General features: G+C 38.1%; 4 protein-coding genes across 6 annotated transcripts; 3 read left to right on the top strand and 1 right to left on the bottom strand.

Annotated features, from left to right (window-relative positions):
• The first annotated feature begins 29232 nt into the window (after nucleotides 1–29232).
• On the top strand, nucleotides 29233–76629 carry LOC134533982 (LIRP-like). Of its 3 annotated transcripts, none has more exons than XM_063371846.1 (4): nucleotides 29233–29380; nucleotides 66462–66648; nucleotides 75357–75436; nucleotides 75555–76629. In XM_063371846.1, exons 2-4 carry the CDS (start codon nucleotides 66462–66464, stop codon nucleotides 75666–75668), a joined length of 381 nt encoding a protein of 126 aa, XP_063227916.1. In that variant the 5' UTR covers nucleotides 29233–29380; the 3' UTR covers nucleotides 75669–76629. The 3 variants fall into 3 exon arrangements, with proteins under 3 accessions (XP_063227916.1, XP_063227914.1, XP_063227913.1); XM_063371844.1 differs by lacking the exon at nucleotides 29233–29380 and adding an exon at nucleotides 38283–38443; XM_063371843.1 differs by lacking the exons at nucleotides 29233–29380; nucleotides 75357–75436 and adding an exon at nucleotides 38313–38443 and having other exon boundaries at nucleotides 75472–76629.
• A 5436-nt stretch (nucleotides 76630–82065) lies between these two features.
• LOC134533981 (uncharacterized) lies at nucleotides 82066–88894 on the bottom strand. Its single transcript, XM_063371842.1, has 2 exons — nucleotides 88761–88894; nucleotides 82066–84425 (listed from the first exon to the last, which is right to left on the bottom strand). Exon 2 carries the CDS (start codon nucleotides 84417–84419, stop codon nucleotides 82122–82124), a length of 2298 nt encoding a protein of 765 aa, XP_063227912.1. The 5' UTR covers nucleotides 84420–84425; nucleotides 88761–88894; the 3' UTR covers nucleotides 82066–82121.
• LOC134534550 (uncharacterized) lies at nucleotides 86414–115005 on the top strand. Its single transcript, XM_063373032.1, has 11 exons — nucleotides 86414–86455; nucleotides 89614–89780; nucleotides 91921–92086; nucleotides 92169–92295; nucleotides 92651–92751; nucleotides 106245–106324; nucleotides 107206–107283; nucleotides 110093–110216; nucleotides 111569–111724; nucleotides 111877–111996; nucleotides 114887–115005. Exons 1-11 carry the CDS (start codon nucleotides 86414–86416, stop codon nucleotides 114977–114979), a joined length of 1254 nt encoding a protein of 417 aa, XP_063229102.1. The 3' UTR covers nucleotides 114980–115005.
• A 14908-nt stretch (nucleotides 115006–129913) lies between these two features.
• On the top strand, nucleotides 129914–143927 carry LOC134533979 (sugar transporter SWEET1-like). The gene is made up of 7 exons (XM_063371840.1): nucleotides 129914–130266; nucleotides 133816–133896; nucleotides 134603–134680; nucleotides 136735–136858; nucleotides 139194–139349; nucleotides 140226–140345; nucleotides 141206–143927. The coding sequence occupies exons 2-7, from the start codon at nucleotides 133820–133822 to the stop codon at nucleotides 141299–141301; spliced, it is 651 nt and encodes a 216-aa protein (XP_063227910.1). The 5' UTR covers nucleotides 129914–130266; nucleotides 133816–133819; the 3' UTR covers nucleotides 141302–143927.
• The last annotated feature ends 252 nt before the right edge of the window (nucleotides 143928–144179 follow it).

The raw sequence follows: 144179 nt of genomic DNA, 5'->3' as shown, positions 1-144179 counted from the left end.
GAGACGAATTACAAGTCGGCAGCCAATGAACTTGGCGTTATTTGCCCGAGTGTACAGGGGGTATGTGCAGTCTATCCCGAAGGCCGTCGAAACAGCGAATTTTGCAGGTCTCTATAGTTATTATCATTTATACATGGTGAAGCGTCATTATGATGTAAACCGATATAACCATAGCGATTATAATGCTTCGTATGAAATAACTCTACGTCTTAAACCATGAACCACGAGATATGAAAGGGGTTATCACGTACCGTCCACGGTTATCGTGTGGGGGATCGTTTTTGTCCTATATGGCCTGTTATTGCCGTGAGAATCGGATACGTAGAGGACAAAATGGTCAAAATTGAATATACTTAGCCCGGTTTGTAATTCATATCTTAGTCGGACTCGACCTTCCGGACTGGCGCCCAAACACTCTGGGAAGCCGTCCGACGCGGGAGGGTCGCAGGTTGGCTCGCTCGACCGCGCCCCGACATGGGGCGACGGTGGCGCCGAACTTGCGCGCGGGGCCGCGGTTAATTACCGCCCCGCGCCCGAGGTCAGTGCGGCTCCCGAGGACACGCCCCCGCCGGCCCAGGGGGCGTCCAACTTGGCCGTTAGCCGGCACCAGTCGCTTCTAATATCTACCGCCCTACCGGCGGTCAAGAAACAATCACTTCAATGGAAGAAGAGGCGAAAGACGTCATCAGAGCGTAGCTAAAGGTAGCGTGTCGAAAATGGAGAAGAAAATAATAATTCAAAAACCGAAAAAATATATCGAACGCTTTAACTACATTTCTATTTCACGATGCGTCTTTTATATTTATATTGAGACGCTGAGAAATTTAGACGTCAATTTTCACTTTAAATATAATCATTCTAAAGCCACACAACACTACTGGAAATTTTATTTTTCTAGATAATATAAATTTTAAAACACCAATTTACACATAATCTGCAACCCTACTCTACTATCATTAACACTAAAGACTCTCGAATCGCGAATTTATGTATCTCATAGTAGCCAAGTGCTATAGAACTCAATATGGGACTTTTGGGGGTGGAAACCATGGACACTAGCGCTGCCTCACAAGAGAAATTAAAATTTAACATTGTTTTATGGTACGAGGGCGTATCAATAAGTTACGCATAATGTGTAAAGAAGAAAAAAATGACAATATGAAACAGAAATTAAAGTATTGCACATTTATTACTTTTCCTCATAACTTCCATGCATGTTGAGGCATGTGTCCCAACGATGGATCAGTTTGAGAGTCCTGGTCTCGCAGGACTCCGTCGGCTGCGAGAAGGGTCACATTCGCTCGGCCCGTGTCGAGCTTCTCACCCGAGGAACTGTTTCACGGTCCTAACAGATGGCAGTCGGGGGGTGCCAGGTCCGGGCTGTAGTCCCTGCAATTTTTACACGAATAGGTTCGGTCAATCCAGTCTTTTCCGTACACTTCCTGCATCTCCGAATGAGCCTCTCCAACTTTATTTCCCTTTGCAAAAATAAGTCCAATCAGAGCTCGTTGCTCCTCCACAGTTGACACTGTAATCACCAACGCCCTTTTTTTAACCAGTGACTGACTAACGCTATCGGTACGTGGAATCATGTGATCTTGCATTGCACCCAATCAGTAGCGCCCTCTAGTTCCCTTTTTAAGTGAATAATTTTTTTAAAAAATTATGTTTTGACGTGACAACGTCTAATAAAACGATGAACACCGGCTGCACGCACGAAAAAGTGTCCCGTTACGGATGTCCCACTACGGATGTGTCCTGTTTGCTCATTGTACGCATGCGTGGCATCTCTATTCCACTCGATTGGAACAACCATCGATTTGACTTTTCAATCATATTTTCGTCGTTTGAATTATTAATATTATGTAATTTAACGTTCGTCCACCGATTTTCAGCACAATCGGTACGGTTATTTAAAAGTAATGTCGAATATTCAAATACGTTTTGAACCAACAATGGTGTTTTACAGTTACACATAATAATTCAAATTACACCCAGGATCTTTTGCACAATGTTTTAAAAACTATTGTAACACATTATAAATAAGTTTGGTGTGTTTGAGATGCGTATTTGTTATCAAATCGTGTTATAAAAACGAAATAATATTATTCCCCTACCCTGAAAAAAGGTTTATAATTATATATGACATTTGAAACTACTACTATACATGAATGGCCTCGTGGCCGCTCGGTCAGCGTCTTAAACTTCCGAAACCCAAAGAATGTCGGTTCGAATCCTGGCAGGTGCAAATTTTTTTTGTACTTTAAAAATAAATACGGCGCACGCAACATTTCAATAGTAATAAATATATTTGAATTAATGAATGCAAATAAAATTAAATTTATTAATTCAATTGTACATTTCATTTCACTCCTTTGTATCCATACAAAATAGCGATAAATCATTAAAAATGATTCAAATTAAAAAAAATTTCTTCCTCAAAGAATATAATATTTTTAATGCCTAAAAGTTTTGGTTGCAAAAGCCTATTACGTCTCAGTCTCAGGCCGAATATGATATTTCCTTTTCTTCTGGATCAATCATTTCATCAATGGTTTGTTATGACGTCACGTTAAACTATCGTCCGTAAACCGACTTTACAGACAACCAATTTTATTTATACATAAATCTATCAGGAAATTTGCCGAAAACACAAATGGCAGAAGCATCAATGTTGCCTGCAGTGCCGTTAGTGATCTAACGTAGAACTACAAGTTTTATTTTATAAATGTTGTTTCGGCAATAACCAATCATGGCTAGCTCTGGTTATTAAATCGGTATCATTTTAAGTATGGTCTTAATTATATTATATGTAATATATCCAAAAATATTCATTGTATCAGACATTAATTTAAACCAAAGACTGAGTAGTATAATTCTTTGGTAAAAATAATTTATCAAAGATTTGAATCATACGTCTATGAAAGCAATTTTTTTTTTTCGAAATTTGACGGTCGTTGTTTTTTCTAATGTGTTAACGATAAAAATATATTTTTGTTTTGAAAACGGACCAACACAAAATTGCACTTTTTTTAAGGTCTAGATTTCGTAACTTGAATTTTTCAAAACCTTTTAATTGCACCAAAAATTAGACTTCTAAACATTTAATAATCAGATATTAAAACAAACGGGAAAAAATATACGGGAATTTAATCATGTTCAGATATTAAATAAAATATTTGAATTTACCTCTTTTAGTGAAAATATTTAGTAAAATATTACATTTAATTTCTAAAAAAAAATTCCAGAAACCATTTTTTGAACAGTGTTTAACACACACAATGTACTTCAGTCATAAATTATTTAACATTATCTCCAAAATAACTAAATGAAAATAACAATCAAACACAAATTCATAGAACAAACAATTATAAGAAATACCTACAGTGTTTCATTAATTTGAAACATTTTGATAAACAATAATATATATAATTTAGTTCAAGTATAATGTCCATAATTATATATACAGAGATTTTGTTACACATGTGAAGGCAAGGTAGGCAATTTTATGTCTCCTTTTAAAAATAAAAATTGGAGGTTGTCACCATTTATTCACAAATAATTTATAAAAATAGTACTGAGCTGTTCTCTAGTTTTCACGAATACTACTTACAAGCACATAATAATAAACAAAATAAGTTTATCTTTTTTTTGTAAAACTCTCAAGGAAGGCGGTTTTCGCAAAATGGAAAAAGTTTCTCAAGAGTCGAACGCCATAATTTGAATAGCCTGTCTCTTAGGCAACGCGCACTGCACACGTTAAAACCAGGGTAGTATACAACCACGGGAGCCGCATTGAACAAGCTGGCGTGCAGTGGCGAAATCAACACCACGAACTCACGTCAAGTATTTTGTTGGAGGAAGATCTCGAAACCGCTGCAACAGTGCGACATTCTCGCTGTTTGCGAGAGTTTTTGAAGACGCAGGCGCGGCATCGCCGCGACTTCGACTCCATCAGCGACAGACAACATCGCTCGTGTGGCGAGCGCAGAGACGTGCGAGCTCTGCTGTGATTGGCCGGCTGGCGGCCGGGTGGTGGGGGGGGAGGGGGACGACGACGATGGGAGTCGAATCTCGAAGAAACCAGCACCGCCCAAGGACCAGTGCGGACAGCAAACACCGTGCAAGTTCCCGCCCCCTTTGCACGGTGGTCTCTCTCTCTGGCACGACCAACAACACTTCTTCCTGAATCGCATTTCTTTGTCCTGCACTCAACCTGCTTGCTTAGTGCATGTCTTGGAGCACCCCGCACGAATGAGCCCGGAATTTTCCCTGTGTACACACACACTTGTATCTTTATGAAAGCTTCCGTTGGAAACCATTTTCCCATATATAATTCGTAATACTACAATAAAACCAATGTACATTTTCACAACAAATTGCTATGGTTATTTTTTTTTCATATATGAAATACGCTTTTGGAAACAATACTGAAAATATATATGTAGTCGCGCTTACGCCAATCGTTAAATATTGACTGCTGTTTAATACAATCATAATTATCTATAACTATGGTAAAGACAATCGAAAATGCAACTATTGTTATTTACATTTTTAATATGTTTATAAACGTGCACCGTTAATAATGGAAAGCTATTCAGGGAACGGTTTACAAATAACTTTAACTAATTAAGGAACCGGGACAACAAAAAAAGCATAAATACCCGAGCAAAAATCCGAACCCAGTAAGTACGAACTTTTTTTGTAGCGGTACAATTGCTTTCAAGTAAATGTACAAATATCTGTAATTTTACATGATTATTTCATTTAAATTTACAAAAAAAATATACAGTGTATGCAGGCTTTACCTGGGCCCAACATAACAAGTTAAATTCAAATTTCCATAAAGCAATTCCTGTTACAAGCGAAGAAAAGCTGAAAATAATCTTAAAATATCTCGAAATCTTTCTCACCTGAAATATAGCAATTTTGTGATATGTTTTCCTTTACCGGCGGACTAATAAGTTTGTAAAAAAAATTTAACATTCAATTACTGATGAATAAGTTGTAGTAACGCCTCTTGCCGCTAGGCTATTGTTCACGCTCGTGTCTATGTCATCAATCGGGGCGTGTATTATTTCGCGAAATTATCTGCTCGCCCATCAGACTGCAAATAATGTATGCCTGCGGTAGCGATGGTTCCCTTGCAACTGGCGGCCGTCTGCAAGAGAAGCCATTGCCCCATTTGACCGGGCCGTTCAGGACGCGTTTTGTTCCCGCACCGGATGGCTGTGACTGGCGTGCTTGAAATGAACCCGGGCCGACAGACGACGCTACGAAAGTTTTAGCACACATCTGTTCTGGAATAATCTTTTTTTCACGAATAGCACGTGGCAGTATGAGGCCGGAAAAAATTCGCGCGTTCATCTCGTGATATAGGCTAGAATCCAAAAATATAAATATATATATTACGCTGGTGCTGTTTCTGCGATCGGGCCGCGAGTTATATGGAGGACTGCAAGCCAATGAGAAACCCTCAACCAAAGAAGGAAGGTCAGCAGCCTATTAACAAGTAGTTATGTGTGGACGAGGATGCAGAAAACTGGGGAGCCCAGCGGTCGCTGGTAAACAAACACGTAGGTAGCTGTCCGGTGCTGTTCGCACTCGCCTCAGCGGCTCTTGGGGGGGATGAGGGGGGGAGGGGGTGTTGCAAACTCCTGCAGGAGGTCAGCGCGCGCGACGTGGAAGTTAGCTCGGGCGCCCCCAATCACCTGGAGGGTCGGCCCGCCCCGTCAGAACGAGTTAACCGCCGCAAGACCGCGCGCGCTCACGCTGGGAGGAAGGCGTATATAAGGACCCCGGCCGGCGGTGTGGCGGGCAGTCAGTTGGGGAAGGTCAGACCTCTTATCGAGCAGACGAGGTGAGTCCCTCCCGCCCAGCCGTGCACAAATACTGCAAGAAACATGTTCGCAACTTTGTACATTACACGGCTACGGTTTTTTTCTTCGCATACGCGAAACATACTGAGTTCCTTTTTGTTAACTGATGTTTCATTCATTCAAAATTTTTTTTTGAACCTTGAAAAATATGAATATTAAAATAATTTGAATTTATTTTGTTTTATTGTGCTTGTTCATACTGGGAAGCCAGTCAGCGAATGGTTTACAAAATAACTTTTAACTACTGGAGGTACCAATTGGAGGACTACGACCACTGCAGGCTGGCCCAGGGGAGGGGGCGGCCGCAGGGGTGAGGGGGAACGTGGGGGAACGTGGGGGAACGCGGCGGAGCGATCGCCCCCAGGAGGCCGGGCGCGTGTTGCAGATGTGGACGGCTTGCGTGCTGGCGGCGGCGCTGTGGTCGGCGGTGGCGGCGGCCCCCGGGAGGCAGGACGACTTGGTGCATGCGTGCGGCGACCAGCTGAGCAACGTGCTAGAAGTGGTCTGCAACTACAGCTTCCACAGCCGGCTGCTGCGCAAGAAGGCGGCCGAGGGTGAGCGCTCTGCCGTGCCTGCGACCTCCACTTCCTTCCACCATGACTAGACCATCATTACCTGCGACCTCATGGTCCCACCTCCACTTCCTTCCACCATGACTGGGTGACCTCTACCACGGACTCCACAGCCCTCTGTACACTAAGGCAAACCTCGTCTGTTCATTGGCCGCCGACTGACGCGCCTTCTCAACTTCGTAGCCTGGGATTCGGTAATTCTTCAGTTGAGGGCTTCTCATTGGCCAAGAGTATTCCATATAAGCTATGTGCCAAGAATGAAAGCAGCTTGGTGCTATGCTTGTTGGAATTTTATCCTATCGTGAAATGAATCCACGAATTTTTCCGGCCTCTAACTACAGGGGAAAAAATTAACGATCTCACATGTCTTCTTTTTAAAAAATTTCTTGACATTATTATTATTATTATTATTATTTAAGAGCTGTTTCTGAAAACTTAACACGGTACCTACCTTTTTTTTGTTATTATGTAAAAATATTTTCAATAAATATCCACTAAGTGTAATATAATGGGTGTAAAAAAGAAACGCCAATTGTCTTAGCGAAATTCTGTTAAATATATTTATGACAGAACAGATGCAAGAAAGGTATATTAGTGTTAAAATTTCAGAAACAACCTTTGAATAATAATAATAATAATTAAGAAAATGAAAACAAAAATTCAAAATGACGTGTGAAAGAGAGCGTTAACGCTCTGTAGAAAGAACTTAAAAATGTTTGCTTGAAATCACGTTCAATTTCCCCCCCCCCCCCCTCAAATTCAATCCCCTTTTTACGGCACATAACCACGGTCAGCTTTTCGCTCCAGGAATTGAATGCTCCGATTCCTTGAAAGATTTTTTGGTTTCGGGCATTTTCTATATTTTCTTGATTGTGATTTTTATTTTCAGTCGAAAATTTTAATAGTTCTAGTGTTTTCGTAGCAAGCGCATGTGTTCGTAAAACGATGTCATTCATTTCCAATAATGGTTCTAAGCCATATTTCGTAAAATAAAATAAAAACTAGCAACCAAAAAAATATATTTTATTATATTTATATGTTTTCAACAGTCCAAAAGGAATTTTAATAGAAAGTGTTTCATCCACGGAAACAGAAATAAACGGGATTTCAATAATAAAAAATTAATGTTCGTTTAATAAAACAATTTTAATTAAATCGCTCCCCCACGAGGGCCCTGGAATTTTCCAGGAGTTTGGCGATGCAACAGAGGCCTGTTTCGCGTACCGCAGTTACATGGGCACACACAGTTTCGGTTCCTTAAAAATTTATTTCCTCGGCGTTTACGTAGGCTGGATGCCTTGACGAAACTGGACTCTGAACAGGGCGTGGCCTGGCCCACGACATAATGCGCCGCACAAAGAGAGTCCCCCCCTTCCACCTCTTGTGTTCGCGGCGAGATAGGTCTGTTAGTGGACATCGACGCCTCCTCCCCCACCCCGTAACTCCCCCGCTCCACCACAGCTTCTCCCCACTCTCCCCCCCCCCCCTCGATCACGTGACCGCGACGCCTCATTGTCTCGGAGGCGTGGGCGTACACGTGACACTGACGCAAGGCGGTCACTCCGAAGGTCTTTGTGGGATACCTTTTCCTCAAAACAACGACGACCTCTGGACGAAGATTACCACGAGTGAAAAAAAAAAAGTGAAATATTCTCAAAAATATTAAATTACCACTACCCGCGTATTACCCCCACTCATGAAGTGACGTGCAAACTATATATATATATATATATATATATATATATATATAGAAAGGGCAGAGGTTATAAATAGAGACCGGAAAAAATTCGCGAATTCATTCGGCGATAGGCTAGAATTGAAATACATATAACTTTTAGATGATTTGGCTATTGGCTTACTGTTAATTTGGACGAATTTCAACCAATTATAAACCTTCAACCAAAGAAGGATCGAATCACACACAAACCAGCTGAGACGACTCGCAAGTCGGCAGCCAATGAACTTGCGTCATTTGCCCAAGTGTGCAGGGGAATGTGCAGTATATCCTGAAGGCCATCGAAACCGCGAATTTTTCTGGTCCCTAGTTATAAATTAAAGCTTCGCTTTGGCAGGTTAGTGAACATCCAAGAAAAAGCTTAGGAATTGAGATATTTATTTTACTAATACGATAATCAACTTGCTTACAGAAACTAACATAACGATAACACCAGTATGCTTTTCTTGGCAGTTACTTGGAAACTATGAAGAACATGTAAAACACTCAATAAGCCAAAAAAAAAGGTGAATATTAAAATTAAATCTTAAAATTTCGTATGTCAAAAATTATTACTCTTAAACAAGTATTGGGACCCGTTACTTTGCGTTGTACCAACATTCGCCATGTGAGTGTATACTAACAATAACATAGGGCTACAGTTATAAAATAGGCGAACAATACAAAATAATTATATCTGCATACCTACTTAAATATAAATGAAAAAAAGTAATATATTTATCGTAAATACTACTCGTTAATGCTGCGCAGCAAATTATTTACAGGAAAAAAATTTACTTATTTAAAATGTGCAAATATTTGCCAGCTTCACTTTTATATATATATATATATATATATATATATATATATAACTGAAATTACTTTAAAGTTCTTAAGTATGAGCTCAACAATAGTTCTGCTGGGGCCGGGATTCACCTTTGCTAATTACGTTGCGTAAAAACGTTTAATCGTTTGATCTACAATTTAGCAGACCGAAATTTTAATCTATGTATTGAAACGGCTCCGATAAAATTAAAACGACTTGGGAAAAAAAATAGACCCGGGCATTTGGACCATCTTGTTAAAATTCAGTAAACAATTAATATTATGAAGTTTGTTTTTTGTAACTTTGGTTCGCGCCATGGCAGCACCGCGGTTACACATTCCCGTTATACTCACGAAACTACCTCCACCAAATGCCTTATACCGGGAGCTAAGATTTAACACATCAAAAGGTTTCAACTCTGACGCTACGAACGAACGGTTAATCTAAAACTTTACACCACAGATTTCAGGCCATCGTAACACGTTTGGACTGATACGTATGGGGAAAAAAAATGTGTATCTAAGACATAAAAAAAAATTAATAATGTTTTGTTTTGTTGAAGAAATAATTTTATAAACAATTGAAACTGGTTATATCATGAATTATTTGAAATCACATAAAAAAAAAAAAAAAACAGGAAATATTAGAAGCCAAATGATTTAGGGCACTCTCTCGACGCTCCGGGACGTTTCCGCAAATGTTCCGTCTCCTCGTCGGTGTCGGCTGGTGTCGGCTGTGTCGGGCTGTGTCGGGCGGTGTCGGGCGGTGTCGGGCGGTGTCGGGCGGTGTCGGGTGGTGTCGGGCGGTGTCGGGCGCGGCTGAACCTCGACCAGGGTTCGTTGCTCTCCACGGACGATAAGACGCCCGCAGGTTTGGCGAGTGCCTTGTTTGGAATCACAGTAAATCTACCGACTTTTGAACGAAGAGTTCAACTCGAGCAAACAAAGAGTTCTTCGTCATTTAGAACAACCCATTCTTCACGGGAAATACGAACGTATTTCGATTCCCAAGCCCAATTTTTCGTCCGAAACAAATGAAAACTCATACGCGGATCAAAGAAGTGTGCTCTTACTGCAGACTTAAACAAGTTTTTTTTTTTAATGTTTTGATAGTATACTATGAATATTCTTTTGAACCAGTGTTCAAAGTAAGTTGGACTCAGTGTCCGTAAACTCAACAAAAAATTTACGAAGATCCCTTGGATGATTTGTAACCACGTTTATTCGTATAGTTGAAGGTGAAAATTTTCAACAGCGTGATCGAAGAACTGTCGTTTGTTGACAGGCTGTCGCATTCGCTTCGACGGCAATGCACTCCCCGCCGATCTCTTGAGTGCAGATCGCGGGGCGAAGCGAACTCCAAGAACACACCCCGTGCCTGTGGATGCCGCACCAAAAACATTTACCCCCCAAGTCCCCGTCGCACTGCTTAACTCCCGGTGCAGTTGAACAAGTCGTGAACCCCCCTAGAGCAGCAGTGTTTGGTTGAAAAGTTTGAATTTTTTTTTGTTGTTGTTTCCATCGAATATTTTGGACACGTCAGACGTTTGAAGGAACCAATCAGTTTAAAATGGCGAGGGACGCACAGGTTATAAAGGTGAACGAATTAAAAATTGAGTTAGTGTTGATTTAGTATGAACTCTAATTCATTTGTTGAATGGTAAATTATGTGCATGTAACCTAACGATGTTGACAGCTCGTTCAGACTTCCATGAGCTATGCTCGTGCTAGGGATCGTTTAATTGTGATTGGTGGTCGTCTGCAAGAGAAGCCCGTGCCAGGTTTGGACGCGTTTGCTTCCGCACTGGATGGCTGTGATTGATGTGCTGACGGTAGACATGCGCCTGAAATAAACCTAGCTAACCATCAATCACAGACATAGCTACAAAAGTTTTAACACAAAGCTGGTCTGGAATTCTTTTCGCGGAAAATGCGTGCAAATGCAGAACATTCGTTTTACGAGACTAAAGCCAAGGTACAATCAGATATTTACTTGATAATATGAGATATTGCAATCGATATTATGAAACTTTGTTGAAACTGCCTAACTCTAACTACTGATGATTAGAGACCGGAAAAAATCGCGGGTTCAATGACCTTCAGGATAGACTCCAATATCCACTACACACTCGGGCAAATGCCAACTGTTCATTGGCTGCTGACTTGTGATGTCATCTCGATTGTGTGGCCTGTGATTCGACGCTTCTATGAGTGATGGGTCTCTAATTGGCTCTCAGTCCTCCAGATTAACAGTGAACCAAATGGCAGAAGCAGCACCAAGGTATAATTATATGAATTTTAGCATAACACGAAATGAATCCGCGAATTTTTCAGGTCTCTACTGATGATGTCATGAACCTGGTATTTTTTGCGTACCAAACACAATTCTCGCTCGGTACACGGTGCGGGACCGGGTGCAAGTGGTATACCGTGCCCAAGGTCAGATGGTCGACGTCTTGTGCGCAGTCGCGGCGCCGGCGGAGGAGACGCTGTACGCGGCGGGCGGCGGCGACTACGAAGACGTCTACCTGCCGCCGCTGCGCAAGCGCTACGCCACCGCCGCCGCCGGGGGATATCTCGGCGCCGACTTCCGCCGCCCCCGGCGCGTCGGCATCGCCAACGAGTGCTGCCTGAAGCCGTGCCGCCTCTCCGACATCCAGCAGTACTGCAGCCTGCGCTAGTCTCCTCCTACCGCCTTCCCCATCTCGCTGTCTCTCTCTCTCTCTCTCTTTTGCACAATAAACACTTGAGCAAGTGAGCCTCCATTGCTTGTCATTCATGTCCTACTCACCGCCTGCCTCATACATCGTAGACACTTATTACTAGAGACCTGCAAAATTCGATGGCCTTCAGGATAGACTGCACATACCCCTGTACACTCAGGCAAATAACGCAAGTTCATTGGCTGCCGACTTGTAAGTCGTCTCAGCTGGTTTGTCTGTGATTCGATCCTTCTTTGGTTGAGGGTTTATAACTGGTTTTGAGATTCGTCCAGATGAACAGTAAGCCAATAGCAAAAAATATCTAAGGGGTATATGTGTTTGAATTCTAGCCTATCACCGAATGAATCCGCGAATTTTGCAGGTGTCTACTTATTACGAACACGAAATCACAAGAATGTTATTACTAAAACGTTTCTCAAAAATCGTATATTCCACAGTAAAACACTCTTCTCAGACGGCGAATGCACCACCTTAAAATCCTAATATATATAAATCCTAGGGCCATGCATCTGATCGTTCATTAGACTGCAATAAGGTATGCCCGTGCTAGCGATTGTTCTCTTGTGATTGGCGGCCGTCTGCAAGAGAAGCTATTGCCCTACTTGGCCTATTGGGCCATTCAGGACGCGTTTGCTTCCGTGCAGAATGGCTCTGATTGGTGTTCTGACAGAAAACATGTACGTGAAGGAGGTGGAAAAAAAAAACAGTTAACCACGAAACACAGCTGGTCTGAAATTATTTTTCGGAATAAATGCATGGTCGTAATTATTCCCACCAACAAAAGTAAAATTTGAAAGAAAACAGCGGGCAAAAAGTTTATATCACCCTCCTCCCCCCCCCCCCCCACCACTCATTTCACGAAAATTAATATCTACGTACGCTCCCGATTGTTCTTCCACATGCGCAGTACGCAGTGACTCGGAAACGTATCACGGACGTGCAATATATTTACGTTTCACTATACGTATACTGCCTCCACAATGCACGAAACCGTCACCAATGGCAAACCAATGAGACCGAATTACGGGGTTACAACCAATTATTTTATTTTAAAAAAACGTTTGAGCTACGAGAACACAATACGGCTAGAATTTACTTATATAATAAAAAAACGTTTTTGGCACAGCCTACAGGCTTAGGTAGATTTCGAAGTACTTATATTTTCTGGAAATGTTTTGGAAACTTGCATAAAATACTGGAAAATTGTGAGAAATTAATATACCTATATTTTCTCCAATATTCCAAATAAGATCATATTTTCTCATATTCCATGCATCGAAAAAAAAAAAAAATGTTTTTAACTCAATGCATCCAGCAGAATAGCTAAACGTTTTCGTTTTATGCCTACGAAGGTAGTTATGAAATTATTTTTTTTTACCTTCAAACACTATTTGTCATCCGTGGTTTTATAAAAAATTTCTTGGGACCAAAATATAAGATATAATTTATATGCTAAACGGGCCTTCTCTATCAAAACGTTTATTTATTATTATAAATCGATTTGACTTTGAATGACTCGAAAGTAATTAGACTCGTTCTAATGTGTTAATAGAATAAAAGCAAAAGAACTAATCATTTTATAGTAATTTGTGGGCGCCAACAACTTTTAAGAAGTTGTAAAACTGAGTAAACATTAAAAAATATTTAGCTATTTAGACTTGATTATGGATGACACAATATTCGCAACGTGATCGGGAAATAACCGTTATCAGTTTTCAGTGACATTCCATAATTATCAACAGATATTCATTATTTGTTTAATACCAGTAAAATAGTATCAAACTCTTTGTACCTGGTTTTATTGCAAGTCTTCACTCAGCGAATGTTTACTATACAACATTTATTCAAATTAATTTATTGTCCTGACTATTCAGTAGGTAGAGCTGGGTATTTCGTGGAAAAATTCGTAAGTTCATTAGATTAGTTGACATACAAACTTTTTAACTTTAACTCAAGTTGTCACTAGACTTAAACAGCATGGTATTGGTTTAAAGAGTATAGAAAACGGATTTCTCGTGATGTTACTATTCCGGTGTGTTAGTTTTTGCAAAGCTGGTAAGTTTTGTAAAATTCCTTTACAAATATCTGACCGACCTGTTAGTATAGTTCAGTAGTAACGAACTATGCATTACGATGTCTGTCTTCGATGTACAGGAACTCAGCAACGAAGATTCCAAGTCTTCATCCTTGAAACGCCCTTCCGCTGTTTCATGTCTTCGTCCTGGGAACGCCTCGTAGTAATTCTTCGTCTTCGTCCTGGGAACGCCTATCGTCGATTCCAAGCCTTCGTCCTGGAAACGCCTCTCGTTCGTCTTCGTCCTGGAAACGCCTCTCGTTCGTCTTCGTCCTGGGAACGCCTCTTGTTATTTAACTTCGTCCTGGGAACGCCTCTGCTGTTTCCGGATGATCTCGTACAGTCAATTATTCAGAATATTTCATTATTCGTCCTGGGAACGCCTCAATATTAATTCCAATCTTCGTAGTCGGGTTTCATAATCTTCATCCTGGGAAAGCCTCGATGTTTCTTATAATCTTCTTACAAATAATAATGCTTCTTCAATTCAATAAATATCTCCAAATTATCAATATTATTAATGTCTACTATTATTTCTTGCCATTCTTCAAAGTATTCTAACAGTCATAATTCAAATTTCTGCAGTAATAAAATGTCACGTCTAGCTTATCCGAAGGTTCCTATATCAATCCTCCTTTTCGTTTTCTCACTTAAAATTCCAAACAAACTTTTATTTTCCAGCAACAGTTTTTGTTATACCTTTTCGACAAATACCAGATTGTTTTACAAACTCTTAGTCATATAATATTAAACATGAACTTTGAAAATACCCTCCTTATTGGTTAAACAAAATATCTCATTCCTTGAGCAAAGAAGTTTTACATTAAAAGATATAAATACAAAATTACTGACTTATGGTTCATAGAGAAATAAAGAAATGTGCTCAGAAGTGAAATTATAAAATATTATACATTAATTTAGTTCCTCCATCTTGTTATATAAAGTTGACAAGTTCAACCTTTATAATGCTTAAAAATAAATTTAAAAGAGAATGTAATCTTAAGGAAGATATTTTGTTTTGTTTTTATTTCAACCCTGGTATTTACGGTAGTAGTAAGTTTCATCAGAAATTGTTTCAGCCCAAATTTTTAGATAAAGTTTAGGAGTTTTACAATCAAATATAACGGATTTGATTTTATAAAAAGACTGTTTGTCTTTATACCCTTGTAAATTCAGCCCTTGCTGTAATTCTTTGTGTAATGTTCGATCCTTTTTCGACGTAAAAAGCTAAATAAAACTTTAAAATATTTATTTAATTAATTATTACTGTAATTTAACATTTTAACAAAAAAAAATCAAAATCCCAGGTGCAATAAATAAGAAAATAATATATTGTTATGTCATGTAAATAATGTTTTTTTTTTTTCATTATGCATTACTTAAATAATACACTGCTACAAGTACAAACAAGGAAATTATTAAAGTCTAAAGCATTTCTTGATTCCCTGGATCTTCCTTTAGTGTGAAGCGAGTCATTTCCACGTCTTGGCATGTTTTTTTCTTCAGAACAGTTTCACATGACAGTCCACCACCACACACGTCACACAGCTGAGAGTTCTCTATTATTAATTTTTTTAAAAGGACTGTGATATATTGCATGATGCCTTTCACTGATTGTGCGTGTGTAAAAGTTTTGCGCAGTTTTTTTTTTTTTTTTTAGATTTTTGATATTTTCAATGCTACAGAGTGACATATATAGTGGTATCAATTATGTATATAGATGGGAGATATAGATATATAGAGAGATATAGAGATATACACATAGAGAGAGCTTTGTTTTTTTTTTACCTACTTCAAAAAAATTATCGAGGCATTGCAGCGCATGTCGGGAGACAGCTAGTCGCAAGTAGGGCAGGACACCAGTACTGAACTGGCCCTTGCTCGCTCGTGTGCTGGCGTTGTGCTCGTGTGTGGCGTGCAGTAGCGAGCGCTTGGTGTCCGCGGCGATCCTGACCTGCCCCTCGCCCCGCTGCCAGGACTGACCCGCGGTTGTGGCGCGTCGCGGCGTGCGGGTCCGCAGGGGTCAACGCGCCGGCCAGCCCGTCGCTGGCCGTGCGTGCGTGTGCGTGTGCGTGCGTGTTAACGCACCCTTTCCTTCCCCCACTCTCCGCAAGCTCGTTAAATGTACCCACTCCCGCTTCCCCCCCCCCCCTCCTCCTCCACGACACTCCTTGCAACCCACACACTCCGCGAGCCTCCCCTCCACCCTCTTTTTCTCTTAAAATAGAACTCCGCGTCAGTCCTGGGGCTTTCCTCGCGAATCTTTGATTAATTTCGCGATAGGCTAGAATCCAAACTCGTTTCGCATTCATGCCGCTTCACCGATCGGACCAAAACACTTAACCCCAGAATGACTCTGAGCCAATGAAAACCCCTCAACAAAAGGAACTATCGTATCATAAGCATCCCGGTTAACAGGTGTCATGAGTTAGTAGCCAATGAGCAGGTGTTTGTTTGCCCAAATTACGTACAGGATCGTGGAGTCTATCCTAGAGGTGATTGAAAACGCGAATTTTTTCCAGTTCCTAAAAAATTAATTTTTTAGGGGCGTGTATTTTTCGCGGAAAGATATCCAGACAAGCTGAGAGTTATACCACTGTAGCATCGTCTGTGTTTCATGATTGGTCGAGTTTATTATAGGTACGCGTCTACTGTTGGTACACGAATCACAGAAATTTAGTGTGGAAGCAAGCGCTTCCTGAATGGCCTGGTCAAGAAAGGGAATTGCTTTTCTTGCAGACGGCCGCCAATTACAAGGAAGAAACCGGCGGTGCGGGTATAACTTATTGCAGTCTAATAGGCATTCAGAATTTTTTCCCGCGAAAATTACATGCTCCTAGTTATAGCTTATAAGCAAAGAACTGCAAAAGTTTTGTTATTTTCTGGTGCCAGGATGGACTCAACATACTCGTACACAAACCAGTCAATGTATTTCATTCATGATCTGCTACGACATTTTACCTTCTGTCCAAGTTGCATATGGTTGGATCGTTTGGATTTTCGGTAATTCTTTATTGGCCTTGGGCAGTTTCAGGGTGCGTCGAAGACCCATGAGTAGGGGCAGGCATTTATCGCGAAAAAAAAAATCTGAACGACCAATAGACTGCAATATGGTATGCCCGCGCTATCTGTTTCTTCTTTGGAATTTTGGGCCGTCTGCATGTGAAGGCATTGTTCCGTTCCATACAGGACGCGTTTGCTTCCGCGCTGAATTATTGTGATTGGTGTGCTGATTGTAGATTTGAACGGGAAATAAATTCGATCGATCGCGAAAAACAGACTATGCTACAGTGTTTTAACCCTCAGCTAGTCTTGAAATGTTATCGCGAAAAATACACTTCCCTACTCGCGAACCACTGTCGTGCCTCGCTCCAGTGAGGAGTCTAAAATGTGGACTTGACAGATACTTTGTGATTTGTGAACATATATTAATTGTGGTGATTGAATTAGTAATACAAATATAAGTAATAAACTAAAACGGTATAAAATTAATTTGGCTATCTTACGAATCAGTTTTACCCACTCGTAACAGTATAATGGGATCAGACCAAACGTCGTATCATGTTATGTTTTTCACTTACATTTTCTTTAATAACCTGCGGTCGAAATTTGTTGGTATATTCTGACTCATCCTGTAAAAATACTAAACACATAACAACTTATAAATATTGGCTGTGCCTTCAAAAGTATTTTAATAGGGTGAACCCAAGTTTTGTGAAGTTCGCGTTGAAGGATAATCGCGCTCCTGAAATTCTGAAATGTTGCCTGCAAGATAGACAACCCTTCTGGCATGCCAGCTGCGTTATCGAAGCTAGAACTACAAGGCGATCGCCAATATCAGCAAACGTCCTTTTTTTAGACGTCTTGTAGAGTAGGATAGATAGTTTGAAATGTGCAATCCTCGGTTTCTTTTTATTTGCCCAAGGAAACTAACTCTGTTACTGCAATTATCTGCGAGCTATCGTCATATACGTTAAATATAATTTTTATGAAGTTTTCACGTTTATTCTACGCATCCGCTATAATTATTGTATTGACTTAGCATCATTAAAGTTTACGCATTTACGTGTTTAAAACCCCAGGATTTAATTTTTTTGAGTATATCAATGACTTTTTTTCAGGGAAGGAGGGGGAATGTGTTAGAAAAAAATAACATATTTTGACAGCTAAAGTAGGTCATCGTTCTACGTCATATAGTTAAATGTCCCTCTTCAAAACGAAAGTATTTCGGTGGCAACCCTAATGTTACCCTTATGTTACGTGCAACGCAGGATCATGAAATAAGGAAGAGTACCAGAGCCGTTGCGTTGGGACAAAGGCTGTAATTCTAATTCGGTTTCAATGCTCACGGTTTCTTAGGCCAAACGCAAAAGTCGTCATGCTTCAAGCCAATCTAGGTTGCAGTCTGTAATCTTCACGGTTCACGTGACGACTCCACAACACTACTGCGAACTGGTCCGAATCAAGCGCTGTACGAGATTCTTCTTCCGATCTGATTTCTGGGAGATGTGGCACAGTCGTGGCCTCCGCGTTACGTATTTTGGTCAACATGCATATGCAGACCTCAACCCTTGTCATAAGTCCATTAAGGGATACACGAGCTCATTTATTCGGACGAGATAATACGTTTCGCGGACACGAACAAACCGTACTGAAACCATAATAGCAAAAATTAACAAGAAAAACACCAGAATAATTAATTCTCGGAATCATGATAGTAACTAAGGATTACGATCAGAGATTGTTTTAACTAATATTTTGAGCAATTACCTTCTAAGTATTATATCGTTTCTTGACTTGCTACTAATAATTCCTTATTGTCTACTTTTTTTCGTACTGTATCATTACCTGCTATCCCCAAGCAAAAATTATTTCGCGTCAAGAACACATCTCTGATCGGTGCTTTTCCAAAATTCTTAGGGAAAATATTTATTTTGTCATCAACTTATTCGCACACGACCTATCACGACACCTACCCGACATTTTTTAACTACTTCCTTTGAATACATAGTCATATGTACACTACTAATTCTTGATTATTAATTTATTTTCACTTGTGAACCAACATAATATTTTATATCGGTCGAGGGTTAAGTACACCAAAATTTGGTTCATATTTTTGTCACGCCAGCCGCCGACTGCCGCGGAGTTTGGGAGGCCACGGACCCCCCCCCCCCCCCTTTTATCACCCGCCCAGCGAGGGAGGTGTGTGTCGCCCCCATTTTTGGCCTGTCATTCACAGCCTCCCCCCTCCTCGCACATACTGCGTCCGTCGAGGAGCCCGGCCAGTCTGGAGGCCTGGGCGCTGAGAGGTCTGGAGAGTTCTGGGGTAGTCGTCTCGGGCGCAGATCGGAAGAGCGGGTAGCGGAGGGGCTGGGGCACCCCTGGAATTAGGAAGCCCCTCGCCAACTGTGTCCGCTTGCGCTTTCGAAACCTTGACTGTGAAACGAGTTCGAAGTCAAACTATTGTTATATGGAAAACATGCTGTGTTTTTTTTTTTTTTTTTTTTTAAGTTTTCTGCCTATTGTATGAATATAGAGCAAAATATTGGTAGTGTACAACATGCACGCTATCTATCCAGAGATGACTTGTGTCACAAAACTCTCGGGCCGCGTACCCATCCCCCCCCCCCTCTTCACCCGTGAATTTCCGCAGCTTATCCTTAGGGACCGGAAAAATTCGCGGGTTCAATGACCTCTAGGATGAACTTTATAGTTCTACGTACACTCGGTCAAATGTCACCCTCTCATTGGCTGCTGTCTTGCGAAGGTTTCCCAACGTAGTGGCCTGTGATTCGATACAGCTTCGGTTGAGTGTTTCTCATTGGCCCAGAGTCATCCGGGTGAGTTGTGAGCCGATAGCAGAGGCAGCACTGAGGTGTAACTATTTGAATTTAAGGCTGTCGTGAAATGAATCTGCGAATTTTTCCTGTCTCTACTTATCCTGCAGATTCGCGCCCCTGCTTGTAACCATACTTCCCCCCCCCCCCCCACGCGCGCGCAGTGTGAAAAACAAAAAAAAAAACATAAATAGCTACTTAATGCATGCCGTTAGACGAGGTCTCGATGGTGAGGGAGTAGAGGGCCCTCAGCGGCACCCGAGGAGGACCGCAGTTAAGTGCTTAATGGCGTCAACAGCGCCTTCCATTCGCGGGCACGTGCGACCCCGCGCTCTCGTTCCCGTGCTGTTTATGGGCGGAGGAGGCACCACGCGGAGATCACCCAGGATTACGCGGAGACCAAACTTCCCGGTCGCATCCGCATTTATAATAGCTTCGACACACGCCACAAATGGTATTAAAATCGCGGGAGTTGCTGTTGATACTGAACGTGTAAACATGCTTCCTGCATTTTTTTTTTTGTCATCCAAATAATATCAATGTTTGACCATGGAGTTAAATCTAGTATTAATAGAGGGTTTTTGTGAGATTTCTTGTTACTGTAGCTGCTGGTCACTGGACTGAGACACTCAGTGGAAGTGTTGTTCGATGGCATGTTCATCTCATCGATTATGCTGAACTAAAAAAGTGTTCGTAAATATCATTTTATCGAGAGGAGAAGTTCATGTTTGTCGGGATCCATTATTAGTAGGGGCAGGCACTTTTCGCGAAAAGATCTGAACACTTATTAGACTGCAACATGGTATACCTGCACCTGTGGTTTCTTACTTGTGATTGGCGGCCGTCTGTGAGAAAAGTCGTTGCCTTGTTTGACCGAGCCACTCAGAAAGCGTTTATTTCCGCACTGAATCACTGTGATTGGTGTTGTTACAATCGACGTGTACCTGGGAGAAACTCACCCAATCGCGAAACACAGACAGTGCTACAGTGTTTTAACTTTCATCGAGTCTCGAAATTTTTTCGCGAAATCTGCATGCCCCTAATTATTAGCCGTTTTTACCGGAGCTGCCTTGTTAAAAACATTTAAATCAAACCTCCAACGCGAATCCGAGAAATCGCCCTTCCTGGATGATAAAGAATTCATTTATTGGTCTCTTCCTTTAATATACGTTTCTAGTGACTGAAGAGCTTGTGTGGTGTTTCTTGGAAGGCATAAGATTTAATTGTCATGTTGTTCAAAATAAATCATAACAATTCGCATAAAATGCATAGCCAACCAGAATTGGTAGAATCTTTCCCTCAGGTTTAACGGGGGAAAATTATATTTCGGACACTTGGAAAAAATTTATCAGTGTTTATGTAGTAAGACGATTTCTTTCGGGGAGGGGGGAGGGGGAAGAGCATCAGAAAATGCCTTCTCTTTTTGAACATCTTAAAAAAAATTCTGGGTAGGCTGTCTTTTGTACTACAGCTGCCAGAGATTTTCTTCGTTAATTTCCATCGTGCTGAACGAGAATTTTGTGTATGAAATAAATAAAATAATTTAACAAAATTGCTGTTGCGTTTTTTTTTTGACGTGAATTCGATGAACGTCTTACACGAGAGTCGGGTGGCCACGCCAGAAAAATTGTGACACCAAAAAAAAACTGACTCCATAAAAATGTTCTGCATTCCCCGTCGCTTCTCGCGAGGTAGGCGGCTGAGGCTCGCTCGAGCGCAAGTTTCGCGCCTCCTTCGGGGGCTCGTTTTGCCCCACTGGCTCATTTCTCTCGGCTACTTTCTGCCTCAGTCGATATCTACGACACTCATGTGCATTTTTTATTGCTTCTGCTTGGGGGATTTCACTTGTTTTCTTTCTTTTCTCCAACATATCCCGTTTTCGCTTAGGCATTTTGTGATAAATTGCTCCAAACCCAAAGTTATTAACTTTATAGTTATTCCACTCAACTAGCACCACTCAGTGCTCACTCACGAGCAAATTAAAGTTTAAATCACTCATATCTGTTTATTACTTCCGGAGTTACAGCTCTCACTGACTTCAATGCGATGATCTCCACCAACGCTCAATACGTCATCACTGCAAATGATAACCGGGTGAGTCATACGAAACGACCACGAGCAAAGTCTGCTCCACTAAGATATGTTTACTTCAACTCTGTAGCTTTCGCAGTTTACAAGTTTTAATCGGTGTCCTATCTCCAGCCTTATTTACACCCGATCCGAGATTTAAGACATTCATATTCCTCTCGGAAATTCATGTCAAAATTATCCCAGGAGGAATATATTGACCCTCAGCATTTCAGAAAGCGCCAAAGCACCATCAGTGGCACAAATCAAAAATCTATAGTAAGCATTTTCCCCCAATTCAATGCAGAGGCACACATATTTTGTAGAAACGATTTTCTTCTCGAAATTTCAAGGTTTTAAAAAATACTGGTAATCAAATTATTACCTTATATTATCTTATTATATTTGTTGGATGATTATCTCTTTTGAAAATTGAAATAAATTTTTTAGCCTAAAAGCATTACAGTGCAGTTTCTTCTTGGAACTGGTTTGATGCAGTACCAAAGTGAATTCCGAATATTGCCTCGGAAAGGAGGGGTGCGTTCCCGATCGTGCCACCCCCACGGACGACCCCCCCTGCTGTCCACCCCTTCCTGACCCGCAAGGGCGACCACTTCGGGTTCAACATTGCCAGTGGGTATTTCCACTGGCGGTCGGCCGTGAACTCTTGGGAAAAAAAAAAGAATCTAATAATAAAACGGAGTATCTTATGTCTCCTGCTCGAGATAAATAGTGCCGTAACTTGTTTACGGGCCCGAGGGGGACGCCATCGGCCAGTTCATGGTCCAAGCGACATTCTTTACAAATGCGTCAACACCCCCTCTCGACTCCCTCCCGGAGCCGTGTTGTCCAGCGCCCCGCGACCCGCCGACGAGGGCCTGTGCGACCCAGCTCCATTTCCATCATTTCCAACACATTCACTCTGGTTCGCAGTGTCTTGAAACTCCGTCCTGCTAATTCATTTTTTCATTACTTGCAAAAACTTCTTTGGATGAAGAAAATTTCATTATGTCACTGTTAAATTTATCAAAAATGTCGCCATTGAATTTTTTCGCTTAAAGTCCTAGGATGGCCTAATATTCGTTCATGAAAACGTCATTTTATACCAATGGTTTACCGCAGCAAAGGAAATGAACTAAATTTACAAAAATAATATTTTTTTCGTATCCTAGCTTACACTACAGTTTTAAAATAACAGGTTTCAGTAACAAACACTAATGTATAAAGAACTATATATATATGCATGTAAATGGATAAAAAAACAATGTTTTTTAATGAATATTTCATTATTTTGAAAGAGAACACAGAATAGATGGTTTGTAAATTTCTTTAAAACCTCTAGTAGAATCTAAATTAAATAATCTGGGGATCCAGGTAATTCTGTACCTTGTGGAGCATAGCCAATGGGCTACTCTAATTTTATTCTGACATAAAGGCACACGTGGGGTTAGACTGTGCGGAGCTCTCCAAAAGACTGTAAGTACTAACATTGAAATACCATATTACCCATTAACACGAATTGAAAGTATTTGCTCACAACTGAGCTAGTAAACAAAATTTCAAAATTTCATTTGTACAGTGCATGCAGGCATTTGGAATAAGACGAGTATGGACAACAGGTAGTAACATTTGCAACACACAGAGTTGTACAGGAGTCTGTACAGAGCGATGCTGGCACTCTCTAGGGACAAACAGCAGAAACAAATATGGTTATATTCAAGATGGCGACTTGCAGCAGAACAAAAAAATAAGACGGAGGCTAAGACACCATCCAAGAAAACGCAACCAACAGACGAAAACAAGACGGTGGGCATGGCAACAGAATCGAAAAAAGTGTCTGTGATGTCAAATCCAAGATGTTGGACGGATGTCAGAATCCAAAATGAATTTTCTACCGTAACGAAAAGTGCAACTTTCAGGAAGTGGCCATTAAAGATGGCGGAAATCCTCATGGCGACTGAGGTCAAATATCAAGGCCAAAAGTTAAGGTCGTCCAAGATAGCTGCCATGATGTCACAGTTTAAAATTGCAGACGTGACGTCATAGTTAAAGATGACGGGATTTTTTCCGAATATGTGTGTTACTTTTATATATACCCTAATTAATTCTCGGTCTATTAAATATCTCGATGGCCGTGCGGTCAAAGGCGTATGTTTTCCAACCCAGAGGTCTGAGCTTGCATGGTTCAAATCATCTCGCTTCCAATGTATTTTGTATAAATATTAAAATATCAATAAGGGCCATAAAATATTGGTAGGTAATGAAACATCGACCTTGCATGTATGAGACATAGTGTTGCTGGCGCTCTCTCAGGACAAACAGCAGAAACAAAGTTGGTGGTATCCAAGATGATGGAGATAATATCATCCAAGAATTTGACCTCCAGCAGAAGAAAAAAATGTGGCGGACATTATGTCAGAATCGAATAAAAGTGTCTGTGATATCATATCCAAGATGGCGTATGTGATGTCAGAATTCAATATGGCAGAAGTTTCTACTGTAACGAAACATTAGGGGAGCGGGTACTCGATTTCAAAATGGCGGAAACAAATATGAAAATTAAGGTCTAAGGTCAAGGTCAAAGACCAAGGTCAGAGTCAAAGGTCATGCTCATCCAAAATGGTCGCCGTGATGTCAGTTAGTGGTCGGTCACTGACCCCATTTTCAGTCCTCACTCAGGATCCAGGGCTCGGACATACTATTATATACTACTGACTATACTTCATGAATAAGAGGGGCAGGCTGCATATAAAGGATGACTTTTATAACCTGCATGCACCTGTTGAAAACACCAGTTGTATTCAAATGTAACTAGAGCTAGTTGGAACTAAATGTAGCCAAATTAAGCCATTAGAGCCAGTTGGAGTCTAGTGTAATTGGAGCTAGTTAAAGCCAAATGTGATCTGTTGCAGCAATGTTAGGGTGATTGGTCAAACTAAAATTCATACGCAATAAAATTATCATTTTTAAAATTTTGAATGAAAAAAAAATATGTTGTTTTGATTCACGTACTATACCAACGACCATGAGTATATAAACGAGGTCCAGAAGCGAGGTTCTCATTTCGCCCGTGGCTTTGGTAGTGTGTATTGATAAGATCTCTTTAGTACATGTACAGGAAGTTCATTGGAGGATCATCATTGTCAAGCTTGATGGAATATGTACCATTGGCAGCGATGCTGACGACTGTATTAAACTTGAACGTATACCATCGTCATTGGAGATCTCGATGGTAGCGATGTCGATGACCTCGGATATCCTGGCTTTAGCTGCAATAGAATAGACATCAGCAAGCGTAGTTCTATCGGCCGAGGAGAATTTAACTCCTGCAATGTCTTCATCTGAGGAGACTAGGATTCCTACAAGGACATATACTTTGGTGAATTCATCAGTGATGATCACTGGAGGTACAGCAAGCATAGATATCGTCACTGTGGAAATTACTTTACCAAAGCATCTAAAGTTCGCAGGCATGGAAGAAGAGGATCCCCGAACAATGTACGAAGAACACTGTATCAGTTCGTCAAATGTTCGTCAAGTTTGGTTGCCGTGTTAACTTAAAGCGACATGATTAAATATGCGCAGATCCAGTTATGCGCAAACAAGATCCAGATTGTAAATTCTCTGACAACATTGTAAACCTGAAGCTTCGAGAGTGTGTGATATACAATTGTAATAATAACTATGAACTTTTAAGATATCAGTGCAACATTTTTAGCCAGTTTACACACTACGAAAAAAATTAAAGGCATGTTAGGTTTTGCAAAGGATTGGTTTCCACTTCATTAGGACCAAAACATATATTCTGTGGCAAAACATTTGCACATAAAAATGCACGGCAACATGAAATATATATTTTCCCGTTAAACGAAATAGAGATCTCTCAGCTGTGTGACAATGTGGTGATCAATTGTCATATGTAACTGCCCTGAAAAGACAATCGATAAATGTAAAGCACTTGCTTCGCACTCCAGAAAGACTGAGGAAATTGAAAAATGCTAAATATGTGTTTGTACTTGTAGGAATGTTTTATTTCAATTCTTGTACCTAGAGTTTTATGGTAAAATATTAAACTGAGGTCATATTTGATTTAATAAGTATTTTGAGCCTAAATTAGTTTTTTTCACTGACTAGGAAGGGATGCAATCGATCAAATCTATCATTATTTTAATAGGCTTTTTTAATAATTTTGGGATTGTTTCTGATTTTTTGGGTCTAAATTACAGATTTTAAATATAGTAGCAAAATAATCTACAAGATGCTACGATAATTAACTGTCTGGTGATTTACATTAGTGTGCTCAAGTGGGTAATTATTAAACCAATACGGTGGCACCGAACTGTAGATCATTTTAACAACATGGTGGATACATGATGGCTGCCATGGTCTCATAATATGGAAATAATATATGTCTTGGTACATAGAACGGGCGGGGATCAGTATGATGCTAGTCCTGATGGAAAAATGGTCCTATCACCATTTCAATTGATTGTACTCGCCGTGATTCGAACCGAAGACTCCAGGGTCCAAGATGTAAGTGCGTTTTTTATTAAAACTGTAATTAAATGTTATTTTAGTATTAAACTTTTAAGGATTTTTTGTATGGTAATTATGTGATGTCATAATTCAAAATGGCAGAAAGTTCTAGGAAACAAAATAGGTGGAATCCGGATAAGGCGGAATCCAAGTAGGCGTCCGGGATCAAGGTCAATCAATATGACTGCTAGGGTCATGTTCAAAGACAAGGTCATCCAAGATGGCCGAGGTGAAAAGATAATCCAAAATGTTGGCCGGCTCCATGGCTCGACAACCTTAACCAGGTGCCCAGATCGGCATAGTCATACTACTCAGGTCTTATTAGCAAACAACTGAACACCCCGAAGTAAAATCTTATAGGAGAGAGAAAAACTAAAATCTTGTAGCTCCCAAATTAATTTTCGTTGTAAATACGAATCATCGTTACTTCTTAGATTTTTATTTATAATATCAATAATATTTAGCGGGAATCATATACACCCGGTACACTGTACCAGAATCAGTCACATTATTCTACTAATTTTAGAATCATTTGTTTCAGAGGGAGAGAGAGAGAGATAATTTGAGGGGTGGGGTAGGTTTCGTGTAAATTTAAATTGTCTCGGTATTCCTGTTGAAGAGAGCGTTCGATCTACGCGCCAAAATGCGAAGATTGGTGAGACGAGCACACTGCTGCCAAATGGCTTAACGAGTTGGAGTAATTTACGCGGAGTCGGCGGCAGCGTCTCTCTCTCTCCAGCTGGGGCGTCAAGGTCGCGGCGCTACGACGTGACCCACGACGATGTTCCTTCGCTCGGCCGGCGCGTGGCGTCGAGCGCTTCCCCTATTGGGGCTCCTTTCACTCTGCGCCACTCTAAATGTACTGTAGTAGGTCCCACACTTAGTTTTCAGTACTGAGTACATGGCGAAACACTGCTGCCAGATTCACACCTCCCAAATTGTTCATATCACATTTATTTTTTTTGTATGCCATCAATAATTATAATAAGTTGTCAATTTTTTACTTTTTTATTTTTATTAGACCATAAAATAGTGTCTTCAGGTTTATTAAATTTGTATACTTACATCAGAAAAAATTATGTACACATATATAAATTTTAACACCAATTATTTTTACAGGTGAAACTATTTACAGCATTAAGTCACTATTAATAACAATGCATGGTAATGGACCACGATCTTGTATCGCATTCATCCTGATTGCTTAAAGAATTTCATGTTTGCAACCTCGCAAGACTGAGCCCAGTGTTAGCTATGCCCCGTGTGTATGCATGTTTCGCCTGGCCCCAACTCAGCGATAGTTTAAACCTAGAGTGTCGGTATGGGAGATGGTAAAGGCGCCAATTGCTGCCGTGGCTGACTGATTCCCAAACAAAGCACGTGGTTGTACGGGATTTTTCACGTGGGGTTGATACCCAGCATGATCAGGTGTACAGGCTTAGTAACTGAGACTTACATAGTTCTAGCTAACTCGGCCACTCAAGGAAATCACCCTACTACAGTTCTGAGGAAGGTTAGTAAAATAATTACTTCTTTTTTTATATAGGAATTGCCTTGCTTCACTTGAATATTATGCAGTTGTTAACGGGAATGACAAAAACAAATCGGTTCCAAAATTTTGGTATAAACTAGAATTTCACGTAGGCAATGATCAGTAAATGTTTTTAAATCGAAGTTCGTGCATGATTTTATGTTCTTTTGCCAACTTGACAAAGATTTTACTAATGGAATAGTGGGTTATTGATTAGAGCATTTGTTGTCGACACAGCGGGTAAGCTCTTTTGTTCGCAACACAATAACAACTCTGTTTCCGCATCGTATTGTCCGCGATACACAATCGAATCAATCATTTATACAAATTTTTATCAATAAAACCATTCAAAATTTAACGGGAAGGTTGTGAGAGTAACTGACCGAGGGGTTATTGTAAAAAAAAAAGTTGTTTGAGTCCGGTTTCTTGAAATCTTGTCGCATCTAAGGCGAAGAAAGTCGGAAAGATATCAGAAAGCGCTGAGCATAATCCTAACGGCTGTTTTAGATATTAAATAATTTGTCAAATATTATTTCGGCTGATCTTTGATTCCGTTTCTGTTGATTCCCAATTTTTTCTAGTAACTCCATGGGGTTTTTTTATTATAATTATTTAGCCAAGTTATTGATATGGAAATTTATTAATACTGTTACAAGATGTTTCATGCTGTTACAGTCCGGCATTCATGCTTCAACATGGCATCGTTGGAGGAAATCACAGATAATTCCACTTGGACACCTGTGGACACCTGCGGTTGACGTAATATATAAAACATTGACGCTCATCACGGACTGACTGACTCAGTAACGCTGCGAGACAGCGCCTGCCTGCAGAATGCCAGCGTGCTGCGGGAAGTCGCCCACCAGGAGTCTGAGGCCGGCACTCTGCAGGTAGCCGCACTTGCTGTTTTACACACAGCAACACTTTCACAACTTTTTATACGTGTTTAGAAGTGCATTTGAATTTTTCACCAAAATATATCGCCACAAGTTAATATTTTTTTTTTAATTTGTGAGTTTTTAGTCATTCTTTTACTTTTCTAATCTGATTAACTAACTTCGTAAAGTAAGCAAATATTCAATTTATCTCTGAAAATTAATTTAGATTGCGTAATTATGTCATCATAATTAATTAAAGATTTTTGAATGAGACAATTCACACGCAATGTAGTGAGGCTTTTTGTACGCCTCCGTTCGCTTTAGTTTTTTTTATATTAAAAAAAATAAAATAATAAAAATGTTGTTAATATTTTTTTTTGCTCTAGGTCTAGTGTTAAATTCTAGATAAGTTTCTCTTGGTCATCGGTTCTAAAGAAAAGTGCTTTCAAACGCCCTGTAATGCACCGCAGCATAACGAACCCCAGCGCTTCGCTGTTTTTGTTTCAAGTCGCGATCACCGCACGGCGCGCTGGTCATCTGACGTCACGGGGCTGACGTGTACGAGCCAGAGGCGGCGGCCGGCGGCCGGCGGGACTCGTGTAGAAGCTCTTGAGCAAGCCACACCTGCGCGCTGTGGGAAGGCTGGTGTTTGGACTTCAACCACGGGGAGCCTGGTTTTTTTTGTTAACGTCACGAATAGAAGCCATGCCGGGTCTGATGTACAACGCAGCATTATGACAAGTAAGTGTTGGCCCACCCTGATTCTCAACCAAGCACCGGGTTGAGTGTTATTCGACCAGCGGCGCGGTGAAATACTGTTGGATTTTTTTTACGAAGTTTCGTGTAAAGCAAACTCATCAGAATAAAACATAAACAGTTAAAACTACAAACTCGAAGAGTTGTGGCAGTAATAGTTCTGCATGCTTGTTGACTTCAAACCTTAAACTACGTCATCCTTCTAGAGTACGGTGCGACGGCTGTGGGTGCTGAGACCTGCCTCGCTGAGCTTAGCCCAACTTGACTACTTACGCTCGTTGAAACTGGACAAACAGACCTAGTGCGCGGGAATTTTCTTAATATCAAGCAGGAAACCCAAAAAAAGATAGACTGGACGGTTTTCTTGGTCCGGGATAACAAAATTAGGACTCTGTTTATATTTTTATTTAAATATAGCTTTCTTACATTTTATTCCTATCTGTTGTAAATTTTTGTTTGATAACAAATTAGTTGTTTGAGTATTCTTTGTATTAGTATTATATTTTTTGTACTGTTTTTTCGCGAAGGCTGCAGCCCGTAAATTACCGTGAAGTTATGTTTTTGTAAATTAACTTCAAGTCCATGTCATGCCGCAAATCTTGTGTGATTAAACATGCTCAGGGTAGTAATATATTATTTTATTTCTGGCATCATCCTGTCCGGTTTTGGTTTCATAGTTTCCACGTTCTGTAGACATCATAGGCGACTGTGTATCCTGACTCGTGGTCGGAGTACCTCGAGCTACGCCTCAGTATTTTTTCAAGAATTTCTTCATTAAAAATAAATTTTTGTCAAGAATTTTTTTATCATTTATATATATGTCATAAATAATTTTTATTTGCACCATATTAAAAAGAAATTGGGTTTTTAATAAATATTTCGTGTATATTTAATTAAAGTGTTTTTGTAATCATAATTTTTTTCACGGGTTCCTTAGGCACCTTACAACTAACTAGTGTAACAGTATGCTATAAATGTTCACTTCAACCAATATCCAGATATAGGTCCTGAGCCATAAAATGATGTTTTTCACTGTAAGATGTGCGAAACAAAAAAAATCCAAGATGGCGGGGGAACAATCCCCTGTAAGATATTGTCGTGCTTCTATACCCTTCTTTTTCTTTTCAGAGCCACGATGGTCGAGCTGTCAGATAACTCGCTTCCCACAAAGATCATAACCGGGGTTCGATTTCCGGATAATTCTAGAAAGTGGGAAACGTGGTGGACGTTGTCGTGATTCTGTAGGTTTTATCTCGGGGTACTTCAGTTCCCCCCCTCCCCTTCCTATATTCATTCCGTAGCTGGTTCCGTCCAAATCGAGTCACCCTTCCTTCATTATCTTTATTGAATCCGATAAACAGACGTCCAATTCTAAATATTTTCTATTCCCACAAGTAGCACCGACTCTTATCACTAACATGAAAATAACACAAATATAGCAGTTCCACAGGGAAGTATTCTTGGAACAGTTTTGTTTGTTGTTTATAAAAGTGATTTGTGTAACACTGAAATAAAGTATCAGATAGTTTCTTATCCATATAATACTGTTATATTATTTTCTTCCGACAATTAAGCTTTAGTATTTGATACGGCTTAGAAAAACCTAATAAATATTCAAATTTTATTACATTGCTATTTTCCTTCTTTTACTAAAAATAACACGAAGTAATTATGTTACTTTCTCTGAAAAAATTGCTGATCAGCCTAGAGAACATCAATTTAAAATTATTCATGGGTGCAATGAATCAAGTGTAAACTGCGAAAATGTGAAAACGTCGGGAAGTAAAATATTGAGGTATTGTGCTCTAATTATTGTATAAAATCTGATATTCGGTATTTCCAAACAAAATTTTTTTTTTTATTCAAACGTGTTTTTTTAATCTAATATTCAACATTTACACTTCATTTGGTTTTATTTTGCTCATTAATGTGCACAGTTAATAATATAAAGCTATTCTGGGAATTGTTTTACAAATAACTTTAACTGTTGGAGGTACTGGGACAGAAAAAAAAAAGCATAAATTTTCCCGGTTAAGAATCAAAACATAGTAATAACTACGAAATATATTTTATAGTGATATAATAAATAATATCTGTAAATTTTTACACGAATATTTGTGTTCCGGTTACAAGGGGGAAGGAAGTAACGGTGAAGTTCTTTGTGTCGTCAGCTCGCAGCTGTCCGTGCGCTGGTGTCCAGTGCGTTATTGCACCTTGAACGCCGCCAGGCGCTTAACAGCGCTGTACCACTCGCGCGCGCGGCTATCTCTGCCCGCCTGTTTACTCCAGACATGGCACCGCGCCACGTGACCACGCCTGACATGTGACGGGAGCTCTCATGGCGAAACAAGTGTTATCATCATTCCTTCCTTCCTTCCTTCCTTCCTTCTTTTTCCACCATGCCCCCTCCCATGCCACAACTTGCAACGGGATGTTATTGTTTTCTAGCCGGTACTTACGCGTTTCTCCTCCAGCGAGACTCCGCAAAGAAACTCGACACACTCGCGGTGTACCTACTGAATCACAAGCTGTCTGACATTAAGAAGTGTTCCCAAGCAAACCGCGTTCGAAAGCACGGTAAATTGTCATCACAACACGCGCAAATCAAACGAAACGACTGTTAAATCGTTGTGATGACCAAACATAACGCTGATTAAAAAGAAACAGTCCGAAGCATGCAAGTGTTGAGCTTGGCTCCTGGGAGTTCCGCTGCCCGTTGTGTTAGGGCTGACCTCTCTGTGCCCGACGGGCATGGCTCGCCTGGCAGGCTTCACCTCCAGTGCCCGCTGTGTTTCCGAAACACTTGACGTATTGAATGCGAGCTACGAATACTGAACAGCGTTTCAAATACTCCGCAATACAAAATACATTTGATAAATTAATCTATCGAAACCACAAACAAGCGCACAATGTAGGTTCACAATTCAAATTAGTTATTTTTAATCTTAGATAATATTCATTAAACACTCTTTCCCCTTCTTAATCCTTGTTAAGTATATTTACAGTAAAGGAAAATGGCAATTTAATTGAAATAATACAACAACTCTCTTAAAAGACGATGTTAGCTACTACAAAAAAAAAACACGTGTAACACAGTGCACGTGATAGAAGTGAAACTTATTTGGCAATTCAAACCTCGACTATATATCTCTTTGGCCAAGTACCTATATAATCTCTGTCCTTTTCGCGTCAGAAATGTTTCACCACAATGTATCACGAAAACGTTGCATTAAAATTCGGCCTTGAAATTTCACTCCCACCTTTCCCAAAGAAGTTTCACTTAAAAAAAATGTGAAAAAGTCTTCAAATACTCACCACTTATGTGTAAACATCTAATATCACTATCGAGCAAATTCATGTGTTCTCATGTTGCAAATAAACTTATAATACGAAACTTCCCGTGCGTGATAAATACACGAAAAGTATAATTTAGGGGCAAACTGTAAAAATAATTTCACGACGCTCACACTGTTTACTTCGCTGCATAGCAAGAATAGCACGCGCATGTTCTTGGAATATTGGACGCTACTCGTTGCTAACGCTCGCGCTGGCCTGTAACAGGTTATACTACGCGCATGCGTTCGAGTGCCACGCATTCAATCTCGCGCTGTCTCTTTCTATTCCCCCCTCCCCAGGAGCGTTGAACGTTTAACGCAACAGTGCTTTCATACCCCCTCCATGGTAGCGTTAAACGTTTAACGCAACCTTGTTGGAAGTCGCATAAGAAGTTTCACTTCAAAAGTGTGTTGCAATCCATATTATTGTAATCTCAAAGAAATATTAAAAACAAAATAAACGTCATATTAAACTAACAATATAAATATATGTTTTTTATGTAATCCTTATTTTAATGTTAGATTTATTTAATTCCTTTGTCGTTATTCACCAGTTTTACAGTGTACAAATGCGACATCAGCTTCAGTGTGATCATTAGTGTTCTGAGCACGGTGAACCCAGTGTGATGATGGTAGCCACGACACTGTGATACTGCGGTGGCTTGCCGCTGCCTTCCGTAGTGTGGGCCAACACAACAACACCCAGTCCCGGACCCAGGGAGTAAATTTCCCCAAACGCGAAGAAAAAAATTCCCCCAATCCGGCCGGGAATCGAACCCGGTACCTTCAGTGAATACTTCTGAGTCGGTGTAACAGTTGGCGACAGTTATTTTTTAAAATTAAATAATTATTTTTTTATTTCCCCTTTTTTACACTTTGTTAACAATATTCACTTAATTAACCAGGAAATTTAGCACTCACGAAAGCAAGCTTGTATGTGAGTGCATCTAGTCACTTCAAATTACATGCGGTATTTTGACAAATGTAAACATTTATAAATGTATAATAACTGAGAAATAAATACATAAAATATAACCTAAAAAACCTTACATTAGTTTTATAAAGATATTTCCGCGTTGGGGCCAGTGGTGACGATCGTGCATCGGTAAGCTACAGCTTCGGTGATCGACCTTCGTATGAGTGCCATTTAGTTTGTTTTATCACAGCACATACGTCCGCGGCGTTTCATATTCGCACGCGACAGCGAGCGAGTGCTGTGTGCGAAGCAGGTTGCTCTGTAGCTGTCTTTCGCAAAACAGCCTTGGCCAGAAAACAAAAACAGAACGCTAGCTTGCGCCGCTGAGAAAACTCCCCCCCACCCCTCCGGGTCTGAATTTTCACTTCATGTTATTTGATGCTGCTTTCATTCACACAAGTAAACAATGGCAAAAATTAAAAAATAAAGTTTTGCTTACGTTTCATTACATTTGATATAATTAACAGTGTGTCCCTATTTTAGCTTAGACAAGCATTTATAAACTTTGAACGTTTTGCGAACCATAGCTATCAATAAAGATGTTTATTAATTATAAAAAGTTTTGGATCACTGACGTAGTGCAACTACCAACTATCAAGAGTATCTAGTTCTTTGTGGAATACTTGTTCCAATGTGCGAGATGGAAGAGACCCTGTCACTGACACAGGAACACGTAAGCACCATTTAAAGTTAAATACCATGTAGTGGGATGTTAAATGTATTAGTTTTAGTGATAAATTAATCGACAGAGCCCAGTAACTTAACATTATCATCTGCGGTACCCTACATTTTATCACTAAAAAAAATATTTTTTTAAATAAAATATATATACCTAAAGTTACTGATTGAAATAGATCTCAGTTTTATTTCAACATTCTGCATTTTATATATATATATACACACACACACAACAATATCAACAGGTTTTACAGAACAGCATACAACTACTAGGCTACTGATTCATATATACAAAGTAATACAGGTAAAACAATATGAATTTTAACAACATTCGAAATTTTAGAAACATTTCAGATTTTTTTTATGAAGAATGAGATAGGTTGTATTTATTCGTAAAAAAACACCTGTTCTCATGTAAACAATTTTTTTTCTAAAATACTAAACACCGTTTTCTCGTTTATACACTTAATGCATTTCATTATTAGAAGGTAATTAAAGAGATTATCGCTTATGTCGTTTTTATTAATCTAGTTGATGTCATTAACTTTTTTCATAACACACCTGTCAATATTATGAGTAAAGGGTAAGGGTGAACTTTCTCTGGACAATTTTTCCAGGGTTGTCAGCACTGTGCCGTATAAAGTATCCAGGTGCCTCTGGTTTTTATTATTCTTAGTGGCGTTTAGTAAGCAAAATCTAAATGTAGAGTTAAGTAAACGTGATTTAAATAGGCTATATGATACTCGTGCATTAATAAACTTCCTTTCAAACAATGGCTCCAATTTTGTGGTAGTTAGTAGTTTGTTGTCTTGACTTACGAAGGAACCCAAGGAATTTATTCAAATTTTACGCAATTTTAACTAATCTTTTGTGCAATAGAGAAACGTTCGTAAATGAAGTGAAATTTCTGCCTAGTATAGTTTGAAAACATTTAATATGTATAATATAATTTTCGAACATAATACCGTGAGGAAAAAAAAACTTCCAGGTCAAAGATCTTTTACGTTATTAAGGTTTTTACGGTAATGTGAGAAATGAAAAGAGAAAAAAAAACGCGATGCACTGTATGGTTTTGTTGGCGTCAACAGGAAAACAGGAAAGTGGCACAGACAACAGTTCTTTTTTTAGAACATTCGTGATCTGTGCGTGTCCTTGGACTGGACCCGTGTTCTCTTCCAGTCACCCACAACAACTGTGCTGCTGGTATCTCTGGACTGGTTGACAGCTGTTGTCCACCGTCGGTTTCAACTCACCAAGGCGAACAAGCGGGGAAACGTGCCCCCCCCCCCCCCTGCCTCCACCAACATTTATGTTATCAACAGTCTGTCCGTCTCGGCACTCCTGATCATCTCTGATGACCTTGATGTCAACGAAACTTCAAGAACAAATTCATTCATTCATTCATTCAGTAAAACTGTTTTCAGAATGTTGGTACAATTTGTTACGCGTATGTAGGTACCTAAACCAAAATTTGGAAAAAATAATATATTTCAATAGCTGTTCTCTAAAGATAATTTTTTCTCTAAATAAATAACATACTAAAAGTTTTTTTTTATATTAAAGATTTGTAGCCAAAAAAAAAACATTTGTAGCTTCGAGTACACGCCTTTATTTAATTTCAAAACTCAGTTATATCGTTTCACACTTTTTTTTTTCGACGAGATACATTTAGAATTAAAAGACTAGGCACCATCGAAAAATATCCAAAGAATAATATCTATTATATTTAGACATAAATTTTCGCTGTGCAGAGCAAATACATATTAGTCTGTTTGCCTGTTTAACGAAACAACTAATAGTCTGATCTTTATTTAATTTAGTTAGTTATAACATTTGAATTATCACTAACTATCTTTTTACAAAACACGTTGGGAATTATTCTAAAAGTCTTTCCACTTTAAAGACAAAATTCTTTTTATCGGAATAAAAGTACAGGTTTCTGTATAACAACTTTAGGTACATATTTATAATCCAAGCCAAGTAGACGCACGTCATTTTAAAATATTTGTCTTTCTGAATTTTTTATAGCCTATCACTTAGGAACTAGATTTTTAAATTAAATCAAGTCCAAACTATATTAAATACAATTTTTACAATATCTCTAAACTTTTGTTAATCTCAGGAAAGTCTTCAGGTTTCTTCGTTTTTCCCAGCTGAGATTTTAGAGAGAGACACTGTCCACAACTAAATACGTATCTCAAACTATTTTAATCGAATAATTTTACAAAACAAAAGTTTTTAATTAATAAGCGTGAATATGCACATCGATATTGAATGGGGATTAATAAAGATCGCAGGATATTGAGGTCATTGCCCGAGGTTGTTTTGGCTTGAGGGTACTAGTCGCGTCGAAGTCCAACAGTTCACCTACGTTTCTGTTGATAGTATTGTATTCGCTATTTTCAGGGTAACAGTCTCCTACCGAGACTATTTAAAGTATGAGACTGCTATCTTGAAGATGGCGACTGCATTGTAGAGCGAAATGTCGGTGAACTCTTCACCATCGTCACCGGGTAAAACCCGCAAGCCAAAAAACTTAAAATTTTCAAAACAAGTTACCTGATCTTTTTTTTTTTAACTTTGAGTTGTTAATTCAAAATTTTTGTCATGAAAAGAACAGCAATAATTTCTTCTCAAGTTTTCACCCTGTCATATATTTACAAGCAGTCTCTAACCGCTGGGAAGTAATAACTGATTTTTTTTCTCGCGGGTGACTACAGCTGTCATACTATACTCACAACTACACGGATATTGACTTCAGCAAGTGCTTAAAGCCAGGTCGTACATCATGCCGAGCAGAAAAAATTTAATTCAGAAGCTGCATTGTGAACTGTGGCAGTAAATTTTTGAAAATCCCTCTTAAGGTGGAGAAATTGGTTTCAACCGTTGTATTTTTTTATGTTTTAGAAATTTTTTTTGTTGTTTATTGCTGACAATATTTCTTCTTTCAGGAAGAGAGTACAATTTAATATGTGTTCTAAAACCATAACATCGTGTCTAACGGCAGCATTATTACATTTGGCATTCCTCCCCCCCCCCCCCCAAAAAAAAATTTAATACTTATGCTGCTAAACGCCAGTGACTCTACACTGGTGAAACTATTTGTAACAGTCAGTACACTATTAACTTAGGGAATTATATCAAATTAAATTAAATGCTTTATTGGAACCAAATTATGAAGGGTAAACAACAATAAAACAAAAGGTTATTGCCTAAAAAACATTAAACCAAAATTAAGTATTTTGGTTCCTTCTTAAGGCTCTGTCTCACACGCCATTTTTGTTATTTCATTTTATTATCATTACTACTAATTGAAGTTTTTTTGTATATATCTTCTAATAGCTCTCTTTCATTTGTTTTTGGGTCACAAATTGTTTACAATATATTTACTAAATGTTGTTTTCGATCTCTAAAAGGACATGCAAGTGATCATAGCTGAGAAAGCATGCGTCACTATTATATTAGATATAGTATTATATTATAAATATAATATTAGATAACACTTGAGTACATACCTGAGAGAAAATATTTTTAAAGAAACATAAAAGTGCAAAACAGCCATCCTGGTGTATAGATATTCTTTTAGGAAAGACGTAATAGAAATGTCAAGACAAATGAAAGCAACCAACATGGCACCGAAATCAGGTTAAACACTCGCGCTCTATTGTGTTGAAGCGGGAATGGCCGGTCAGGGGTGATGTTTGATTGGTGATAGGAAAAGGGAGGGGGGGGGAGAGAGTATTGTCTCCACGCAGAAGCCGTTGTGTTTGTTTGCCCCGGCCGGCGGCGACGCGGCGCGCTCCGCCCACCCCCGGTCGCGGAGGAGGGGTATTGGAGGGGAAGTGGAGGGGAGGGCACCGAGCCGGCGAGGGAGAGAGAGGAGGGGTTGTCCGCGTGCGTGTCTGGCAGCGCCTCTCCCGGAGCGACAGTCGTCGGAGAGCGCCCGGCGGCAGAAGGGGGCGTTCGGGTCGGTCGTGACGCTAACCGCCCTAACGTCTCCAGCCACACGCGCGTGGGCCCCAGGCGAGGAAGTCGCCCTGGAAGAACCACGGTCTCGAGGTGGGTGCAATCAAACCAACTCACAAACACGTGGTGGTGGTGGCGAGTCTACGCGAGGAGATGTTACGCTCTGTCTTATTTGATTGTTTTTTTTTTTTTGTTTTTTTTTGGAGTTTCACGTTGCACGGTTCTGCACAGGGACTAAATAAGGTGGTCACGACTTCCAAGACTGCATTGGGTTCTGCACCCACTTATGTTTACACTCATTTAAGTGTTGGGGCCGACGAGAACCTTACAACTAAGTGATAGCTTTAGCGACATTTACGTTACGTGATCGGTGCATAGACCTGCAAAATGACTCTATTAGGAGACAGGCCATACATTACACGTTTTAATTGCAGTCTTGTTGAGTCGTGGATAGCTTGGCAAGCCATCCCCCCCCCCCCCCAAAAAAAACAATAATAAAATACAGAAATTCGTATGATCCAACCATGTGTAATCTGGACGGAAAAGGAAAACAAAAGTATTACGAGAAAACTAATAAATCACCCTGCGGTTTATGTACATCATAGACCCGGCATGGCGCCAGAAAAACTTGATGTTGAGGCAATTTGGTCTTCACGGGTCTTACAAAACATTTACACGTTAAGGTATCTAAACATAGGGTGAGTCTGAACTTGACCACTTGACCTAATCAACTGCGCTTTAAGAGGTCCATCAAAGAAAAAAAAGGTTGAAAATAAATATAGTCGTACGAATTATGGTTCTCGAGTGATTCGTGCTATAACAACTGCAACAAGTTTTGCTGTTTTCAAAAGAATTAATTAAAGAGTATATTATTCTTTCATGTCACAAATTTTATAAGAGATAAGGAGTTACCTCTAACTATTTCAATGAAATTATTTTAGGAGAGTGACAAGATTTTCAGCAGTTATAGAAATCTGTTAAATTTAACATTATCCAGTCTCTTAGTGTTCGTCCTTTTTTTTTTTCATTATTATCAATAAAAATCGGTTTTTCCATCTCTAACAAGCCTTGAGATGACCATTGACAGCAAAAAAAAACATGTTTACATGCTTTTGACTTGTTTCTTCTCGTGATGAACCTGCAGCCGAATTTTGTCCCTCTAATTCTGACTTATTCTGACTTACTCTGACAGCAGTTTAACTGGTGACGCGTGTTCCTGAATGACAGTGATGGTCCAGAGTTTCTTTTGCACCACTTCACGAGACCACACATAACCGTTCTTATCAAAACTAACCGCAATCAGTTCTTCAATGTTTACATCAATGTTTACATCAAATGATGACGAAGAATTCACTGTTAGAGCAAGGCAGAACATATTTCCCCGTGACTCACCAAATAAGTCTGCTGCATATGCTTGTGACAAAATGATGAAACGTTTATTTTCTTCTACTAAATGTTGGTTTCAGATGACAGCATTGGTAGTCTACACGAAGGTGTCATTTCATATAACGAAACAGACGCGTCAGTGAATTTCAATTAATTTCAAGCTACTCACCGTAAATAAAACTGTCACTGTTGGTTCAACCGTTATTTATGTTCTTTTAAAGATAGTTTGTGGAAAAAAACACGTACAGCTATTCCTATCCATAAACATATTGCGCTTGCAGATGTTAAGAGGGAGTTATTGGGGCCCGAAAAACGCCATCTTTGTTTCAACAGTTTTTAGGCCACTACAATTTCGTGTCATATAGTTTTACAAATTTGGTTTCATCGCATTATATTTTAAAAATTAATGGAATTCTTTGAGTCGGCAGTGAATTGCTGCTACAGATAGTTTCCTTTATGAATTAATTTACGTTTAGCATTTAATTTTTTTGAATGGCTGCAACTGTAATAATATTTTCTCAATAGAGATTTTGTTATAATATTTTAACATATTTTAGTATGTGATGGTAGTGGAATGGCAAAATTTTAATATTTAAGGTTAAACAAAATTGTGGCATAATAACCGTTGAAACTAATGTGGCATCTTACAGTTACTATTCCTCCACCTTAATTTATACACGTGACAGGCGGGAAAAAAAGAGGGATTCCAAAATGAGCTCAGTTTACCATTGCGTTCAAGTATTATGGTGAGCGGCCACATGGATTTAAACTCTGCAACTCTGGTTTGTGTTGGGAAAATGATGAATATGCAGGAATACTTTATATTTGTATTGGTAGTTAAAGCTTAATTTTTTTAATACAATTAATTGTCAACCCATAAACACTAGTTTGAGATTAATTTCATCATTTCAAATCAGACACTAACAAATTTAAACATACCACACATTTATCGATTTATATAGGCCTACTTTTATTGTAGATGTTACTTTGACCCAAACAGTGTTTTACTGAGAAAAAATACACATAAAATAATTGAATATATATATATATATGGTGTTAGGTATTATAACATTTTAATTTATTGTTGAATTTTTTTTTCTGAGTGAAATGATTGATGTCAAAAATGACTTTGTTAGCCAACGTATAATGCACATTTAGGTAACTCTTGTGAATGTGTTTTATTGGTGGAAATAAAAACATGTGTTATGCATATGCGCGTACAATCCCTGGCTTGAAAAAAAGTGCAGAGATGTCCGAACAGTTCTGTCGATTCGTAAGCCCGTGGAAGTAGCGTCGGTGGCTATGGCGGCTGTGAGACGGCTCTGTATCGACTAGAGAACCGCCGTGCGTGCTACGACTGCCCCGCACGCTTCGCGGAACGGAACAAAAAAAAACATTCACGTGGAATTACAGATATCGGCTGCCTTGCACAATTACACGGAGACAACCGGGTGTCACTACAAAACAGTGCACGCAGTAGTATACTGGGTTGTCTTTTTGTTGTCCCAGTACCTCAAATAGTTAAAGTTACTTGCATTGTCAACTGATCCCTGAATAGCTTTCCAGTGTCAACTACGCGCATTCATTAATAACCACAATAAAACAAAATTTAAGTTCAATTATCGAATATTCGATTATCGTCTCAATGGTTAAAAAAAAATTTTCTTGAATGAAACATCAATTGAAATAGTATTGTCCACAAAATCGTATTTCATATACAAAAAAAATAACCATTGGGATATGTTGTACAAAGTTACAATATCTTTCTTTTGGTTTTAGAAAAAAAATCTTGGTCACTGGTTTCCAAAGGAATCTTTGTAAAAGTACAGAAAATTTATTTTCTGCGCGCTGGCTGGTGTCTGGGCATTTGCTTCGCTAACATCGCACGTCCAGCCTTGATAGGCTCATTGTCGCTCTGCTAATACGGGCTCTTCACAGGCAAACACTCAACTTTTTGCTCACATAAAATTATTTTTTTTAATAGCTAACTTACATATCTGTCAGCGAAATAAGTAAACTAATTATGTATGTGTGGCTACTACGTGTTAAAAACCGAACAATGTTTTGGTATCAAAATTTAAACAATTCCGTTCTTGAGAAAGCAAGAAATGCCTAAAACTGAATAATATACTAATTTTTTTTAATGAATTACTGCATAAAAATAATCTTTTAAATTATGCTGTCAATATTTTGTGAAAATTAACTGAAAATTATAGTAGCTTTCATTTCATCGAACTGTAAATGATAGTTTTATTTTTGTCTGAGCATAATTTATTACAATTCATTTTTTTAAAGCTTTTAGTAAGCGTAACCATAGTAAGTTAGTCAATTAAAATTTTGTCCACTTATCTGTTTTACAGACTTCCAAATAATGCCAATTGTTCGTGTATCGATATTAAATGTAGGTTTTGTTTTTGAAAATATGCATGTTGTATTATTCCCAGTTAATGGTGTAGCTCACCGAGTCATAACGCTAGGGGTACAGTGAAGGGTTCACGTTATTGTGGTCATAATATTATAAACTTTTTAAAACTTTTTATTATCAGTCTTGCAAGCCATTCGTTCAATGTCCTTCAGATTTAAAATAAAGAAAATAATTATGGTTAATCCGAGTTTAATAGAATAATAATGACCTTAGCGTATATTGCCATGGAGTTTACCGCGTGGTCTTATTACACCATTCTACACGAACTAAGATATACTGCCCCTACAGTGAAAAGCTATAAAGTTAAATCTGTACTTATAATCGTGTCAAAGGCAGTACAACAGTACGGGCATCATAACAAAAGTAAAGTTAGGCTGCGTGTTTATAGTGATTGTTGAACATTCAAAAAGGCTGTACCATAATTACCATTTATAAAAAAAATTTCAAAGCAGTCACGAGGACTGCCGACAGAAGTGAAAACCTTTTCGCAATTTTTACGAAAAAAAATTATCACACAACACGTTAGTAAAATAATTCCTAAATTACTATAAAATACGCATTGCATAGTAATTGTAGGTATTTAAAAAAATCAATAATGATGTTCTTAATTTTTAGATTATATTGCTACAAAGACTCCGTTTTCTTCGTTATTCAAACTATATATCTATATGAGAATACTAATATAATTTATACTCACATTTTACTGCACAGTAATCGTTTACTTAAGATTTAAAAGCGCAATAAGTTATACTAATAGGAACAGATAGTGTTATCGTTAACACGTCACGTGACCATGTCGATGACGACTTACATGAATTTACTCCCTATCATAACCTAAAAATATTTCGTAAATGCATCGGCCGAGTATTACATATTCTCTTCTGATATGTTTGCTTAAGACCGCAATCAATGTAAACCAAAAAATTGTTAAAATAATTATTATTACGTACCAATATAACTATTAAATTAATAATGACAATTATTACGTATTAATTCAATATACTAAACACAGCGACACAACAGCGAAGAGCAGCTGACTGTATCTTTCTCGCTCGGGTACACTCGGCGGTCCCGAGTTCACCCGATCAAGCCTTTCACCTCAGAGCGTGACGGATCAGCCTAACTTACTACCTACAAAAAAATGTGTGTGCGGTGCGCCAAAAGAAGTTTTCACTTCAAAAACCAAACCACCTATAGATTAGTAACTTTAAATAATATTTCCAATCCAAGAGCCCGTCTCTTAAATGACTGAAACTGCCTGTGCGTGCAGTTCAAACGGTTTAACACGCGCCTGCAATGTGAAATGCTTTGTACGTTTTTACAAAGAATCATGTAATTAATATTAGTTTTTATAAAATACAGTATGGTATGAATTTGTTCCAAAAGCATATTATAAAGTAAGGGCACTTATCTTTAAATCAAAGTGAATGAGAAGGACATCCCAGAATTATCATAAAGCTACTCTCTTGAATTTTTATTTCTTTATTTCAGATTATAGATGAATAAGTACCATATTTCACCGAAAAAAATATCATATTAAAAAACTATAGTAAGTGTTCTCTTATCTTATGGAAATAACTAAACTCTCAGCCAGTGATACATAAATTGACATTCCTTCGCAGGACAAGTATAGGCACAGTATAGCTGACGTAGTTCAGGTGAATATTTTTAAGTATCCATGCATAAGAAAAAAATTATTTGATCGAGAATAAAGTGCTTGGCAGTTTACACGGAAATCGATGGCTCGAATCGGCCGAAATGATTAAGTGTTTATTAGACGAGTGACTAGCGTGTCTGGCTGGTGAAGCCAAGGGACCCGGGTTCGATTCCCGGCTGGGGAGGGGCTCAGGTACTGATGCCCCTTTCCCCTTCATGTCGCTGAAGGCAATGGTAAGCCATCGTAGAATCATCCTTCCTCGGCAAGCATAGGACCCTCACGCTGTCGTCACCGTGGCGTGGCCTGTGCTTGTGACACACTGTAATGGGTAACACAAATCATCATCATAATTAACATGGGAACTAAACTGCATTTTTAAAAACTATCACGCCTAATAATTATTCTGTATTACCATTCACTTACACAAAACAAATCAGTTCAAATATTTTATTTGTCTGTTGATTTCTTTCTGCTATCGCACTTCTAGCTTTCGGTCGTATTTTAAGCTGTTGACATTAAAGCAGCCAAACCCAAGCAATCTTATAAGATATGTCGATCTAAATTTTTTCCAGAACCTGTGTTTGATTGGTGAATAACCAAAATGCCCGTGTAACTGTGGCCTAAGATGCCAAAATATTTTATTGTAATGCTATAAGTAAAACAATTTATAAACTAAAATACGTATACGTTCTTTGAATGTTTCTTGCAATGGGGATAATGATTTAGAACATTATTATGGTTGTACACCATTGCTGGTTTTCACTGTATGTCATAAATAAACAACAATAAATGGACAAGAAAAGATGAATACACAAACAAACACCCAAAAAGAGCACAAATCAGCCTATGTTAAGTGTAGGAATGCATCAACAGCACAGACAATTAGGTGGATGGAATTAGTCAGTAAATATCACGGCACAGACAAACACAGTCATCTTATAACGTCGACACAGTTTTAACAATATGAAAAACAGACAGACTGAACACCTGGACAGCACAGTGATAAAACACACGGACCCAAAGAAGATTTTAAAAAAATGGCTTTCTATAAAGTCGGTTTACGGACGATAGTTTAACGTGAGGTCATAACAAAACATTGATAAAATTATTGCATACTTTTATGAATAAAATTGAATCATTTTTATTGAATTATCACTATTTTGTATGGATACAAAGAAGGAGTGAAATGAAATCTACAATTTATTTGATAAATTTACTTTTATTTGCACTCATTAATTCAAATATGTTTATTACTTTAACGAAGAGATTATTTTACTATAACTTTTATGCATGTTTGCTATTTAACATCTTCCAATATGTGTTATTCTGTTAAGGATAGGACGATGATAGGAAAAGTAGGAAACTAATGGGAGTGTTTCAAGGATGATGTGAAGGAAAATGGCTTACCCAACACCCAGATTCAGTTAAAAATAATATATTTGCGCCACGGACTCTGCAGCAATGCTAGGAGGATCGGGTTAGCAAATAGCAATGAAAATGTTACATTGAAATGCATGAAAACAGAATTACGCCACGGACTCGGTCGCAATGCTAGAAGGTTCAGGTTAGCAAAGAGCATTATAAAATGAGCGTAACGGGACACAGCGAAATGGGACAATGTACGTAACGGGACACTTTTTCGTGCGTGCAGCCGGCGTTCATAGATTTATTAGACGTTGTCACGTCAAAAAGATAATCTAAACAGCACAATACAACACAGTGACACAGAGTCAAGCCCAACGATGAAACTTAACACATATTCTAGACGATACAACGGAAACAAATGTCAGTTTCTGAAATTTCGCAATGTTGTCATGGAAAACCTACTATTTTCGTCTGTGCCATCGTCGTTGTGTTGTCCAGAATATCTGTTTATTTTCATAGCTGGGTTCTAATCTGCGTCGCTGAGTTGTGTTGTTTAGATTATCCGCATTTTTTATCGTTTTAGGTCCATCTGTTTTATCGCCGTGTTTTCCAAGGTTTTGTCTGTTTGTATTTCCTATTGTCAGCCCACTGTGTTCGTCTGACTGATTCCTTCCACGGAATTCTCTGAGCTGTTGATGCATTCATACATTTTACATCGGCTGATTTTTTCCTGTTGTTTCTGTTGTTTTTTTTTTGTGTACATTCATTTTTTCTTATCCATCCCCGTGGTGTCTTTATGACATAATGTCCGATATAATGTTCTACAATATGTATGTTGAAGCCCCATGTTTATCATAATTCTTTCAACATATAAACTGTTATATACATAAAATTACACAGGAATTTATTATAAAATGTATGCTGCTGTATTTGCATTTTTGACGTGACAACGTCTAATAAATCGATGAACGCCGGCTGCACGCAAGGAAAAGTGTCCCGTAACACACATTGTCCCACTACGATGTGTCCCGTTACGCTCATTGTACGCTTGCGCCGCATCTATCTCTATTCCACTCGATTGGAACAACCATCGATTTGACTTTTCAACAATGTTTTCATTGTTTGAATTATTAATATTATGTAATTTAACGATTGTCCACCGATTTTCAGAACAATCGGTACAGTTATTTAAAAGTAATGTTGAATTTTCAAATACGTTTTTGTACGAACAATGGTGTTTTACAGTTACACATTATAATTCAAATTACACCCGGGATCTTCTGCACAATGTTTTAAAAAATATTGTAACACATTATAAATAAGTTTGGTGTATTTGGGATTCGTATTTGTTATAAAATCGTATTATAAAAACGAAATAATATTATTCCCCTACGGTGCTTCCGTGTACGGTGACGGACGCGAACCGAACAAATCGCGCTATCTATACGCTTCCGCGGCAACCAGGCACTCGTTAATACATATTTTCCTTTGTTTATCGCGAGGGGCGTTATTATTAATTAATTATAAATAAAATTTCGTGCCCGGATCCATAATTGCATGCCATTTTGAGCACTGTAAGACATAAAAACGTAAAATATTCTCAACGAATTTTAATCTCGGCCCAGAGCACCACGAGCGTCTGGGTTGGAGATTAAAGCCGAAATTCTTTCTTAAACTTAATAATACTTATTTTATTAACTTATACGTTTAATTTCTCGACGAACAAACTTCGTCGTTAAATGCGTAATTGCGAAAAAGCGTAAAACATTCTCGACGATCTTGAAGTTAAATAGCAAACATGTATAAAAGTTATAGTTAAAATAATTTCTTCGTTAAAGTAATAAACATATTTGAATTAATGAGTGCAAATAAAAGTAAATTTATCAATTAAATTGTAGATTTCATTTCACTTCTTCTTTGTATCCATACAAAATAGTGATAATTCAATAAAAATGATTCAATTTTATTCATAAAATTATGCAATCATTTCATCAATGTTTTGTTATGACGTTGTCACGTTGAACTATCGTCCGTAAACCGACTTTACAGTCAACCAATTTTTTTTTCAAGCAAATAACTTCACAACTAATTTCCATACAATCTCTCGTGAAATTACGGAACGTATTTACGGTGTAGTGAATGTCACCTGCCTGAAAGGCAGGCAACCTGTACACCTATGGAGAACGGCGGGTTGCCAGCTTGTCAATAAGTAGGCGGGAAGTGGCAGGTAGCACGCAAGGCCGAGAACACAAACGGTCAGCCAGCAACACAGACGATTATCCATCAACCGACACTTAGCTTTGAAGTTTCGCGTGCTGAGACGCAATCAAAGTCTCAGCGGCCCTTGCAGGGAGCGGCCGCAAAGGTTGTAACGTCGATGCATCTAATTAACAGGCCCGTACCACACAATAATAAAAAACTTTTTTTTTTGCTATAGCAATGGTGCGATAGCGCCCGAGAATGCAATTTAGTCCACTTTTTACAGATGCTGTTCTGAGAAATGAACACGGCGGAGGAATAATATAGTTCACACTATTTTAATCGGTAATTTGTTTTCCCACGAAGGGGTGCCAGTTAATGTAACACTGGATAAGAGTTGAGTTATTACCACAAGATAAGTGAAGACTTACTATAATTTTTAATATAATAAAATTTTTGGGTGACAAATGTTTAATAGTTATTTATCTATAATCTGTAATAAAGTAATAAACATTTAAGAAAGTATCATTTTGAGACTTCTAGGATATCTTTCTCGTTCACTTTAATTTATATATTTAGTGCCCTCACTTTACAATATGTTTTTGGAACATAAATTGATACCATATTGTCATACTATAAGATTATAATTTTGGAAATATTGAAATTTAGTTCCACTTGATAAACACGCAAGTAATTTTTTTTTTTAATATTTCGAAGACAACTAACATTTTTTGTTTCAAAGAGATATTTTAATAATAATTGGGTGCATCCAAGGAAAAGGAAATTAACCAATATGAGATAACATAATACCGTTATACATCACATCATTTCACTAAAATAAAGAACTGGGTTTTAAAAATAACATTTTAAATAGTAAAAATAATATGTATAATATCCCAACATTTATTTTAACAAGTCGGAATCGTTACAATATTGTTGATAAGTACGGACCTTAATTGATAAGATTATTTTATTCCGGAAAGAAAAAAATTTGTACCAACGTGAACCAGTAATTTGTTCGAAAAAACTTGGGTAAAAAAAATGTCCGTTTCGGCACAGCTTACAGGCGTAGTTAGATTACGAAGTATCTATTTCTTCTGGAAATGTTTTGGAAACTACTGGAACATTTTAAGAACTTAATGTTCACCAATATTTAAAAAGATCGATTAAATTTTTTCTCATATTACATGCAGCGCAAATATTTTGATTGTTTTTCACTCAATGCATCCAGCGTTTCTTAACGAATTTCATATAATGCCTACTAAGTTAGTTATGCAATTATTTTTGACCTTGGAACACTATTTTTCATACATTGCACTAATAGGTGGTCGTATTAAATTTTTTTGAACAAACGTTTAGGAGAATATTAAGATGGTTAAAAATAAATTCCGACAAATTTGATACTAAAAAGTTTTAATGTTTTTTTATATTTAAACCTCTGTTTTTACGGAAATACAAGTAGTTCGTTTCATCGAGAAAAAATTCAACCAAATGTTTTAAATCAAGTTTATGAGTTTTACAATAAATTATAATGTATTTAATTGTATATCTATTAAAAAAAGTAATTACCTTTTTGACTTCCTACCCTTGTTATTTCCACCTCTTGCAGTAATGGTTTCTTACATAAAATTTACTTTAGACAAAAGTTTTCAACAATATTTAAAAAGTTAAACAAAAATAAACATTAATTCGATAGAGTATATGGTAGGGAAGTTTAATTTATTTTCTTATTTCAACTCCCAGTTTTTTCAACCCCTTACAGTAATGGTTTGTATTATCAAAAATTGTTCCAGACAAAAGTTTTAGATAGTAATTTTAAGATTTAAACACAATGTGAACGGACTTAATCATATGCTCACCAGGGAAATTATATATATATATATATATATATATATATATATATATATATATAATTCCCTCTCTATCCACCCCTTACAGCAATAGGTGGGTGTATCAAAAATTATTTCAGACAAAAGTTTTCTTATAAGGTTTACAAACATTTTGAACGAATTTGATGGTGTGTCTACTACGAGAGTTATGAATTTTCTCTTCATTCACCCCATGTTTATTCCACAACTTGCAGTAATGGTTGGTGGTAAAATTTATTTCAAACGAATGTTGTAGATAATAATTAAAGTTTTACAATAAAACAGAACGGATTTAATAGTGTGCATGGTACGGAAATTATGATTTTTTTTTAAATTAAACCCTTTATTTTTTGAATCCCGGCAACAATGGTACGTCATATCAAAAATAGTTTCAGACAAATGTTTTAGATAAAAAATTTAAGATCAACAATTTTTACGAATTCGATGTTGTGCCTTCGGGAGTTATGTTTTTTTTTGTCCTCCAACCCTTGTTTATTCAACCCCTTGCAGTTGTGGTTGTTCGTATTAAAAAATTATTTAGACACATATTTTTATTACTACTAAGAGTTATAATACTATTACGAACGTGAGACCAGACCGCGGTGCGCGCCAGGCTACAGGCGTCATGTGCGTATCACGTGGCGGTCATTGACGTAAGACATGCCACGCGCGCCTGGCCGGATATCAAAGGGTCGTCGCTACCCCCTTCCCACCTCCATCACTATTTTCAGTGTACAGTATGAAAAGTTATAAATTACATACTTATGTTGTATGTTTGAAGGAATCAGCCACTCAGAATCGTGCCCAGCGAAAACGGTAAGGGTGGGCATTTCCGTTACAACGAAATTTTAGAATGGCAACTAACACACAGTAAGTTGAAGAGATGATCAACTTATAATAATGTTAATATGAATTTCGTTGGTAAAGTAATTATCTAGAGGAAGCGAGTAGAGTGTATTTGAGATAAGCTGTCCAATTTTATTTGATGAGTAAATCGAAAGATATACAACGTTCTAAACTTCCTCTCATACTTTGTTGTCAAGCGGATTTGTGGACGAAAACTCAAATAGCCTGTCGTTCCGTGTGTGACGCGCCTTAGTTCCGAAAACAGAAAACAGATTGTGTAAACAAAGAAAGGTCGGTGTCATTGACATCCGCTCCGTGCGTTGACGCAAGGGGATGAAAGTGTAGGCCCGGGCATCGACTGCCTAAAGGTCACGAAGTGTCAATACAGACGATCGAAAGGGTGGGGGGGGGGGGGAGAGCTTGTGTTTTCATATCTCGACGCCAGACGATCCCCCCTCCCTTCTCTTCTTGCAAAACCTTCATCTCCCTTCCCCTTCGTAAACACGAACATCCCCTAGCGGCTAACATAGGAAACTGCTCTTCCGAGCGGACTGCGGGTGAAATAGGGAGTATGGAGTAAGGCGCGGGATGACGTCACGTCTGACAGCTGAAGCTAACTGGTTGCCTACCCGCAGTGTCGCAGGCGCATCTTGCCTTCACATTTCCGGGAGCGCGGAAGACTACCATACTGGAAGACTACCATAATGACAGTATTCCGCCTGGCATCTTCGAAAAAGGCGGAAAAGTACCATAACGGAAAACTGCCATAACTTCAAAGGACGAGACTGAATTTTTCCATACTTTCTTATACACTTCATGGAAAGAGTACAGCGATATTGCTCTCGAAGTAGTGCATAGAATACTCGGTAGATAGCGCTGTCAACCCTCTAGCTGTTTCTCAGGTTAACTTTAAAGCTTACAGATAGCGGTTCTGAAGGTGATAGTTGCAATAACAAATCATTTCCAGATCGCGGACGAGGAGAAAGAAATGTTTCCAAAAATGTATTACAGGGAGCAGCATTGTATTCTTATTACGACGATTTAAAAAAAAAAGACTTATGGTAGTTTTCCATTATGGTACTTTTCCTCCTGTTTTGATGAAGGCGACGGAAAAGTACCATAATGAAAGGCCGCCATAACAAAAATGGTCGAAGGGGAATTCTGCCAACATTTCCTATACAATCCACAGAATGAGGAAATCGGCCTTACTCGTAAAATCGTAATGTAACTAGCTTCATAGAATTTACATTTTTGCCCACTGGAATACTTGAAGTAATTGTAGATCATTATTTAATGAGTGAAAATCCAACGTAAATATTCAAGGGTTTTCTTATGTAATGTTTTCATTTTTAGGGTGAGAGAACACAAAAAACTCAGCTATTAAGATTTTTAATGTCCATATTACATTATTAAAGTCTAAAAAACGTGTTTTTAAGATGCTTAAATGCGAGGGAAATATTTTTGTGTAGTCTAGAAGGCACAGGTCAAGCAGCACATGCACTCTAGGGGAGACATAGACTCGTACATCGAATGTTGTTAGGCTTTGCACAGGCTTGCAGTCTTTCAAAAATAAACTCTGCTAAAATTTAAGTAATTTTTCTATTACGAAAATGTAACTATGCGTAGCATATTATTCTGCTTCTTTAAAACTGTCAGATCAAATTAAAATTCAGTTTTTCGTGCCTAACAACACTTATAAACGAATTATGACACATACATAAAAAAAAAAATAGGTACCATATAAGCACATAGAGTAACAACCAAAAACACATTAACACAAGACATACGCTGATACATATCAATAACTTTACGACAAACCACGAAACAAAACAAAATACAGATAAATAGAGATTGATAAAGTTCATATTAACTAATTGGTTATAATGGGTTACTTTGGTGTTCAAAAAAATCTTAAACAGAAACTAAAATGGAGTATAAAAAATAAATATGTAGATTATAAAAGTTTTAAATAACTTTTTGCTTAAGTTTTTTTACCAATGAATGTTTTTAGATTATTCAAAAAGAGTTATTATACATATTTTTTTTTAATTTTATAGTTACTAATGGTTTTAAAATTGTCACTAATTCTATAATTGCAAGTTGAAATTCTTAATCCAAACCGAGATATTATGTCTGAAGCATCAAAAATTGTAATAAAACGTATATAATATAATGTGTATCACTGATTGAAAGTCTAGTAAATAGAACATGCAAATTAAATTTATATATAAATGTAGCATATTTAAAAGCCTGAAAATTTAAAATATTTATTTAAGAATTTTTTTCTGCATATTTTCAATTCTATTACAATCAAAATTAGTTATTTAATACCAAATTACGACAAAGTATTCTACTTCATAGCTAATCAATTTGAAGAACAAAGTATACAATCAGGTATTGATGCAGAGAAAGTTATAAATTTAATAAGACCTAAGATCTTCAAGTGCAACTAATAGAAGTATTATCAACATGTTGGTGAAAAATAAAATCTTTGAATCCACTATAACTCGAAGGTATTAAAATTGGACACCACGTTTAATGTTATTTCTTACAATGTGATAATTCTAATTAATTGAATTAGTTTTTTACTAAATGTTATACAATAAATGCTATCGTAATTCAGAGACGTTTGTTAACTTGAAAACCAGATCTGGACAGCTGAAATATCTTGCTGAATAGTTTCACACACATATTATTTTTTCCTTAAGCATCTTTTCTTGATCAATTCCGATTACAGTTGGAATATCATTTATTAAATACTAAAGAGTAGTTGAGATAAACTACTACTTTACGGAACATCTAATACCATGAATTGTATTTGCAAAGTTGACTGCAAAGCGTCTATTTGTAAGATAATTAAAACAAATATATACCACGCATTCTTTGACAAGGCCTAAATTTAATAATTTTTTAATAATAATATTGGGTTGGAAAGTATAAAAGGCTTTGCTCATGTTGAAATAAATAGAATATTTTATTTATATCTAGATGTATTCTGGCACGCACGCGTACATACACACACCCAAATATATATAAATTCCGATTACAGTTGGAATATCATTTATTAAATATTAAAGAGTAGTTGAGATAAACTACTACTTTGCAGAACACCTAATGTCATGAAATTAAAATTGCATTTGCAAATTTGACTGCAAAGCGTATATTTGTAAGATAATTAACACACACAAACACACACACACACATATATATATATATATATATATATATATATATATATATATATACACACACATACATAATACTGTGTGTGTTAAGGACGATCTTCCTGACTGAAAAATACGTGGTTTTCAGAAATAATATTTTTAGGAATAAAAATTATGTGCCTATAAATATTTTTTTCTTCAAAAACGTCTAAAAAAACTACATAACAGAGTTATTGGCCAATAGTTTGTGACTAAAATTTTATTGTCAATAATACTTCACACAACATCGGTATACAACAACTCAGTGACTGATACACACTTAATTCAAATATTTTATGTACAAAAGCAAGATTTTTTAAATGTTTTAAATTTTTGTTTGAGCTTTATTCATAACATGTTGGAATAATAATACTACAGTTACTAAAAACTACAAAACTAAAAAAAAAATGTTTTTGCAAAACTCCTTTCCCCCGGAGAAACCCCCGGAATGGCCACTGCATGGGGAGCCCAAGAAAAGAAACAGGCTCCCTATTTGGAAGCCACCTGGAAGGGTTTTTTTTTCCACCCACCGTTTCTTTGGTAGCCTGACTTGTTGCAAGGGATTATATTCATACCAGAAAAATGCCGCCATTTTGTCTGGGCAATCTGCCTTGGAGGATCCGGGGCGCGTACCCGGGTCTTACAAGTCACAAGGCAGGCGCTCTACCCCAGAACCAGAGTGGTACAGCGGGTACTTGCAGTCTTCTTAACACTGACATTATGTTATTCCACGAGTTTGCTGTAGTTTCGTGTGTCAACTTGATGCACCCGTGTGTTCTAAATATGATATATTATATATCATTTTTATACATATAACTTCTCAAGTAAACATAAATGTCGGATATAAAAACTATATTTCTGAAACTATCTTTGGCATCAATACGACACAGTTTTTGTTAAATAAATTTAAATTTGAAGCCTACGTACCATAAAGATTAGGTGTAACTTGAGATTAACTAATATATTAATTATTTTATTAATTCTTGAAATAAATCTCGTTCTTTAAAAAACTTTTATCAACCCGTGTGAAATCGCGTACCACAACCACAACATTCAGAAAATTACGCTTACTTGCTTACAACCGACAATTAGCTTCTGTGTGTTGTTTCTATGCCAGTTAGAACAAAGACAGACCGACGGCCCTATGAATCTCACCAACTCCAACCACGTTAAATGAAAAGGATGGGGCAGTAATAATAGCATCAGTTGCAGCAGGTAGCACCATTAGAAGCGGTAGCAGTTGTGCAGCAGCAGTAGTAAGAGTAGTAGAAGCAACAGTAACAAAAGCAAAAGCAGTAGCAGCAGCCAGGGGCGCAAACCTGCAGTGTTCGCAAGGGAGGCCGACATAAATTCTCCAGGATGTAGGCGCGGGGCCGGGGGGGGGGGAGGGGGGGTTGTTTGATAATTTTGGGCGTGTATGTTAACTGACACAATTCATCTTTGGATAGGGTGCTGGTATGTTGTATACTGCCGTTTGTTGTCCTATATGCATGCAATAAGCTGAAAACTTTAAAATATACAGAAAGTTTTCCATAAAACAAAGTTTAGAAATTAACGTTTTTCAACCCCGTTTCACTGTTATGATTTTGCAAAGTGTAAGTGGGTCCCCTCAGTGAGAGGCCTCTTCATTCCAGGGGAGTAGGCCCTTGCCCCCCCCCCCCTCCGGGAACTACGGCTATTGCAGCAGCAGAGGTAGTAGCAGTATAAGTAATTGAAGCAATAGCAGCAGTAGCAATAGCTCCTGTAATATCGTAGTATAAGCAACAGTAGTAGTAGTTGTTGTAATAGTAGCAGCATAAGTAATTGAAGCAATAGCAGCAGCAGTAGCTCCTGTAAAGTAGTAGTATAAGTAACAGTAATTGCAATAGCTCCTGTAGTAACGTAGTATAAGAAACAGTAGTAGTAGTAGTTCTTGTAATAATAGCAGTAGTAGTAGTATAAGTAATTGAAGCAATAGCAGCAGTAGCAATAGCTCCTGTAGTAACGTAGTATAAGAAACAGTATTAGTAGTTCTTGTAATAATAGCAGTAGTAGTAGTAGTAGTATAAGTAATTGAAGCAATAGCAGCAGTAGCAATAGCTCCTGTAGTAACGTAGTATAAGCAACAGTAGTAGTATTTCTTGTAATAGTAGCAGTAGTAGTGTAAGTAATTGAGCAATAGCAGCAGTTGCAATAGCTCCTGTAGTAACATAGTATAAGCAACAGTAGTAGTATTTCTTGTAATAGTAGTAGCAGTAGTAGTATAAGTAATTGAAGCAATAGCAGCAGTAGCAGTATCTCCTGTAGTAACGTAGTATAAGCAACAGTAGTAGTAGTTCTTGTAATAGTAGCAGTAGTAGTATAAGTAATTGAAGCAATAGCAGCAGTAGCAATAGCTTCTCTAGTAACGTAGTATAAGCAACAGTAGTAGTAGTTCTTGTAACAGTAGCAGCAGTAGAATCAGTAGTAGTAGCAGCGGCAGTGGAGAGAGACAGAGACGGCCGGCGTCTGTACGTCTGGCCCGACCGCCGGGCGTCATTACAGCTGACGTCGGTGCATGGTGATTCCCCAATAACTCCGCTAAAACCGATTACCCTCCCCCTTCTCTTCCAGCAAAACAGACACACGAGCGCACTCACGACACGAATTACCCCTTCCCCTTATCGCCGACAACCACCCGTCCACGTGGTTGAAGGGGTGCGGGAAGGGTGAGGGGTGCACATCGATCGAGCGGCCCCCCTCCCCTCCACCCTGCCACCTCCCTGGGGACGACTTGGTCGGCGGCACGCGTGGCGTGGGCGATCCTTCGGCCGCACGCGACGCCTGCCCGGCGCGTCGACGCAACCCGCAGCTCCGGTCGGCCGTCGCGCCCCATCTCTCCAACAGCCACCCGCATAAAAAAAACGTCGAATGGAACAGCACTTTTGATTCATACTGCCGTGGACATTGCGGCGGTAAGTTAAAGAAGCCTAAGATGTACATCAAGTTCTGTCCCTGCCCGAACACGCCCGAATATTCACCTTCGGCCAACCTCGGGATTTGTTTTATTTTTGCGCAGGAAAAAATGAATTCAAATATTAAAAGTGGTCGGTTAGGTTAGCTACATTAAACCACTTTAAAACAATATGGACGGTTAGTTAGGTTAATATAGCTACATTAGAATAAACAGAGAAATATAAATATATATAAATAAACCCGAAGTTGGTCGAAGGTGGATATTCGGGCGTTTCGGGCAGGGACAGAACTTGAAGTACATCTTAGGCTTCCCGGAAAGTAACGCTACTTTACAGTCGATAGGGTAACCCGAGTCGACGACGTCGTCGTAACGTAACGAAGTACGTTGCACTCGGAGGGCAACGAAAAGTGTGACGATCAGGAATGTTTGCAATATAGCTCACTTGCATATTCATGCACATGCATACTTGCATGCTTTCCCTCATTTTTATACATTATTTTGCCTCTCTCTGTTGTATTTCACTTCTGACGCGCGTAGTGGCCACGTGTTCTTTTTTTCGCACAAGAAAAAACTAATATAGATTTTTTTCTTACAATCACAGTTTATATAAAAAAGGAACAAATTTATAATTTTGCGTATGTTTTTCAGTAAACTAGAAAATAACTGTTTTAAAATAAAAGTATATCAGATTAATCTATGGTTTTCTAAGCAAAATCAAGTAAAAACCTATTATGTTCACAGCATCGAATATTGTTCTGTCAACAGAAAACAATTTTTAAGTAATTTTTGTGATACATTTCCCACAAATGACAACTTTTCTCTCGTGAATGTAACAGCTGTAGATTGATGGCTTAAGTTGTGGGACTTCTTTATCTTCTATTCAAGCTCAAGCTTTAATCACTTCGCAATTGTAGAAAAAACGCTCGTGTTCCTAACATTTTTATCACCAAAGAACCGAAAAGAATTTACACTTACAAGCACGAACCTGTTATTAGGTATATCTTAGTTCTATATTTATATACGGTTCAGTTTTCGTAAAGAGATTTCGTAAAAGGAGGTTGAAGCGCTCGTTAAATAGTTTAGCGAGAAACGCCCTATCTCGGAGCAAGTCTGAGTGTCCGGGTAAGAATGTGTGTCATGAAAATAAGCAACGCAAGGCAGGACTTACGGAAATATAGTACAGAGTTTCTTGGACCTATCGCAAAATTAAATTGCTTATAAGATAAAACAAAATGTGTATGTTTGAAAAATGTTTTAAAAATATTTTCTCACAATATTATTCACTAAATATTTTAATTTTCTTTTAAAGTAACTGCCCCACCATTTTTGTAAAGTCAGATGTCATTGGAAAAAGAATTCAAACCTTGGTCGTCTGTGCTACGCCGTCTTAATTATTTTTTCGTCATAAACTGATGGGAAATTGCCGGTACAAAAAATTCTAGAAAACTTCCGTAACATTACATTCATTTTTTGTGTGACTTTAAGTTACTTTCTGTAAAACGTCTCATTATTATTGAGGTTACACTTCTTTAGGACGTTGAGGGTGACATTTTTAGCAGATGACGAAATGAGCGCGCAACTTAAAATGGAAAACTAACATGGTGTAGTCCAATGCGCATGTGCGGTTAGTACATAGTGTTCAAACGCAGGATATACGACACATCACTTGGTTTGTTTTCAAATTAAAATATAGTTCATGGCCCAAACAAACTGAATAATACACGCTCATATACAATTTAAACATTGAACTAATAAATACAACTACCAACGGCCTTTTTTTTTTTAAATGCTGAAACCACCGAACACAGTTCCTGCGATTTGGTTTACTACCGATTTTCATACAATTTATTAGTGAAGAAAATTGTATTACAACTTGCATAGCGTCGATGATATTTACCTCTTTACTGATTCTCTTTGGTATGATAACAATGCGCTGTATCTTCCTATAACTATAAGCTTTATTTAATCATGCCAAAGGAGATTTACTTCTAAAGCAGGGGCCCAAATTCGCAAATTGCACTGCGCTTGCGTTTTTTTTTTGCCAAGTAGGAAACTAAATAACCTTAAAATACCCGCGCGTATCCCTTATCTGCAAGCTATCAGTAATCATTAAGAAGTTTTTAGGAATTGTAAGTGAAATTTAAGGATTTTTAAGAGCCCTCGTTCAATTAAACACAAATTAAGACCTTTTTTTAAAAAGGATATTAAGGAGGCGTAAAAACCCTGTACTCTATTGGGTTTTCAGATCACCTAGCTCTTTGGCAGAGTGAAGGTTGACTCTTTGCTGCTTATCCGAAAATGGATTTTGGGTTGAGTGAATCAGCATTACCAATTTCGACTTCGATGGAAGATGGAAGGAGTTTCATCTTCATCTTCATCTTCACAATAATATTTTCTGGTCTCGTCCGAGGATCTAACCAAGGACAGTAATCGATCGAATAGATCAATATTTTAATATGTAAATTTTTCAATAAGTTTTGTATTTTTTTCCTAATTTTAGGTTGGCGGCCAAGATGGGAGACAAGATGATGGTTTGCACTACATCTGATGGTCTGATGATTGACAATACTGTACTTTAGCAAGTAAAAAACCATAAACAAATATGGCAGCAGCGAACTCTAAAAAAACAAAAACTAGATGGCGGATCCAAGATGGCTACCGTCACGTCATCATTTTCGGCACTATATGTATACCCTGACATTAGTGGTGGGAGGTCGGTCTGCCAGTATTCACCATGGGGGAAGGACCTATTGATATTTTTAATCGAATGAGCTCGTCGGAACTTGAACCGAGACTTTAATGTCCATGATTTAAGGCTTTTTAAAAATTTAAATATGATTAAAATCTTCATACTCTTTTATAAATTTTAATTTTTCCCTAATTTTTGGATAATAATTACGAATATTCAATATGGCGGACATTATGTCATAATTCAAAATGACGGAAATCGAGATGGCGGAGAGCTATACAAAACAATATGGCATAATCCAATATGATGGCCGGGATCGAGGTCATCCAAAATAGCGGCCGGGTTTCGAGGTCAAAGTTATAGTAATGCAAGGCCATCGTGACGTCACAATCCAAGATAGCGGCAGATCATTAACCCCCCCAACCACAAGCAAACAAGTAAAAAGAGTAAATAAAAGTATTTACTTTAGTATTTAATGCTTTATGTGTTTTTTTTAATACAACAGTGAAAATAACACAATTCTTAAATCGGTAGCTAACCATTTTATAGCATCAAACCTACATTACAATTCTTTAATTTTAATTTACTAATGGTGTTTTTTTAATTTACGTTTCAAGGAGTCTTCATATGTATCACCAATCAAAATAGCTGTATCCGCATTGTCACTGTAAAAGTGTCAACAGTGTGTTGCTAGCTGCAAAACTTGTCGAGTATCACTAGGGGCAGGCATTTTTCGCGAAAAGATCTGAGCACTTATTAGACTGCAACAAGGTACACCCGCAACTGTGGTTACTTCCTTGCGATTGGCGGCCGTCTGCGAGAGAAGTCGTTGACTTATTTGACCGGGCCACTCAGGACGCCTTTACTTCCGCACTGAATCACTGTGATTGGTGTTGTTACAATAGACATAAATAGGAAATAAACTAGCCAATCGCGAAACACAAATGATGCTACAGTGTTTTAACTTTCAACTGGTCTCGGAATCTTTTCGCGAAGTATGCATGCCCCTAAGTATCACCCATCCTTCGAAATGCGTCCTTTTCGACACGACTATATTTCCTGAGCGACGTGGGGTCGTGTGCGCAATGGACGCACCCCCAGGCGTGCGGGAACAGCCGTTGCTTGTGGAAGCGCGATGTCAGCGGCCAGGCGGAAAGACGTCTCGCGCGGCGCGGCGGGAACATGGTCGGTGTGGATTCATGGCGACGCTGTCAAGATGGCCGAGGTGCGGCTTCCATTCGTGAGAAATTTGTTTCGGGGCAGTTGGCAACACGCGGGGCCCCGCTCAATTGCCGTCGGGTTGCGAAGAGAGCGAGTGGGCGACCCCCCCCCCACCCTTTCCACCCCTCCCCCCAACGGGCTATAATCCAGTGTTGCCAGATAGGCTAGCATGGAATTCTGGTGCTAGGAAACTTAAATTTCTGTGTTTTTTTTTCCTTCATAGAATCCTGGTGCGCTACAATGTTAAAAATATTTGCCATGAATTTATGAAAAACACTGGTTACAGATCATCCGGGGACTTTCGCAAATTTACAGAAACTGAGACTCCTGCCTTGAATATGAGCTCACAAGCTATAATCTCGTAGTATTAAAAAACCCGTAAAGAAACTTGTTAACAATCCATTTAAAAAAAAAATCACTTTCGTCACAGCCTACAGGCGAAGGTAGATTACGAAATTCCTATATCTTTTTTTGCAACGCTCTGGAAACTTCCTGAAACATTCCGTAAGTTTCTGTGACGTCTTGAGAAAACGCGTCACGAGTGGCCGGGTTATACATAGGAAAATTGCGTGTCTCGCAGACGGCTGCCAATTACAAGGAAGTAAAAGCTGGCGCGGGAATACCACAGTGCAGTCTAATGGACGCTCAGATTTTTTTTTTTTTTACCCGCGAAAAATGCTTGTCGCTAGTAATTCCTAACACGCGTCGGAATCCCCTCAGACGCGTGGGTCAACGAATCAGAACGGGGCGAAGGCGTGGGCACGTCGTAAATGGCGGGGAAGGTGGAAGGGGGGGGAGGGGAGAGAGAGAGCTTGGCAGAATCCAATGCTCCCTTGCAGAGAGGACCTCTCCCCCCCTCCACCCTCATATAACCGGCTCCGGTGCGTTCGAACCCATCCAATCTCCTCGCCCTGCCCGGGTTAAGTGGCTGGTCAAGGTCGGAGGGATAATTGTCGCTCCCGCGGACTTACGTAACGCGGGTCGGAGATCGCATCTGGCTCCCCCGCCGCACCCGGAATACATCACTCGCCGCCGCGCCGCCGCTATAAATAAGTCCAACATCTGTTTTCTGGGAAGTGCTGGCATGTTCGTTAAAAAATACACACTCTCCACCTACATCAAATTTCGACCGGAAATGGAAAAAAAAAAATTCTAGATCGCAGGCTTTCTTGGTCAGTTAACCAATTCTCGGCATCTGTGCAAAAAATCACCCCTGAAGATGGCTGCGACAAGGCGTGCCGACACGTCGGACACTCCCGTCATTTCCACGGACGTGGCCTCAACCCAGAAAGTCAATAATTAGTTAGGGAAAGAGATATAATAATTTATAAAAATACATGTGAGCGGGTCTTTCAGTGATCGCCAGAAATGTGCACCTACTAACCTCCGTAACCAGGGTTGGTACGCTTCCTTAATATCCTTAAAAAGTCCTTAATTTGTCTTTAACTGAATAAGGGTCCTTACAAATACTTATATTTCTTTTATAAACGTTAACAAAGACTGGTAGCAGGCAAATAAGGGATATACGCGGGTATGTTAATGTTCTTTTGTTTCTTAATTGGCATCACAGTACAATTTGAGTATTTCGGGCCATGTGATTAGATTTTATGTATAAATATATGTTCATTTTGTTTTTCATTATTCGCATCTCACCTTTAAACTAAAAAAAATGTTTGTTTTACTGTCTTATTTTGAACTTATAAAGTAAATGTAATTAGTGATCAAATTAAATGTTAGAGGTGTAAGTTTCAGATAGAAACTATGCTTGGGTTAGATATGTGTTCCGGATAAAATATTGGGCAATATAGACTTATCTGTAAAATTTGAAATTATTTTTTGTACATTAACTATTTAACATTATATTCGTGAAATACTTTCTGATATTACAAATTGTTTTCTACCTCTATATATTGTAAAGGAAGCAATAATATCAAATATAGGTACTACACGTATTCACCTATCCAATAAATATGACTAATCAAAGAAAATCCGTCAGGGCTCCCATTCCCTACCCTGATATGAACTAAATTTTTGCCGTTTGATGAGTTTGTTACTAATTGAATTTGCGTAGGGCACGTTAATAGATTTAGTCTTTGATTGATATAAATTGTTGCATCTCTACGAGACACGTAGCTAATAGCTTTTCTATACTGCTATATTTTACTTGAAATTGGGAACAGAGATGCCATTGGGGGGGTTTCAAAACAACTATTTATTCTTTTTTTATTTCAACGTTTACATTCGTCGTGGGTTTTTTTTTTTTTTTTCAAAATTTTTAATTTTTATTTATGCTTCATTCAAGCATAATTTTTTAAACCATGGAAAAGATAATTGAATATTCTACAATTGGACATCATTTTGTTTTATTATATTTATTAATGTGCTCATTTACTACTGGAAAGCGATTCATGGAATGGTTTACAAATAACAATATTGGAGGTAATGGGGGACAACACAAAGCATGAATTGCTGAGTAAGAATCTGAACCTTGTATTACTGCGTATACTGTTTAGTAGTGATACAGTTGTTTCCATGTAAATGTACATATATTCCTGTAATTTTACATGAATATTTCTGCTCCACTTAATTTTAAAAAAAAATGTACAGTGCAGGTCCACTGTCTTACCACGAAATGCACCGCCGCGTTCTATATCCCAACCAACTTGGTTTTCTCTCTCTCTCTCTCTCTCTCTCTATCTATCTCTCTATCTCTCTATCTTCCTTCCTCTTCCTTCTTTCAATTCTACGTGAAGATAGGTTCACAACAGCCTTAAATAGCGTTCATCTCCAAAACAAGTAACCCAATTGACTTGCCCTACTTTTTTTTACAAGTGGTTTCGAAAGGGCGGGTCGTCCCAGTGCACTAGTCTCCGAGATGGAGACTACACACCTCAAGGATGGACATCTTGTGTCGCTCTGCGGTCGTGTGAAAACTCTTGGGAACCACGTACGCAGTGACGTAACTAGAGTGGGTAGACGGGGCTTGTGCCCCCGGTGCCGCATTTAGAGGGGGGGAGGGGGCGCAAATCTGGCAGAATAAGTTTTGCTATGGATAGTTACTCGAATATCGTACTGTTAGAACACAAAAAAAAAAAAAGAAGTAAGGCAAATGAACTGATTTATTTGTATCGAAAGATGCATGCACGTGTATCGTCAAATATTTAAAAAAAAAAAAAAAAGTATTTTTCGCGTACCATCCAACTTACAACGAAACACAGAACTCAGAGGTCGAAATACGACGTAGTTTATGCGAGGATCCAATTATCTAGAACTACGAATAAATCTTTGCTGCAGAGTTGGTATTTTACTACTATTTAGAACAGTTTATAGGCGAAGTTTCGAAAAATCGAAGTTAGGTAAAAGACGTTTCTTCTTCGAATGATTTTTTTTTTAAATTTGAAAACGTTTTTAAAACGGCTTCCATACAAAGGTCCCGCCAGAGTTAGCGATGAAAGGATGTTTGTTGTCGCCAAACATTTTAATGTATCTCGTGACTCAAGGGCTGTATCGCCAAGTGTTGTACATATTCTGAAAATGGATTCCTGTACGTTGCCTGTTAGTGCACTTAATCGTGCGCCTTCGTCATTGAGCGGGCAGGGAGCGTTGAAAAAGAGCTTCGAAATTCACTCTGCGCGACCAAAGAACTAGCCATAACTCCGCAACGTAAACGAGTTGTCTGTGCGTCGTCGTGTGGATATCGAGGTGCTCTAGAAGGTTAGCTGAGCAGAAGAAGCGGTGGAGTGAGAAGTGGTGCCGGGCGACAGTTTGTCCAGGCAGCGCCGCGCAGTCACGGAAGCACTCGGCGCCAGGAAGTGGCAGAGCGGCGCCAGGACTCGCCAGCAGAGCGAGCGAGGCGCCTCGTGGGCGCTGCTGCAGGGCCACCGACCAGCACAAGAGGCCGGCGTGGCTGAAGTCAACCACGACCATGAAGACCCGATGCAGATGGACGAAGACGAAGCAAATGAAACCCCGTTTTAAATGTATTAAATGTTAAGTAAAGTAAATATTTATTTACACTTGATCAATTAAAAATATAATTTTAAGATTAACCTAAAAAAAATGTATAAATAAATACATTCATAAAAAGGTGAGTTCCATTTATTTCCTCTTAAATTATACCTGATGGTCCGCGGGATATGTTTTCACGCAAAAAAAACGGTAGTGTAGCGATACAACATCCTTATTTTTTGTTTAACTTTCCGCTTCCATCTTAAAAAAAATAGTTAATAGTCTTGATACTTTCTTCATTTAAACAAGGTACATAAATACATGCATGCGTGCATTCGTGCCTTCCCAAAGTTTTATCCTGATTTGGTTCTGGTGGCTGTAAAACCAAAATCATTAGTGGCATGACGAGAAAGGGACAACGACGGACGTACTCTCTGACGACTCACTAGTAAAAGCAGGGCCGGGTAGGGCGGCCACTGCCATACGCTCCGCGACTGTCCTTTTCATATTTACTTTCCTAGATTGTTGTTTGTCTATTTTTCCGTCAGAAATATGGACATTTATGGGTAAAGGAAGTACAAAAATGTTAATAGCGTGTACCTAATTTAAAATGCTGGTTGATTTCAATTGGGTTTTCGTGATTTTGTATTTAAAAAAACACTCTTCAAAGATTTTATTGCTTCACATCAATGACGCGATTTCACCTAAATATTATCGTATAGGAATTTATTAAACCAACCGAAGTGTAATTTATTAGGATTGAATATCAAAAATTTTCAAGATTTATTAGCAAAACCATTTTCGGAATATTATCAAGGTTGGCTTTAAAAAACAATGCGATATAAGTTTATTTTTCACACTTCCCTCGGGGGAGGGGGGACCCCGAAAACCCCAGACTCTCCGGCGAGGACCCCGCAAAAGTAAATGGCTCAGATGCCGCAAATTCTAGGGTCGACACCAAAGAAGAGCTGTCAAAACCGGGAACGCTGTTGGCAAGATGTATCTTTCCTTGGCCTGTATGAGGATATGATTCGGAATTAAAATAAAATTGTATATATTTTTTTTACATCGCAATGATCCAATTTAGATATGGCAGAAATGTGTTAACGTGAGGGTGAACTGGTTAACATATTAAATGTACGGCAGAGAAATCAATACATAGTATATCCTATTAAACGTGTGCACTTTTCTGACAGGGAACTTTATCAAATTATCTATTTAATTCTGCAACTGAGTATTCTATCGTTTTTTATAATAATATATGGGGATATCTCATACAACACCTCCCCCCCCCCCCAAATGAAAAATGAAGCGAGATCATGGTGAAGGCAGCATGTTATTTTGGGTGATGCAATATGGGCTGTTAGATCACCTGGAAAAAAAACAATAAAGGCACTGATGCATGTTGAAAATGATAATGTAACCGTCAAACCCCTTGTTGACGTATATGTCTTACATGAATCTGTATAAAAAAAGAACACTCTTTCGTGGGAATGACTACCTTTATACCATTTTCTAAACCAGGGTCAAAACTTTAGTTTGCTGTGCACAAAGATCCGGGGTTCACAAACAAAGGACTCAAGACTCTAATAGAAAGAGAGAGAGAGTTGAAAAGCTCTACAGTCACCTTCATGCTGAGTATTATTCACATATTTAAGTTGGAAGAAGTAGGTATAGCTGGACATAACTTGCGACTTAAATTGTGCATTTGCCCTTCCATCTTTTACACATGTTTGATCATGTACTTAAGTATTTATTTCTAACGATTTCTATGTGCAGCTAAATCCGCCCCCCCCCTCCCTTTTTTTCTCTAACCCAATTCTTTATCCGTTTCTGTTTCCACTAACAAATACCACTGTAGTGGCAAGACGTCACCAACTTGAAAATGTAAATTAACAGAAAACAAATTTCTTCCCTGTGCTTCTTTTGGTAATTCATATGTATAATTAAAACATATAAAATTGACAGTAATTTGATTTTAAAGTATAATTTTATTTCATTGTGCAAAAGTTCAATAATGGAAAAGGTAATGTATTATACATACAGTATAATACTAATAATACGTATAATACAACTATATGGCCCTCTACGCACATAACGTCTTTAAAAGTTTTTGAAACCCTTCATTTCAAATATGGAAGTTGTAAACGCAAAATGTTGAAAGTTGGTCGATGCTTGTTTTGTGTTTTTTTTTTTTTTTTGCTAAGTTTATAAACGGGTATTTGAAAACGTCGTTATTTAACTTTCTGCATTCTGCGTTCCTTGCAATGTTGCGTGGTTTACACACCCAAACTAAGTCCAAACACGCAAAACAAAATAAAGCTGGAAGGTGTTCTAGTTCTAAGGTGACATTTTTCTGTGTGTTTCAGATGTTTACCACATGCGTGCAAGTAATTGTTGTACTTATTGTCTGCATCTCCGCGATAGCGCGCACTCAGCCCAGTGCGCACCAGTACGGGAAGCGGTCCCAAGCATGTGGCAAAGACCTAGCAAACATGCTCCAGTTGGTGTGCGGCAGTCGGTACAACAACCTCTTCAAGAAGTCTCCTCCGGAAGGTATGGAGCGATTTGGCATACATAGAACAACGGAGGGTGATGAAGTGCGACACTTGCTGTAACCATGTTTTGTTTAACATGTGACGCTGGCCAATGGGTAGGCCCATAAATACTAGAAAAGAATAACTAGGGCCAGAGTCTCCAATCCAAAGTAATAGCTTTATAATGTTAATTTAACTACTTGACTTTTTTTCCTAGCCTAAGTTAAATCTAAAGTGTGCGGGGAGAACCCATACACTATATATACACTCTACTCTCCGCCCCCTCCCCCCAACCCACTCAGAAATTACTAAAGGCAAATTCTGAGATGATTCCTTTCAATATATTGCTCGTTTGCGTCGAAAGTTAACGCCAGAGCCATTCAGAGAAACCCCGAGGGTCCGGGGACAAATTATTTTGTCACGTCCCCTTTCTATTATCACTGGGGCGTTTCCAAGAGGGGAGGAGGGAAAATCCCCCCTCCCTTTTTTTAGGAGATGAACCTATCAAAAAAAATTGGAATGCTGGTATTAAGACCACCAGTTATACATTTATCAAAGGGTATATTGGAAAATTTTTTTGTATAATTAATGAGAAAATTATCTGTGCCTTTTTCAAGGAATTTGTCAAAAGGAGGTTGGCAACACTGCTTGGTAACTTTACTGAATTATAGTGGAGAAGTATATCTTTAATGGGAAGTTTATGATTTTTAGAGGAATTTCTCATAATGAAGTTGGCAACACTGCTTGGTAACAGTAGTGTCCGAGATAGTTTCGAACGCTGTTAAAACGTTATAAGTACTAATGAAGCAGCAGGACAGCGGTAGTGAGTGTGGTTTCGGTAAACCATGGTTTTTGTGAGCTGTTTGATACAAGGATTACTGCAGCATGGTTTTAAATACCAAAGAAACCAGACTTTACATTCTTTATAATACATAGTCTTGTTCCTAGGCTCCAATATTCACTGTAGCGCGGCGGCAGAGTGCGCACGCGCAGTAAATTTTGCAGTGGTACAAACCTCGTTACTGGAAAATTTTCACTTAAAATAATAATAACAGAATACTGGATTATACAAATTTAGCTTCAAGCAAATGTGTTTTAGTGCATTTTATTTGTGTAGGCCTATCTAATTGCTATAATATTATTAAAAACATAGCTTAGTTCACTTGCTTTATTATTTCATTATTCCATTTTCATACATTTTAGAGTCGTCACGAAAAATGTTTTACAGCCACGTATCATGGTTTAGATTTTGAATTAAATTTTATTAGAGAGGAGGACGGTCTCCAAGCATTTAAGACATACTTTGAGTATTTTAGTGTTTCTAGGTTACCTAGATTGAGTAATTATCCTGTTTCGAAGCAATTCAGGTGAATAATTTTTTTTTTTCTGAATAAGTTGAAATTATTTTCAGTTTATTTGCCCAAGACCTTTTTAATGCCCCAAGTATTGCATTCTACTTGTTCTGGATTGTTTTTAAAAATAATGATATTCTAGTAGATAATATTTAATTTTTTTGGGATAATAATTTTCAATTATGTTTATCAGGTTGGTATCATCAATATGTTTATCCTTTATTGGATATTCTATGCCCGGGTTTCCCTAAGCAAGGTTTTGTCAATATTGTTCTATGTTTTATGAAATAAGTCCTTGACTTTCATATCTGGTAACGTTTTTTTTTTTGTGGTTATCTAAAGGGCACTGTCCCCCCCCCCCCCCGCCAAAAAAAAATAGACTCATCAGTGGATCCGCCCTTGTATTATCCTATTAATTTATGTACAGATTTTTAACACAGTTAAAAAAAAAATCTAAACGTTACCATGACCATGACTGTACACAGTGGTGGATCCAGAGGTTCACACAGGAGGGGGCGACTATAAAGATATAAAGAATGGCATAGGCGTGCCCAGATATTTCCATTAGGGGGGCCCTGCTAAATTTTTAAATCAGAAGCTGAATTTAGAATGTTAAATAGCCTAAATTGACTTGTTTATATTTTTGTGTAGTATCAACGAGATACTAGTTAATATTTATATCCGTATGATTTTAACAATCTTGAAAATATGTTGTTTTTTTCATAGACAATGTTTATAGGGTACCTACACATTTCCCCCCCTCGAATTTTCCAATAGCTTGGTCCAGATCTACCTTGAAATGAACTTCTTTTTAGTGAATGCAAACACAGCAATTCAGACAACAGAACTTAAACAAACCTCTTAAAATATTTTTTTGCTTTGAAATACATACATCATTGTAAAAAAATTAAATCAAAATTTTAAATGACACAGACGACACTCAAAAGGTAAATGTTTTTTAAACCACAATAGCTTGAATTTTCAACTGACCTTGTTTTACAATTAATGATTGTTCAATCTATCAAATTTTAAAAAAAAATTAAAAAATATTTTGATTTATGTGGTGATATATTGTATTCAAGTATTTTCAAGTTAACTCAAAGCACTGATTACCAACACAAATTTTAACAAACCTGCAAAATATTCTTATTTACATGGTAATACATTCTACTTAATTATGTTCAAATTAACATAGTCCTTATTAAAAACACACTTTTTAACAAACCTTCAAAAGATTTTCATTTACATGGTAATAAATTCTACGAAATTACATTAACGCAAACATTATCTCAAAGTTCTGATTACAATCACAAACACAAATATTAAAAACCTGCAAAGCATCTTCTTTTTTTCAATCAATTACTAAATTTAATAGACTCAACAAATTGAGAACAGTTTTGATTACAAAAAAATGTTTAGAAACATTCTACTGTATTTAATTACGTTCAAGTTAACCCAAAGTTATAGTTACGAACACGCAAAAAAGTCAAGGTAACTTTCTCTCAACAGCTTTGAACTATCTATCATAATTTTAAGTTGTTTTCCAATGAACAGAGATATAATGATATCCAGGCAATTGTAAGTTAAACAAACCGGCAAGCATTTTTATTTATCTTGTAATACTTGCACAGTTTGAGTGTTGCAGTGCCAGGAATATACGAATATTAACGAACGCATTAGAGAAAATGCCGATCTGAGTGATTACATTAGGGGAGGCCATGGCCCACCTGGCCCCCCCTGTAGGCACGCCTATGAAGAATGGAGTGATATTATAACTATGGTTGGTAAAGTATAAATTGAATGAAATGAAATAAATACACAGTATTCGATTAAAATATATAAACACATCTATAAAATAAATGTTATGAGAGAGAGAGAAAGAGTGAAAGATATAAAGAGAGAAAGAGAGAGAGAGAAAGAGAGAGAGAGAGAAAGAGAGAGAGAAAAATAAAACAAATTTTAATTGATAGTGAAAATAAATTGCATGAATTTTATTCCAATTTTTAATTTAGATTATTTATTAATGTAAATGATTCCATAGCACAACTACATGTAAACGTGATGCGTGTATCCCATTACTTGTAAGGTTTCCTGTGTAGTCTGTTAACAGTAGACTCGTAAAGAAGTATAACTTCAAAAATTGTGAAATGAAAAAAAAAACTAATTAATAATAGCAAATAATATTTCAAGCACTTTCATTATGTCATTACATAGTTAATTGACTAATTACTATTCAGTCAAGAGTGTAATTCCACAACAATTTTTTTTTCTTTAATTAAATTGCAGTATAAGGAAAGCCTATTCGATGCTCTATTCATTTGGCAAATGTTTAGCTTAATAATTTTAAGTAAATTAAAATGCCTAACTTTAGATATGTTGCAAGTATCTTAAATCTGTGTACTTAAATTGTCTGATAGGAATAAATAATACCACTGTAAGTTAACAAACCTAAAAAAAACTTTACAGGAAAATGAAGCACTGGAAAAATATATTGTACGTTAGGAAAATACTGTGTGTGCAAAGGGCACAAGTGGCCAAACTGGAAGAGAGTGATGGCGAAAGATGAGGCACGATATACAGGGAATATATGCCAGATTAAAAACATAACAAAAATCAATACATATCACAGAAGGTATAATACTTTTATCAGTGGAGAAAAACAGGTTCGTAAGGATAGCCAAATACTTTTTATACAGTTTTATTTGCTACTAATATTTACATTACTAATTAACTCACCACACTAATGTCTGTTCTTATATCACTAAGTATCTGTCAAATCCACAGTTCACACTTCTCACTGGAGCTAAGCTCAACAGTGGTTCGCCCCTTACCCCGCACCAGTCCACACACACAGTCTCGCGCCACTCAGTCGCACTCATACAGGCGCAGATCCAAGGGGGGGGGGGGGCGATAGGGGCGATCGCCCCCCCCCCCCTTCACCCGGGGAAGCATAATTGATGATGTAGCCAAATACATAAAGACCCGTGCAATGTCTTACATGAAACCGAAATATTGATAGCTGTGTGCCATATTGACAAAGAGTAACTTCACTCTGGGCATGTTTACTTCATCCTTCAACTTTTCAGCTGTCCTGAGCTCAAGGGAAAAGCGTGGCTTAGAATGTTGGAAGGGGGTGGCGGGCGACAAGCTGGGCTGTCCCGTTACTGGAGTGGAGGGTGGAGCGAGGAGAGTTGCAGTTCTACCACAACCAAACCCCCTCCCCAACTATACGCCGCGCCAACAGACTACTGCCTTGCCTCTCGTCAGTAACCTACTGTATAGTCAGTGACAGGACAGTGTTCAGTGAAAGTGGTCAGTGGTGTAAGTGTCGCTGTCGGTTATTCATTATACGTGTATCTGTCTGATCATAATACATCCATGAGAAGTTATTTGCCAACAATACATTATGGTAAGTCTTCCCTCCCATGTTTATTTGATTAAATGTTTTTTTATGTACCAAAGAATTCGTAACTGTCATTAATTTATTACAAGAACTGGGCTTCATGTTGCATCGCAGCACAAAAACTGTGCGCGCACCTGGCAAGCTTGCTCCATGCATGCAATATCCCTCACATCATGTGTGTGAACGAAGCACAGAAACAAACAGTGTGTGCATGCTCTGTTTGATAAACAAATATAATCCTTCGTAGCTTTTAAGTACGTAAACTACCCAATATTCGTGTTTCGCTTACGGCCGTGATCTGTTTATACTTCATCTAGAGCAACTTTTATCAGCAAAACCACGTAGAATGAGTTGATTGGTAGTTGTGGGGAAGAGATTATTTCACAAATTATCAAATGTGTGCAGGATTCCAAATTTTATAGCATCATGTTCGACGAAACTACTGATGCTTCACATAAGTCCTAGTTAACACTTGTTTTGAGGTATGTACACGAAGATTAAGTGCACGAAGATTTTTTACAATTTTTAAATATTCGATAATTTGTGAACAGTGAGGACAAGGACCAAGATTGAGTATATCAACCAACTGTAAGTGGCAAAGATATTGGGCAAGTAGTACTTTCTGCTCTAAAGCATCACTGTCTTGACCTAAGCCATTGTGTTGGCATATCTACAGATGGGTGCAGTGTCATGGTGTCAGAAATTCGTGGTGCTGTGACTGAAGTCAGGCGAGAAGCTGTGAATGCTGTATTCACTGTCCATGTCACAATCATGCTCTTAATTTGGCCATATCAAAATCTTCCAGCGTCAAGCAGTTCGAAATACTATTGCAAAAATGAAAACGAAAATCTCGTTCTTCACTGCATCATCAAAACGCTCATCTTCACTCAAGAAAGTTTTATGTCACCAACTCTCTGGACTGTGTGAAACTCGTTGGATCGAAAGACACGATGGCGTTTTGCAGTTCCGAACATCTTTTCTGAAAGTAGCTTAGGCTTTAGAGTGTGTCACATCTTGGAAAGATGCTGAAAGTGCTGCAAAAGTAAAGACTTTTTTGTCTGCACTTTGTGAGAGTGATTTTTTTGTCACAGTCATCTGATAATCTGATATGCTGGGAGACACTCATCCTTTGAGTACACTACCTATATCAGAAGACTTCCATAGACCTTAAGGTTGACCAAGATATTCTGGCAGATACTCTTTCTGTTCTAAATACGAAACGTACACAGTGCGAAAATCTATTTTCTCAACTTTTCAACGAAGCTGATGGTCTTGCTCAGGAGCTTGGTGTAGATTTAACTATACCTCGACTTGTGAAAAGGCAAACACACAGACAAAATTACCCATCAACGAACCCTGTTGATATTTTCCGAAGAGCTGTATTCATTCCCATTCTGGAGCACATTGTCGAAGATTTAAAACATCGGTTTTCGGAAGAAACGCAACAGCTTCACAGCCTGTCAGCTTTGTTACCAACTTCTTCTTCTAGTCAAGTAAATGTCAAAAAAATTTCTACAAAGTATGGCTCTCTCCTTGGAGTGAATGGGCTAGAATATGTGGAAAGACAACTTAATTCCGAGGTTCGATCATGGGAGGCGAAGTGGACCCGTGAGAAAGAAATTAACAATACAATACCCTCCACAGCTCTCGATGTTCTCGCTTCGTGTGACGAGCAGCTGTATCCAGGCATCTACATTCCCCTGAAAATCTTAGTCACCTTACCTGTAAGTGTCGCTTCGGCAGAGAGAATATTTTCGACATTGAGAAGACTTAAGACGTGGTTGAGATCTACCACAAAGGAAGACAGACTGACCGGACTTGCATTATTGCATATCCACTGTAGCTGCGAGATTGATAAAGAAAACGTCATTGATCGCTTTGCAAGCAAGAGAACCCGCAGGATGGAATTCATTCTATGATGGAGAAAAACTGTTGTTTTGCAACTTCTAATTATGCACAATCATTATATGTACAAGACATTTTAATTTTAGTTATTACTACAAATGTTATGCCCATTCTTTAACTATTGTATTTTATTTATTATTTTCTGATAAATTTATCATTTACCAAAACCAATTTTCTGTGAAAAATTTGACCGACTATACCAAAAGTGTATTTGACATTTAAAGCACAAAATTGCTATAAAAACACACCATTTTGCATGCGAAAATCTATAATTTTTCTGTGGGGTGGACCCCCGGACGCTCCCATTTTAAATACTTTTTGACACCTACATTCGCCCCCCTGACATCAAACGCTGGATCCGCCCCTGCACTCATATGGTCCCGTCGCTCCACTCGCGAAGTGGCATCCTCTCGCCTGTGTTGGAACTCTCGGAGCTCCCGCGGAGGCCGGCGCCACTGCTTTTATACCATTGGCAGTCTTTCTGGAATGGACTGTAGTGGTTGTGAGTGATGTGTCATGTCATCCCGGGCCGACCTAACGCCCGAAGCATCCAGAACAGTGGCGTGACTAACATGTCAATCCACGCGGCGGCCACTGTAAGCCAGCATAACTCCCATGCCCCTAAGGGATAGTCGCCGTAATTCACTATGGTATGATGAGCGTGTGACGTCAGTGGCAGTGCGGGGCCGCCATGTCAGACTACCGCCACAGAATAAACAATTGGTAACAGAAGTGACAAAGTGGGTTTACCCGCGTACTCGCTCATCGTTTGTTTACTTTTCGGTCGCCATCTTTTCGGGGCGCGTTTAGCCAATGCTGGGATAGCAGTTTAGTCGGATTTGAATTAAGTACTGTATTAGTGATTGCGAGTGAATTATGGCATTGTAAATGATTTCATTATGTATACTTCACATTTGCGTACATTGATTAAGATTATGCAAGGATTTTTGTTTGTTTTGTATTGACGTCTAATATCTTTGTACAAACGTGTACACACAGAAGATCTGATAAGATGGACAAAATAAGCTAAACAAAATGACATAATGATATGTTGTCCTCCCATTAAGAGCTAAAATTTACAGACAAGAAAGTTTCTTCAGTTAGTGTCAATAAGAAAATGGTTAAGTAAACTTAAATGTTAAATTAATTTGTGTTATGAGATTCTACTTATTTAACATGCCAAAAAAAGTAGGTAGCTATTTAGGCCTACATTAGAAATACCTAGATATGATGTGCATTTACAAAGTTTATTATAAGTATGTAAATACAATTTTATACGTGTTAACTACATAACGTAGGGGCCAATTAAAAGCAACGACTTAAAGAAATTCACTCTTAACAATATTACATTAGGCCTACAGGAAAATAAAACACACGTATGTTAAGTGTGGCATTTGTAATATAAATAGCATATTAAATTATAGACAAAAATCACTCTACATTTTGATTGTTGTAGTCTTAGGTGCATTGTGGCAAAAAATAAATAAATAAAGGCATCGAGACACGTTGCATGGCAGTAAGCACAGAGTTGCACAAATATCACGCATTCTTTCCAGCAAACGAGATGGACAAGAAGACGCCTACTGGCTTTCAATCATTATTTAATAACATGTCGACGAGTTACACCAAAAAGTATGCATTCTTTCTGAAATAAATTTGTTCGGCATTTACTGCACAATTCCCTGAATCACGGAACACAAGGCTAGAATGCGCACGAACTAGCTTATTTATTCCAATACAAAAGAATAATGTTGATTGGAATCACGCATGAATACTCTAAATACTATGAATTCAAACATATTTGTGAAATTACGACGAATTATTGTATTTACTACCACACAAACTGTTCATTAAATCATACGCCCCTTACTTTCAATGGGAAAACATTGTTTATTTACATTCGTGTACGCCCCGAGAGCATCAGATTGCTGGTACGCACTAAACAATGATAAAACCACATTTTGTCGCTTCTGTTACCAATTGTTTATTCTGTGCTACCGCTGCAAGGCCCGCTACTGGCACGCATCGCAACAATAATAATACTTTCTGTTATTTGTTCTGCTTTAGATAACTTACGATGGGCTGCCTTGATCAGACGCCTGGTTGACACCGCTGGTGACCTTTCGCTGCAGCAGCAACAACAACAGGTAAACACTGAATGTACCAGCACATTTATTTCCAGAACCCAAGGCGGAAGAGCCGTACTTGCTGGAGCCGCTGCCAGCCAGGAACGAGCCCTGCTATCCTTTCCGGGTGTCTTCGCAGGCAAGGTCGGTGATCCCGGGCGCTTTCCGGCGACTGAAGCGAGGCCTGGTGGACGAGTGCTGCGCCAAGAGCTGCTCCATAGACGAGATGAGGAGCTACTGCGCGCCTCCCTGAGACAAGTCGTCTGCGGAGCTCACACACGTTTTGACTGCAGGCTACGGATCCTATCACCCGGCGTGAATCGCAGGACACTACCATGTGGGGAGCGACGTTTCAGGGTTCTCAAGAACCAAGGCTGAAACGAGTGTTTTATTTTACCCGGAGCACGAACTGATTATGAGCATTATTTATTGTTTTACTTTGTTTTTATTTTATGCTACGTTGATGCCCATGGCATGTCTATTAACTTGATTGTTTTTAATCAAGGACTTTTATATTGTAATATGTATACAGGAATGTCAAATAAATGTATTTTACTTATGTTCCGTATTAAAATGTAGCTTGTCAGTTGAAATTTTAATTGCTCAAGACATTAAAATATATAAGTATACACTAATATTTCTAAGGTGACAGCTCACATCACATGGTGCTATGATGTTCACCTACTACCTAATGTCCACGTTAGTTCAACTTTATTATATTTTTTATCATACTAAATTGTTAAGTTTTGATTTGGTAAACAAATGATGTGAAATCAATTTAAAAATATCAGAATTTGTAATAACAACCCATTTTATGTTAAATTTTTCATGTATAAGCATTTTAGCTCTCTGTATACAGAATTGGGTAGTAGTTTCCTGAAAATGGAACTGAAGTCGACGAACGGAAATGTGACACAAAGATGGAGGACCCACGTGTAGCAACATAAACCAGTATATATAGTCACCTTCTGTAACATTAGGGTACATACCAAATGTATGTGTGCCAAATGAAACTTTATGATAATGAAACTACCCTGGAATATATTTGATAAGCTAAAGTAATCTAATTATACGTCAAACTTGTATATTGTCAGATTAAAGTGTGTACTTAAGTACCAACACCAAGCCTCTTATGTCAGCCCATTTCCCTGACTTTTCTATGCTTCTATGTTCCACCTAACTTTTTTCTGTCTCATCTGTTTATCTGGCAGTTTAACAAATATATTACATCACACATTATCACAATAAAATTTTAACAAACATACATAATGTGCAGAAAGGACTATAAAATGTTGTCCAGTTCATTATACAGTTTGCACTTTTATTAATTCCATGAACACTGCCAGTCTAAAAAAAAAAATCCATTTTTTTTATCAAACTTTGATATGGTACCTTATTTGTTGTGATCAGACGTAAAATAAGGTATAGATATTTGGTTAGGCTTTATCCAAAATGGTTTCTTTCATTTACACTTATTTTTAGAATCACACAAATTTACAATTAAAATTCACGTAAAATTTAAGACATACTAATGTGATGAAAAAATATTACACTGTTTTGAAACTAGGATACTGTCAGATACCAAGTGTTTTCCATGTTTTAAAGACATAACTCCTTGAGATTTACCTGTTTTCCAGATTCCCCTGGCTATGGATATCCTGCATCGCTAAATAAATATATCGGAATCGCAAATAAAATATTTTAAAAAAAAAAACTGATTATAGTTGTGAGGCGGAAAGCAAAAAGTAACCTCTCGTCAGCAATTTCTGGTTCTGAGTTATTGATATTTTTTAATTAATGCTGTAAAATTTTGTGCAAAAAACATGTGTCTATGATTATTTTTATTTAAGTTATGGGCATTTTAATTTTGTAAAATAAAAATTCAAATCAACACAGAATTTTTATCTTTTATATTTGAGAAATAATTAAGGCATTGAACAAAAGCTGAAAATGTCCTGTTTTAAACAAAATAAAAAAAAATCTTTCATATACTGAAATCTTCAAAATTTAAACTGAGTGTTTGCGATGCTTCTTTGAATGTTCTGGAATGATTGAGGGTCGTCTGGTTCAGTACTGCCAGCCCGGTCATCTGGTTCAAGTTCCACAGAAGGTTCAGGTTGAGGGCATAACAGGTCCTTGAACTCATCCTTACAATATTCTCTAATGTTTTTGAACAGGTATTCTTTACGTTTTTTTTTTTTTTTTTTGCATTCTTTCCGAAATCACCCCTTCTGGAAACCCGTCAGGTCCATTTTTGGTTTTGAAGATCTGGTGTACATACTCATTTCCAGCAATCTCTGTTTTGCAGTGAACTTTGCCTTTGTAATCACTATAAAACTCAAAGTGGTTATACTGGGTGATAAGGGGCACTTTCTTGGCACCAATAGTGTGCAGAAATTGTAGCCAGCCATAAATTTTTATGGCAACTTCGCCTTTCTCATTTGCAACCATTGCAGCAAAATTTGCTTGTGTTGTGGGTGTTGACTGGTCAATGCAATCGACTAATTCATGCAGACAAAGTACTTACATTGGTAATCCTGATTTTTTTTTCAAAAGTTCGAAGGCCCAATTGCAGGTACATTTTGTGTGGCCTACCGGCATGAACGACAATTTTTTTTTTTTTTCTGTTGACATATCCTCCATGCCAAGTACCTCAGTAAGATGTTATTCTTATTTTGTCCTATGCAGTTTTGGGCATGAATAAACATAGTTTATCCGCCCAAAGTTTTTTTTTTCCAGGTGGTGATGGAACAGGCTCACAATAAGATTGGAACCTTTTGTTGTATTGGCACTCTCGGGAATCAGGTAGTTAACTTGTTTGTTCGTTATCTCACACATCACACCAAAAATACCAACTAAAATGGCACTAAGAAATACATAGATAGGACCATACTGCAAAGGGTTGCTAGGTATGTGCACTTGTGCCATATCAAAACTGTAATGTACGGAAGATTTGTCACCATTTTCTAAATTGTCTCCAGTTATTTTTATAGTATCATTTTACTAATTTTTTCCCGTAGAAACAACCTGCGGGTGGGATTTTCTTTTTTCAATCGTTTATATCCATGGCTGCTCCAGAAGTAAAATGTTTCTGGCATAAAGCACATTGGTTTCATTACTACTATATTGAGACAAATTGTTCGCCAGATGTTAATAATAACCCTAAATTGTACAGATTTATGAATCATGTGATCTCTAAAGAAGCCTTGCAAGTTTCATATATTTTAACTTTCAAATCATTGGACGTGTTTGGTACACTGTACTGCTTCTAACTGGCAATATTATGGCGAGCTGTTCTGCATAATTGTTACAAAATTTAACATCACATTCTGTATTCGAAATAAATGTCACATTCTTTTTCAATTTACCTGTTGTTACCATGCTCTTTTGCAACCAATCCTGTAGTGTTATATATTTTAGTAAGATATTTCAGTCTTTTAATTTTAATTTGTTGACCAAACATAAAGATGTTTTTTGCAAACTGATCCTTTCAACATGTAACTGGTTCGTGAGGTTTTTCTCTCAGTATGTTTTTTTTTCTTTTCGCAATGAGTTTAATGTGGAATCTAATGTGAGACAGCAAAGTTGACCAAAGATGACTTGGTTTAATATATTAACATGGTAATTGTAACGATCGATCTCTGCGCATTCATTGTTCATTTGCAAAAATTCATTAGCAAAAAAACAATTTGCAACAATTTTCTTTGCAGCCACAACTATTCTCTAGAAAATTAGTCACCAAATTATGGTCATTTTCAACATCAAGTGTGTTGACAAAATCAATAAAATTGTCAATTGCAACCAAGTCGTGCCGACCATCATTTTCATCAACAACTTCTTGGTTATCACCTCTTGCCTCGATTTGAATAATAACATCTTCTATATCAAAGAGATTTTCAAAGTTACTTTCAGCAAGTTCATCAAATTTTGAAATGTTTGTTAAGAATGAAGAGTCTGAAATACTTACTAAATCTTCTCATCCAGATAGCTCTTAATTTTCACTGCTTTCATCACTTCTTAAACACCTTTCAGTAAAGTAATCAACTTACACATAATTGTCTTTATCACTTATATTTTCACCACCTTATCCTATATTATTTAAAATATTTAACACTTTTTCTTCAGTCACTTTTTATTTCAAGTCAAATACAACACTCATCATGATAACATTCCAATACAAAATAACAATACCAGGCGTATAGCTCAGCTGATTGGTTGACATCTATTTGCACGATTGCCAACATATACTTGCAAAAAATGTAAAAAAGTTAATAAGGAAAAAAACTACTAATGCATTATGATAGTTAATAATGATTATTAATAGCTGATAATAAATTGAATAAATATTAAATAATATAATATTAACAAATATTATTATAAAGTTAAAGGCATATTATTTGTGTAAGAATAATATTAGGAACTTTATGTAGCTAATACACCTATGAAGGAAAAGGTATTTGATGTTGGGGCAGGTTGAGAGAAGCTCGTTGTAGTACCTTCAATTGCCGATAGAATTCAGGAGAAGTTTGTTTTTAAAGTGATGCCTATTGGACTAGTGCGTTTATGAAAAGGGACCGCTTGTCTGTCCCATGTTATTTCTCCATAAGCGATACAAGGTACCTTTTCCAGGGCTAAACATTGACTGCTTTATCAATTATTTTAAGTATCTCATCCAACTATAGCTGTTTTGTAATTGATTACAACATGTAAAGGACAAACTGAAATATAATAAACCACAAAAATCTGAAAATCGATCATTTTGACTCAAACCACTAATTTTGACGGTACTGAAAAATTGACATTGCCGACAAGAGGTCCTTTTTTGGTTTTCCCCTTACAATTAATTATTGTTAGCTATGCTTACAGACACAATTTATTTGTTACCTACTTAATTGCAAGTTTTGTGACTGGCATACTATTCTAATTATTAATAGACAAAATTTTGTTTCTTTCTTTTGGTGGTAAATACCGAGATAACATCCTTGGTTTCAATATTTATTGCCTGATGAACAATTGAGAAAGCCAACCTTTGTTGAGTCATGCATTCCCAGTTAAGTAACCACGTCCTTTTTCCAGTCAAAAGCATACTCTTAGACACCATAGCAAAGGATCATCGAACCAAAACCACGATAGTACAGGGAAACAAAACCAGTAGCTTAATAAAAATACAAAAATTATGTTGATCCAAAATCAATAAGACTGTGGTGTTTGTTGGACATGATTGTATTATTCAACATGTAATGAACCTATACTTCAATTGACATCAACAATTAATGTTCAAAAAAAAAATCATAACATGTCAATGAAAGGGGTTTTAACTCCTTAAACCTTCCAATCATACACTGCCTTTAGTGCAAAGCATATTCAAAATATCCATCCACTAATGAATAACCATGCTTGTAATTTCTCAACAGCATTAATTTTTATTTTGTTGAGCCTATTCATGCCTTCACTGTTAAATGCTGGTAGGAGAGGATGACGGGTTGTGGCTTATAAACTAATGTTAATATAATCTTAAAATTTAAAATGCCACAAATGTTCACGTGTTCTATCCTTAATCAGGATTCAAAACCAGAAACCACCACAAAGTTGACATCCTTGGAAACACACCCATCTAAAGAACATGTCATTAAGATTCGACGTGATCTGTCTTTAATCACCTCAATGTCAATCAGATATTAAGCCTCGATCCATTCATTGATTGTGTGTGACCATGCACTGATGCTTTATCCATGCAGGTTTCTCAAAAAAAAAAAAAACTTATTCTATAAAAAACTCTAGCAAGAAAAACCTACAAACTATAAATTATGAATGCAGCATGTTCTCTAGTTATGTTGGTTCAGTTTCCCAAAAACCATATAATTATTTATAAACAACTTGTAAGAATACATATATTCCATTAGAACAAAAATAAAATCTAGTGGTAGAGTTTAGAGATGTCTACAAATAAAAACCTCCTTCAGCTTTTACGTTCAATGAATACCCATGTCTTTTGAAGTATACAAACATATAAACCTTTACCATTGATTTTGCCTTGATTCTTTAATAATGTTAAATTCCTTGAAAAATAATTACTTCGGAAAAAATGTGTCAGAAAATCATTCCACTGTGAGTTATAGGAAAAATATATCGTATTGTGATAAGGGATATTTATAATAGCTTAGCAGTCAAACATTTTAGTGACTTAGTACTTACACTTAAAACTTTCCATATGCAAAGTTAAGTCTACATCAGACAATAAAGAATAAAAATAATAATTATTATTATTATGCTAGATGTAGGACCGTGTCCATAGCCATAATTAAGTACCAAATCTTGGAAATTACTTGGAAAAGTTTAAAAAAAATTAACACTGAGATTTACATGAATCATTTGATTATCAAAGGAAAAAAAAAAGTTTACTTAATATCCAGGATAGTGCTGCAGCTATAAAATTAAAAAATTAAAAAAGACACAATTATAAAATTATTCAACAAAATTGTGAGACCTCACTATTTGTATTTTGCCTATGCTCCTGAGGAAGATATATTGAAATTACTCTCAAGACCTAACAAAAATATACTTAAAAATTACTGAATCAAAATAACAAGCAAATCCGAGAATACATTTAAGATATTAATACAAAAGAAAAAAAATTTCCAAGATCCAAATCAGGGGCAATCTTTGTATTCTTAACTTTTTTTACAATAACATTACAAATAATGGACTAACGTTCTCTCTTTCTGTTGCGATTTCTGTTCTTAACATTTGCCATGGCATAGAAGTTGCTCCCAGTTTTCTTGGGCTTCATGGCCCTCTCCATTCTCCTCCTAACTTTGCTGGTCAGCCTCTGGAAGAAGTCCGTCACACCACTCGTACCTCTGGAAGTGCCCGCCTCCGTCACGAGGAACAGTCCACTGCTCGCTACCGCCACATCTTCACCCACCGCATCGTCCTCCGACTCACTGGACTCCGAGTCAGAGTCGTCTTTGCTTGTCTCCGCCGACACTTGCGGCGATCTCCCACTCAAATTTGTTTCAGCGTTTTCAACATCATCGTCACAACTTGCTGTCTCAATGATGGAGTTCAAAGATCCCATGCTTACAGAACCTGCTCTGTCACGTATTCTTTCACCAGTTTTGTGCAGGTTTATTTTAGATTTCTGGTCTGTCTTTCTTGCCAGGTCTATCAGTTCCCTGTCACCCTTCTCTGTGTAGCTGAGACCGACTTTTATTTTTGAAAAATCCTGGATTACTTTAAGGAACGGCTGTGCCTGTTTCGCTGGAAGATCTTCAATCACACTATCAGATTCCTTGTTTGAATTTCCATCTAAACTTTTACTGTTATCTACATCTTCATGCATTTCAACATCATTAGGAACTGTTTCATTCCCAATATCGGACTGAATTTTATCAGAATCCACAGTTTTGCCATCCACACCTACACTTGTTTCAGCTTCCTCAACCTTATCAACTTCACTTCCAGGAAGATCCATCATTAATTTCTCCTCATGAATTGTTTCAACACTTGAAACTTTGTTGTCGCTTGAGCTGACAGCCATTTGTGTACTCGCTTCACCAACTGGGTTGCTCGCAACAGAAGAAAGTGGAGTCTCAAATCCTGGAGGTGACACGTAAAATGGCAGCTTTCCCCTCTGCCAATCATTGAGAACCATCTTGGAAACAGCTACAATATCTGGTTCTCCTTTTTTCAACAGCTTGCCTGTTCTTGCAGCCAGTTTCTCTAGGAAAGAAGTGGCAGTATCCCAATCAGTGACACGGTATGTTTTTTCCAAGTACTCCTTCTTCACTCGCTCCAAGACATAGGGGATGTAATCTTCTGGATCCTTTACAAGTTCAACTCTGACAACGCCCTTTAGTACCTTATCAGCATCGGTTTCTGCGGATGGATACACAACCCCAGGACAGTCTATAAGGTAAATACGACGCATCAACGTGATGTACTGCCACACTTTGGTCTCCCCGGCAATTGGTGCCACTTTACACACCTTCTTGGACCTGAGAGTATTTATGATAGAACTCTTGCCAACATTTGGGTACCCAATAAACCCAATACTTATCTGTTTCTTATCTGCATGTAGCTTAGCAAACTGCCGTAATATGTTGATCAACGATCCCTTACCAAATGGATGCGTCATAGAAGAATGGAAAGCCACAGTCGGAAATTCAGCACTAAGAATTGCAACCCACCTCTGCGTAACCCAGTTTGGAACCAAATCAACCTTGTTCAATATAAATATCAACTGTTTATGAGGCTTCTCTGTTCGGATGAACGTTTCAATATGAGAAGAACGTGTCCCCAATGGATCTCTGGCATCAAGGACCTGCAAGATGACATCTGACGAATCAATAACCTTGTATAGCTCATTCCAAATACGTTTGCTTTGTCCAGCAGACATGATTGCTTCACGAGCTATATCTCTAACACCACCATCATCCCTCACCAAATCATGATCTTTCTCATCAGAGTAATTGCCCATGAGCTTTTCAGCGGTCGTGTTCAGCTCATTCAGATCTGTCGTTGCCAGGTTCGGCCTCTTTCTGCGTTTCTTTGGGCCAAAAACACTGCCAAAGCTTTCAGTATCTAAGACGTGAACTCTAGCATTCTTTGCTTTTTCATTCAATAATGTTATGGGCAGTTTAGATGGTTTCATGACAACCTGATATGGATTCTTCATTGCTTCACCCATGGCTTCTTGGAACCTCTGGAGTGCATTCTGGGTAATTACACGAGAATTTCCAAACCATTTTTGGTTTGGTTCAACGCGAGCAACTGTACCTGATGATAATTTTCCTTGGAATGGAGCTGGGGATATGATCTTGCCTGTTTTGTCTCGTTTTGCCTTGAAATTTCTGTACATCTGCAGCCGCTTGATAGTGGACTTTGTCCTTACCTTGGCTACCCCTTTAAGACCTTCCGTTTTCCTCTCTGGATTCATGCTGTGCGCAGAGCGGTTGAACCCCTCCTTCCGGGGGGCTTTCGTGGTCGACTTTGTTTTTGGCATTGTGACCTGACAACAAAAAATAATCAACAGCATGGTCAAAAATTATTACTAATAAATAACATGAGAAAAAATGAAAATGTAAATTAATTATTAAATAGTCATCAAATGGATTCTTAATTTCTTAAAGCCCCTATTTTTTCATTTCCTTTATAGGTTCATTAATTTTTAAATATATTTATGAAGTTATATAAAGTTAAGTCAATACCAGTAAAATACAATAAAAAATAGCACTGAATATGTAAACAGTTTGATAAAACTTGCAAGCTAATATAGAATTTGACTGCGAACATTATTAACTCTTCAGAAATATTTTTATTTCTTTAAAATTGTAATTAAAACACTTAATAGTAAATTTTATAACTATAGTAACTCAAGTAATTACTGTTTATGTTAGCAAAATTGTACAAGATTATTAACTGTTAGGTCAAACAGGAGCATGAATAAGGAGTAAGAAAAAAATGGGAACTAATGTTGCAACACTCAAAGAAAAAGATTACTATAAGAAGTACCTGTTTAAAACTTTATTAGTTAAGTTTAAGTCTAAATTTAATAATACACTACAAAAATTTTGTACTAAAAATTACATTACATTAAAATTCCTGCATAATAATTCTGTGAATGGTCTCTAATCCAGCACGTTTAGAACATGCCTGATTAGCAATATTTGCAGATTATCAAACATCAAAATAGTTTAAATGGGAATACCAAAAGAAATATTAACATAACAGAACACTAGTATTTAAAAAAGTTGTAATAAGCTGTGCTTTAGAAAAATAATACAGATGAGCATTCCACTGGTCTTCTCAAAAAATCATTACCGCAATGTACTAGTGAAATGTAGAATGAATATGAAATGAAAACCAAAAGTAACCATAAACTCTAGGTGAACTAAAAATGCCAGCAGTGCAGTAATGCAACTTGACGGCCAAGTTCAACAGCAAAAATCCACCAGAAAAAACTGAATGCGAGCGACTCTTATTAAAGCCGGATTACAGAATGCTGGATTAAAGACATTTCATTGCTCACATAAAATTTAAATGCATTCCCCCCACACCCATTTAGCAAAATAAAATTCCTAACTAATGTGCATGGTTGTAGAAAGAAATACACAAAACTTTTGCTACTACCCAATTTCATTAACTGTAAATGCATTATAACAATTCTAAGCATTAAAATAAAAATGCAAAAGTAAATTATTAAATTCTCAGACATCATATATATATATATATATATATATATATATATATATATATATATATATATATATATATATATATATATATAGTTAAGCTCATCACTGACTCACTGACTCTGTAACACCAAAGAGATATGTATACTTTGCAGACGTAAATACAGCTAATCGTGGAAAACCGCTTAGTCATTAAATTAAGGTTTTTGTTATGTTCATCATTTATCAACGGGCACCTTAGGAGCCTTACAACCCCCTAGTTTAGAAGAACCACCATTTCTAAACTGTCCCAGTGCCATTATACTAAATGACAAAGTTAGTTTTCAAAAAAATGTGGCTATTAACTGCAGACAGTTTATTAAACTTTAGTCGTCATAGGTGTTTTTAGGGCTAAAGGCGCTGATGATATGCCTTGGGCATGGACGAGAACGTGGACCGGTGGAGACTCTAATGCTACAGAGTCATGACGTCTGGCCCCCTTTGAGTATTAGGAACGCTAATTATTGATTATGTTATAAGTGATGAATAGTGGACTCTTAATGCATCCCATATGCCTTATCCCTCTAAAATGTTTATACGTGGTCGTACTAAAAACAATACCTATGTTTTGGTAAGATGCGGTTTATTAAGCAAACCCTCATACAGTCGGCGTGATACATGCCTCTACAGTAAAGCAAATGAGCCTACTACCAGAGTAGGCCCCAAGGAAAATATTAAAAGGTTTCAGATTATAAAAATATGGTGGCATGTGTAACTGGGTCAGTACCAGCAACTTGAGGTCCTCAGCTGGCTACCCCGGGTAGCGATGCGAAGAGACTGGACGGAACATGACACGCACTGGATGGAGGTAAGGATTCCAGGAAAACAGTCATGACCCCAACCCTAACGTACTGACATTAAACATCCCTGTCTTTTTGTAAACAGCCTCGGCTAAGGATCTCTGGGGAACCACAGAATCAGGTTGCTGCTAGTATCAAGAAAACAGTATGGCAGCAACAACAATCAGGCCATCTCTTGTGGAAAACAGTTTTGGTTACGCTAAGCACAATGGTAGCGGCTTAGTCACTGCACAGGCTACATCATGTAATCTATAAACGGTGATTTCTCAGAAACCATTATGAATTTTGAAATACTGTTTTCTGGGTAAGCAGAGGAATATCTGAAGTTTTCAACATAACATTTTAAAATTTTATAATTTTGTTTTTACGGAAAAGCAGCGATCTTACAATTTACTCTTGAGTTGTAAGAAGGTAAAGCACAAACTATGAAGGGCTGTTTAATAATTCTAGACACAGAAAAAAATTTATGATTTTCTTGAATCGAGGCTCATACCCATATATTGTGATGATATTGTAAAACTGGCATTGTAATATTGGAAATACTTTATTTAATTGTTAAGATGTTATTCTTCCAGTGAGATACTTACATCAGTGTTACGTTTGACAAGTCTGATGATTAAACCACCGAATCATTACATTTCAACAAAAAAAGAGAGCCCCTGAAAGGTTTCAAGAGGAAGAAGTAGGTAATATTCTTAGAGGGACTTTTACGTGAAGTAAAAATAAAATGTTAAATATACTTTCTTTGAACCCTAGAGACGTACCTGTATTTACCATAATACTGTGTTTCTGAATTCCTACTGGTTTCTCAGATATCACAGTTTACAGCTTACAGTACACTGCGTGTGCATTGACGAAGCCATCACTTTTTTTTTTTTTCTGTGTAGGTCTATGTATTTATATGGAAAAATTTTGTAAAAAGAGATATTGTTTTGATAATTAAATGATTATGAATATGACTGTACTGCAATTATATGGGAAATTTTAATGTTTGTATTTTGTTTTTTGTTTTCATAAATAAATAACTGCATTACCTTATCTTTGTTTTCTGACTGCATTTATAGCATTATTTTGAGTCACATAGTAACAAATGATTTGATGGGAGTGAAAAATTTAAAATTTGGAGAATGGTCAATTATGTTAGGTTAGCTACATTAAAAATACTTCAAAACATTGTGGATGGTTGGTTGGGACAGAATAGCTACATTAAAAATTCTGTAAAATATTTTAAATGGTTGCTTAAGAATAACCAAGTTAAGATGTAGCTATCCTGACCTAAACAACTGTCCACATGATTGCAAAATATTTTTAATGTAAGTAGACTACACCAAACAACCATCATCATTGTTCGAAAGTATTTTTTTATGTTGCTTACCTAACGTAATTGACAATTTTCACAAATTACCTTAATTTCTCAGAATCATATAAACACAATGACCCTTGTGAAAGCAAGAAACAGTGGCAGCCGCTTCAATGCACAGATATTGAAATGAAAACTATTAACGGTGATTTCTCAGAAACCAGTAAGAATATAGTAACACTGTTTTCAGGGTTAATAAAGGAACATTTCTTGTGTTAGAAAAGAGTATTTTCGGATTTTTTTTTTTTTACATAAAAATATTATTGAAAAGTAAGTGGTTATAAATGTTAGCGATCAAAAAAGATTTGTTTGAATCAAAATATTAAAAATTCTTAAAATGAGCATTAAATACACCTTGAAGTTTAAAGTTCGCAGTTTGGTAATTTTTATTTAATGTTTTCATTTGTCTCTATTTGAATTATTACTACCGCTTATAATGTTTTAAACAAATCCGATGCCAAAAAACTTAACTAATATTATATACAAACAAAATAACACACGATTTCGAAGCTAATGGAAGTACGGATACATTAGTGGTTACAAGTACCGCATCCCTAGAAATCTCAATTTAGTGAACGGATGAAGGGATATATCAGTGGCATCCCTTGTGAGGATTCGGAAGCAACGCAAGGATGGCCGCATCCACTACGATGCACTTTTAGTGGATACCTTAGCTAAGGGTTAGGCTAGAATTCGGATACACCTAAGGAGAGGTTACTACCAATGTTGAGGTCAACAAAATTGCCTCTCATTCTTCAAGATGTGCTTTTCACGGAATCTTTACTCTAAAGAGTCATTAAAGCCATTATTTAGAAAATACAATGTCATTTGTGACTTTTTTGTTTTATTTGAAGCCTATACGGTTGAAAAAAACAATATGTAAACTAATCTCTATTCTAGGACAGTTCATTTACCGACAATTATGTATAGTGATTATAAATTTAAATACTTACTTAAAATACTCTTCAAAAAATATATATAAATATAAGATCCACGCAAAATGTATTTCCAGAATCAAAACATAACCAACAATACCATGCCTTTCCTACAGCAAAGACAAAGTTAACAAATGAAGGCTTAATATATCGATATTAATTTTTTGCTGTAAATAGCTATCGCCAAAATCTAGATGTATGATTACTTATTTTTGGTACTTATTTATAGTCTAGTATATTATAAAACATTATCTAAAGGCTGGGTTCTCAAAGGGCCTACGTCACAATAGCCATTTTTTTTATTTATGATTTTGAGTACAGCTGCAATTTGGCAAAAACACGGTTGCTAGAATTCTCCTTCTTTATTCTCAATCTTTTCCAGAATTATTTTTTTCTCCTTTCCAAAACACACTACTCATCCAATTGAGTACAATACCCTATCGTTCTTATAGCCATATAAGTTTTTCCCATTTCCATCTATTGTCACTCTGACGACACTCAGTGTCCCTCAGTTCGCATAGGCTATTACATCCCAGTGCCACTTTTTTGGGGCGGTGCTATTACGGAAGTGAACGACCAGAATTATTGCTATGGGGTGGGACACTACAATACATTGAACACAAGCTGCCATCGGCATATCCATAGCCATACGGGCCGGCTGTTATGTTAGGGCCAAGGCCAGTTGTTTTGTCAACTATTTAATAACAACGGACCCACCATTAACTGTGTACCTATTAGTCATTTTTACTTATCATATAATTAGGAATTAATCACAGTGCACCTACATTTCTAAATGTAGCCTATACCTAAAGTGACCTTCAGTGGCTAGTGCCATTCGAGGTCTCATGCAGTTGGATCTCTCTCTGTACAGGGGTCGGACGCACGCCACACCTTCAGTGGTTTCCGGAACAACACCACAAAAGACTATCACACGTACTGCTACCACCGCCGTTATTCATGTCGAGCCCTACTAGACCATAGTGAACAGACCTTAGTAGACGAATCTAGTGCACCGGAACGAGCTACCATCTCCCATTCGTAATGGGCTATGCACTGGGACAATGGCTTGTAAGAGAGCAGTCGGGTAATAAACCTAATTCATGGACATATTTTCCTATTTCATAAGTAGTGTAGCATAGCGTCCTGGGTGACTGACAACTCGGGAGGTCTTTGCTGAGATTTTCATTCCCTGCCTCTTTGCCACGTGTCCAGGAACACTCCCTGAGAGATCTGTGTACTAGCGCATGTATCACCCTGCTAGTTGGTGCCGGTTGACCAGAGCAGTACATCAGTCGAGGTAGGCAGGATGATGTAAACTCCTTAAAGACTTTTCTAATGTTTTCCCTCCTACTTCTAAGCTTCCCCAAAACAATTTGGACTTCAGATGTTCACAATTGAATTTAATGTCTTATGTGTTAGTTTTAGCCAATGAAATTTTACAGTTGAAATTGCCGCTGCTGATTGTGTTAGTTAAAAACTATCAAAATATGATTTTCCTTTGATGGCTATCCAGCAGCCTGTAAACACAATTTTTCAACTCACAAATTTTATTATGCTATGAAAAAGTTAAAATAAAAAATTTAATAAACAACATTTAAGAAACCAAAATAATTTTTGAATTTATACTTCTTTAGGAGCGTTGTTGGGAGTAAAATTTTGGCTTTCATCGGCTGTTCGAGAGCATAAGCGAAAGGAAATACTTGCGAACGTGATTCATGATGTGTGGTAGCCATCTTGTCAAAGTGTAAATCTCTGTAGATCTGGTGATATGTAGAAAGTGTATTTATATCAATGTGTTTGTTATTTCTAACAAACATAACATTTTGTTATTAAATTATAGACTTTTATTGCAGTGATAGAAATCGTTTCTTGTAAGTACTAGTAAAGACAGTTTCATAATAGCACTGTGCTGGTGATGCGGGTCCAACTGTCTCCCTGGTTGATTTGAAGCTGATTTGTGCCTGGAACTCAAGGGGTGAGTTTTGGCCACGTTGCTAGAGACAGCAGATCCTTCCCAGCAGGAGCCCCTTAAGATGTAGGCCACTTGGGATGCCTTCTTAATTAATGGAATAAATTATGGCATGGTATTGCTTTAGATTGATTACAAATTAAAGGTGTTCTTTACATGTTGCTGTCCTGATACCTAGCTTATAGCAGGAGAGAACTTCAATAATCACATTATGAAATATTAACAATTTAAAAAATTCATTATAATTTTGGGATTTCAATATTTATAACACAGTATTTTACATTCATTCCAGGTATAAGTAGCTAGAAATGTGGTATTAAGACTAAAAGTACTTGAGCCCGAATGTCGATGAATCCAATTCAATTTTTTCATTTTCTTATATGATTCATTATTACATTTTAATATTATAGTTAAAAAATATTATTGCTTGTTATTTTTTAAGTAGGTAAGTGTTTTGGTAGTAACTTTAAACACTAGGTAGGCTTATATAATTTATTTTTACTTCCAATAAAAATAAATCTTATAAATATAATCGAAATGACTGAGCATACATGAATGTTTATTTATAGGTACCTGAATGTAAAGCAGAGTTAAATTTTTTTTGCCTGTTTTTAAAACAAATTTAAAGTTTTATTCCGACGTTGATACAATATTACACACTTGACCTTAAAAATAAGTAGAATGTCATTGTCTACATAAGATTCCTAAAAACCATCCCATTACCCTTTCCCGACCCTTAAAACGGAATTTTGGTAGGTACCTACTACTTAGTAAAATTTTGCAAAACTGCAGTTTAAAATAAGAGGAATATTACTGTGATTATCTAATTATGAACAAAGTGTGTCTACGACCTTTATGGAAACAAATCTCAATGAGTATGAATTAAAAAAATTATACATCTGCAACATTTCATGCTTTTAAATGTTTATCCCTTTTTATTTTTCAAAGGAATTTTTGTAAAATAATATTAAATTGTTATGTTATAGAGTAGGCACTGTAATATAACAGTATTACAGAGGGCTTAAACTGTATATTTTCATCTTTTGCTTACGTTTGACGACATCTGTCATGCCTTCCTCGGTCGCTAAGGTCGCTATTGCCCATCACCATCCATTTTGTCCATGTGCACCGGGAGCGAACGAGTGCAAGTGTCAATGCAGCGGCCCGGTGTGTGTGTGTGTGTGTGTGTGTGTGTGTGTGTGTGTGCAGACAAGTACAATCGTCCATTTACAATATGCTGCAACTAGGTTCCCTCGCCTGCCGCATGGCGACAGCAAAGCGTGTCAGGGGTGGTTCCACCCCTCTGGCAGTGGAGGGAGGGGTGGTCCCGCCACTTCACGCCCGCCGGCTCTGGAGTCAGTGTGGAAGTGCGATAGTAAGTGGTGAGAGCGCTGACCGACAACCGGAGCAGCCCTGACTAATACTACACCCACGCCGAGTGAGACGTCGCCCTGCAGACCAGGGTGCTGAGGCCAGAGGAGCAATTACAAGAGGCGGAGCTGCGGGCAGCTGATCGCCTGGAGGACGAGCGGAGGCGTCGTCGAGAGCTGCTGGTTCGCGCCGACTGGGAGAAGCAGCTACAGGGTGAGAACAGCCTTGACGCCAACCGCCGGTGCTCCCTCTGGTTCGCACAGGCCGTTATGTCACAACAACACTTACTCTTAAGTGCATCGAACACGCCCGAGCGTGATGTCCGCCAAGTGAGTGTAAGTGCACCGCGACGAGCACCAAGTCGTTTACAGCGCCCGGCCGGGTGTGGCAATGTGTAATTATTCTTTTAACTCAAAAACAACCAAATTAATAACAATTAAAAGATAATTAATTCAAGGGAAATTATGTCCAATTGTTCAATAATCATATATTGTGAAATATGTCATTAAGTCCAAAACTGGTCGGAGCTGTTTTCCCGCACTTCACGTGTCTCGGCGCGAGGCCGCAGGGCGGTCTCGCGCCAGTTGCAGTCGGGGACTCGCAGGGGTCGGTCGCTCCGCGAACGCAGAGCCTTCAGAGTTTGCGCCTCATCCAAGTCTCAGCAATAGTGTAAGTTCTTCAAATCCTTTAATCAGCTCTGCGCCGACCCCACTCAGTCGCACGTCTTTTCGTGCGACTCGTTAACTAATCATTTTAGCCCAACAGGGAGTTTTACATTTAGTACGTAATTGTCATGTCCAGAGATTAAGGACAGCGTAAATGAGTTACGCAGTTTTCCGGCTTCGAAGCCAAGTAATCATTATCGTCTAAGGCTCCTAGCCAGCCTCGTGTGTCGAGTTTTAACTCGTTAATCTACGTACCGTATCTAACTTTTATCTACTTTAAATGTGTAACTTCTACGCGTAATCTAACCACATCATAACTGTTTAATTAGTGACTGTAAATTGTATGTTTATCTAACCTGACCTACGTGCTTTTCGGGACTTTTATGTTTTGCAACAGGTTGGATTGCAACTAACTTTAGAACATTCACTCGTACGTGCAGTTTTACACAATAACGCCAATCTCTGCATAAGCTGTTGCAGCATTGCAACTCCGCGACTATCCGCCGCATCTTTCACGTTGATAACGGCCACAGTATAAGTCCGCACATACCATTTTACCATCTATCCTGGTCGCGCGCATCGTCTACGCATAGAGACTCGCGTGCCGCGACGGTCAGACAACAGACGCGGCCAGTACTTGGACCAGTATATGTAACGGTTCTTAATAAAGTGCAGTGTCGTGTCAACCAGTTTATCATTTATTTGTAAGGCGTCCTGGGTGGCCTGAACAGCCCGGGTATATTTAGAATCGCGACGCGCTCCTGCCTGCAGCCACGAGGCCGAACCCCCGTTAATATCCCTGAGATAACTTTTCAAATTAATAAGTACTTAAAAAACTTAGATAGGCAGCGGGATTGGCGTCAGCCTCATAAGCCGAGCCTTACCCTTTCCCCTGCCACTAAGGCTCAAACCTACCCCTGAGACCGAGCCGAGCCCCAACCCATATCGATAACCACAGGGGGAACTGGCATCACGTTTTAATTGTCGTTCAGGCGCGTAGGAAGCAAATATTTAATGGGGGGGGGGGCAAAGGAGAGTATCATTATAAGTGGTGGATTTAACAAAGGGGGTGTCCGGAGGCTCTCCCCCGGTATAACAAAATATATTCTAAGGAGAAAAATGGTGCTATTTAAGCATCTGTCGTACATAAAAATAGAATGTACTACTAGCAGAAATTTTAACTTTTTTTATAACAAATTTATCGAAATGTCTTTATTTATTTTAAGAATAAAGTAACGCACAGACAATAAAATCCCACAAAACCACTTAGCATTGCAATGAGGACAATGCCTCTTGTTTATCTAATGCAATGGCTGGGCAAAATCATCACTTTGCCCGGCCATGAAATGTTATGGCCGGGCAGTCGCCTGGGTCGCTGGGTCGCTGGGTCGCTGGGTCGCTGGGTCGCTGGGTCGCTGGGTCGCTGGGTCGCTGGGTCGCCCCCCCCCCCCCCCTTCCCGGTTCCTACGCGCCTGTTGCCGTTTTACGATACCTGACGTAAATGTGCTTTGTTTACAGGTACAAAAACAATGTTTACATAATTGTTTTGTGTTTTAAATCTCGTTTAAAGCATTTCAAAGACGTTGCCAAGTAACAGTTTATTTATATTACTATTTTATTGACATTTGAATATCGTGAAATTTCCATTTCTTTTGATTTCTTGGACAGTGCCCTGTGATTGGCCTAGGGCTGACAGCACCTCTAACTGAGCGCCTGGCGCCGGGAATGATGGGAATTCGAAAGTTTTGGTCTGGCTGATGCAAATTGCAGCTTCCCATTAGGAACTCTTGACGGAAGCAACTAAATAACAGTTTATTTTACGTGTGCAGACGCGGCTATCATCTCTGTGTCGTTACTCAATGGTGCACAGACCATTATGCACATAAAAGTTTTGCACAATTCGCAAACATATTCGTGCATCAAGTGTCAGTGTCTATATATGGTCCAGTATCCTTCATTCAGGTAGGCCATTTTGGAAAGTCTTTTAAAACATTTTTAACTGACGCGCAGCAATTTTTAGGTCCTTTTACAAAGTCGTGTTGGTGTAAAACCGTATTTATTGTGTGGCCTAGACTTAAAACTATATATTTACAAACATTGCTATTGTTTCCCATGGTCTGGAGTTTCATAAGACTAGCATGACCAGTCGAACTTAGATAACCAAAGGCCAGTAGTCCTGGCAGACAGAGTTTTGATGTTTTATCGCTTTGAGTTAGTCAGACTTTATTTTAAAATTACCCTGAAATATAATTATTTTGAGTTTCTATAAACTTTGAAATTTTTACTGAGAAATATACTGTCTTTTGTATAGGTTGTATCCGACATATCTGGCAACATTAGTTATTATTTTATTTTTTTGCTTTCAACATTTTGTTTTACGAAATCGTGTTGGAATGGTCTGTTGTTAATAAAAAAAAATTTTTATTTGTACAATAATACATTTATGCCATTTTTTTATTTACATACATGTTTGTTGTTATTTTATGTTAAGCCCTGCTCTACATAGTCATAATATAGTAGTTTTGTTTTCAAAGTGTTTTGAGAATTTGTATGTGAAAGAACAGGTATATTCAGTAGGATAGAGAATAATTTCCATAGATTGGAACCTAAAAGCGATAAATAATTCCTTCACACTAATTGAATCACCTCTGGAACTCTTCAACTTTGATATCTTCCAGTGCTGATTCCGAAAATTTATTTACCGCTTCCACATCATCAAAACGCTTCCCTTTTAGTTTTTTCTTCATTCTCGGGAACAGGAAAAAGGCGCATAGAGCTAGGTCTGGCGAATACAGAGGGTTGGGAACGACAAGCCACCCCTGAGAGGCCAAATAGTGGATTCACTCGTAAGGCTGTTGTGTGCAGATGCGTTGTCGTGATGAAGGAACCAGTCGCCTGATCGCCAAAGTTCCGGGCGTAGCCTCCACACATCCTCTTGCAAATGTCTTAAAACTTCCAAATAAAATTTTGGTTGATAGTCTGATCAGGGGGGACAAATTCCAGGTGCACAATTTCACGAACATCAAAAAAGACAATGATCATCATCTTAAGTATTAACATTCTGACGCCAACCGCCGGTGCTCCCTCTGTTTCGCACAGGCCGTTTCGTCCCAACAACACTTACTCGTAAGTGCAACGAACACGCCCGAGCGTGATGTCCACCGTGTGAGTGAAAGTGCGCCGCGACGAACACCAAGTCGACTACAGCGCCCGGCCGGGTGTGGCAATGCGCTAATGTATAATTAAATCAGTAATTCTTCTGTTTAAAAAACCAAAATAATAACAAATAAAAGATACTGAAATAATATGGAAATTATGTGCAATTGTTAAATAATCATGTAATATCAAATATAACATTTAAGTCCAAAACTGGTCGGAGCTGTTTTCCCGCGCTACACGCGTCTTGGAGCGAGGTCGCGCGGCGCTCTAGCGCCAGTTGCCGCCGGGAGCTCACAACAGGGGTCGGTCGCTCTGCGAACGCAGACCCTACAGTTTTCGCGCCACGTCCAGTTCATCGCAATAGTCGTAAGTTTACCAAATCTTTTCAATTAGCTTTGCGTCCGACCCCACTCAGCCGTACGTTCTTAAGTGCGGCTCTTCGCATAATCATTTTAATCCCAACAGGGATATTTCGACATTCTACGTAATTTTTCACGTCCTAAGCATTCGGACAGCGGACTTGAGTCATACGCAGTTTCCAGGCTTCGACGCCAGTGAATCGTTACTTGTTAAGGGCTTCTAGCAAGCCTCGAGTGCCATGTACTAACTTTAATATACGTGTCTTCGATTTGGCTGATTTTAACTGTGTAATATATGTATTTGCAATCTAACCAAGTAATAACTTTGTTAACCTGTAAGAAGTGACGATGCCTCTTGTAGGTTTTTCATCTAGCCGGGCTTACGCACAATTCGAAACATTCGCATTGTAGTGGGTTAGATTGCAACCACCTTAAAGAACGCTTGATTATATTTTGCTGTCATTGTATGTTTAAATTAATTTTCCGTACAAACAGTTGCAATATATCAGCTCTGCGATAATTTGCCGCAGCCTTCGTGTTAGTAACGGTCACAGGATAAATCATTATACACGAGTTTGCAACCTATCCTGTTCGCGCGCAACGTTAATGTGTTGAACCAATCGTGAAACGACGGTCTGACAACAGACTCGGCTAGGCATTGGATAAGCAAATTAGCAGTCTTAATAAAGTGCAGTATCTTTTCAGTCGGTTTTCCTTTTATTTTCAAGGCGTCCTGGGTGGCCTGAACAACCCAGGTAGTTTAAAATTACGACGCACTCCTGCCTGCAGCCACGAGGTCGAACCCCCCTTTTTGCCCCCTGAGATCATTCTCCATTTAATAATTATTCAAAACTTAATCAGGCAGCGGGAGTGGTGTCAATTGAAATTCCATTTTTTTTTGTCTGGGGGAGTTGGGAGTCTTCCAATGGCTTGACACTTGATTGGTTTCTGGGTCATACCCGTAACACCAACTCTCATCACCTGTAATGACTTTATTTAAAAGTTTGGATCACTTTCAATTTATTTATTTTATTTATTTATTCCTGGCTCAAATTCAGTGAAATTATTTTTTTGATCCTGTTTGAGAAGGCGAGGAACAATTTTAGCGGCAACCCATCTCATTGGCAAATCCTTAGTCAAAATCCAACTCCTGTCTCAGAAATTTCGTCGATCGTGAAACGACGATCCTCGTTGATTTTTTGGCGGATTTTTTCAGTGTTTCGATATGTTGAAGGGTGCCCAGAACGAGCATGGTCTTCAACACTCATCTCAGCACTTTTAAAGCGCCTAAACCACTCGAAAACTTATGTGTGGCTCATAGCATTCTCATTGAAAGCCTGTTGAAGCATTTGGTAAGCTTCAATTGCGGATTGTTTGAGCAGAAAATATAATTCCAAACACACGCTTTGTTCTTTTTAATCTGCCAGGCGGAACACAAGAACAGTAATAGAAAAAAAGTCTACTATCAAACATTAACCTACAAACTGATGCCGTCTGGACAGCTTTTTAGTGAAGGTATTCACTAACCCCTTATAGCGGAGAACGCTCTACTACGACTAAGAATGGCAGTGTGCTCTCAGTCCGTTGTTTTTTTTTATATATACCCCTCGTATGTTTGTTAAACTAAAATAGCCGTAGTAAAAAGTAATCTCAAGTTGTAAAATACCTAAGAAAACTGGCATCACAATTATTGAATTATAATACATATTCTCTTTGCATTATGTAAATAGGCTCGATAGAACAACGGTAGAGCATGCGCTTGTTAACCTCAGTGGAAGTGGTTAAAATCTCATTACTGAAAAAAAAAATTTTTTTGAATAAAATTTTTAAATAATATTTTTATACAATAATAATATTAAATCAACTTAAGAGGTTAAAGTTTGTTTGTAGGAAGTATTCAGACTGATTTCAGTTCAAGCAAAAACAAATATTCAAACATATACTTAGTGTTATAATAGCAGTTTTAAAATGTTTCAGGTTAATATTTTAGTAATGCCATAGATGTATAACTTCATAGATGTATAACTTCTTACATGTGCGGAAACTTTATAATATTAATTGTTTAATGGATTTTTAACAAGATGGACAGTATTGAATAAAAATACCTTGTCTAAAATCAGGTCCAAAACTGGGGTTTGTAAATTTTTTCAGATCTTTTTCCCTTTTATTGGAGACATTTCTAAAAGCTTTGAATATATATACTGTATAGAAGTCGCCAGCCCAGGTTAAAATTTCTAATACGGTTTTGAGGTAGTTGGTTAATTCACCGCCGCAATCGCCACCATCTCTAGGGCATCGACTTGTGGTGGTCCCTAGCGGACAAGTGTCGAACTCTTCAAACACCCCTTCCCCCTCCCGCTGGACGACCTTGAGCTGCAGTAAATGAAATGTGGGGGGGTGCGGGGAATGACAGCGGGCGACAGTGCTGCGCTCTAACGTGTACATAACAACTAAGACGATACAGGGCGTTACAGCAGCGCACAGCAGCAGTGAAGTTCCCAAGCTGCTCTTCTTACGCATCTGAAAAACATAGAGTAAATCCTATCCACCCGCGACTTCTATACAGTATATATATTCAAAGCTAAAAGTTTAAAAATTTCCGTTTGTTTCGTGCTGCTCTCTGCGGATGATGGTGGCAAGGAACGTTTATGATTCGGGCAGCAAATTCTAGCGGCGGGCGCAAAAAAAAAGTGTGTATTGGAAAAGCGAAAAATTTATTGATCAGTATATTTATCACGCTCGTCATTATTTTAAATAAATCTACTTTGAATCAGAAACACACTCACTCCATAGACTAATATCTCCATGGAGGCTGTATCTAGTGACAGCCCCTGGGTGTAGCTTCACATTTCTTTCTCGCAGCCGCTGAATCCCACGTCTCTGGCGAAGTTCGCCTAGTGCCAGCAGCACTCACTGCGGTTGCCACGTGAACCACAGCCCACTAACACCACGCGTAGCTTCATCGTTGCGTCGCTCAAAAAAATTGCCAAACCATTAATTAAATTAAATATGTGATTCACATTAAATATTTAAAAAAAAAAGTTCACCAACCTTTAACACAGTAAAAATTTTCATTTTGAGTAGAGCTGATAAAATAACATCAGACGTACTTTTGACAGCATTTAAATGCAGCAAGATCTTAAACCACTTTAACAAAAATGCACTAAGTGCCAATTTTAAACCAATTTAAAGTTGCAAAAAGTAAAATGTGGCGTTTGCTTAACACATATTAATAATTTTTTGTTTGTTAATTTGATAAGAATATTCGGATGTTTAAAGTCTGAATATGTCTCGCAGCACCTGTAAAAACACTCGCCTTTTCTGAATATAATTCACTCAAATGCGCATATGTATACCAGAGAGAAAGAGAAAAAGAAAGAGAAGAAGAAAATTATGTCATAATTCTTTCTCGCAGAACAATAGTAGACTAATAATAGTGCTGCGTAATAACTACTTTGGTACCTACTGATAGTGTGTTGACGAGAGCTTAAGATAATATGGGTACGTGTTTCTGATACGGCGTAGGTCTTTACAGTGTGTCTGGGGCAACCACCATTGATAAGCCTGGCTGACAATTTGTTAGGTCTAAATTTGCTTCTAGCATAACATGATTTGAGAAATCACTTATAGGTACGTTGTACCACAATAAACCGAAGTGTAGGTACGTAGTCTTATAAACTACCATTAGAATGGCGATTTCTATGAATACAAATATCAATATTAATACTGTATTTTACTGTGCATCAACCCCTTTTTATAACTATTTTTCCCTTGATAAGGGGCCCATCAGTCAGGGGTGTTTTTTTTTTTTTATTAGTGAAACGGGATGGCTCGTTGGCGTGTATAGCGCGGTGTTGCCTCTAAACGCTTTCAAGAAACCGTACCGCGTGTTTCCTGCCTTAAAATTATTTCGAAAACACGCTTAGCCCTTTTCACTCTTTAAAAACGAAATACTGAAACGGAACTACTCATACGCCCTCAGCGTATTCTTAAATGTTTCACGTAAACAGACACCATTAGGATATCTTGAGCAGTTATCAAATCGTATGGTTTCTTCTAAAGCTCTCCATACCGCATGTGTGCCCAGGTAGGCGAAATGGTGGTGTGTGTATGTGTGTGTGTGTGTTTGTCTTTAAAGTCGGTTTACGGACGATAATTTTACGTGATAACGTTATAAGAAAACATTGATGAAAAATTGCATACTTTTTAATTTTTAAATATTATTTACAGTTTTTTGCAAATTTAATATAAATAATTTGTTTAAATATAATCACGAACAATTAGTTATAGAAATAAACTGAAATCAAATCAATGTCAATAAATTGTTAATTTGAAATGACGAAATTGGACACATAAATCAAATTTTTTAAATTTTTGCTTTTAAAAAGCTCGCCTTAACCTGTTTGATATTATAGAAGATTTTCTCGCACGGTGGTTGGCCGGTTCTTTTACGCTCGGCTCAGACGGAACGTGACAATGAGTCATGCTTTTTCGTGCGTGCAGCCGGCGTTCATCGATTTATACGACGTTATCACGTCAAAATGATGACCTCATTAACATAACAGACAGTAATTCTCAAAGTGAACTCCCTGCCGTCTCAACAAATTATATACAAGGTGGGCCTATGTTCCCGTTTCTTTATCCAGCCGTGAAGTAAAAAATCAATCTAACTTAAATAATAATGCGGTATCAAGCCGCTAAGCTTAAGCATTGGTATGATTTTTCTGGTTTACTAGCTTCTCGTCATCGAATACACTCGTCGCGAACCAACTAGCTCAGAGTTGTCACACTCGCAGCTCTCGCTTTTGTCCAGTTGGTTAATTTGGAGATTTGTCTCATATTCTCATTACTCACCTGCAATTACTGTATTTTATTGGGTGTTGAAGTCTCGATAAATAGTTTAGTGCGGAAATGCTTAAAAAAAAAGTGTAATTTTTTCTTTTAATCTTAAACTAACATAGAGATAAAACTTCCTAAGAGAAAAATGCTTCAGTAATAAAAAGCAATATAACTTTAACGACAAAACCCCTCGCGAGCATGTAAACGAGTTTATATCGCCCTGAGTAAAACTACACTCGCCGAGCGAGTGAGATGCGCAGGCGCCAAGTTTATATTCGCCGACGGGATTGCAAGCCCGCTTTATGCTGGAGTTACAGCAGCGCTAAAGGCGCGGAGCGAGTGAAATAATATCTAACCAATCGCGTTCGCCACATCTGTGACGTCAGCATGACAACGTCGCGGGCGTGACAGACATTCCGATTAGGAAGATTTTATATTTCCTTCGCGTCGCGGGCGCGACATTACTGAAAATACCATCAAAATATTATTTTAAAAAGAGAGGGGGAAAAACAGATCCTGCTCCAACAAATGATATGCAAATTAGGTGATTAATCACTTATCAGTCACCCCCTTCCCCCTCTCTATTAGTCAGCAATAATTTTGTTTTGTTGTTCTCTCCCTTTTTACCTGGGTGGTCCCCAATTTCTGTTAATTTATTGGTGTAAGTGACAGGTTTGCACCCCCCCTATTCACCCAAGTTTTCGAGAAGGTTTGTGGAGGGAAATATGTTCGGTTCTTTGTATAACAGTATGTGTAAAAACACATACGATTTTTAAATAAGTTTTTCGAGACGCACTTTGAATACTTAGATATAAATTTTAAAAAAATATTTTGTCTTCAAGTTGGAATTCTTGGAAGGGGGGGGGTGAAAGAGAGTGAGAGGGGGGAAGTGTGTATTTTTTTGGTGAGTGGGAGGGGAAGGGGAAGTACACATGTCACTCACACCAATAAATCAACAGAGAAGTGGGGTGTGGCTGTGTCATGGACACGGCCGTGTGTTGAACGTAAATACGTGTACGTAACAGGTAATATTTTCTAGACAAAATATTTTAGGTATGTTATAATCACGCTTTTTTTATTTTAACACCATATATATTTGCTGTAACTATTTCACAGTAATGTTTTATATATATATATTCAATCAGTAAATTTTGACGAGAGCTGACGATTGAAACCGAAACGAACGTCGTAGCTTCTCCGAGTCAAACGTTATACTAAATTGAAATTTCGAAATGCATCAAAATGGTGGTGCTTCCCCCTCCACCGCTCGCGATGCGTCACAGTCCTCACTTAGCGTTACGAATTCTTTGATCCTTTAGCTATTCAGTGGTGTTTTTAAATTTTAAATGGAGATGATTCATATCTAACTGCAACACCAAACTGTATCCCCCGATTTTATCATTCGTCCCACTATGGAAGCAATTTTAAAGACGTATTCGCGTCAAAACAAATTATTTATGGGCTTAAACTCCCTGTAGGAAGGGGGACTGGCAACCACCCAGGTAGAGGGGAAGAGAACAATACAATAGAACCAAATGATTGATGACTGCCAGGGGGGAAGGGATGACAGTAATAAATTACCTAATTTGCATGTACCTACTTCGTTGGGGCAGAATCGGTTTCTACCGCTACAGTTATCATGTGTTTGGTTCAAGAAACATTTTTACATAGTTGTTTATTACAGTAGAACTTTGATTAAAGGTCAGCATGGATAAGCGAAAATCAGGGATAGTCAAATTCAAATATATTTAGGTTATACAATACAGAAAATTCATAAGTAATTTATACCAAACAAATGTACAAGTATTACTGACACTAATTACTACTTTTTAGTTAGTTTTACTCCTTTATTGTCTTCCTTAATGAAATACACTTTGTGGTATTGGATTCCCCCCAACCCAAAAAAAAAAATGTTTAATTATTTAATTGAGAACCCGGTTAACCGAATGCCCAGTTAATCGGGTCACGGATAAACAGAGGTTCTACTGTATTTGTTTGTCGAGTGGGTAAAAACTGCAATTCACAACAACAACAAAAAAAAGTTTTTTTTCAATCGCATTGCATCTTTCGCGTCGCGTCCGTCGCACCATAGATAAAGGTTCGTCGCGCTATTGTGATTCCAGCATAACTCAGGGTTCATCTTCGCTGGGCATTAGCCAGAATAGCCAGAGTTACTCGCGGTCCGCTATTCTCCCTCGTTTTTCTGTGATCCGCTACGCGCGCTTCAAATACCGACGTTGACATTAAGTTGTACGTCAGAGAGAGAGAGGCTATCTGCGATAACGGGATGCCCCGATAAGGCATTTTGAATGCAACCAGAGTAGACGCGTAGGTTATATAAAGCTGTGGAAGAGAAAGTATTGTTACCACTTTCTCTTCCACAGCAACAGTGGTTTAGCAAGTACATTTATGTTTGAAGGTGAGTTTGAAGGAGAGCAACATGTCGCGCTTCTGGTCATGTTTACGTAACGATTTGATGGCGTCCCAAGTTATTCCCGTGTGTAAAAACTACAGGAAAGGAACAGTATTCTACATTCTTTTGTAGTTTATAATCGCATTGTTTATCTATATTGTCCAACTATACAAGTTGAGTTTGCATGAATAGTTAACAACGTAAGTAAATGCATTTAATCTATATATTTTTTTAAAAAATTAATATTACTTTATTTTGTAACACATTTTTTTTAACCTATTCTTATTTTTTTAACTTAAACTTTACGAGTTTATTTATGTATAACTATCTAGAAACAACCAACGAAAAGGTACATATAATTTTTTGTATGTCTTTAGTTATTGTACTACATCATGCAGATACAGGGGCGTTGACGGGCGGGGGGGGGGGGGGGGGAGGGGGGGGGGAAATTAGGTGTTCTGACCCCCCTCCTACCCATAATTTTTTTTCTTATCTGAAAGCAGGTTAACTAAAAGCCTGGGTGTGTTTCTGCTATCACCGGCCACTGCACTGAAGGGGAAGAGTAAGCAAACACTACCGATTCTCCTTCCCTTCCCCTTCCCCTGTCGCGAGCAGAAGCTATAGTTTGTGACGCCGTGACGGGTCCCAAGCTTTCAAATTATTCCTTTTTTTTTTTTTGTATTGTCGATCTTCGAGCATAATTTATGATTTTGAGTGGATGTGGACAAGGCACTTGGATTGATTAAAATATTTTTAATTAATTTCTTACTTCATAACTCATTTTTTTATTAAAAAATTAATATTTTTACCATTACAATATTTATAGTTAAGTACCGAAAACTGCTAAAATAGCACTATTTTACACCTTAAAATACAAATTTTTTCGGGGGAGGAACCCCAGACCCCCTGCTTTAATAGGGACCATGCTTCTTAACTCCCCCCCCCCCCCCCCATACTCAAATCCTGGCTATGCCACTGTGCAGATATATGTAGTTCATTAAGTAAAAGTAGGACAGGACTGCTGAGTCCAGTGGAGAGAGAAGATCTCAAGAATGTGAGGGGAAGCTTTCTGCCCAAAATCGCTGATCTAAGACCACTGCCTTATTTGGGACCAGGCTTCAGTGAAATAGAAATCAAAAATTCAATTTTTGTATTATATTAAAATTACATAACAATACCCCATAATTTTTCATTAAGTCATTACACATTTACTTAAAATTTATCATGACTCTTAAACCATTTAATTTTAAATGCAGACCTGCCAACATTCAAATTTAAAAAATCATGAGGTCCTCGATAAAAATTTTCAGGCCTATAAATACAGGTTAGATATTAAAAAACAACAAAAGAGAATCTTTAAATTTAAGTGACATACCTGTACATTTCTTACATGGTCTCTGCTTCAAAATTTATTTCAACAAATTATAGGTTGCAGATTTAATTTAGTTGAACATAATTTAGCGCTGTCGTGTAGTGATCATGCAGGGCCGCAACTAAAAAAAGATGTAAAATAACATTCTGCTCGTGTAACACTATTATCACTGTTCACAGCAAAATTAATTTTTTTATTGGGAGCAATACACTTCACGTGTTAATTGTGTTTTTTTGTAGCGACATGTTTCACAATGTCTCCTCTTTCCACTATGCGAGATAGAAATATCAGCACGGCACACGCTACAAAATGCAAAATTTCTTCCTTTACGTGACTCGAGTATTGATGGAAACGCGTTACTGTAAGCTTTCGTTAAACTTGTTTTGTAACTTTTACAAACAAAATCTTGGGGCCCCGAAAAATCGTGAGGAAACACTATTTTGGCGTGAGGACGTGAGATGGACCTTAAAATCGTGAGCCTCACACCAAAATCGTGAGAGTTGGCAGGTCTGTAAATGAGAACCCTCCAATTGTAATGTTATATATATATATATATATACTAATAATTAAACTGTTTGAGATAAAAACTCCGTGAATTGGATGAAATGATGGCTATTAATATTTGTAGAACTAAAAATGTAGTTTTTTTTTTTAATTTAATAAATGTGTTTGTAGGTTTGTTCCTGTATCAATTGAAAACTACGTGACAGATTTTGATGAAACTTTTTTAAATTTATTAGTAAGGTATTTGACTAACTTAAACACCAAACTATATAATTCCAGCATTCCGCAGCTTGCCCTCCTTGTGTTTCCCCTCTTCCCCCAACCAGCTACTGTTTGTACGTGCCCTCTCTTTCTACTGCTACCTCCCCTCCCTGGTGTAGTGGTAGCCCGCCAAATAAACTACAGTTCGCATCTGTAACTTTGCATGGCTTCTTTTCTGTACATGTGTTCCTTAATAAAAGTTGCTTGTTTTGGCATTTCCTGCCACCCATTAAATTTATGCCCCCCCCCCTCTGTCAATTTGCCAACAACCTGTATACACTCCTGGCATTTTATTTAGCAAAAACTTTCTAAATGAAATCACATACATAAATTTCTTACAATGTTAAAATATTAGCACTATCCTGAAATTGCACGAGCGAAGCCGCGGGTTATTACCTGATAAATTATATTTCTAAACTTTAGGGTGGAATCTTTTTTATACAATTTGGTTATCTTTATATTAATCAATTATTTTATCCCCCCCCCCCTTTACTTGCAGAAGAACGTTTGAATAGAGAGTAGAGTTGTCAGTGGTCAGAATAAGATTAAACCTACATTTAAATAATTGAAATGTGATGTTTTTGTTACAGAAAATGGTTCTAGAAGAGTACAAGGACCTTGTTGGAGCGGCCGCAGGCACGGCAGTTACACTCGCAAAGTTTTCAGGAGTGTAAGTTTGAAATTCTAAGAGCATATGTAAAATATAGTTTAAATATTAAGTACACTAAAAAAATATTTTAAGTAAATTTTGAAACAGCTAAAGGCAATGCATTTTTTTTTTTTTAGTGATTTTACTTAAAATGCACTTATTACTTGTATTCAATTCCTTTGTAAGTGGACTTTTTTTATAATTCGTGCTAACTTTCGTATCTTCTCTTATAAATATTACATACAGACTTTGCTTAAAAATTGCGTCAATACTTTCACTGATTCTAAGACGTGCATTTTTTTTTTTAAAGTGAAACTTCTTTGCTGAGGAGCCTACAACTTTCGAGAGTTACAAAAATTCCGATCACACGAGGGGAATAGTTAGGTATGTAAAGGAGGAGAGTGCGTCAGCGGCGACGACACTCCAATGCATGCACTAGCGGTCAAATGGGAAGATAACAAAGAAGGGGGGATAGGTACATAGCGAAGCATGCTATATGCTAGTTGTAGCAGCCGGAAGGGTGTGACGGCAGGCGACAGGTAGAAATGACGTAGCAGTGATGCTACAGAATTTTCGTAACACTGCTTGAGTTTGTCAACTCCTTAGTTTTCATAATGGTTGATAGATGCTACCATATTTCTTTTATTTAATTTAAAGTATCTACAATTTATTTATTCGTGTGGAAAACAGTTATTGATTTGTGCAATTAACTTTTTTAACTATCATTCTTATTTATGTAAATAGTGTGATTGAAAATGTAAATAATTCATCTCTAGCTATATCTAAGAATCAATAAAGTTTCATTTCTGTCATGCGTGGACTCCACGTACTCACTTTTATATATATATATATATATATATATATATATATATATATATATATATATATTATTTTTTTTAAAGGTTTACCTGCAAGAGTATTATCAAGCAAAGGTCAACCAGAAATGTTCCTGTTTATCCATTCCTAAGTGGCGCTGTCTTGTAAGTATAACTGCCTTTATTGGTGTGTTTGTACATATATGCTTATAGTTTCAAGTGTGGACCTTCTTACGTGGAGTTTTCAGTTGGTTCCAAAATTTGTCTTTTGAAGAAGTTAAAACTGTTAAAATTATAATATCAGTCTGTTTTTTCCTGAAATACTTCATGTTTGTGTTAAATTGATAGCAGTGGAAAATCATTTTCAGTACCACTATTATATTGAAAGTACTAATGGTTTGTACCGATACACGACCAAAGAGTATCACATTAACTATGGCTACGCTCAGATTTTGTCCAAGAGTACAGATTTACGATTTGATAAAAATTTGTATTGAAATCCAACTGCACACAGATGATTTAACAAGTCTGCTTTACCTTACGTGTATTTTTCTACTTTGTTATTGGCTGAAGGAGCTCCATAGTGTCTTCTTTCTTTCCCTTATGTCCATTTTGGACTGCAACACCCTTGCAGTAGCATATAGTTTACCATAGATGGCGAAAGTGGTAAAATATTGGACTCTTATTCAGGAGGATTCATTTGAATCCCAGTACAGGCAACCGTGTTTCGGTTTTCCAGTCGCTGGAATGGTTACTTAAGGGCTATGTGACTGTTGGTTTCGAAAGTTTTTACGTCATAACAATTTTATATCATTTGATTTTTAAAATTTAGCTTCGTTAAGTCATAGTATAAAATTTAATAGAATGCCTGAAGTAAATAATGACTTGATGGTATAAATAGTTTGCCATGCGAAGTCATTGGCATTTAGTATTTTCAATCATTTTCTGAAATTACAACTGTAATAGTACTGTGAATATAAACTATGACACATACTTAATACTATACTTCTTAACGTGTGATACACGTTTTAATGAAGGCAAATTTTCAATACTAAACGATAAAAAAACTGTTATTACATAACATATTTTGAAACCATTATTGTGAATTTTAGATCCTTTCTTTCCCACTAAACATAGGCCAAGGCCAAGTTGGATATTCTCCCAATTTTTTTAAATTAAGTTCGTTGAATATCTCCGTAACCAAATCGTTACTGCCACATATTTCTCTTGATGAAATTTAACAGTGCGGATATGTAATTGGTTTCCTTAGTTTTCAGAGATCGTCGTAAATGCTCTGTGTAAAAAGGTAACTTATTGGAATGAGCAAATGGAGATAATTTTTTGAATGGTAACATAATGAACTGAAAGGCCCGAAGGCCCCAGATATTTCAATGGGGAGATTACCACGGCATGACTGAGGCGTACTATAGCGTGTATAATCCTTAGTTAGCAGTGTGCATTTTAATGGGCATTTACTCTCTTGCCAATGCACAATATCTGCTATTAGCGCTGTCCTAATTTTAGTGTGTTCTGTTATCATATATATCCAAAGAGAACAAAATTTTTAAATTAAATGATGTAATGAAAAAATTTTTAAATGCATGGAAAAAAATTATTTTGTGAAGGAAAATTTGGCATGAGAATTTTGAGAACATAAATTCTGGTTGTTTTTCACTAAAAGCATAATATTACAATATTGTAAAGAAACGTAACTGAAAGATACCATCTTGGTTTCAACCGGTTTTGTCATTAAATATTTTTATATTATTTAGTATTAAAAATTTTGGCTCTGTTTGATTGTAGTGCATAATGAATGTGATGCCTTGTTGTTAATAGTGACCAACTTCTACAAATAGTTTCTCCTGTGAAATAGTAAATAATTAGGGTTTAAAATTGATAACTTTTATTTCAGAATGTATACAATTGTAAAAATACTGCCAAAATGCAATATTTTGTGGTCTTAGAAAAATCAACAAAAAGTACAATAAAAAAATAGTGCGTGGAGTCCCTCCGCGCGGAAGAAGTGAAACTTCGTAATGTGGAAATGAAAATAGGAAGGGGTAGAAATTTATTTTTGGTGAAATCATATTGTTTCTTTAAGACAAACGTTATTAACATTGCTTACAATTCACAATTGATTGCATCTTTTAATTATAATTTTCGAGTGGAGAAATATCCAAATCTATAACATTAACAATGGGATTATGATAACTAAAGTAAGATACGAAATGTTTGAGTTCTATTTTTTCAATATTTCTTGCAAAAACTGCATCAATGGTAGTTCCCCCTTTGGTTTTCACGACGCTCACACTGTTTACTTCGCTGCATATCAAGAATACCACGCGCATGTGCTTGGGATCTACAGACTCACTCTCTTACTCTATCCTTCTTTCTACCTTTGTGTATTTTTCTTTCTCTCTCCTTCTTGCGTTGGAATATTGGACGCTACTCACTAACGCTCGCGCATGCGTTCGAGTGCCACACATTCACTCTCGCTCTGTCTCTTTCTATTCCCCCTCCCCAGGAGCGTTGAACGTTTAAAGCAACAGTGCTTTCATACCCCCTCCATCGTAGTGTTAAACGTTTAACGCAATCTTGTTGGAAGTCGCATTAGAAGTTTCACTTCAAAAAATTAAAACTTATTATAATTATTGATGGTAAACGAAATAAGAATTTGAGGCTAACAAGCGGCGTAGTATCAACCTGGCAACAGTGGGCTCAATTTGCCTTCTGTTGGAAACTAAGCCTGGGATAGACTATAGACGAGGTGATTCTGCGATGGTTCAACATTGCCTTCCGTAGAATGGTGGTGAAGGGGCTAGTCCTGAACCACTCAACCATAAACAATTGCAACATATATCATGTAATAAATAAATATTTTCAGATAGAATCCTCTCATGCCTTTAAAGTAATTGTTTTATATTAAATAATATATATGTACCACATAATTGTTTACACTTTCATGTTGTTTCAGGTCCATTATACTGTTGCAGAATTCTTTGCTTATGCAAGATTCTAACCTGATTATTTCAGGTGTTGTTGGGCTTGCGATACAGATTGTTTACATGTTGATATATTACATATTTTGTGAAAATAAGGTAATTTACAAGTTATTTATTTATCATGTCTGTTGTTGAATGTATTATTATTAATATTTTTATTGCGGGATAAGATAAATACATACAGTATTGCATATTAATTATAAAATTTTGAATTCCTTTAAAACTAGGTAAACAATATTTTTACAAGTAGTAATTCTGAAAATTAAATAAAAGCGCTGCATTGCACTGTCATACACATAAAGGCTCAAGATGAATTCACAATTGTCTGGAAATATATAATGAGTACCTACATTTATGTCTGGCAGACACCCTGAAACTTAAACAAGGAATAAAGTTCAGGTCAGTTTCGAACTTACACATAATATGTAGTAATTGTTCTCCAACCCTCTTAGAGATGATTACACAAACATTTAAATAAGCAGGAAATAAATGCATAATGCTTTCCTCGAATGTTAAATTTTCTTATTTTAAAATTTTTCAAACTAATGAAGACTAAAAGAAAAGTGGATATTTCATTGTTAAACAATGCTGTAATGTTTCACTTATAAAACACTCATTAAATGAAGCTGTCCACTCTCTTTGTGATTAAGTATTGTAAATTTGTTAACAATCAACTGTAATTAATTATTATTTGGTGTAAGTATTAGCATGACTAGTTACAGCTGTCTTGTTGGAATACTCTTTAGTTCACTGGTATTTAGCTATTGTAGTAGTTTAAAAAAAAAAACACTTTGTAGTTAACTCAAATTTCCCTCTTGGTATTGCTTATTGGTGCACTCTGGATATTTGCAATACATTTAAGTTTACATTAAAAAATAATACTTTGTATTTTGACTTAAGTAAATTGAATTGTGGTTATCTGCCTAAAACTATTATAAAAAAAATAATTTGACCTAGGTAGTGAGAAAGAATAAGTTAATTTTGTTCAATATGTTTTCGAGTATGAAACTGTTAATTTTATTTAAATAAATATGATTGTGCATATTCACTAAGTTGTAAACATTGATTTTTTTGTAAGACGTATAGATAATGATAATTCATTGATAAATTTGCAGGCTACAGCGACCATTGTCTGAATTAGCTTGGTTAGTGCGTTTTTCCACGAGTCAATTTGGAAGAAATAGTTCCTACCTTTTTGGTGAACATTACAGTCACCAATCTTAAGGTTAACCTACTACAATAGTATGAAACTGCTACTTTGAAGATGGCAACTGAAAAGGCGACCGAAATATCTGTAAATCGTGTTGATTTAGTGCTGTCTGAACTGAACTCACTATGAATATATTTAATTGGTGCTAATAATGCTCAAAACTATTTTTCTGCTCGGACAGAAACATGTGTTGCTTATTTTTTCCTTGTTTACAAGACCATGACCATCTTATTTTCAGGCAGATTTCTGGACCAAGGTATTAAAAGCATCTATATTTGTGGGGTTGGTGTTGGCCTATTGTGCTTGGGAAGATGCTGCCAAAGCTAGATTTTGGCTTGGCATACTAATAACCGCATTTCTGTTGATATACCTGGCATCGCCTCTGATGTCCTTGGTGAGCATAAAACATAATTTTTTAATTGTAATTTGTTTATTTTGATTTACTAATATCAATAAACCAACATTTAAAAATATTGAAACAGGAAAGTTTGTCATAGACATGCTTGAATGTTGCAATTTGTGTGTTTTTTTTTGCTTCGTTTGCAGGGAGATGTTATAAGGACAAAAAGTACTGCTATGCTTCCATTACCAATGATTCTAACCGGAGCGGTGGTTTCATCCCTAATGTTGCTTTATGGAATCATTATCAAAGATCCCTTCATTCAAGTAAGTGTTTCTCAAAATTAACACTATTACTATCGTCCTTAGTGAGAAGGCTTGCTTTAACCTCAGAGCTGTTAAAAGGTTTTAAAGGTATGCACTATAGCTATATATAATGATGTAGGCTTATACAACATATTATATTTATTTTATATTAAAATAATGTATATTAATGAACTTAATTTTGGGTTTATGTATCTGTAATCTGTCTGCTTTTCAAAGTTCTTACAATATATATATTTTTTTGATATAATGATAAAATTCAAAATAGGTCTTGAGTACATATCGATTTTAATTATTCATTAAATATTACCTTTTAGGTATGGAGTATTATGTTACTTTGAAACCAAACTTTGTTTAATAAATGACAAACATACATTTTTAGAAGGAAAGCAAAGTAAGTGAGAACAATTCAAAAATTGAAATAGAAATAATTTTAATAACACATAAGCTTAATAACACTTAAGTTTAATACCTACATATAGTGTTTTCAGTGGTGTTTGCAATAATCGTGCAAAAAATTAACAATAATCATTGTTTATACTACATAGTAGCATGTAAAGCAATTAATTTTTTTATTGTATATTGTGTGTAGTTAATCACAAAGTCGTCATCATCATCATCATCATCATCATCATCATCATCATCATCATCATCAACTGATTCCAGCCTGTAGCTAGGTCAGCAAAGTAAAATACTTCAATCTTCATCTGTTCAGCCACCATTCCTCCTCCTTCATTCGGTTCCAGTCTTCTCCTCTCTCCTGCACTCCCTTAACTATCTGCTATTCTCGCCTCCTCCTTGGTCTTCTTTGGGGCCTTCTTCCCATGTACTTAAACTCCATCATTTTTCTAAGCAGCCTCTCTTTTCCGGTCTTAGTGTCATACCGTCCCCATCACGAGCCTTGGATCCGCCACTGGGCTTATTCAAGACGACAAAGCCTCGCCATATTGTTTCTTCAAACATGTGGACCCAACTTAAAGTACAGCGTTATTACGTATACTTCATAGCTTGATATAGCCAGGACCTAGTTTTTTTCCTTCACTTTTTCAAGTCAACAGTCGTGAATTGGCGTGACTATTATCGCAGAATCTCTCGCCTATAATAATCATTAATACAAAACACACACACAAACCCGCACCTAACAAAAACACACTCACGTACACAACACCATCCGTTCCCCACAGAAATAAACACATTGCAGACAAAAATACAGTGATATAAACTAATCTATGTGTGAAATGTTATCAATGATATTTAAATAGCAACTTTTCTTTCACTATGTACTATTACATAGGCACCGATGCCTACTGAAACTTCTTTTTAATATTTTACAACTGCATAGAGAAAAGGAACACATTTCTGCACTAAAGACTTGGAATATCTACCTCTTTGGAACTGTATATCTATGCATTTTCTTTGAGTGTCATGGTTTACAATCTTTTATCTGTGTATTTTAACAGCTATGTGTTCTTTGCAGCAAATTAAAGCATAGAATCCTAGGTTTCAGTCAGTGGCGTTGGAGCGATTAGGTGAGGAGAGTGCTAGTGGTCTCCAAAACAGCGTTATTTTTCTTTTTTCTAGCTTAAATTAATCTAAATTTGAGGGGATCCAGGTTAGGGGAGGATCTAAGAGTGTCTCAGGCCGAGGTCTATTCACTCTACTATGCGGGGTACAAGGGAACAAGGGCGCATGCATCATGTGCTTATTATATTGGGGTTTATTTGTCAGTCATGGCTGCGATTGGCGTGTGGGTAAGACTTCCAGGCGAATTAAGTATCTTGATATTTCGGATACTCTTATCCTCCAAATTCCCCAGGTCATTTTCAGGTCGCGCTGCCCAGGGTTACCACTGGCTCTTCCTTCAGAGTTCCGATGCTTTTCAGTTCCGTTGTGCGCACAGCATTCCGCAGCTCCACCAGTTCCAGCCCACAGTTTGTCTGTTCTTAGCATCCAGGGCACATCGAGCTCCCCTGCGGTGCCTTCGCCGACGAAACCGCTTCCAGCTGCATGCCGATCAGCATCCAGGCTACCTTTCACACTGATAGCCTTCATAACGACTTTACCATGCCGGCCAGTGGTCCGCGGACTGCTATTGGTTATTCACAGTCACTGCAGCGAGATTGCAACTCACAGACTGGGATTCCTGTGTCCGACACCCGCGGGGCGCGGTCGGTAGCGGATGGCACTGCTAAGTCGTCCCCAGGCGGCCAACCAATCCCCCACACACTGACAGGCCTCGGGCACATCCCGGTCAACAGCACGCAGGAGAGATGCACGTGCCCCGAGAGACGACCGCCGACCTCAGCGTTATCTCGAGTAGAATGGGGAAGTTTTTTTGGGCTATATATACAACTAGGTCACAGTTTAGCATTTGATCTGTCTTTACATTTCATGTCTACAAACACAACTACAGAATACATGTTACATAATGCAGTCAGTGTTTATTTTTCTTATCCTACATAACACCTTGATTACATTCACAGAATATGTTATGATGTTAATTACAAATATTAACAACTGTCATCTATGTTCGGCTATGGTACTAACTTGTTCATAGTGTGTGGAAGCACTGGCCGAGGTCAAGGTGATGGACTTGACAATTTTTTTTTTAATTGTTACTTTTTTGAGGAGGGTTAATTAGGATTGTGTAACAAAATTTATATTATAATATGGAATTTTTAGTCATAGTCTATAATAATTTGGTGCAGTCCGAGGAATTTAAAACTTTAAAAATAACTCCTCTAACTCGGACGTAAACAATTTTTGAATTTTTTTTTATATTCAGAACCATTGTTAACTGGCCTATCATCTGTTCTCGATTTAATGTTGAGTTCTGGGACATGGTGTATTTATTTACAGGAAACTAATACTTTTTTTTAATATATATTTTCAGGTGCAGAAAGCAATTGGTTTTGGACTGAGTGTGATACAGCTGATGTTATTCGTTATATATCCCAGACGACCTGTGGATCTGAAACATGACTGACCATAATAAAATTGTTTTTTTAAGAATTGTTTTGTTGTAGTACTTATATTGGGATAAAACCTTATCCTTACCCTTTATTGAAATTGATATACCATCCACGAACATTCGAGAAAACGACCAATTCGCTAAAAGCATAGTATCCTGAATAATACCTCGCTTCGACATTTAAACTATTTGACCCATTTAAACTCAAGCAGGATTTGGCACAAGGGAGCAGTGTATCAAAATGCCACCTAATGTGAGATATAATATACTTTGACATATATAAAAAACAATGTCTGGCTTACTTGCCTTCGCTTGAATTCTAGCCCATACAACAAACAAGTTACAGACATTTTCCAGTAACATTACTGTGTATTAATAAAATAACATGACAGTTATGTAATATATCTGAAATGCTTAAAAAAAAAAAAATTTAAAAAGTAAAAGAATAATTATTGAGGTCTATTGGCTGGTCACTGTTGAAGCTGCATAAGGGCCGAGGGCAGTGTATTATCTCACAGACCATAACAGGGCCTACACATGTTGCATCTAGCTGTGCAGCATGCAGCCCAGCCAGGCACAAAAGTGGGCATGCTGCAACATGTGTGGACATGAGCCATGCAGCATGCTCCAGAACCATGACAAGTTGCAGTTACCACCACTACTTATGTCTGTTTTGAACTGCACAGGAGCAAGTTTTTTTGTTTATAGTAGGTTGACGCTTGCCCGCCCTCTCTATATTAAATATCACGTTACTTTACGTTATAATTAAACCCAAAACGTGTTTTAATAAGCTCAGAAGCAATTCAGGTAAAAAGGTATTTCGGCAATAGGCCTACTCACGTAATATGCGGCGAGGAATCTGTGCGACGTCGTAGGTTAGAAACAAAGCGACGAACAATAGAATAATTCATTAAAGCAACCAACCATCTTCACCCTTTATTTTTACGTTGCTATAACCACACATATTTACTTATTTCGGGATATAATAGTACATATGACCGAGTTATGTATACAAATGGATATTTTTCTTCCGCCACAGCTAAACATGTATATTGGGACGCCATATTGTGACCGGCGATCTACCAACTGTATTTATATTTTTTAAAAGTATAAAATTAAGTTGTGAAAGCAAGTTTAAATACTTTTTAATACATAGAATTGAATATATATGTATGTACATATAATTATTTATGCCACATTTATCTTTTCTTTTTAATTATTAATATCTAGTTTATACTTCCACCACCAGGGCAGGGAAATTTTGGCGAGTTATGCGCACACATCTCATCCCTTCCAAAGAGAAGTTATTTCGCCCCTCCCTTCCTTTTCTTCGTTCCCGCGCATTTCTCCCTATTTAAGGCGAGTTCAACAACCCCCCCCCCCCCCCCAAAGACGGACAAAAAAGGTCGTTGGCTGTTGACTGGAAGAAGGAAGATGAAGATGGCCCAATGTCAGGCTGCCTTTCGCTCCGAGAGCCAGCAGTTCGAGCCGGTTTACTGGCTCGTCTGCCCACTTCTGTTTTAACTGTGGCTGCCTGGGCAGCTGTGGCTGGGATGACGCGTGAAGTCGCCCGCCCCTGGGGGCGCATGTGCCCCTGGTTAATAATAACCCAGGAGCTCCCAACTTTAAATGCGGGCCACAAGGCCCAAGCACCCAACTCCAGCATGGTTGGTTTTTCAGCCCCTCCAACTCTTCTTACCTGGACCCTTCTTCCCTCTTGTCCAGTAGTTACCTGCTTGCTTAATGCATGTTATTTGATCCCCGCATGAACCGGCCCAGGGTTTTCCCTGTGTCTATGCAGGTTTTACCTGGGTCACATTAGCTAGCTTTTGAGCTAGGCGACCAATGGGGCGTCAGTCATGGCGCCAATTGCATCCATGGCTGGCCAGTAAACCCCAATAAGCACACGATGCACGCGCCCTTGTCCCGCATGGTTTAAAACCCACATGGTAGAGTGTATAGGCTTCGGCCTGAGACACACTTAGGTCCTCCCCTAACCTGGACCCTCCCTACACACTTAGAATTAACTTAGGCTAGCAAAAAAAAATTGATCAGCCCGACGGCCAGTGAGGTTGGAATCGGCCCACTGACCATAGGACGATCACAGGGGGAAGCAGCAGAACAACTGGCTATCCGTTTTCTGCAGCTCGCACCCCTCCTTCGCGAGTCAGGCCATCCGAGGACCTATCTCGGCCTAGGGAATTTGTCCCCCCCCCCCCTTCCATGACGATAGGGTGTACCGTGTATAATTCAGTGTATGTTGTGAAAGCCGATGCAGACGACCAATTGAACTGTTTGGACATTCAGGTCAATCAAAGTTTCCTTGTAAAAATACCGACATTTTTCAATGAATAGTTTAGTCCCATCCCTCACCCCACTAGCTATTCACCTGCATACCAGCCGGATGTGAATCCTGCCTCAAGACCAGTTGGACCTTCTCCACCCGATACCTGGCTCTCACCCAAGAGGGTTCGGTGCGAGAAGAGAGGAGACATCAAGGTACTAAATTGGCATCATCTGCAAGCACAAACAATTTTGGAAGGAATTTGTAAATGTGTACAGGCATCTTCCATGCTTGTAGGATGAAAACTACAGGAATTATTTAAAAATTTAAGAGACAATGCTACAGACGAACTTACCATTGAATTGTCGAAAGAATGTTTTACTGAAACAAAATTTTGTACAAAAAACCTGCACGGGGGATCAAGAAAGAACGAAAATCCCTAAGTGACACAGGAAAGTCTGGAATTTGGTTCTACAACCTCCTTCAGTTCATTGAAGACACAGAGACACAAGGGTCAGGAAATTCAAGTGCATCGAAAGAAGGAGCGGGGGAAGAAACAGACAACAGTTGCGAGAAAAGTTTACAATACATGCATATCAGTGTACAAAGTGAATACAAATTTTCAATAAAATATTATGCACATAATATAGTAATGACATAAATCACTGTTGTCTTTCAGTAAAACATTAAGAATACATTGAAGACACCCATTGGTGCTCCCTCGACTCGTGTCCGATTGTCGTTCCTCCCAGGGCAAGTGTAGTAGTGTGTAACACGAACAACTGCAATCAGTGCGGCATCACGACCAAGCACCACCAATGGTGGTTCTATAGATACCCTGCATGACAATCACTCAGGGTATGTTCTTTTATACATACATGAATAATAAGAGACTTTTTATTAAACATTCTATATCCAATTTTAAACAAATAAATTTATTAATAAACATTGTTCAACATTCAAATATGTTTTCAAACAAGGCATATATCAACTGTCGTTTTCTACACACTTTGCACATGAACACAGGCCGTAGCAGACATTGGCCATTAGGAAATCGTCCAGTTGGCTTTCACCCAGTGCCGAGGCTGGACATGTTCATGCACTGCGGAGTATTTACTATCTTTGTTATCTGATGTAGTTGCACTAGTTGGCGTCGTACCGACCGGAGGCCATTAAGCCCGGCCTCGACCCGCCAGTATTGGCTCCCGCTGGTGGAACGCACCCGTTGCAAACTCAACCCGGGTCAAACGCGGAGTATATACGCAAGTACTCCCAGTGTATAAATATTGTCACGGAACTGCACCTGATGCAAACAACCTATTATAATTCACTGAGTAAGCCATCAAGCCATCCCCTTAAATTAACACGTGATAATAAATGTGCGTCGTAGAGCACGAGTGTTGGCCCCCTCCGGGCACAGTGTTTAATGAGCGCCCTTAATTCTCATTGCGGCCAAGAGCCTTCATTTAAGTAAGAAAAAAAGGTGCTGAAACAATATCCAGAACAAACCCACAAACATAAACATAACGAGTGGTTTTTACCAACTAGTCAGTAGTCTTTAATATTTGTTCAATTTCTTAAACAAGCTTTAGTCAATATTTCATGATAAATTCAATGTCAGCATTAATATTCAAACAAGGGTTATGTACAATTAACAAGTAAAGTTTTCAATTAAAAACCAAATAATGGTAATTTCTTTCCTTCGTGGTTTGGCGCACGGCAGAACTGTCGCCCCCTACCCCCCCCCCCCCCAAAAAAAAACCCAAGACAGACCCCTCTGGCAGTCCAGATCAGCTCGCTGCCCGGGGTGGATGTGTTCGTGTGTTCGTTTTGTGGGGAACCTTTAATTTAATAACTCACCGATTCTTCACTCTGGTAAATATAGTCATGAACCAAATCCTTTGTAACGTCAATTCCCCACACGACCCCGGGTCGGTTTTTACAGTGCAGGGGTTAACCCGGTCGTCATACCGGTAATTCCTGCCTTAAGGCCACGGGCCACAGGGCCGCCTTAAGGTCAGTCACTTTACAGACCTGGCCGACTCCAGGACAACCAACGAACTCCGCCCTCTAACGGACTGCCTTAGGGAGAGACAATCATAATTAATCAAGAGTAGTGTCGTGTAATATCGTGTATCATTATGTCAAAATTATCAACCAAGAATAGTGTCGTACAATATCGTGTACCCAAATATGTCTGTTAATAAATATGTGTACCACACGTTATCAGTTCCAGTGCGTGTATTACATCTGTAGTTAGGCACCAGCCACCTTATGCTGAACAGGGAGTGTCACAATTGTCTACTAGCAGTTAAAACAACCTTTAAGATACAGCCACAGAGTCTAGGGAAGCACGCTAGTGCCGATCAACCCACCCCATTAGTTAAATGTACAAGCTAACCTGGCGCCCTCCTGGAAAAACACACCATAAAACACCACCAGGCCCTTAGACTCGCCGCGGGACTCGAACTCGAGACCCCGGCAAACAGCATTTGGCGCCCCTGTGTGTGGCAACGAACAGAAAAATTCAGTAAAATTCAGCAAGAAACGGACAAAAAGTAAGCCAAAAATTATTTTTTTCGAATAATTTTCACGCAATTCCCAACTTCAAGTGACAACGCAGACACAAAACTGCCATTTTGGGTGCGAGAAGGGATTAGGGTCAGACAAGACAGTGCAACCAGGCGAGCTGACAAAGGATCTTCCCCCCCCTCCCTCTTACTGATCGCCTTGCTGGAACAAACGATACGGGCTAGCGACATCATGAGCCACAACCCCCTCTCCAAAGTGGCCGTTTTCTCCGTCCGCTTTGTGCGCGATGTACCGAGTGCCCTCCATTCTGCTTTGCGCGACGTTCGCAAAATCCCTTCCACCAGGCATTGGATCGGCGCGCGCACCCGTGTTTGCGCATTCCTTCTTGTGCGACTGTCCGGGCACCCAACCCGCAGATCAGCCTAGTTCACACGTGACACGTCAGCCAAGACAGCTGTTCACATCGCCGCGACCAAAAACACGATAAAGTTTTCACAAACACTTCAGGAAATATGCGCAAATTATAGACAACCCCAGATAATGGACCTGTTGACCGGGTCACTGCCATGGCTGAGTACCTGCTAGTGCCCACCACCAAACAACACACCACAACAAACAACACGATCAAGTCACAAGCAATGGAACGTGGACTGGGACCAGATATGGAAGGATAAAATACAAACAGAATTCACAATGCCACTGCAACCAACTCCAACAACGCCAATGACCGAAACCAAACCGAACCCAAACTTCGGGAGCACATCACACCAACTAACAGAACAATCATGTGGACATGAAATCGTGATGCTACCACCCACCGCACGAACAGGGCCGACATGGGCTACAAGCCACGTGGCCCGACTACCGGAATTTAGCGGAGCGCCGCACGAGGATCCACGAGCATATATCCACCAATGCGAAACGTGGTTCACGCGGAGCGGAACACCAATAGACAAATGGGCCGAAAGGACCAGCGAACAATTGCGAGGGAACACTCTAGCATGGTGGCGCTTATGGGGGCGCTTTGACATGGAGTGGCCTGAATCCACCGACTCCTTTAACCAATGTTTCAACGCCGGGTCAACCATGGTGCAATGCACTACACAGTTTTACAGCAACACCCAGCGTGTAGGAGGGCCCGTCGAAAACTTTGTAGCGCACAAACTGCAATTGTTAAGATGCATATCGCCATTCGTGGAACCCAATCGGGCACTACCAACCATCACACTGCTGTTGAGGGATGAACTTCAACCCTTCATGCGCATAGGTAAGTGACCATGGTTGAGGAGTATGTACAGATGGCGGTAGCGACAGAGAGGAATTTCCAACAAGCGTGGTGGAGAAACCCGCGGAATGCCGAACAAGAGCGGAACAGTCCACCTAACCGTCGACGCCTACTAGCGATCCAAGCAGCACCACCCCAACAACAACACCGAAGACATGCCCTCGAAGGCAGAGGACTGCCACGAGTTGCAGAGCCGATACGAGTGGATACCAGCCTAGCCTACCGGCCACCACAGTGCCGACGAGGCTGCCCGATAGGCATCCTCCACTGGCACAGTGATTGCCCACGGGAGATTAAGAACCGAAGAACAACACTACCCACCTATCGACCAACAACAACGCCACACGACACTCAACCGATGGAAAACGGACAAGGGGGGAACCGAGACAGCCTACATCAACAACACCGACGAACAGACAAACCACCAACACAACGGTCACCACGCACACGATCATCAGGTGCGCAAGCCACAATGCAGGTAATCACGACCAACACCAATGACCGCCACGACATCACATACACCACCCCCAGCACAACACCAACCACACAACACACCACGACAAACACAGGTGGCCGCGACGTCAATCCATGCACCACCAACGGGCATGATGATGGTAAAGCAACTCACTGTGATATACACTGATGGCCACGACCTACAGGTGCAGAGTGACTGGGATGACAACAGCGAAATAACTCACCATGACAAACACCAACAGTCGTGACACCAACCCACGAACGGCCAACAGGCACGGCAACGGCGCAGCAGCTCACCACGACAAGAACCAATGGTCGCAGCACCAACCCACGCGCAGCCAATAGGCACGACAACAGCAGGACAACTCACCACGACAATCATCGACGGCCACAGCGCATATCTATTCACCGTCGACAGGCACGACAATAGCGAGGCCACTTACCACGACGACCCCAGGTGATCACCACAACAGCACACGCACAGCCAAAAGACCCGCCACCAATGGTGCGACACACATCGACGAGCACTGATGGCTCCACCACCTAACCACGCGCTGCCAATACGCACGTCGCAGCTGGTGCAACTCGTCACAACGAACACAGAGGGCCACGATATCTGCCTACAAACAGTCAACAGACACATCGACAGCGACGCAACCAACCCCGACAGCCCAAACTACGGCGAACGACAAACAGAGCACCACACAACAACAGCCTCGCCAAAGCACGATAATGCAACACAGGAACGTCAACAACCACCAAGGCTAGAGCAACTGTCGCAACCGCCCGACCACCTGTTCCGAATAACTGTCGAAGTTAATGGCCGTCCAGCCGTCGCTCTCGTCGACACCAGAGCGAGCCAGGTGTTCATACACCCATCGCTAGTGCCGCCTGGCACCCTCCACCCACACCATGGCAAACTTCGGCTGGCGACCACCACCCACACCAGCCAGATGTTGGGATATGTGGATATCAAGGTAAGTCTAAGGGCATTGACTACTAAAGTGACCGCTGTCGTTGTCATAGATTTGGGAGAGGAACTTGTGCTGGGGCAACCCTGGCTGACTGAGTACGACGCCGTGCTGGAGATGGGCAGGCCACCTGCAAAAATTCGTGACCTAAGAAGCCCCAAACTCGAGGAAACAACTACAACGATTTATTGGGCTAATTAACTGGCTGAAAGTATACATAATCAATTTTTCCCAAATAATTGCACCACTCATGGATCTGCTGTCCCCGCAAAAACACTACCAATGGAACACCAAAGCCCAACGGGCATTCGAAGAGGTGAAGAGAGCATTCAATAGGTGTCACACACGCTGGCATGCACAGACCCCCTCTAATCCTACAGACGGATGCCAGCGCCCTAGGGGTAGGAGCCCTACTTTTCCAAGTAGACGACCTCGGAGAGAAGCGTGACATAGAGTACGCCAGCGAAAAGTTCGGGCCAGCAGAACGCTAGTACCATAGCAACGAACAAAAATGTCTGGGGGTGATCTGGGCGATCAAAAAGTATCGACCGCACCTCGAAGATCGTGTATTCACCCTTCGCACAGACAATCACTGCCTGACCTGGCTCCAAACAATGCAGGGGCGTAAGGGGAAGCTGATAAGGTGGGCCTTACTAATCCAATCTTTCGACTTCGTGGTCGGGCATGTGCCAGGGCAGGGAAATCAACTGCCAGATGCCCTGTCACGACAACCGAGCGACCGGTACGAAGTCGTAGACGCGGAAGAAGGGAAGACATGCTACCGCCTGGACCCACCGCCGACCACCACTAACCGATGGCCACCTGCTCACGAATAACGACCGACGACGGACAGGCTGACACCCCACCCGACACAGCGACAGATGTGGATGAACGATTCATGACACCGCAACAGCGGTCTCTGGAGGTGGCACGACGACGACTCCAAGCTGAAGACGAACTACAGACGATGTGGCGGACCGCGCACCACCGATGTGTTTCTCGAATGGGATCCCAGCCAGAATTGAGGTTCGTTATTTAAAATGTTATTTTTTGTGTGGTTTAATAATATTAATTAATACAAGTAAGCAAACATTTAATTTGTTTGCAGTCAACAGTCAAGCTATGCTAAAGGTTGCCATCGTCCGGGGTCTCGGGCTCGAGTCCCGGTGCGGCACCTAGCGGGAATGGCGGTTGTCGATGTCGTGTTTCCGGGTGGGCGCCAGACTAGCTCTGTTTCCAGTCGATAGGTGGGTCGTGGGGTCGGTTGCCCTGCGTGGCCCACTAGGACCTTCGGCGGTGTTGCGTGGGTTATGAGGAATTCCCTACTTGGCGGTGGTTGGGAGTCGTATGGTTAATTAATCATACGCTGAAGTGATGCAACAAATGACGTGCGCCGTTTATTCATGCGACTGTGGGTTTGGTGTAATACCGTTGATTACACGCCACGTCGTACAGAGGGTGACGTCACACAATACAGAAGTTACACAATTACACAAAGTTAGACAGAAAGTTACGTAATAAGACGTGGCACAAGTTCACAAAACATTTTACGCGGAAGTGCGTCGCACAAGTTTATTGAATGTTACGCGGTGACGCGTCGCAAAAGTTTACAAAAGAAAACGTTCTAGATTCAAGGCGTCGCACAAAGTTACTAAATATTACATATTAGCGTAGCACTAGGCGGTTCTGAGCCTGGTTACTCAAAGAGGGGTGAGGGCGATTGGAGGCGGCCAATCCCGTATATCAAAGTCTCGAGGCGGTGTTCGTGTCCACTGTAGTGGAGCGCGGATCGCAGCTAAATTCGCTCAAAGTTCCCTTACGGGGTGGTGTCAGCGCCGGAGCGACTGGTTTTAATTAAAGTTCTGTTCTTCGGGAGGCGGCCTGTGCCGTATGCTGAAACTACCCCGCAGACCAAGTGTGGTGCAGGGGGTTTTAAAAGTTATGCGGCCGGATTAAGTCCTGGACCGAAAATTGGACCAGGTACGCACGGAGAGATAATTAAAAAGGGGTTTCAAAGAAGTGACTATAATTACCAGAAGTGATTTCAATGCAGACAATGGATGATGTCTCTCCGTGGGACGTGCGTCCGCCCCGGTCCACGAGTCGCGCTGTACTGGCGTGATGTCATGGCGCCCGGCCGAGGCTCGGTGGCCCTCGCGCCAGGGTTGACCTCATTACGTTAGTTTCTAATGTGACACGTTAATAAGAGATTTTAAGGACGCTAAATTCCTACATTAATTATTAAGTCTAAATTAACATCACTCGTCCCTTCTACAAATTGGAGTTAGTATGTTTACGAATTATGTCCTCTAAATATACATCACACCAGCGACTGTTCGACTCTTGCCGGACTGCTCTGGTGGGGGTTAATAACGAGCACAAGGGTTTAATAATTATGTCACATGGTTAATTAACTAATCTAGGCAGAAGGCCGCCAGGGGGACACTCACACACGTATCGACGTATTTACACACGTGAGTGCCCGGGCACTCCTACGTCGTACTTTCGTTAATCAACTTATAATTTATACATAATATTGTTTAATATTCTGTGTTTGTTTTTGCAACGTGGTCAGCTGTAATGTCGGTCTGTTTATTAGGGGGCCAGGTTCTACCTTGGTTGCTGGTGGCTCGCCTGACTCGGGTGGGCCATGGCTAGGGGCACGTTCCGTTAGCGGGGTTGAATACTGGCGGTTGCAGGTCGGGCTTTAGGGTGGCCTTCGGTCGGACGACGTCAAGGTCTCCAGGAATACAACAATTTGCCAGTTTACATTAGAGAATGTCCACATTTAAAAATGTCCAGGAAACACGAAGCTATATGTTATGCAAAAGACAGCAATGACTTGAATACCAACTTATAAGTCTGATGGTATATATATGTATACCAAGGTGATTTTGTATGTATACTGCCGTCACCCGACCTTTGTGAAAGGCCCAGGGGATACCTGAAGGGCGCAACGGGCGTCGCGATGCCGTTGTTGTCCGGAGGGGCGCCTGGCTAGCGGGCTGCTAGGCCGTTGATGTCGGGTCGTGGGTACTCTGCCCATGCGTGCCCCGCCAGGTACATGGCTTGAAATCTAACCTGAATGGTTTTCCATTGGCTGTGAAGGTCGCTCGGCCGTGTGGAGGACGGAAGACTACGGAAATGATTGTACACAATTTTGTGAGAATTACGTTTAATTTAAATGCTTCACCGGGGATCCGCGGGGGTACACGATACACTCTACACGTTCACTCCGCGGATCAGTCCCTCTACAAAATCTCTCACCAACACTTGGCAGCATCTAGCGGTTACACAATTACATTTACAAAATGATCAAAAAACAAAAAAAACACAACACTGCGCGACACTGAAATGATTACCGCGGCAGTCTCGTGGTACGTGGATCGATGCTCACTAGAGACGGCCAGCGCCGAAAGTTAACGGGTGCAGGGAGGCTCGATGAGCGGTCTCCTAAGTTCGGAGAAACACTTACGTGTGTGCAGCCAGCAGGCATATGCACGGTGTCCTTAATTAAAATACTCTCGCTGTAGCCGCCCAGTACTGTACGTTCCGTGATCCGATACACAGCGCTGTATCACAATGAAAACGCTCGGGATAGGCCCGGTTCCGCAAAATATGCGCCAAGTCGATGTGGGCAGTGGTGAATTAATAAATAATTTAGTTATGAAAGTATAGTGCAGAATTAAAATGATCAGTGAAACTTACTTGAATGATGCCCACGGACACACATCTTTTCCCGGCGCAGAGTGGTTGGAGATTAACAGTTGTTTTAATTGATTTAATAATTTAAAAAGCAGCACCAAGTTGGCCACTGTAAATTTAACTATAAATTGTCTCAATGTGCACTGTTTGGGTTTGAATTCCCTTATTTTGGCTAGACTACTATCATAGGCCAATTAATCAAGACCTTGACGTCGTCCCCGCTACCTCTGACTATTTAGACGTGATTTTTGCTCGGGTTAGTGATCTCAGCGAAGGTTCGGCCTTGCGGCTAGAGGTAGGGGATAATGCAGTAGGGCCCCCCGAGCTGTTATGGCCACTCGGGATGCCTGAAGAATAACACAAAGTTTCTGAAAGATAGTTGGTGAATTTAATACAGCACAGCCCAATACATGGTGCTGCCCGTTCTGGCCGCAACGGTTTGCCCGATGCGACTAGTCACACGCGCAGCTCACTTCCTCAGTGGCGGCTCACGATTTTAATGTGCATGAGGGGCGGACTTGTACACGTGATGCGATAGTTACAAAAATACACTCTGACATGGCGCACGATTTCTTGACGAACAATACACTTCACTATTACCTAAAACTTAATAAACTGGGCTAGTAGCAGGTAGGCCAGAGTTTCAGGCGACTCTACGTGATGTCTAGATATGTCCCAGGGACTGAATCGTTATTATGTTCGACGGCACGCGTCGCCTGCTGGCTGCCCCGTGCGGGCCAAAACTAAGTAGCCTGTAGGCTAAGTTGGGGCGTGAAGCACCGGCGTAAATTCACGTAAACTCCCCACAGTACTTACGTATGACGTAGAACACTCATCTTGGAGCACTGATTTAATTAAGTTAAATACTTCATGGTTAATTGAGGCCGACCGCGGAACTGTACGTAAAAGGTTGAAAAGATATTACACTATTGAAAACTACATGTCGGTGAAAGCAAAGGTTGAAGGTTCCACGTTGCGCGCAGGCTGCCGGCCTGGTTGAGCTCTCGAAGGACACTGCCGGTGTCGCCGCGCGCGACCCCCCTCCCCCGCCAGCCCTCCCGCTGAAACGTGTGAATTTCGCGGGAAACTGAACCGGCCAGGTTCGGGACAAATCGCACAGTGAAACATGATTTTACAAGGACTGAATTATTAATTAATGAAAAATAATGTTTAATAAAACCTGTGGAAAACATAATTATAATAATTTGTTGTAGTGCGGTGGAGGGATATGCCACACCCGGCCGGATCCTTCCGCCGGCGCAGCACTCGTTGCATGGCGTTCGCCTCGTCGCACGAACTACACTTTGCTGCGCGCACGGGCGCGTTCGGTGCACACGCTTTTGTGAGACGTTGATGAGGCATAGCGGTCTATGCGACACAGAGGAGCATTGGCGGTCGGCGTCAACCTGTAGCCGCTGTGGCTAGTAACGAGGTTTGCTCTCTGATCCATGCGTGCCACACACGCATGGAGTCCCTACGACATACTTTCTCATTGCTTGTAATTAATTAACTTTGTCTTAATGCCTTATACTGTACTGCTGCTAAACTTGTTGGTGTATTCTTACTGTTGGCGCCAGTACCATTAATAGTACTCGTCGATTTATAAATAGACCCTTTTGTTGTGTGTGTGTTGTCGGGACGATATACACTGGCTGTCACTATTTTTCAAAATATATATAGACATATATATATGTGTCAATGGTACTGTTATGCTCTTGTACTCTGACCATTAGAAACATGCAAAAAAAATGTTATTTATCATAAAACCCACACTATTGGACACAGGCAGCTAGGTAACATGTATCAACACATAGGGATAGAATTCAGGTTTTTATTGATAATAAAAATTGCTATTCATCAGGGACAACTAACCTAGGTGTAGAGATAAAAATCAATATTGATATAATTAGATAAAAATCACAGAAAAACAATCCTAACGATACTGAACATGACTCGTGGATATGTGCTTATATAAATTAAACATCAGGAAAATACGTAGCACACATGAATCGTTCACAAAAGTTCGTTAGTGTAAGTTCAGAAAATAAATCAAATGATGTTTTTACGGACGCATTCTTACATAACAGAAAATGTTTGAAATCATAGCACAATTAATAATTAGTATGATTACTATTTATGTTTATATTTGGGTTCGTATTTGCCTTGGCTTAACTCAGTTTATATGGTAGAGACACGAAACTTGTACTCCCATTTCACCTCTGGGTATCACAAAATAAAATAATAATTTAAATCTTGGAAATAACAATTCATGACGTAGTTCAGGATAATTGACACCTTTTACATGAAAACTAATCAGTTTGTAGTCAAATCGAAGTGATTCACGAAGAAATTACATACAGCAGGGTATGTCTATGGGCGATACAAAATGCACGATCTTTACTTACAGATTTTCACTCCTAATAATATATCCGTCAGAATATGCCCTTATAAACTTACATATTATTTATTTATACGTCGTTTAAACTCATCCTGAGTGTCGGATGGCATAATCTAGCTAGCTATATTTCAAATTTAAAATAGGCCTCGCGCCTTTGCGTCGGCATCAGACGCCTTCATACAACCATTATTATTAATTAAGACGTTCTAGACGCCTCACATCTCAAACACGGCCTCTCATTGGCCGAAACCAAAATCGGTTAGGGTAATTTACAATATAAATACCGTAAATAACACTCATTAATACAATTGAAAACACCAAAATGCGGTAAATTTAAAACGAAAATTTCCAACAATGAAAATTTCTTTAAGTAATACCCCGAATAAAATCATCGTTTATTCGTTAAGTTCATTAGTCCTTAGAGGGGTATACTCAATTGGCTGTCCATATAAGTCCATTTCAGGTCATAGAGCATAGCTCTCGTAGATATACATAATTAATAAAAAATATATTTAAATAACTTTTGCGGGCGAACAATATACAAATTAAATAATAAAATTTGATAATAATAATAACAGTCAATATAAAAAGTTTTTATAAATAATAATATCATTAAAATAAGTCATAACTTTCTGTGCATTATGAAAATAGTAACAGCACAGCCTTATTTGGGAATTGTTTTCCGTAGTCGAGCTCCCAGGGTTTTGTGTCCTGATTTTTAATTCAGTTAATTGAAGTCATGCCCGGGGCGCTCGCTTAACTCATTCCGGCTGGGCTAGGGGTACGCTCCGAAAACGGGATACGGTACTGGCGGTGCGGAGCACGGGCTTAACGGCCATGGTCGGTACGTTGTCAATACAATGTTATAATGTTGTCAGTATTGGATGTATGAAACCTATGTTTTATTTTTATGTGATAATGTTAGTCTCTGTGCTATTAACAACAACAATAAAAATAAATAACCTAAACACCAATGTTAATGTTTATATTCAAGTAATTAAATCTAAAAAGAAATAAAAAAATAAAAAATGAAAGAATTAACTTTGGTTGAAGATTAAAATGTATGAAATAAATCTATTCTGGTTTAAAATATCCACTGGACATCAAAAAATATCGTTTTAAAAACTTGGCAGAATTACGAATAATATTAGATAATATACAATACTCTCACTTATGACATTTCTAACCCCTAGTGTGTCGACTACTAGCGCAGTTAGTTTGCAAGCCACCGCAGCTTCACAAGTGGACGGATCATTCCAAGGAGAAGGATAGGAAGCTTCCAAACCTTACAATCCATGAAAAATATGGCTACAATTCCTTTAATCGAACTAATCGTTTGACACATGGTTTGACACTTTCAATTGACATTCCTCTATGCGACTGATTTTTTGTCAAGGACGCGGGCTTGACATCATGATTACGTGTTTGAAACGGATTACTTTGACAATTTGTTCGTGACAGAGTGATGTCAACGTAGAATATGACTAGATATTTTAGCTTACTTAGTCGTACGTGTTACAGCTTCTGACGTGTTAACGTATTTCTTGAGTTATCTCAGAAAGTCGTGGTGATTGTAAGGGATTGCTGTGAATTGAATTGTAAGCAAAAAAAAAAAAATTCTTTCAGTGTGTTACCTTCGACTTCTTATTTAAGGTAAGAGAACAATGAATGGTAACTGTTGAGTGTAGTGTAGTAACTGATATTTAATTTGTAATCCTGACAAAGAGCTATATTTAAAAAAAAAAAAATTGTTACATGTTTTTGAATCTTAAATATTTTTTTTTTTAAATAATAAATTTTGACGTAAATGTATAACTCAAATTTCGTCATGCAAGGTGTAACCCAATTTTCATCATGCAAGGAAAAACCAACATTGCATCATGCAAGGAAAAACCCACATTTCATTATGCAAGTCATAACCAAATTTTCTTATACTTAAGAATAACCCACATGGAAAAAATTTTCTTTTGTGTATCCAAGTCTATCCCTTGATCCTAATGGCATGATTCTGAATACATTGATGTTGTACATGATGCTTGCTGTTTTAATTTAGTACATCAAAAGATCCTGAATTTAACAAAATTTGTGATGTAACAATGATTTATGATCATATTATCAAGTAAAATAAATATCCTGAAATTTGTTTTTACTTCCTAACATTTTTTGTATTAAATATTTTTGTCACATCCAGGATCTTTTCAACGTACTGAATTAAAACAGCATGCATCATGTACCACAGGATCAATCATACAGGATCATGCCATCAGGATGAAGGGATGAACTTGAATACGTGATACAGAACAATTACTCTGCATTGAAAAGTGGATACAGCCAACTGTTATGAACCTAAATACCGGACACACCACCTCCCAACTCCCACTACAAATGTTACACTGGTTGTTTGAAGTGCAGTTACAATTTAGTTCCTCTACATGAACTATTACCCAGTTCATCAGCACAGAACCCACACCATTCCTTGTTGAGTACTGGATTTCTTAGTATACAAGATTTGGATTTCAAATACGCAATACACTTGCACATTTAATTCTCTATTGGCTGCACATCTAGCAATAGCAACCGTCCTATCCATCCAATCTCCCCTGGTTACTTGCGACGTGCGTCAACCACAGCTCTTTCAGCACAAATCCCTTTGCTGTCATCCACCAACTGTTTCCGTAACTCACTGACATCACACATCATAGAACTCCTAGATGAAGAGTCCACTCCTCACCTTCCATTGAGTCCCTTTGTTCACTTGAGCTCAGGCATTTTATTAGTTTAATACCTAAATAATTTAAATTAGTAATGGGTCAAATTCCAATTTTATCGAATCCGAGTCTTAAATTAAAATCCCATAGTGTACCTTGAATATACCCCTCAAAACTGCTTCTTAGGTCTTTAAGGGTCAAAAATAAAATAATACACAAGAAATAAAAATGTTAACTATGGTGTTGAAACTTTTTTTTATAAACTACTTTTCCAGAATTATTATATATTGTAATTTTAGTTATATAATTATATATTAAATACAATATCTTGGAGAATGGTGACAGGATAGGTATGAAGGGAAAAAAAATTGATCTCTTAAATGTTAGAAGTTATCAGTGTTTAATATTTTAATTTATTTAATTTTTTAAAAAAATTTTTCTTTGCATATTTTTCTCAGAATATTGTGTTCTTGAGATACTAAGTATTTGATTGTATTTTTGTATTTGAGGATTTTATTGGCCCAGCCCTAATTTAAATACTAATTAAATATTTAAAATACATGACAATAAATTCAATAAATAGGCCTACAATATAACAAAATATATGCATTCCAATATACACTTAAAATATTGTTTACATTACCCTACAGCTTGTGAGAATGGAGCACTGACAAATGAATGGGTCGGGAGTACATTTAGAAAACTCTCTGGTTTATGGAAACATTCGGCACATTTCCCTTTTGCAAAAAATCTGAGTTTGACTGAAAATCCAGGCTGGCAACCAAGCTATTCTGCTCTTGTCAAATGGTTTATTGATTTATAGAAAGTCTTGATATCATTTTAGGGTTGGGTTTAGTAAAATTTGAAAATGTTAATGAAGGAATTTTGCACACTTGTCAAGTATTAAATAAGTAATGCTGAAAAATAAATTAACTTCATTAATAAGTTTCATTTTTGGTTAAATTAAATTTTATAGTAAGAAAATAACATTTAAATAGCAATTAAGAATGTATTGATTGCATTTAAAATTAAAATTTATATTTGACTTTTCCATTTGTGTAATTGTTATGAATAAAATCATATTACTTGTCATTTCAGTATGTCACTCATTACCTTAAATAATTCTGAAGTAATACGAAGAATATTTACAGGTTAACATGGGTTTCCATTTAGGAACTCAATAATTACAATTTTTAACTGTCAATTTGGATTAATTGAAGTTTTACTACGTGTTAAGATATAAAACCTTTGCGGATGTGACAGGGTGTCTACAGGTCAAGGAAGTCACGAAAGTCACAATAAAGTTCTGACTGAGACAAAAGGACTGTATCATGTATCCGTGTTTACATGTTTACCCCTTGATCCTGATGGCATGACGCTATACGTTACGATCTTGTGGTACATGATGCTTGTTGTTTCAATTTAGTATGTCAAAATATCCCGCACATAACAAAAACTTGTGATATAATAATGAATTATGCTTTAAATAAAAAAGAATATATATTTTATGTCCAGGATCTTTCGATGTACTAATTTAAAACAGCAAACATCAATTGTCGCAGGATATAGAACAATTACCCCGATGGAAACAGTTAAGTCTGTCATGAAACTTTAATATACAGCTATCGTTCTTTTGCCAAATTGTGTTTTTTAATGCCTCTCTTCAGTTCATAGTTCTTTAAATGATGCATACAATGGAAAATTTTGATTTAATACAATTTATTCGACACATGCCATTGCATTTTTGGACTGTTTGTCATGGAAAAATTCAGAATGTAAATTAAGAAATAAAAATTAAAACATAAACCCACACAGAACAAGCTTAAACTAAAATTATCAAATATCATCATCCTTGTTTTTCGAAGGATTCAATATTCTAGAGGAAAAAATTCAAAGAAAAATATTAGAGGAAATGCAGTGAATTAAAAAAATTAGAATCTTTTAAGTTTACTAGGTGAATTTTTCTTTTATATTTATCCTGTTACATGTAATAACACACACAAAAATGTTTTAATTTGGGAAATTTAAATGTTTCAACACCATAGTTAATATTTTTAATTTCAGGTACATTATTATATTTTTGACCCCTTGAGACCTAGATTCAGATTAGAGGGGTTTACTTTATTCAAAGAACGCTGTGATTAAAATTTGAGATGTAAGATTCAAGAAAACTGGGATTTGACCCATCATCACTATAAAAAAAAATCTATCATTTCCACCAACAGGAAAGAATTTGAAAGCCAACAGCAGTCAAAGAAGTTCTATCCCCCCTCCTCCCCCTTCACCAAAATGAAATTCTGCATCCGCTTCTGGTTGTGTGTTACGTTCTCTAGTGACCCCTCGACGCTTCTATGTGTGGCCAATTAGGCCTTCTTGTTTCTTTTGGTCATACATTGATGAGTTGAAAGATGTATTAATAAATGACATTAGATTTGAAAAATCAAATATAGTTTTATTAAAGTAAGTGTTTAAATATTGGTTTTATATTTTGCAGAAAAATGGGTCTTGAAGACTACAAAGATCTTGTTGGCACTGTTGCTGGTATAGCAACAGTGGGCCAGATGTTTTCTGGAGTGTAAGTATAAAATTATTTTTTATTTAGCCACAGTATTTTTTTTAACTTAACTTGGGATTTGACCAATTTTGTCATAGGTACATATTGTCTAAAAATGTGTGAAATTATAATTTTAAGAACATTATTACAATCATTCATAAATTCTCTGGCGCAGTGAACAGAATGCTGACTTTTGTGCCAATACGCATTGATTCCCGTGGCACAGTTAATGCCCTGATAATTATGCTAGGTGACGTAGATAATGTGTAGCTTTTATAAAACAGTGGTTATTTGTTATTTCTGTGTTTTTTTTTACAGGAATTTAATTTGTTTACTTGTCTAATCATTTTAATGTAATAGCATTATAAAAAAACTTTGTCTACAAATACAATTGACTTCTCATTTCTTACTGTGGCTGCTCATAACTGTCAAAATTACATTTGATTGGGTCACGTAATTATGCATAGCAGTTTTTCCCAGCTATCTGGATTTCTTCTGCCTGGTTAGTGCCTCAATAATCTGGACTGTGTAATCAAAATTTTGTAGATGAAAATTCACTATACTGTACCAACTACTTTCAAAATGTTGACTTTACATAGTATGTATGTATGTGTATTGGTATATTTAAATGTTTCTTTCTTGTCTTGTGTAATAAATATGTTCATCACTTTTTTTATGTCATTAATATACTCCACTACTATCTTGAGTAATATTCCTTTATTTTCAGGTTCATTTGCAAAGACATAGTTCAACAAGGGTCTACAAAAAATGTTCCTGTGATACCGTTCCTAGGTGGTGTTTCAATGTGAGTGATATTATTTAGTGGTGTGTGTGTGTGTGTGGTTTTTTTTTTATACCAATTTGAACTGTTTGGAAATTAGAATGGAATCAAGTCTCTGCTTTTTACTACAAATGCAATTTTTAATGGTAGGTACTTGGTGTATACATCATTAAATAAAATAATTGAAACCATTTGAACAGCCAGTACTTCTTAGAAAATGCTGTGATCAAAGTCCATTTTCTAATCCATTCCGTTGTTAAGATTTGTGGGGTTGTTAAACAGTTGATGTATCTGACCTTTCACTTCTTTTAGTTCACAAAGTCCAAACTTGGTGAAATCAGAGGAGGCTCCAGAGCCAGGAAAGCCGGGAAACTGCCCCATGGTCCTACTACAGCCTTTTTATTACCAATGCACGTGTAGTATCAAAATTTCTTAAGATAAATTATTATCACCACCATCGTTGAAATCTATGTTTCAGGTTGTTTTTTATTTTAAAGTGTTTAGTTTTATTAATTTTCTGGGGAAGGCACCCTGGGTTTGTATGCCTCCTTAGTATCCTTAAAAAGTCCTTAATTTCTCTTTAATTGAATTTAGTGTCCCTTAAAAGTCCATAAATTTCACTAAGACTCCTTAAACTCTCAATAAAGATAGCAGGTATATTAGTGTTTTTTTATCTCACTTGACAACAAACAACACTTTGTGCATGCCTAGTACAATTGGAGAATTTCAAGTCATGTAATTACATTTTATGTATATAAAAAATTAAGTTATTTGTCCCTTTTTTTGTATAATACCTTCAAACTAAATGTGTGTGTGTTTTTTTTTGTCTTACTGTGAACTTATAAATAAATGTAATTTTATGATCAAATTAAATTTTGGGGCTTGAGTCATATATGCGTTCCAGAGATAGTTCTGGACAAATGAAAAAAGGAGGTGAGGGGCTTAATCTGTAAGAATTGAACTAAACAACAAAATTATTTGTTGTGCATTAATTATTTAACATTTTTTTTACCTTAATGGATTTTATGATATTACAAATAGTTTCCTACCTCTTGGTAGTGGTGAAGATGATGAATGAAGGGGTCCTTAAAACCTCCAATTTTTTTGATTGCCCAAGAAGGTACAATTGTTGTACACTATTCTAGGCACCCCTTTAAAGCCCCTCTTCTAAATATTAGGGCCCAGCAAATTCCAGGGCCGCCACTGGGAGACATTATGGTAAAATGTTAAAACTTGCATTCGAGAGTATCCGGTTTGAATCCTGGTCCAGTCTCTAGCCATCCTGATGTTGATTTTTCATGGTTACCTCAAATCACTCCAGGCAAATGCTATATTGCCACTTCCACTTGGGACTTAGCCAATTTATACCTCAATTACTTTGAATTGCATCTGATTGTGCCATATTTAGTGATATCTCCTTTAGCGAGAAGTGAACCATTTATCATCATACTGCTGCCAAGTATTACAGATTTTCCATAGTCATTACTCATTTAGTCGCCCAGTATTGGGATTGAATGTTTTTTTCTATTTATTACAGAACAGCGAAACTTAAAATGACGTGTTAGAAATATTGTATGTCGTATCAGCTTTTTGTTGTAAATGATAAATCTACACTTATTAACAGTTGTTTGAGTATACTGCGTGTATAGCACAATAATTTGGTTATATCCGGTCCAGGTGTTTTAAAAAATTCACACCTAGATTCAAGTATCCAAGCATAAATATCTATCCCGATACTTTTTTTTAGTTTCTTTTTTATTAAATAAGTTGTTTTTAGATCTGTGTAGTATTTAAACTGTGTATGGGTGGAGTATCTCATTATTGTACGAGTGTGATGATTATTTAGAGTCTAGCATTTGCCATGGAAGTTAACACATGTTTTATTGAATGTATAAAATATGTGATTACTGATGGGGTATGCCTGGAAGTTGGTAGCACTGCCATAAAAAAAATTGTGTCTTGTTTGTATTTTTGTGTGAAACTACTATTCTTAATTGCTTCTGATTACATTCACATGCATATTATTTTTTATGTAATTTCTCATTGGCATGCCATGTGAGAACTGTTCATGTTTTCAGGTCTATAATCATGCTGAAGTATGCAGACATGCTGCAGGATGGCGTCATGATGAACGTAAATCTTACTGGTCTTGCCCTTAATGCTGCGTACTTGATAGTTTACTATTTGTATTGCCATGAGAAGGTGAGTTGAAGCAGTGTTGTAAGTTCTGTACGCATTCTTGTGCTCATTAAAATTTGATTGAATATGTATTGTACAGTCTAACCTGAGGCCGACCTAGGCTACACCTCTCCCATGAGTGTGGTGCGTCTCATGCCTTTTGGCCACGTTTATCCCCTCCCACCATCACCCTCTCTCTCTCAGCCAATTTGAACCTTGAACTTCCTGCCACGACGTGTGTGTGTGTGTGTTCAGGCCCGAGAGACCAACGTAAAATCAGTGCCACACACCAATAATCAAATTCCATAAATTGAATAACATTGTGTGTTTTTGAATTTTACTTCTCTGTGTGTATTTGTGTGATTCTTTTCAGCTTTGTATGTTTATAAGAACGAAGCAGCACCATGCGCCCACACTTATGAATGCAACTGCTCAGGCGGTTTAGAGTTTTGAATTTACATCTTTATAAGAAATAATGTTACCTCAGCAGATGTGCAGAAGGAAACAGTCATCGCACATCGTCGACTTCACGTCATGATGAGAAACTGATCTGTTGGCATCAGCCGTCTTTTTAATCAATTTAAACACTTTTCTTATACCTTCAAGGCCTACTCCGGGTGGTGGACCATTTAACTTAATTATTTTAATTCCTAACTGGATATTCTACATTTTTATGGCAGTCTACTTTTCAGGACCAGGTCATGCAGTGTCATGATCAGTACACTAACTGAAGTGTACCATTGGCTATTTTATCCGCTTAGTTTTTTAAGTCATACTACTTTAGGCGCGTTGTGAAAATATTATGAGAGTATTCACTATGCGTATGCAGAATGCATCAAAAATTGACAGGACGGAAAAAGGCTACATAAAATAAAAAAATATACAGTATATGCTTTTAAATCATATACACTTTAGTGATCGACATTGAATACCGGTGCATATAATTTAAAAAAAAAAAAAAAACATTTATTTATTGTGAATATTAGTGATAAAAATTGTTAAAAAGTGGTTACAAACTTTTTCAAGTGTATTTATATAAGTGAGGTTATGTTACCATAAGTAAAATTTATTTGCATTATAAATTATTACATTATTATACTGGCAATTTAATGCCACTGAGAGAGAGAGAGATAAGCCGGGTGTACATGCCACCTCACGTGATTGCACCCATACAACCAAATGTTTTTTCCTTCACGTTAATTAACAAACCAATGACCATGCCAAGCCTATATTATATGTACCCAGACTCTCACAATATGTTTACATGCATTTCATTCCTATTGTTTACACCATGAGAAGATCTGTATTTCTCCTAAATACACTTGTCTTCTGCTTGCTTTTGGTAAAAAATTTTACTGTTGCTAAAAAAAAAACATGTCAAGTGCTGAAAAAGAGAAATTTGTTATTGCTACATTACAGAACAATTTATTCTATATTCATACATTTTCTGTAGCTACATTACGAAACAGTTTATTCTATGTTCAATATCATATGCCTTGAATTAGGTTTGGCATCTTTCTAATTGTTTGTCCTTGATATGCTGGAATTATTCTCTTTAGTTAAGCTTTGAACCAAATTGTTAAGACTAAATTTTAACTGACTGCAAACTTAAAAAAAAAAATGTATTTAATCTTTTTGAATCATTTTGTAAATCGTTAACAAAACTATTGTAACTCAAAAAAAAAATACTTCATAAAAAAAAAGCCCTATTAGAACATTGGTCAGAAAAAATACAACTGAATATTTACCTACCTTGAAGCTGTAAAAATGTCAGAAATAGTAGTAGTTTATTTCAAGAGGCCATGGGAAATGTTAAGTTTTCGAAATAAACTTAGACCTTGGCATTAAATATTTTGTGAAATATTTGTTCAATTTATACAAATATAAAATAATTGTAGATACAGCTTTGTACATAACTTAACTTTTTTTTCTCACCAAAACCAGCCTTTAAATTCAACTCTGTATGGTCATTTAACAAATTTAATATGTAAACTAATTCTTATTATCAAACGCCATCATAAAAAATATTTACTTAAATAAACAAGTTGGTTAAGCCTTTATGACAACAAAGTAAACTCTGTGACATGACAGAGCAAGTCAAATTAATGCGGTAAGTTATGTTTTTTGTAAATCCCTTTTGTGTACAGCATGTCAATAGCTTAGAAAACAGTTGTTGCTATTCGCAAGAAAAACTTTTTTAAAAATTCACGGTGATATAAGACATGTGTATTTTGATTACCTTTATCCAGCCAAGAACTTGTAACAGGATAAACTGACAATTGTGCACAATTATTATAAAGTACCCCTTCTATTTAAGCTTTGGCTCACATGTACGTAATTGTTTTTCCTCTGTTTCCAGGGAGCGTTGTGGTCCCAGGTATTCAAAGCAATGGTGGCTGTAGGGCTAGTGCTGGCGTATGCTGTGTTGGACAACCCTGTCAGAGCAGAGTTTTGGCTCGGCATGATAATAACAGCATTTATGTTCGCGCTTATAGCATCCCCTCTTCTGTCTCTGGTGAGTGGAGGCATTTTGGAAACCATCCTTTCAAAAAAAAAAATTACATCCAATTTCTGCAAATGTTTTCTCTCAGACCAGGGTTCTCGTATCAGGGAAAATCTGGGAAATGGGAAGAATCCAGGGAATGGAAAAGGTGTCTTCAAAATCTGGAAAACATGGAAATAATATCATAGTACAAAACAGTTTCTGTAAATTTTTGTGCAGTGTACTATCTTAATATCTTAAAACCAAACATATTTTCATCATAAATTATTGTGCTCTTAATAATCTACCTGTATCAGATTTTTTTGTAATGTTATTTAAGCATAAGAGATACAAACAACTGTGTATTTATTGAAGCACAATTTAATCATCTCAATATAGTCAGTATTGTATCATTCCATTGTTTGATCAAACAGTTGATGGAAATAACGGTTTGAACTTAATATTGTGGAGGAAAACATTGTTTAGTCAATTTTGCATTTTATGTATGTTTTTTGTAATATGTTTTTATGTGATTTGTACTTTAGTGTATCTGTTGTTTTGCCAGATTAATGGGTCAAGTAAAAAATCATAGTTGGGGCAGGAAACACTAAAGGGAAATTGGTGGAAGTACGGTACCTAAGAATGTGAGTGAGAACTATGTCAAACATATGTCAGTGTCATATTATTAATGGAATTTTTTAATTGTAGAAAAAATAAAGCAATGTTTCTGAAGGCACACAGTGCACTTGATGTGCTGTGTGTGATATCTGCTGATTAACTCACGCTGCTAGTACACATCCATGTGGGTTAACACACTCACATGTGTGTGATGAGGCCTGTGTTTGTTTGTCAATGTTTTCATTCACATGTGGAACAGCTCACGCACTGCCATTTCAACTGTTTTTTTAGGGCGAGGTCATCAAGACGAAGAGCACTGCCATGCTTCCGTTCCCGCTGATTCTCTCTGGGACAGTCGTCACGTTCCTGTGGCTGCTTTATGGAATCATAATTCAAAATACTTTCATTCAAGTAAGGACTGCGTACATCTGTTATTGTTCGAATATTACCAATCCAACAACATTTTACAGTGCATGATGTAGCTTGAAATATTAATTCTCTCATTTCTGATCCAAAACTATAAAAGGTTAATTTTATGGGGGGGGGGGAAAAAGTTTAAAATATCAAAAATAAAAGGTTAATCTTTCAACAATTTAGATATTTGTTTAGCCCAATCACTGTTTCTTTAAATAATATATATGTTTATTTTGTAAATCATTCACGTGCATTTTTGATGTATAGATTGTTCTTAAAATTAAAAAGGAAAATCTAACTCTTTAAAGGATACATACAAATGTGTGCATGTGTGATACAAATGATGATACAATGATACTAAACAGAGATAAATTTGTTAGTATGGTACTTTTAGCTGGTAGCATTCATAATGCCATGGTGGAAGTGGTAATGGAATGGGCTTTGATCTAAGAGCTTGGTTCATCTTTGAAAGGCATACGTACTCCCCAACTTTTAGTGTTAGGATTTGATAAGACTAAGGTACCTACTTCCTTGATTTAACATGTTGGTGCTGGGCTGGTTTTGTTGAACACCTCCAACCCATACGTTGCTCATTAACATTATGGTCCGATGAACCAACCATAGTAAATTCATTTTCCATTTGAGCAATACTTTACATCTAAGTGTTTTAAACTTGTGTGATTGTAATTTGTAAATTTTGTTTAAATTTTATTTGGAACCACAGTAAACTTGTTTGAAATGTAGAAAAATTGTTATTTTGGGCATGTTGGTAAGGTATTCTGCTGTACCGTACTTAAAAATAAAACACACTTTAGTGCTGACACAAGGTAGCTATATGGAACATTTTTTGTTTGCAGGTGCAGAATGTAGTTGGGTTGTTGCTAAGCTCAGCGCAATTGATGCTTTTCGCAATATATCCTAGACGTCCTGTCAGCATCAAGAAAAATTCGTGACTGCACTCCACATATTTGCAGTTGCACAATAAATATTTTAGCCTGTGATTTTAGATTTTATAGCAAAACCATCTGCCTGCAGAATTTATAGCAATACCTTTATGTTATATGTTTTAATTTTTTTTTAACTATTTTGATTGCACACTTGTTATATTTTGTATTCGTACATAGATGCCAGACAAAATCATCATTGATTTGTTAAATGTTGATATAAACTTTTGTTGTTTTTAGTTAAGTTTTTATGCTTAAAAAGTCGTAGTCGTAGTTAAAGATGTATTTCGTAAAGTAGGATACAAACCATATGTGCACTATAGTTCAATGAACAGTTCATTGCTTTTGTCAAGTAAATTTTTTTTATTTTTTGGGCTCTCAATAATTCTAAAATAATAAAATATCTTAATAATATTTTGTAAACTGTGATACGGTTCCTATTGACTAATTTTTAATGTACATCAGTATTCATGGTCCTATTTCACTGCAAACACTTGGGTTAACATTCCATTTGCTATGATGTCAGAGAATTGTAAGAGATTTTTTGTAGGCTTGAGTCATTATTAAGTACAGATAATTGCATAGCTAAGATGCCACGATCATTGTGTGAATGCCTAAGCCTAGAATCGTTGAGAGGGCAATAGAGTTGAATTTTTTTGACAACTACTGCAGATAATTTTGATGGTGCATCAGGTTCTTTGAGGTATTAAACAGGTGTGAGCACATGATGTCACAACTTAAGTTTTCTTCGCCTTTCCCATAAATAATAGTAGGGTTTTGTAGATACAAGCATTTTGCACTTGTATTTTTCAGTTTCTTAACTTAGTTTTGAGAAATGTTTATTCATAAAAGTGTGTCTATTTTTGTTAAAAGAATATATCAACTGGTTTACTTAATTTTAAATGGCTTGCATTAAAATAAAATGGTTAACTTTAATGATTCAAATAATAATAAAAAGTTATTAAATAACAGGACATAAGTTGGTGATTGTTGAACTACAATAGTTCATTTTCAGAGGTTAAAGAAATAAGTATTGGTCAGGTGTTTGCTGTGAAGACGGGACTTTATAATAGGTTTTCCTGTATGTTGTGCCTTTGTTAACTCTGTGTGGCAAAGTTTACTCTTAACAAGTTTGCACTTATACGTTCTGAAAATATAGAAACGGAATGTGCAGTTTCTTTGAATACATGGGTGTGCTTGTAAATCATCTCTATCATAAAACTTTACTATTCAGCTTATTGGTTTCAATAAAGAACAAATAGCTTAGTTGTAAATTAATAGTACCTGTGACTAAATGAACACACATAAATAATTTTGTTTATTTACATTTAAAATAAATTTTTTGTCATTTTTGTTTTTATAATTGATTTAGTGGATTAAAAAAATGTTTAATTTAATTGAAATGTTTTTAAACTTCAAAGTTTTTGGTTATGTACTGAGGGCGTACCGGTGCTAAGGTTGGATTATCGGTGGAAATTAATGGGCGCCACCACGTGAGTGGGCACGTGGACCCGGCTAGAAAACTCTAACTCAGGGCGTTACGTGGCCCATGTGCGGCGAGATATTAGCCTTCCTGATTTTTTACGCAACACCTGTCCCTAACTAAGCCCGCTCTCAGCGTCGGGCACGCTCCTAATTATCGCAGTGGACTCTCAGGGCGTCCCACACGCCACTGACTGGTTAAGGACCCACGTGGCCCCCCCGAACACAGAAACACGTGACTCAGTTAATTGGTTTTTATTACTCACGGTACACGCCCTTACACAATCCTCCGTTGATACAGCTATAAAACGCCAGAGGCACGAATTGAATTAGGTGAGGAGGCGAACCACGCACGTGGTCGCCTCAAGTCGCAGACACGTCCACCCTCGGCCGGCTGGAGAAAGAGACTGGGCTGAGACCAGGGCTTGCGGGAGGCAACATGGCGCCCTTCGCGCCGAACACAATTACCGTTACAACTTAGCTGTGGCGTGCCCCGGGTTACTATTGAAAAATACATAAATCCTTTTACAAAAATTAGTACATTACATCCATGCCCAGACCGTCTGTAATAATTACTTATATGAATAAAATGGTTTAAATGAAGTTGCATGCTAGTTCCTCCGTCGCCCGCTAGGGAGCGTCCTTGTTCGTGCTTGCACTTATTAAATAACAAAACATCATGAATTAGTTAAATAAAAGACACTCACATGCATAGCCGTTGTGACACTATTTTGAGGCGAAAAGAAAAGGATTACAATATTTATTAATATATATTAGGGGTGCGGCGCACTGCAGCCAAGTGCCCTCTTGCCGGGCTAGCAACACACGCGCACACGCACGCACAAGCGGGAGATTTGAACAGATGGTGGCGTTTGGGCGGTGGCATATCGGGCTCAAAGGGGCCGCAGGCCCGGACGACGTCAGTACATTGTATACGTAGTTTAAGTATTCTAAAAGCAAAAAAAAAAAAAAAATTGTCTCAGAAGAATATTTATCTGTCAGTGCTGATGTTTTTAACCTAGACACTGTGTGCCTTGAGTAAATTGTTGCTTTTAAAATAAAATTGTTACATTTGCTGAAAAGAAGGTATTTTGTGAGTTAATGGAAAAGTTGAGAGAGAAATATAAATTATTGTATTGTTATTTACATGTAATGGTTTGTTTTTTTCCTGTTAGAACCTTTTTTGCTAGTTACATTTTGCAGACAATAAATTAGCACAGTTTATTTTTAACCGATATTGCCCAAGCAATACATATATTATGACATAATTTCTTGCCAAAATTTATTATAGATAAACATAAAGTTTCCAACTCTGTCAAAATGCCACCCTACTCTGCTCTTATTGGCTATTCAGCCATCATCCATGATGAAAATAATATAACATTTTTTTCCTTCGTATGCACAT

This window comes from Bacillus rossius, chromosome 7 (genome assembly GCF_032445375.1).
Source record: "Bacillus rossius redtenbacheri isolate Brsri chromosome 7, Brsri_v3, whole genome shotgun sequence".
In the NCBI taxonomy this organism is placed as follows: Eukaryota; Metazoa; Arthropoda; class Insecta; order Phasmatodea; family Bacillidae; genus Bacillus; species Bacillus rossius.
The sequence above is the reverse complement of the archived record's forward strand: the minus strand, read 5'-3'. Positions and strand labels throughout refer to the sequence as shown.

Excerpts from the sequence above, each read along its gene's own strand:
- LOC134533982 (XM_063371843.1), top strand. The coding sequence starts at position 66,462 with ATGTTTACCACATGCGTGCAAGTAATTGTTGTACTTATTGTCTGCATC. Across the intron at positions 66,649-75,471 it reads CAAGAAGTCTCCTCCGGAAG|AACCCAAGGCGGAAGAGCCG; the intron begins GTATGGAGCGAT and ends ATTTATTTCCAG.
- LOC134533981 (XM_063371842.1), bottom strand. The coding sequence starts at position 84,419 with ATGCCAAAAACAAAGTCGACCACGAAAGCCCCCCGGAAGGAGGGGTTC.
- LOC134534550 (XM_063373032.1), top strand. The coding sequence starts at position 86,414 with ATGCGAAGAGACTGGACGGAACATGACACGCACTGGATGGAG. Across the intron at positions 86,456-89,613 it reads ATGACACGCACTGGATGGAG|GGGTCGGACGCACGCCACAC; the intron begins GTAAGGATTCCA and ends CTCTCTGTACAG. Across the intron at positions 107,284-110,092 it reads TTCCTAAGTGGCGCTGTCTT|GTCCATTATACTGTTGCAGA; the intron begins GTAAGTATAACT and ends ATGTTGTTTCAG.
- LOC134533979 (XM_063371840.1), top strand. The coding sequence starts at position 133,820 with ATGGGTCTTGAAGACTACAAAGATCTTGTTGGCACTGTTGCTGGTATA. Across the intron at positions 133,897-134,602 it reads GGCCAGATGTTTTCTGGAGT|GTTCATTTGCAAAGACATAG; the intron begins GTAAGTATAAAA and ends CTTTATTTTCAG. Across the intron at positions 139,350-140,225 it reads CATCCCCTCTTCTGTCTCTG|GGCGAGGTCATCAAGACGAA; the intron begins GTGAGTGGAGGC and ends CTGTTTTTTTAG.